Genomic DNA, 132373 nt, shown 5'->3' with positions numbered 1-132373 from the left:
TCCTTGGTTTGAGCTACTAATTGCCTGGAAAATCCACATGATAAGAACTAAAGTGAATAGATAACCTTAAAGACCTTGATCTGCTAGCTAAAGAAAAATTTAAATATCTTTGTGCATGACTAAGGCTTGACTAAAACCAGATATCTAAAACATATCTAAATTAACAGAAGGGCAATATGAGCTCCATTCTGCATGACAACTGGGGGCAAGTGTGATTAATTCAAACTTATCACATGTTTCATTCATTTACAGCTGTGTCTGTTTTCCTAGGGGAAAAAAACCCTGACCTTCTAAGGAAATTGGAATTAATAACTTACTGTAAAGTAATTAAACAATATTTTCTCTCCCCAGTATGACAAAGCGCATCTGTGCAGGGTTAAAACCCACAAATGATGCACACAGGACAAGCTAAGAGATGAACCAAGTAGAATATAGCAATCACAATTTAGTGTATGTTTTTCTATACATGTGTACAAGAGTTCAAAATAATTTTCTCTACAATAGTTCCAAAAATTATTATGCTAAAACAAATGTTGGATGAAAAATTTAAAATGCAGGTTTGTATATTGCTCTCACTTAGCCTTGCTTATTTTAATTTATCTAGAAGATACAACATCATATAAACAAAGGCAGAAATTATCTGCTTTGATTCAGAGTCCAAGTTTATTTCTGTTTCACAATATCAAAAGTCATCCCTTAGCTCAGTTCCTGTAATGGTCCGAGTCTTTTCAAGCCTAGTAGTTTTGTAGGCACTTCCTATCAACTGCTCCAGTATCTGCTGCTAAATTATTAAGTCTTCCCAGGAGCTAAAATGTTAAGTCAAGCCTATAATGTGCTCTATGCTTTCCTCTCCTTTCTCTCAGTTGCTAAAATATAGAGAGAAACAAACCCCAACCACTGCCTTTTTCTAAACATCACTACTTATGGACTTAATTACAAAATGCTGGATGAAGGTCATTCAGATGTCTCTTTGGACTGCAGGAAAGCATTTCTTGCATCACTACATGAATTCATTCACTCAACATTTATTCCAGTTAGTCTGGACAAGACCTTTCCAAGGAAAATTAAGAACTTTCTTAGGGATGGACAGCAATATATTCCATTGACTGAGGCAGCAAGCCAGTACTGCTAAGAAAGTCAGGCTGCTGTTATTAATCATCTGCTCTGATGAGATACAAACCAAAACTAATTCTCTGGAAGTTCTTTCCCTCTCAAAGCTGGGAGGTATTAGGCACACAAAAAATTAATAGTGAAAAGAGATCATTCTTAGGTTTCCTTAAATAATGATGCTTCCCCAAGTTGTTCTGCTATTGTAAATCTGACAAGTCCATCACGGGGCAGAGAAAAGAACTCTACTGGATTGAGATTAATCTGAGTGTCTTGAATGAATCCCTTGACTCCTCTCTGTGACAGTGGAAATCTGCACAAATGCCAGTAGGGCTGGGATTTCCACGTCAGGTACTGACTGAAACTGAGGTGGTACAGACAACAATCTTCTGGCTGAAGTATTTTCCCATTAAAAGGGAACATCAGAGAGAAAAGAATGGGGAATTGTAACAGTAGATCAGACCTTCCAGATCTTTGAAATATCATTTTTATTTCTGGTGCACATTTGTGCATTTAGTGAAGACTGGGATAACTTAAACAAAACAGCAACAGCAAAAAAGGAGCTGCCAGTATGATACTCCCAAGACCTACGCTGTGTTTGTCACTGATAGCAGTGACACCTGAAGAACGAGGAATTAAAAAGGAACTGCAAGCTGGACTTGGCTAAAGTAGTCACTGGTATAGCTATAACAGATGTGCCCATTTCTCTTCCTCCTGCTTTCTCTACAGAGCCATCCTGCCTCATCAGCTGTTTCTACTTTTAACTTTTCCCCATCCTCCCTGGAGTAAGCGGCACCCTTGCTGAGCTCCAGACACTTCCCCTTTCAACCATACAGTAAAAGGGTTAAAAAAAGCAGTCATTAAACAGAAAAAAAAATCATTTTTTGAACCTGAAAACCACATTTTGTAATAAACAAAGACACAGGCAGTTTCCACCTCAAGCAGTTCTCAAATCTGGCTTCAAGTGAGAATGCAACTCTGTGGGAGTGGGACAGGAGGGAGAGCCTACTTGTGGCCCTGCAGGCCTGTCCATAAATGCCCAAACATTTTTCACTAGTTGGTAATGCTTAATTTGCCCAGAAGACAACAAAAAACCGTTCCAAATAACAACAAAGAGAAAGCCACAAAACTTGTGCAGTGTAAATTACACACCTGGCAGTGTGCTGTAACCTTGTAACACTGGACTTAAACATGTTTGCATACAGACATATAACCTTCATCTGAAAATGGGGCCAGAATGGGTATTTTCTTGACACTTTGCTACTTCTAGTTCTTTTTTGAGGGAGGCATACAACTTGAAGTATTTAAAACCTCATACCTCAAACCTCATTTGGTTGTTTCAGCTCAACATAAAGGCAAAACCAACAAGTTGGAAAATGCCCAATACTTTTCAAAGTGTCCCTAATTTGAATTTCTGTTCAAACTGCACTGGTAATAAAAAACTCCCCCAAACCAACAAAACTAGTAGCCTCAAATGGAAGATAGAGCCTCCACCTGTATCTTCACTCACATAAACTTTCTGGGAAATACTACTCTGACTAAAAGGGCTTCCACACTTACATTAGAGAACAATGCAAGGCAGTTTGGAAATCTTCCTATTTGGGTAATCTGCCTTTTTTCTGAGGGAATCACTTCTGCCAGGATTTGAACAAACTGCTCAATGGTATCCCATAATTCCTCACAGCTGTATGTGTGGGAATTACTCCATTCTCCTGATAATTATGGAGCTTGAAAGTAAAGGTACATAAAATACAACATTCTCTCTCATAAAACACAAACATTCTCTCTCTACCTTTCCTTCCTGCAGTTTCTCCTAGGAAGAAGTTGTGGCACAATGGCATTTACTGACTTCTTGAGGATTAAAAGAAATAAAGAGACACAGTGGCATATCCCAATTTATCCCTGAGTTATTCCACAGCACCTTCCTTGTGCAGGTGGCAGTTCAGCTCAGCAGGAGAAAGTCCTTGCTGTCTAACTCCTGTGCCATGTGCTGTGCTGGTCTCATGGAACAGGTCTGTGCAAGTAGGAAATTTGGACTGGCTCACTGGGGTGTTTCACATCTTGTATTCTCTTTATTAGCACAATTTTGCTTTTGTTTTTGCATGTCAGAGGCCTCACAGAGATTGCAGAACCATCTGCATATGAGATTACACAGATTAAATTACTCCTGGGTGCTTCTTCCCATGAATAGCTTTTGGCAACCATTCAGATAAGTTTTGTCACCTGCACCCAACTGAAATTACTAGCAGTAATTGGCAACACTCGTGGCCAGTTCCAATAACACCTAAAGTTGCAAGAACCTACGACAGAGTGATAGTGGTGTTAGTTTTCCTCTATTTTCTAACATTTTTTTGAGCAGTTCACAGGTGTGGATGACATTGCAAGTTATTCTGAGGAGGTCCAGTTAAAATCCAAACTAATAAAAAAAACCACTGAGCAAAAAGTGCCACCACAACAAAGCTGTCCAAATAAGATTTTGGAGGAGGGAATGTCTACAAGGCTCTTCCCCAGACATATTCTGCAACTTCTGCCCTTGGTCATCATTACTCCTCTCCACACAGCAGACTACAGAGCAGACTTTTTTGTGGTTTTGTCCATCACACCAATTTTGGCTCTTTAAAACAGGATTTCCACTGACAAAAAATGTTAAGAGTATTTTCTCCTTGAGTTTACATTGAAAAGTCTTCTCTTGGCCCTTGTGCTTTCCATTCTGTCCCTATAAATTGTGAAGGCTCTGTCCCTCCTTGTCCAATATGATGACCTTCCTACTGACTTCAGGACATAGGTAGCCAGCAGTACAGAGGGTGCAATGCCACGTGGAAGCATGGCAAGGATCCAGTGATGGTCATAGTTACAAGCCAGCAGGGTATCTAACCCTGCCAAAGAAATGCAGCATAGGAATTTTAAAAATGTGGAAGTAAAATTATTTGTCTCTCCTGAGGAACTAGTTGTTCAAGGAAGGTAAGAGAGATTCTGGCAAAATAAAATCTTTACCAAGAGACTGCTGAGGCTTTACTGTCAAGAGATGCAACTGTGATTTCCAGCAGTTTATAGTTCTTAATGCCTCCAGAGTTTCCAGTCAGTGCTATTTGACTACTATTGTGTAAGCACACTGTTATGCTTATTTTACATGCTTAACCCTTTTCACCCCATAGCCCAAACCCAGCTGTATCTTGATGCCTAAAATCCATCAGCATAGCTACATATGCTACCAGGCATAACTCACCATGTTCACTTCAGAGTTCTGTGAACCACAGCACTGAAATTCCAGAGCAATCACTCAAGCACAAAGCAACTCTGAAGAGAGGCTGCTCTGCTGAATGAAGTTATCTGTAAAAATCCACTATTAAACATCCCAGAAACAATTATTAACAGAAAGGAAGATGGTGGCAGACTAGTGGATGATTAAATTCTAATAGCTGATGGATCAAGATGATTTAGTTTTGGTACTTCCCTTAAAAAAAAAAAAATTAAACTGTATTATATTCCTGTTATAGTAATTTTAAAAATGGGTTGAAGTATATCCAAGTAAACTTCCCTGAAATTTTACTTCCAAAACAACTGCTGTGATGTGCCATGGATGTTCCAATTAACATGCTGTTTTAAATAAAAGGCAAGAGTTCATTAGTTCTTTTCCGTGGATTTCATGCTCTTAACAAGCTGGAGAGCTCCCACCTTGTTACTAGGTATAGAAGTGTAGCTATCTAGATACATTTATATGTGGATGATACTCTTAGCCATAGGATTTAATTTTAGGCGGTCCTGGCAGGAGCAGAGAAATGCACTCAATGAGCCACATGGTCCCTTTCAACTTCAGAAATCCTACAATATATGTGAAAAATACACTATAGTCCTCCAAAGAAAATTTCTCTGCCTTCCAGCAAAATTACTTCTGTTTTGAATTAAAGCAAAGACAGTATGAATTTATGAATTCATCAAACAGACCTTAGGAATTGCGTAACACCCCTTGTTGAGATACTGAGGTGGGTTTTTTTTCCCAGCCACTGCTGTTTAAAAGCTGCAGAGCGTACTGCTCCTCTGTGTGCCCCTTTCAGGCAGTGCTTTTTTTATTTGAATGACTCCATTTGATGCTGTTTACCAAGTAATGACCCAAAAGACATCCAAAGGTTTCTTTGTGAAAATGTTTACGACATGAAGTAATTTTCTCAACTGGCTGAGTTTTAAAGTTTTTTGTTATTTCTTCATTGACACATGCTAATTTTACAAGAACAGTATTTCCACAGTTCAAAGACTTTTCTCAAGGTCAGAACAAGGCAATGGGAAAATGGGTTAAGCAAAATGTACCAGGACTTTTGTTTTTTTCAGTTTACCACTCAGGCTTTTTCTCATTGGCCCCAGCCCAGTTTGGCAGCTGAGCATATCCTATGAAACTTACAGGTTTTACACCAGTTTCCTTTAGATTCACATTTAGAATCTAAATTTAGATTTTTAGAATTTAGAAGTGTGAATATTTATGCACAAATATATTCTTATTCAGTTCTAAATAAAGCAATAAAGTTTCAAGATCCAATTTTTTCATGCAATTGTTAATTTTCAGGTGGACAGTGGCACAGCAGCAGCTCAGAGCAGGATGGGGAGGGAGCAGGTGGCCAGGAAAGGGAACTGCTTCTGCCAGGATAAACAAAGTGCTGGTGCAGCCACTGCATCCGAACCAGTGTCCTAACTTTGGGTTCACCTTTGGTCAATGACTTGACCAGAACTGATGAACAAAGTGTAGCAATAAACTCTTCATGGAAATGTCAGAAGCACTATGGTCTTCTGATTTTGTGTTGTGTTCTTTCTTTTAATTAAAAAGCACCCCAAACAACAACAACCAAACAAAACCCCAAAACTCAGGACAGAGAACTAAGATATCCCCAAGGCAGCTTTCACTGGCAATCATTTTAGTCTGGCTAAGGCTGAAATTTCAGATGGAAAGTTCATGCTAAATATTTCCATTTTTCTCTCAGTAGATATTTCTGATGCATTTACAAGTCAAAAAAACTTCAGGTAAATTTAAGGAAGCTTTAGAAAAATTCAGTTTGGTGTACTTATTTAAAATGAAATAAACCACCAGCTACTTCAAAGCCTTTACCAGGTCAACCTAAGTCACCACAGTTCAGAACATTTCCTCTTAAATTTAAAATTTCACATGCCAGAAGTCAAAAGTGCAAGCTCTGGAATATTTCACTCTTTGAATATTAGACAATACATGTTATTCTTTGCTAAATTATCAAAACTACTAATCCATCCTGAAGAAAAGCCAAGAACATGCAGCAGCCTAAACCAGCCTTTTGCCTTCTAGTGGTCTGCAGCTTGCCTCTTTTGCTTTAATTAGCTACAGCTATTCCCCATCTTTCCTATGTTTTTGCATCTGCTGCATTACTAAAATGGCACTTTAACAGCAAATGGTTTAAGCTGGGCTCACACACAGCCGTAAAGAAGTCTCTGAGACTCGAGAAAGTTTAACCAGAGGTAGTTATCTAAACAGTATGGAAGGAAAGGACCTTCTGTATTTTTTTCTATACCTGCATATTGGTATATGCACCTGTTGAGGTTCCTACAGACAGAGGACCTGTGCTCAGAACAGGGGAAGAGGGCAAAGGCTTGGGAATGAGCCCCAATGGAAGCAAATCATGGATGCACATACTCAAAGGGGTAAGAACACAACAACAAAGCTTTTCTCTTTATATTCATAACCAGACCTTCCTTTTTATCATATATACAGGGAGCTGTCTCCCTCTTCTCAGACTAGCTGCAGGAATCATCTTAAGGCAGCCATAAAGTAGGCAGTGATAGAAGGTTCTCCCATCCTCTGCCCACATTTCCTTCTGAGATATTGCTTAAGCAAATGGTATTTTGTATTAACATTATTTTCTGTCAATCTGAGTTAACATTAGCTTTGCCAAACTGAGGAAAGTATTACCCATGGTAATACTTTCTAAAGTCTTCTAAAGACTTTCTAAAGTCTTCTAAATGGGAATTACCTTCAGCTCCATCCACACCCTGCTACAGGAATATCGACATAAGCAAAACTCTGACACCAGTGGAAACATCCAGCAGAGAGAAACACTTTGCTAGAGATGTCAGTTTAAAAGTCAGTTACAGGATCAGAGCAATTAACTAACCAGCTTAACAAAATGAGATCCTTGGAGCAGATGCAAACTGCTACCCAGTGGCTGCAGTAAACCCTCTCAGTATTCCTCATTCTGATCTGGACACAGAAGGCAAAAAATAACTAAAAATAACTGGCACCAGTATAAATAAACTTGAAAGTCTCAGCTTGTTTTGTTACATACAATCCCCCAAAGGGCACTTATGACTGTTTGGACAGGCAATGCCATTTTCAACCACCTAGAACATATTTGAGTGTTGATCTTTATGAACTATCGTTGTCAATGTGCACTTACTTTTAAAACAGTAATTTCGTTTTTTACCTGAGCTCAATCTTTTAGTCTAAGTAGAAATCTTTAGCACTAACTGAAATAATACATTTCTATATCTTTTCTGAAATACCACTTAGGCAAAATTTCTTCCATCTGAAATTGTATATAATCCTTACCTGAAACTAAGAAGCTAAGCCTTTTCTAATTTTCAAATTTGTCCAGCAATTGCGGACAAATAATAAGCCTTAATAATTTACGTTTTGAAATACTAGAGAGTAACAATACTGAAAACTGGACAGACACAAGTCTATATACTTCAGCTGACACCCTGCTCCATTTTCACGCTGTTAACAGAGAAGTGATCCTATGCCACTGAAAAAATCCTACTTGCAGAGCTTCTGCTGCCGTGAAAAGTTTGACCTAGCAGGAGCAGTGGCCGGGGGAGCTGACAGTTTGGCTGGCACACAGTCCGAAAGCCACACACACATCTGAGGGGCAGCACAGCCCACGCTGCCGTGCCCAGAGCCACGGGCAGTGCCACATCCCTCACTGGTGCCCGCTGGCTCTGTGTGCCCCGCTCTCCTCGGGCACATCTCTGCTCCACAGAGCAGCAGAGCAGAGCCCAGCATCCCACAGCAGCACGCAAACCCCTCTGCTCCCTGCGCGGCAGAGCTGTCACAGGCAGTGCCAGCTGCAATCTGTAGGAAGCAGTGTGAATGTTTCCATGAATTCAGTTGAAGATCATATGCTCAGGGTGTGGCCGTGGGAAAGACCAGTGTATCTTACACACGGTCCCTAAAGTCCACTTAGTGTTCCTTTAATTGCAAACAGACTTTTCCATATCCTTTTGCAGTATTCCGCCCTCTCTTACCTGAATGAAAACCAAAATTAAATACTATGGACGTTAAAAATGTTACATAAATCAGACACAAAAATCTCTGCCTTGATAAACTGGAGCCACACCTGGACAAGAAGACGAAATACTACATATCAAATGTAATAAAACATTACAAGCACTCTAGCTACAGCAGAGGAATGTGCATCAAGCACAGCTATTCTGGTCATGAATTGCATACAAATTTCATTTGCACATAAATTTATACATTTAAGCACATTTTCTCCCCTCCAGATGCAATATTAACAATAATAAAAAAGGCAGGAAATGTGATGGAAAATCTCAGTTTTAAGCTTGTCTAAATTGCAAGCAAATGAAATTTTTCCCTGCAAGCATGGAAAATATTATATGGCTTTAAATAGGTGCCCATATTTTCTGCATACTCACATCCTGCATTTATTTTCCTTGAGAAAAATAAACCTCACAGAAGCCTCAGACTGATTTCACACTCCAGAAAAAAAATCCTTGGCAGAAAGAAAGTGTGTGGAATTTGATGGGAAGCTTTTATAAGGATGTCCACCCAAATTAAATTAAAAAAGAATCATTTGAGTTTGTACTTGTACAGAGCAGATCCTGCCATTCTTAAGTCAGTGTTTCAGATACCAGTGCAGAACTCACAGGCATTAGTTTGGCTTTGCTACACAGCTTCGACATCAAACTTGCAGGCACTACTTCCCTCAGACTGAGGTACCAAACTCACTAAGAAATACACTTGGCATGCATTTTTAATTCTTTTCCCCATACTCTTTAACTTAATAAGACACCTCAAAGGCTCATCCATTTCATGCACCTGCAGAAACTCTGCACTTGCACCCCTCAGCTGCGACCCTCTCAAAGCTGTATTTGTGTATCTTGCTCCACAGAGCATGTGAAAATTCAAATTCATCTTGCTGAGAAATTCTGTTCACAGCTGCTTGCTTGGCAGAGATTTGGTTGGGGAGGGAAGGGAGTGAGGGAGGAGGGAGAGACAATTTTCCAAGCAATGGGGAAAAACAGTACAGAAGTTTCATCATCAATGGCCTTGACACTGGTGGAGCCAACGGAAAGAACATCGCCCAAGTGACTCCATGCGAGGGAACCATTCACAAATAAAAAATCTCCTGCATTTATTTCTATCATGGTAGCTTATGCCAAGCTTCCTTTGGTGAAATCCAGATTTCTCCTGCATTGGCTTCCTCCTGCTGTTGATAGAGCAGGATATTTGCTGAAACAAGCAGGTGATGAATGAGATATTCTGAATTAATCAGCATATATGCTGGAGAGAGAATTGTGTTCTCTTATGAAGCTCTAAGAACAACTGGCTGTGTTTTTCCAAAGGAGCTAACAGACATAGGATTTCTGTACTAAATTCTAACTGGATTCAAGTCTTGCTGGCAGGTGAATTTCATAACAGGTACATCTCTTACTGACCCTGTCAGTGATTTTATGGAAGCAAAAATGCCTGGCAATTGATACAGGCCTACACCACACCAAGAACAGGGAACATTTCATGAGGAAACTTCTCATTGCCGTAAGTCCTCCAGGATTCCAAAAGAAATGCAGATTTGCAGGAATAAAGCCTGGTTGGTTTCCTCCACAACCGGTAAATATATTTCCCTTTCCCAAAAGAGCATTAGAAAACAAGTACTGCACAAGTCTATTTTATAACTGCTCAATGAGCAGCACAATGTACAGAAATCACAAAAACATTTTTATTCTTGGTGTTCCCTTGTGATATCCCAAGCCTTTACTGACTGTGCAGTGCCAAACACTTCCTGCACATCATTCCAAAACTAGTGGCATTTTAGTGATAGCATTAGTTATTCCTTGTATCATATAAATGTTTTATAGACTAGGAAGAAAAGTACTTTTAGCTTTGTCTAAGCCAAGAATGGATTAGATAAAAACCCTGATCATGAAGGACACTGAAAACTTTATGTGTATTTGGGTGTTCTATTCTAAAAGGCATAATTTCCTTAATATTAATTCAGTAAGATGTTGAGATTTCAGAAAGCACTATTTGCAACCACCAGAATAAGTAAATCCACTCTCATGTCATGCCACCAGACAACTTCTATCTTTGTAACCATTGCTGATCCTCAGGCTGCTTCATTACACCACTTTACAAAGCTTCGGAGAACAGAAAGAGATTTCTGATGAGTGTTTTGAAGGAACAGAGAACTTTAAATCCAGAGTGGCCATCACCCAGAGATCTGAACTCTGCACCCCACTTGGCTGGTGATCTCTGAGGGTCAGACATTACATGAAATGTGACATCTGTTGGAAAACAGACAACCAAACTGATGCGAAGTTCAGTCTAATCCAAATGTGGGAGCCAAGTCGGCTACTGAAAATACATAATGCTATCAAATACAGAATCATTACCCTGTGAAGAAAATTGTTTCAGTTCTTGCAAGAAAATCATAAAAAATAGCCCTTCGATGCAGTTTTTCCTGTAAGGTCATGGAGAAGCACCAAAAAAAAAAAAAAAAAAAAAAAATATAAAAGAAAGACAAGAGCAAGAGAATTAAAAAAAAACCAGATCCTAAATCAAAGAGTTGGCAGACAGTTGATATATTCAGTAAGGGCTTTGTGAAAGAAGTTTTAAGGCATGTGTGGCTCTTACAGACATATCTATTGTGGGTGGTATTTTAACCAGCTTCATGTCTGACAGACAGTCTGTGGAATATAAATAAATTTCAGCTTCTAATACAGATATAATTCTCCTGCTCTGAATGAGTGAATACCAGTGAGAAAGTTCAGTGTGTTTAGGATCAATCCACTTGGATTTACAGTTTTTGAGAAGACTACAAAAAGTGACAGTTTTGAAGGCCATAAATAATGAAACTTTTAACATGCTGGAGAAAAAAAAAAAAAAAAGAAGGAATTTAAGCTATTTGCCCACCACCACTTCGCACATTTAAACTGAGGTTTAAATATCCATTCAGCAATTAGCAATGGATTTATCATTCATTTCTGTTGGGATTGTCATCAGAAGGACTGCATACAGAGAGTAAAATTCCTTGGCTTAAGAGAAAACCCAAAGAAATGAAAAGTCAGGAAAATATAAACCAATATTTCTGCTAGTAAATTACTAGTCATTTACCATGTACAGCAGTATTTCACCTAGAGTTGGACTTCCCAGCCTCCGAGATGGTCTCAGGACAAAAACCCCTTCTAAGGCTGTGGTTTGGATATTAATGCCTCTCACTAGGGACACCTGAGCTTAAAGGAAAATCTCCTACAAGGAACTCCCAGTGCTAAGTGCTACTCAAGTGAGACAATCTACCTGAACATTCTCTTGGCTCCTAAGAAACATGAAGGAGACTCTTCCCATGCTGAGAAGGAACCATGACCTAAGGTGAAATCCTGCCTTCAGCCCTATCCCCTTCTAATCTCTTGCTACCCATTCCAAGCACTCACCCCACAGACTGAATTGCATTTAGCAGCACTGTGGATGTCAGTTTTCTTAGCCACTTCAATAAATGACTTACAGGCTCTGTCCCAATAACCAAACTGATACAGCTTCCCATCACGTTCCACCTGCGATTCCCAGCTGGAAGCTAGAGATTACCTACTTGGTGTAATGAAGCTCGAGTGCCACATCCCACTAGGTAACAGTCCCATGCAATAGCCAGGCTTTGATAAAGGTGACTGAAATATCTCATTCTGGTACTCTGTTAATCAGTCACATTTGATTTTCCTGATTCCTTCATTACTCCCATAAGGACCTAAGAGGAATTGGAAATCTCTTTTACACATAATCACAAAGCAATCACAACTCTTAAGCAGGCCATCCTGACAGAGGACAAGAATGTTAAGGAAGGACAGGAACCATGAGAAAATTGCTTGCCAGAGAGTGTATTCCTACACACAAATGTGAAAAACACTACAATGTAAAATAGAATACAACTTACCTTAAAATAACATGCATAATGTGTTAGTGCTAGGTATCCATTTAACACCACAGTACATTCACAATTCTGATAATCACCATTAGTGAGGATAAATTTAAAAGTCTGCAGACATAAGAGTCAAGCCTTCACTTAGATTTTGAAACATTCAAATTAAAAGTGATTTTGAACAACTCTAAGGTCCTTTTAATTGGGGAAATATATTCACAGTGGTCGAAGTACACCAAGGAATTCACAAATCTCTGCACTCCAAACAAAATAACGGAACTGAATGGGTGTTAGCTTCAGGAGCTAACTTGAGCTTTTTAAGTACCAGCACCATCAACTATTTTGATTTCCAAAAAATACCCCAGAGACGCCCAAAACACATGCTAGTGCACTGGAAATGGACCTGCCCAGCTAATCAGGACCATCCTTTTTATTTTTAATTGACCTTTTACAATAGCAAAAGGTGAACAACACATACAAATATTGCAGAAAGCACAAATCCATTAGAAATAAACCTCTGTCTCCCATTTTGCTTTCTCCAGTCTGCTAGTGGGGCAATCAGCCTCTAGTACAGCCTCCATTTACACCACGGTTGCACTCAGCTGTAGCTGCACACATCTTGCCAATGCTGCTCCAAGGGTCAGGAGATAGGGCAAGACCAAAGGCTAAATTCCCTGCCTGTCACAGAGCTCCCCGTGCCCTCTGAGATGCCCTGAGGGTGTAGGAGACACTTGCCAAACCTGGCCGTGATGGATCTGCTGCATCCTGATGGACTGAGCCAGGCCTAGTGGGCTGCCCAGGAAGCAGCAGGTACCTGAGTGCTGGGTCATGCCATCCCACCCCAAACATGGAACACTACAAACCCTTCCCCTATTAGTGGCTTCCCTATAAACAGCTGAGCTGAAGGAACAGGAATAATAAAAAAGAAAGAAAAAAGAAGACGCCCCTCAAAAAAAAAATCAAAATTAAAATTTGATGAAGAATAAAAAAGCACACAGCATGTTTGCATTCTGTTCAGTTTCACTGAAGTCACTGAGTCATTACATGCCCAGAGCAGAATCAAACAACTCGGAAACAAAGGTCCTGAGAAAAGGGGGTCACACACACCGGACCACCTCCAAGGACTGCAAATAAAGGGCACATTGCCAAGTACAGCTTTTAGAGAAACCCCAACAAGAGCCAGGAGAGCAGGATGAAAATTTTTGGTGAGCTCCCACCACAGAGCTGAGAGCTCGCCTCAGGAGGGCTGTCAGCATCCAGAACGTGGCAAACACGACTGGAGCAGATTTGCAGTGACTGCAGTGTCCCATTCCCAGGACAGATGAGCACTGGGGCTGCCTTTCCTTTGTCCTGTTTACACAGCCCCTTTTTGCAGGAAACGGCTCCTCCCAGGGCTGAAGGGACCAAAAGAGTCAAGTGATCTTGAAGTACAGAGAGGAGGTGGAGGAAAGGGTGGTATTCTTTCCCATCAAAGATCATTTTTACTTAAATACCATTCTCTGTTGAGCTTAGACTCTTGTTTCTGAGGCTGTAATTGACACTGATGAGCTTTGCCAAGCAGCCCTAAAAACAGCAGCTCTGAAGGTATAACCTCACAGAAGCAGTACAGGATCACCCTTCTCTGCTTCCCAAGGGAGCTCGAAGCAATGTATCTTTGTAGAGACAATATTTGACAAAGACATTCGTATACTCAAGAGGAAATGCTATTCTGCACTGAAATAAGGCCAGGCTGTGAATCTAGATAGTCCCTGGAACAATTATTAGGTCCTCTCCAGTATTTTCACCACATCTGGAAGAGCTGAGAAGCCCAAACAGAACAAACACTATAAATAAATAAATAAATAGATAGATAACTAAATAAAGAAATAAAGTGCATCCGCATTGCTCTGTGAAGTCTAAGTTTGGCTCAAGGTCTCTTCCATGGGCCTTTTGGTGACTGTTCAGCTGGAAATAAAGGGCCCAAGAGATTTTTGTGAAAGCAGAAAGGGATATCCTGAGTCCCAGCCACCAGCCCAACAATGCAGCTTCCAACAGCCAGGACTCATGGAGCCTTCTTGTAATTCCACTTACCTATTAAAAATGTTCTGTTTATGAAACATTCTACACTTTAAGCAATAGGTTCCTACTCTATAAAAATCCAACTATGACTTTTAATTACTTATTTCTCAATATATTCAGGTAGTGAGCTTTGAAAGGTACACTGTGTAATTCTAATATATTTATTGGGAAAAACAGTTTGCACAATTTAGGCTGTGGAAAGTCTATTTCTAACTTCAGTTTCATTTTTGACTTCTGACTACTGTAACTTGAAATTTTCTTTATGACAATAAAGGCTAGGCTTCAAGGCAAAGAAAAAATTCCAAACCCAAACCAAAATTCAAACAAAACAAGACAAAAACCCCACCCAGTTTGTATTAAACTGTCATTGAAAACCTATGCATCTCCTGCTGTTTTCTACCATAAAATAGCTCAAATGCATTTCTCTCAGCAACATCCTCTCTCCTGCAGGACTGTGACATAGGTGGAGATGATCACTGTGGGACTGGATTTGTTTCTTGGCAAAAGTGGTTATGACGTACTTGCTGCTACATCCCGAGGTTTCACAGCATTCCTTGTCCTAGCTGGATCTACACCCCAGAGGGACAACTGAGGAATTATTGCAGAAAGCCAGTATCTGAGCTGTGCATTTCAGAATTAACTGCATTTATGTCCAAGGGATGAAATGCTTCAATAACTTCTGTGTTATTGTACATTGCTTCCTATTTGTACTGAAGCTCATAAAAGTAAGAAAGCAGAACTCCCTAAATTATAAAACTCTAAAATTTCTAAAGGCAAGTTTTTACACTCTTAAGACAAAGATATGTATGGAACATTTATGTCCCGCACAACAGCTAAAGAGCTACGAAGTGTTTAAAACTGTGAAAGTCTCTAAGTTCTCTCATTTTTTGGTACACCTGGCAGTTAATTTGAATTAGGATATTTTAATTTAGTTGCAGAGACAGACTTGTTGAGACAACTACAAATGTGAGTCTTCACACATTTATCATTCTCCCTGTGCTACTTCTCAAAGCTTGATGGCACATTGGGAACTGACTGCTCCATGTCATTTCTGCAGGGTTACTCACCTGAAGTGCCTCCTGGCTTGTCAGCCCTCCCTGCCCAGAAGAAACCTGGATGTGATCCTGGCTCTTCCCTGATAACCTTCTTCATGGCAGAAACTGAGATTATATTTCATTTATTCTATCCATACTTCATTGGCCTTTACACTTTACAAAACACATTCATTGAAGTGTGACTAACTTGTTGAGGGTATCAAAACTTATTAAAATGCACAATGCTTGATGCTGACATTATTAATCCAATTTCTTGTGGATGAAGGAAGAAGCAAAATTCAAGTAGGTGGTGAGTATTGATCCTGCACTCAATAACCCAGATGTTCAAATGGTCTTTGTGCACAGTTCCTCACCATTCCTGGAGAAGTGAAGTTGTACTCTTAGCAAATGCTTAGGGGGCAAATAATAATTTTGTCACTCTGACAAAATTTTGTCACTTTGACAAAATCTGACTCTGTTTGAGCCACAAGTTTAGTAACCTAAGAAAGAAAGTTAGGGAGTAGTTGTTGATCAAGGCTTCAAACAAAACACAAGCGTGCCTTCCTTTCTGTGCTAATTCTAGGAGGAGAAGGAAGTCAACACAATTAATGGCTGATAATTATAAAAATACTGTGTTACTTTATATAGTGCAGCATATAGCTTTCATAGACACTAAAGATGTTACATTCAACTCCTTTCAGTCAAGAATGGATAATACTACATACTATCTTTGTTAGCGAAATGTATAGTTAGACTAAAGATATGCAAGTCTCAGACTACTAAGTAGTTCCCAAGACCATTAAGGAGAAATTATTTTTTCTGTAAACAAGTCATTGAAAAAATAAATTCAGTTTCTTAAGGTGTCATATATTTTTTTTTCCATTTCAGGAAGCACCATGCACAGGGTATATACAGAAATCAAAAGGAGGATAACTAAAGCTCACTGGTCTATATCTGATTCAAGATGGGAATTCTTATGTCCTGAGTATAAAGGTTCAAAATCAATTACACCTGTGAAACAGTGTTAAGTAGTCTAAAATAAATGAAAAGCATGAATTGCATTATGAAAATATAATATCCTGACCCCTGAAATATTCTGAGCCCTGAAAACAACATGTCACTGCTAACAAATCAAAAACATCTGTTTCCACAACATTAATTTGTCTTAAGAGCAATTTGTTGTGGAGACAAACTTTTAAAAACTTAAAAAAAACCAAAAAACCCCAAAAAAACCCCTATCAGAATGGGACAGAAGGTAACAGTAGGGAAAAGAGCTTAATCCCAGTATCTGGAAACAAATTGGCACATTTTCTTCAGCTCACTGGAAACCTGGCACTTTTGTCAGCTTTACAACATTCTCCAGCTCCAGCTACAAGGTACAAATAGGTACAGGACATGGTATGAACATAGAGTATGATGATATACAGACCCCCTTGGAACCGTTCAAGCCTGAAAATTTCTGGTCCTTATGTTATAAAAGTTACCTAATAAGCACTTAAAATTTGTAAAACCTAAACTACTTACTCAGGTGCAATAGCCAGGAGCCAACTCACAAATTAGGAGCAGAGGAAATCAAAATAAAGTTTATCAGCAAATACAACCATCTTTGACTTGAGACCAGATTATTAGTAGCAACTTCTCTCTGACCTGACTTATTTTGGAGACACGTGCTTTCCATATGTTGTTTCTACTGTTGCAGATCTGCACATTAGGACATAAAAATTCTGTACAAATTTATAGTAGGTGGGGTGAGACAGAGCTGAGGCTGATGCCCAAAGACTGGGAATGGATGAACAAATTCAGTTCCTCAAATAAGAAGCTGCATAGTTGGATAAGCCAAGTAGCCTTTTGTATATTTAATGTTCTTCCAAGCCCCATCATATCATGAACACAGTACACAGAGGCACAATAACTTATCAAATCAGAGCAATTTGAAAATAAGCTTACTAATGTTTGCTGAATTAAGGCTGATAAGAAGATGCTACTACAGGTCTCAGTGCAAAAACACTTATCAGTTTACCAAGAGCTGGATTTTCCCCCTCAGAAGTGAATATATTTTCCTGTCTCTCACCCAGTGCAGGAATTTTATTAACATTTTTTTCATGAGCCAATACAACAGCATACAGGTACTAGAAAAAACCTTTTTTCATTTTTTCCCAGCAAAAGACTTGCAAGTAAATAATGATAAATTATAAAAGAGCACCCTAAACCACTCTGTAGCCACAAGTTATGCTGACCAATGCTTTCTTCCCCTCACATTCATCACATAGATAAAGGCTTTCCTCCTAAAAGGCTAATTAATTTAAACTTATCAGATTATCAAACTTTATGTATGCTAATTAATAAATAAAATTTAAACCACATATATCTTATTAGTTTACCTATTACACAGGAACCATAAATAGGAGTCATCACTGGAAAATATCTATTTGTCCACACAGGTAATGTACGGCAAATGTGTTTTTCATTGAATGATTATGTTTACTGATTTATATCAGTGAAACATGACAAACATTTCCAGTGAGCTCAATCCTACTTCCCTGAGAAGAAAACAAAAACAAGGAGCAGCACCAGCTGCTTGGCAGGACTGTGCTGGAATGATAACATGGTCTCAGGGTGCTCTTGCTCAGGCCATGGAATTAATTACTGGTGAGTAATTAATTCAGCCACAGCACTGACAGTTGCTTCACCTTGCCCAGCAAACAGCCTGTTTTGCTCACGGTGCTCACTGCCTCCACGCAGTTTCTCCAGAATTAGTTCTGCATGCACTGCACATCTCGAGCAGTATTAGAACTAAGGAGTGGACCATGTCAAACTATGAAATATGTACCTCTGGAAAAGATTTGTGGACAAGGACAATTTGATATACCACTAGCATAAAGCTCTGTACTATATCTACCTGAAACTAAGCAATAAAAGCCATTTTGTTTAATAATATCCACTCACTAATTTGAGTGAATGTTCATTAGAGATCCAGTTCTAATTAGAAAATTAGTATCAACTGGTTCTATAGTTCATTCTGCAAAACTTTCATCACCCTCCAACTTAACAGACTCTTGTTCATAAAAAGATGACACTTATTTCTGAGAGAATGGAAAATTATCAATCTGAATTTAAAAAAAAACCCAAAACATTAACAAGGGAAGAGAACAAAGAAACAAGATAAAATTATACAAAAGTCCTTTTATATAAAGTAACAAAGGAAGAATAGCAACCAAAAAAAATTTCAACTTGAAAGCCAAAAAAGAAAGCCAACAAAACCACACACCCAACAAAGCCACACCACATCAAAGAAACTCAACCACAAGCTCTGCTCTAACTGTGTGATTGTGTAGATTTCTACACTTCCTTGGATAATGTTCCAGATTTGTTGGAAATCTGGATAGGACTCTCATGAGAACAGGCTTTCTGATATTTTAGATACTCCCAAGTTATAAGTCTGCCAGAAAAAAAGCAAGAGCAGCCTTTTTCCATAGAAGTTTTGTATTTGGATTCCAACTGCAGCAAAAGAGGAGGAACTGCAGAGATGTGTAAACTTAAGTAAGGGATCAGTCACAAAACTTTCCATTTTCCTGACCAATGCACAATATGGTACAGCCTGAATTTTGGGAAAGACGCAAGAGAACTCAAATTTCATTCAACTCACTTCAGCCTTTTCTAGTTTTGGAAAAAGTATTAATTGGTGCTATTGAAAACAAACGCCCGACAGGAGCCACAGCACTATTCAGTTTGTTACCAAGTGGTTTTCTAATGAAGACCAAGGATTTCTGTCTTGAGCACTGCGTTGTGGGCCGAACAGGAAGGATTCCTGCAGCTTACAGATACGGCTGGTAAGTAAAACAGGATGTTACAAAGGTTACCTTCCTCACACAAAACAAGGAAAATACTGAAGTCGTTGGAAGACTGTGAAAAGGGATCTTCCATCAGCAGCAACAATAACACGCTCGCTGCATTTTGGAAGGGAAAAAAAAGCCAAGGTAACAACTGATTTTCTGTTACTCCTTAATGCGGGCAACAAAACTAGAGGCAGTTTCATTCCTGAAAACAATGACATAACCACAATTTCCACCTATACATCTTGCACTTCTTTGCAAGAGATGCACCTCAGAAACTGGTGTTCTGAAAAACACGTTCTTGTCCAGTCAAGACAAAATAAGTTAAAAGCTCTTCTATGAGAGGAGGTTCCTGGCTCAAACACCTTTTGTGTTATTGACATAGGTTTGCTTCTATGCTTTGAAATAGTAGAAATCCTTTATCTAGACATTTGTGGATACTGACAGCTTTGGAAATGCAGCTTTGCAAAGTCCAAGACTCTTGGAGCATAGGAAAAGGAATGAAGACACATTTGGTTATTACACAGAGATTCTGGTAGATGAAAAGTCAATAAGATCTGAGGAACACAAAGCACAATGAAAATAATTACTTCCATCTCTTGGGGTATTTACCTTTTCAGCTGGGAAAAAAGGTCTAGATACTGACAAATTCCCAGGAGCAGCACTGGTTTGTCTTTGAAAGCTCAGGTTTTGCAAAGTGGGTCAGGAAGGGCAGCTGAATCTCTTCAAACAGAGAAGTTGCTAGATAAATTGGTGCCCTTCCTGCTAAGCCAAAAGGGCCCCAAACACACAGAATCCATATGACCCATGACATCATCAAACACTGGAAGTTGTTAACCAAATGCCCAGTGTCAGGAAACAACTATCTGTCTGTGACAAACTGAGTTCTTCCCTCCCTATAGGGCTGGAACTAATTTATTTTCTATCAAAGTTTGCTTACAACCTTTCCCTCTTTTCTCTCATCCAAAGAAGCATTTTCAGCAGTCACTGATATTCACCAAAAAAACTAGTGCACTTTGAAATGGTCAACCTCTAGGAAAACCCAGCTGATGTAAAAAATCATCACCTGTAATTCTTTTGTCATGCTCAAAGCTCTGAGTATTTAAATACTTGCTTAAAAAAGTTACCAATGGATTCTGGAAATCCACAGATATTTCTTGGAGCTTTTAAAGTTCAATAAAACTGCCTGCATTCATCCACACAGGATCATGTGGTTTTAGGAGGAACACCTTAACTACTGTGCTGCAGTTAATTGAGACAAAAGTACTGTTGATCTGCATTTATTAGTTTATTTTTACACTAAGCAGTGCACATGGCCCTTCCTATACCAAGTGATACATCAATTCTTTTTTAAACAGATGCAAGCAACATTAGATGTGATAAATAACTACTGAGTACCCTCTGTATCTCATCTCTCAAAAGTAGGATTGCTGTGGACCCAGTGCACAAGACATTTTCAGCATCACATACTTACTCTTCAGTATTTCCTGCTCATCCCTAGTTTTTCCCCCCCTCTTTTTTAACTGCTTTTAAATTGGTGCTGGATTTGCAAACCTTTGACCTTACTTCGTGCCCTGAGCATCATCCACACAGTCTCACTAAGTGTGCTCCTTGCAACTTGAAGGATTTTGTAGAATGGAAGACTCAAAAGGCATCAGAGAGCAGAGGAAAAACGACTGGCCTCTAATGAGCCATTTGTCAAACTGGACAAAAGCTGTACCGCTTACAGAATCTTTCAAGGAGCAATTCCAGCCTCACCCACTGTCACCTCGTGTCTGTGGATCTATCCCTTGCTCTGTGACACTCACAGGAACATTCCTGCTGTGGCCAGCTCGCGTGCAAAGGAGGCAGCCACAGCCACGCCGAGGCATCCTCAGCTGCCAGACTTCCCCTCTCAGCCCTGCTAACCTCAGTCCTGACCTACAGTACCCTCAGTTTTCCATTCCTTAGCCTCTCTTACGCAAATATAGCCCAGGATTCCAAACTGGGCTGTGTTTATTCCAGGAACACAAAGACAACCGTTTTCACGTCTAAGAAGACGACGTGTCTTGATAAAAAATTGAAATATTTTCATACAATGCTGAAAACAGATGCAGTTTTCATCAGCATCCCAAATCCCCGTGAACTGGTTTCTAGTCTATTCTACTAATTCCTGGATCTTTATGCCAAATTCATGTCTTCCCAATTTTGACTGAATCCTCTCTTGCTTGAACTCCTTATTTCACCTTAGCTGGAAGCCTTCTCCAGTGTTTGCAACTGTGCCCATTAGCAGGTGTCTTTCGGGCAGAAAGTTAATTCAACTGCACACAGAAACAGTTCAAAATTGTTGCTTCAACTAGGTGATTCATCTTTGCCTTTTAAATAAAAATGAACATTTGGATTCCAAGTGTTGCAAACCATGGAAAATATATGTCAAAAAGCACCGCTGCAAATAAGCTGCTTTCTTTTCAAAATTCAAAAGTAACATATTTTTCTTTTAAATGATTTAACTAAATTTTCCAATACAACAGCCCCATCACAAGATTCTGTGATTTCATTTTGCTAAGTACATTAAGGCTAATTTGCAGTTTGACAGTGAAAATCTTCCTGACTTTTTCTTTTGTGTCATTACCAATGATGATAAATAAATATCCAATACTTAAAAAATCCATAAATTCATTATAAATATTGAAAAGCAGCTTTCCACATACCTATTAGGAAAAAAAACTTCATTTCATCAAATTGACCTTTGCTAGAATATGAGCAGTTCATAGCCTTACAAAACCAATTAATAATAGGGTGCTGACAAATAAAACAAGCTGGTAAGTATGAATCTTGTTCATAACAAGATTGCACAAGAAAATATACTGTAATGACCCTGTCTGAACATCCTGTAAGAGCCCATTGTTCCTCTCTATTACTGTCATTCAGCAATTTTTTTAATAGCGGATGCGTGGCAGCAGAGGAACCAACGCAACGTGGGACTGCACATGCACAAATCCTGCCCCATCCTGGAGATGAGCAGACAGCCCTGGCACTCCTGGGCTGCTCACTGGATGTGGAGATCTGCACAACAACCCCACATCTCTGCAGAACTCCAGTGAGACAACTACAAATATTCAGCTCTACGTGCCTTAATGGTTTGTAAAATGAGAAGAGAGCAGAATCCTTTTACCTGTCAAGGGCAAATTACAGGAACAACAGGAATGAATAGTGGAAAAATCACAGGCTTAAATTCTGAGAGATCATGAAGCCTTTTAGACAATACATGGTGGAAGAAATAGGAGGTATCCTTCTGTTCCATAGATGAAGAGGAAAGGTGGTATTGAAGATCTTCCATGTGTGACAATTGGGTATTTCACCTGCTCTCTGTATGAGGAAAGATGAGCTAACTTAGCACTGCAGTTACTGACACCTTAACTAGACCATGGACTGAAACCCAGCCTCTGGTTTTGCTTTCTAATTAAAATACTGAATAGACAACTGATTCCATAACCATTCTGTGAATTCATGTCACAGACAAGGAGGGGAATCTCTCTGTTTATTGAAGTCTGACTGACCACAGGACACCTGACTGAGCCTTGCCCTGCAGTAAGAGTCATGCTAAAGGCAACATCATTCCATTTACTGATTCTTTCAGTTCACTTTCCTACAGGAACAACACTATTTTTTTCCTTTCTGCATTTGCTACTCCTTCCATCACTTTGTCTTCCTTGCTACCAGGCATCATTGTTTTACTGTTAATTAGAACTCAAGGAAGGAGGAGTTGGACAATGTCCTGCTTAAAATCTGTAAATGTTTAAAAATATAAACGCTCAGAATTCTATGAAACACAAGGGATAAAGAAATTGTAAAAATAAAACAAAACAAATCTCTGGCTTAACAATTTCCACATTCCTGTATGGTATAAAGCTATTTTTGAATACTTTGGTTTGGCACGTGTGCATTCCCTGAGGAAGCTGAGTTATCACCCATAACTCTGTCGTGCCAGTTTGTCTTCATTGGACAATCTAAGCTTCTCTTCCCTTGCCTACGCTGGCTTAGAAAGGTTATTGGTTCAAAGGTTATTGGTCCCTAAAATCTGCTTTGAACCTGGGCTCTTTTGGTGCTGTTGTACCCTGGAGATGGCAGCAGCCACTGCCATGCTCCGGTGCCCCAGTGCCCCCGCAAAGACAGCGCAAGTATTTTGCCAGCCTTCCAACAAACCCTGAATTACTGCCATGTCCTTCACTGGGCTGTAATGTGACTCTAGGAAAAGCTTAGCATGTCAGCAGACTATTTTATCCCTGCAGCCCTAAATAAAAAGTGTCCAGTTAAACTACATTGTCGGAATTCTTCCCCTGGATTGCATGCAGTTTTCAGAAGAGGGATCTTCTGTAGAGAAAGAGCTCTACCTGTGCAGGTTCTTCTGAAATAGCTGGGGGAGAAAAAGGAAAAGAAAACCTAGGCCAGCAGCTATCCCAGTGGATCCTGCTGAAAGGTTAGAAACATCTGAGTGATTCTCCTAGGTACTCTCAAAATGCTGATACAGCATTTTGGCTCTGAAGGACTGAAGGCTCTGAAAGGACCACCACTTCTATAATCAACCAATAATGACACTTTAAAGAGTAGAAGATGGACCAAGATCACCTCCTTTAGTCAGAAATTAAGAATTTCCAGAATGAGAAACAAAAATAATTCAAATTAATACAAATTTACTCCAGACAGAATTGTTTGGGCTTCCAATTATAACCATTACTCCTGTTTTAGATAAAACCTACACAGTGATAGCAAATAAATATGAAACAAAAATCTGTTTTCCCTGGTGTGTAATCTGTGGCAATGCTAATTGCACTTAGGACATAATGCACAGAAAATTACATCTGATATAATCTTTCACATCTTCCTTAGGGAAAAACAATGGAGGGTGAGATCCTTGGGTTCTGTAGGACAAGGAGAAGACTGCAATAGCAGAGTTTAACTTGATGGGAATTCTTACTCTTATTTGCATATTGGTTTCTAAAGTTCTTCTTTTCTAGGACTATAATTTCCCGTTTGTTTTCAGCAGAAAAGCTTTCATTTCCTGATGCATTATATACAATTAACAGATTAAAGCCATTTTTTAAAATCCCTCTTCACCCACTTCTTCTAAAACTGGAGAGGAAAAATAAAAAACACCACCAAAAAACCAAACCAAAACAAAGGAAAAAAAAACAAACCCTCCCCTGCAAGCCCCACATTACGCTGGAATGAACATAACCACAAGAAAGGCAGCAGCTCAGTTCAGTGTTTAAGTGCCTACTTAGCATGTGCTTTTTTCCCAGCTGTTGCCAGCCACACACAAACCCAGCGCAGTCCTGGTGGCCCTCCACGCATTTTAATGCAATAAACAACACATTTAATAAAGAATGAAGAATGTGCAGCGGTAGCCACACAGAGAGTACTTGAATAGCACTCAGGAAAGAGCCTTAATTTGGCTTTCCTGAACTTGTTGAAGCTAGCTTTTTGCCCAGTACACACTAAACCAATATTAAAGAGGTTCCCCATGCCGATGTTATGGTGCACATGCTCTGCAAGGAAGATGGCTCTGAAGTTCAATACGGTCATTTATGGAAAGGCTTCCCACCCCCACCTTCCCCTTCCAAGAAACTGGACGTGTGAAGATAGACATTTCTTTGAGAGGAAGGATAAGGCAGAGGTTAATTTCATCTGCATGAGCCAGCATAGGATAAACTGTTGGAAATATTGTCAAGCCACATTCTTAATGCCTGGCAAAGTGACTCACTCAGAGTCATCACAGGAAAGGAAGTTGAATAGAATCAAAAACGGAACAGGATGGGGGCTTAAACAGGAGAAAGAAGTGAGAGAAAGGAAACTGGATTGTTTAAAGTAGGCTGAGGTTACAAGTTCGAGAATGAGATTATTTTTAAAATACACATATAAAATACATATCTGTAAAAATATATACGCATATGTGAAAATACATTAATGTATGCATGTATTTAAAAAAAAAGCTTCTTTCCATCTAAAGAGAGATTTGTATTTGTGGATTGCCTTCCAGAGATGCCTGCTGAGGGATTTGTTTCTGTTTAAGGTAGAATTAACATGGTCTGGGAAATAAACAACAATCCCCTCTAGAAACCCACAAATTTTTAATGATCACATTCCTATTCCACACGATATGAAACTCTCAGAATATGGAGCACCACACTCATGTAAAAATCCACCACAATACAACAGTACTACATCATTCCCTAAAAAACACTAAGCAATAAACCAGTCACTATTTTTTTTCCCGCACCAAAAAATTCATCATTGACTTTTACTTGAAAGTCCGTGCCACATGGCAAAGTCTCTCTTCTCCAAACTTTTTTACTGTGAGAGTTGGGATGATTAGCTGCCTCACATATCAATTTCAGATATGTCAAACACAAACAGTATGTAGACTGTCTCAATATATAAGTCACTTGTAGAAGCACCTCCTTGACTTCATCACAACTGAAAACACATTACTTGTGCAAGAGAATGTTCACCATCAAAAAGAACAATTTTGATCCCCAAAGAAGATGACAAAAACATTTTTTCTTATATGATCAAGGCAATATTGAACTGAGTCACAGCTCTTTATGTTTCAGCCATGTGTCCTGTGGGTAGAAGTACTGACTGCCCTTTTTCATGTTCAAGGGGGACACACAGAAAGATGAATACACCCATTAAATCATATAACTACAAAAACCCAAACTTCAGACTTAAGGAGGCATGCCTGATCAAAAAATTATTCTGGAAAATATATTAAGATAAATACTTCTAAATTTTCCTAAAAAAGCTTATCTCTCTTTGTGTAATATTTCTTATTTAATCCCCAGAGTGACACCTGCTGGATTTCACTAACTGAAACTAAAGGGCAGATATTGCCATTATACAGAATATCTCAGGAGAATAATTGCAAAAACGTGCCATTTTAGTAATAAAAGGCTGCAGAGTAGAATTCTTTCCCTCCATTTAGGGTACTAAATAAACACATAGATGCCAACCACAGAAGAAGGAAGTATAATGCCTAAAGGTCTTACTCATTTCTGGAAAGCACATTTTTAAATTTCTGTCTATGAAGAATTCTAGGGCATAACATTTGGTGACAAATTATATTAATTTCTGAAAATATTAATATGGAAAAAAATACTTTTAAATCCTAAAACAAATTAGTTCGGGTATAACAAACATGTTCTCAGTACATCCATTGCTTTACTTTAATGAAACTCTAAAACTCTACCAAAATTGCCAGTATTGGCATAACATAAAATTTATGAAAATTGATTGGCAAGAATTTACCACTGTAATGGGGGAGGAAAAAAGTAAGGAGAAAATCTAAATGGTAATTCAAAGAGGGATGCTTTGTGCCCATACAAACATTCAAGACAGTGCAGTTTTCAAGCTGAGAATATCAAAGAATAGTTGGAAAAGATGCTGCAGTTTTTAGGAACATAAGATATTCAGCCTAAACACAGCTTACGGTAAACAACAGTGTATGAAGTAGGTGTAGGTGCTTGGAACATGGTAATCAAAAGAAAAAAAAATGGCTAATTTCTTTGGTTGGCTCCTTGTTCATGGTATTACATGGGAAGTCAGACTGGTATGGGTTTCATTAAACACAATCATCACTAATTTTGGGGGGATATTTTTTCAAATGTAGCCTCCATGACCCAGACATAAATCCAGAAATACAACATTGTTTTGTTTTCTAAAATTTAGTTAGAATGATCAGCTACAACTTAAAAATGGCCAAAACTGCTAGAAAAGGCTTGACTGACACCTAGGATATACTAAAAGGTAACAGCCTCAGATGCACATGCAAACTTATCACACGAGTCTGATTTCTTTTCTTGAAGGAAGAACATGGCTTCTCTCATGGAAAGTCTTTTTTGGTGCATTACAACGAGTTAAGTGTATTTCAAATGCATGTTTCCAAAGAAAAGCAACTCGAAATAGATCACTTTAGGACAGCATATACTGCAGAAATGATTGAAAGTGTTTGCACAGAGCTAGGGCAGAAAAAGGATGACTTTGCTGGGAAAATGTAAACAGTATAAACAAACTTGGGAGACTGAAGCATGAGAGACAACTGTTAAAACAAAACTTCGAAAATGTGAAAGTTTAGCCCTTCAGCTCTGTCCAGATTCTAAAATAGAACAAAAAGTGTTGCTAAAGAGAAATGGTCTAATGGAACCCAATTTCATAAGATCTTCTGTTTTACCACACTGGCTGTGGAATTCTCCATTAAGGTAACAGGTAAGAAAAAAGCTATTTTCTGCTGCTCTTTGTGCAAGTTTTTTATACTGAAAACATCAGAAATGCCAACATGAATACAAAAAGTAAAAAAAGGGGTTGTGTTCACATACAGAAAGCTTTCTCTGTTTTGTTTCAAACATTAGAAAGATGCAGCATTCAGAATATGCAGTTCAGAATATTAGCACGTCTGATTCCCAGTTTTCCAAACAAAGGATAAGGTTAATTTCTTTTGAAAGTTTCTTTGTAAACTTAGTTTCTCTCTTTAGTTGCTACACTGGCAATAATGGAAATCAGCATGAAATGGACCTGCATATGTTTTATGTAGAAATAATATACTAAATATATTATTATATGTCTAAGACACATAAACACATATAAAGCCACACTTATTTTACTGCCTAAAAGTTATTTGTTCACCAACTCACATCTGTTTTGATAGTAGCGGTATTCATTCCTTCCTCGTCGCAGCAGTACCAAGGATATAGTTAATTCCAGAGCGCTGACAATTTGCTACACCAATCACTTAAAATACTTCCCAGGGACAGAGCAGTTCCACGAGCAAGTAAAGGCTGTTTTCAATAAGTGCAAAGCCTGGCTGAGGAAACTGCTGCACATGAAACTCAATGACAGAGCTGCCCAGGCTTGCAGAGCAGAGGTGGCCAGGGCACTGAGGTAAGGCAAATATTGTGTGTGTGCCACAGGGGTGGCAGCTGGTCAGAAGCACTGAAGGGATTTTGGTACCAAATCAAGAACATCATAAACACACTGGCAACAGATGGGAACAACTTCTTAAGGAGAAATCCGGCATTGTTTTCCTAACTGTAGACTTGGACTTCCCACTGGACAACTTCCCTCAATGGCTTTGATAGCTCATGTTCAACATTTATAGCAGTGACTAGATGCACTTCTTTTAAATATCACTGAATACATGTTATTATTAAAAACATATCAGTATAAAACACATAATTTATTCCAAATAACCACGGTCCCATTTTAATTGGATGACTGCATGGTTTCATGGACTTCTGTGGGTCCAATCCTACCTAGCTCCGGCACAAGCAAGGAATGCTACTGGAGAAAGATGATTACCTCAAATGCACAGAATAAAAGCAAGTTAGTAGTTATATGGGTGTCAAAGGAAATTTGTTAGTGTGCTTTCTTCCCTCGGTTTTGTTCTCAATTATATCCTGGTCTATAATCAGAACCGCAATACCCAGACAGCCCATGGAACAATCCTGTATTCCCAGAGTAAGTCCCTTTACTGACCCAGGTAAGGCATTGGTCACCCAGCGAGACACATGCAGATCAGTTTTTCAACTGATCACATGCATGATCTGTTCTTCAGATCATGTTTTTCAACTGAAGTGCTCAAAAAATTACAGAAATTACCAAAAATAACCAGCTGCCAATAGACAGCAGAATGTAAAGGGCCTGGATGGATGACCATCTATGTGTCATTCCTTCAACAGAAAAATACCCACATTTAGGAATGTCTTGCCCTTTGACAGTCAGTGGAAAAGTTCCCACTTGCTCTCAGCGGGCCAGGATTTCAACAGTTGTGTTGTATCAAGAAAAGCCTATTCAAAGGGACAAGTACTAAATCTCTTAATGTAGAGAAAGACTCCAACTGATCAGCAATTCGGTGTGCAGTAACATTTGAAGTTGAAAGGACACACATAATGCAATCTTGATCCTGCAATCTATCTTAGATATCCAGGTACTTTGTTTTGTCCAGTAAAAAGTGCAGTCACACTCTCCTGTATCAACGCCCTGCCTGTCTTTGCTTAACCTGCAAACATGCACATGCCTGGCACATCTTCTGTGGGCAGACCCACTTCAACCTACACCAGTTGCTTGTGAAGAACAAAAAATAAGAATCTAAATAATTTAGCTGGTATACTTCCAAAGACAGTTGGTTCCCACTACACTGATCATTTAACATAAGCACCTTTTATGTGAAGTGCCATCTCCACTGACTTAGTGTCACCAAATGCCTTCTGTGCAGATTTCCAGAGTTAGATAAAGACTTTGGGATTGCTTCTATATGCAGCAAAATAATGAGAGTTTAAGCAAACTAGAGAAGAAAATACCGTGCTAATACAGATCACTATTTTTAATTAAGAATTTCAGACAGTACCACAGCATGTGTACTGTAAAAGAAAACACATCTGTTTTCAAATGTGGTCTTACATTAATCTAGAGTGTCTCCTTCCCATGCACCAAGAGGACCTCAGATTCAGAGCACATCCCTGAAGAGGTTTCAGCTGTTAGAAACATTATTAGTGCAAGGGAATGACAAGATCCCCAGCAGGCACAGTAACACTGGGAACACTGCATTGGCATAATTGTAAGAGCAGCAAAGTCCATCCCCAAGGTACCTGGCGTAAGTTTATTAAGGCAAAGAGAAAAAAAAAAAAAACCCTCTGTTATTTTTATAATTATTTAATACTCTTCTCATATAAACTACATGGGTAACTGAAGGATTCATTGTAGATCAAATCCAGGTGTGATTTATAGCCTAACAAGATTTATTTTCCTGGTTCTATGGCTCCCTTGCTTACTCACACAAGCAAATGACTAGAATTCCCAATCTCAGCACTGCAACCGCATTTGTAAAACCAGAGGGTATCACATCTGTTTTGGAAAGCTTAAGGAGTGTCAAGACTTTTAACTGCCTATCAGCTGGCACTTGAAGGCACGGCATCACACATTTGTCACCGTTCAATAGTTTCTCGAGGAAAGGAAAAGTGGGCATTTAGCTGTCAATAAATCAGCTCGGTGTTTGCGGTTAAAAACCACAAACAGTAACACGCCGGCACGCGTGCAGGCTTCAAAGCAACCCAACTTTTCCTCAAGCAAACAGAAAGCCCAAACAAAACAGTAGCTTTATCTTTTACGTTGTGTAATTACAACACAAAACCTAATTATGAAACAACTCAAGTACGACTTCTTTCTGGTAGAATAAGTTTAGAGAAATACTCAGTAAGCAAACCAACACTACTTTATCACCTAATTCAGCCTCTACTGAAAGAGCTGCAGTTGCACTGAATTAGTCTTAAGGACTCTTTTCAAGCCAATGAGTATCTAATTCTCTCCAGATGCAAAGACAGAAATTTGGTTAGTTAATATTAGAGGTTTCAGGCAGAATCCTTAAAGCGGTACTTTGGGCATTTTATCTCTTTCTCCATCTATCCTCCAAGCATGGACGATAACAGCACCAGTTGTAAAATCAGCTCAACACCTCGCTCACTAGAAATAAACGAAGGTTTTCCTCGCAGGCTGTGTCGGCGCAGATCCCGCATCCCACGGCGGGGTTAAAGGCAGAGCACGCACAGCCGCGTTACTGCCGCTGCGCTCGGGGGGCACCGAGCCGCTGCCCGCGGGTAAAACAATGAAACCGCCCGCAGCGGCACTCACCACGCCGAGCCCTGGCTTTCAGAGAACGCTTTCAGCTAGAGCTGCCTCGCCCAGTGCCTCCGTGCCAGCTGCGAGCGGCGGCAGCGCGGTGCCCGGCGGGTGTAATCCAGAGCCCGCGGCTGTCCCGGCGGAGCGGCGCTGCTGCGGGAGCGCCGGGAGCGTGTCCGCGGGCAGCGCGGAGCGGCGGCAGCAGCCAAGCATCACAGCTTCCTGTTACATCACCCGACCCCGCCTGCGGCCGCCTTCAGTTACTTTTCTCTCCCGAATGGCATGTCCCGGGGAAGCCGGGCTCCCGTGGCATTCGAGCCCCGGCGCTGCCATCTGCTCCCGGCCGGCGCAGCCTCTGCCCGCACCTGGCCCCAGCGCGGCTCCGCTCGCCCGCCCGGGCTCGCCGCCGGCGCTCCGAACCCGCTCGCAAAACACTCACTCGCTGCTCTGCTGCTGAGGAGGAGAACACGGGACCTGTCCTTTCACGTATTGAGCCGCCGAGATCCGTCCTCCTCCTCCAACTACACCCATAGAAACAGATTAGTTTGGAGCTTTATTCAGAGGCAAAGAGCACGCGAGAGCTGCATTCCTCCTCAGTATGCCTGACCTGACCCACCACCTCTGCATGACATCCCATACCGTAAGGGCTGAAAAGCTCTGCACAGAAATACCTTTATTCCTCAGATGTAAAGCAGCTGCAAAGGTCAGATTCAAATTTTCAATTACAATCGGGCACATAACATACAGTGCCACTATTTTTTTCTTGGGTACAAAACAAAGTATTAAAGAAGTCTTTGAGGTATCGAGAGTAGAAAAAAAAAGCAACAGGAACATTGTTACTGCTGATCTCTATGCTATCTTTTTCTAAACACTGGTGATTTGAAAGCACAAGTATGAATGGTTTGAAAACTGCCATGACAGAGGACAAAACAAAATGAATAGCAGTCTTTCTACTAGCTTCAAAGAATATTGTACCAGAAACTAAAAATGTTTATACAATCAATTCCCTGTACTAGGGAGAGAATCTGTGCCCTCTAAACCAACAGCCAGTTACTGTATGCACAGGAAAACACTGTGCTGAACAAATGGGGAGTTCATGGAGCATCAAACTCACATTATACGAACACCTGTAACACCAGTACACCTTAGGGAACACCACAAGAGCCTCCCAAAAGTCACATTCTCACAAGGTTTTATCAAAATTATACCACTGAATCTGCTCATAAAACAACATAAAATATTCTGCTTGTTTCTTGCTACCTGTCGCTTATCCACATTTTTTTTTTCCAGCAGAATCATTTGTGGAACACACTGTGAACTGAATGAAGGAATTTACCTGGACATTGAAAACATTTTCTTCAAGAAGAAAAACAGAAAGAAACAAAAAGCTAAGGGGAAATCCCCCATAAAACAAGCAAAAAACTTCAAACAAAACCCAGCCCAAATTCAGGGTCAAGAAAAATTGGAAGAGGGAAAGGAAGGCCAGGAATATTTTATATCCAAATGGCCTCTAGACAATATGATTTGTGAAATTCCCCTCCAGGGTTACCAAAAAAGCAGGCTTGGATACGCATTTGGCACGCGTGAGAACTGGTGCTTCTAGGATCTCTCATCAACAGGAGAATTTTCGAGTTTTATAATCAGTGAAGAACTAAGGACTGGCACTCTGAACCTCTAGGCAATGTAAACACATATAAACCGGAGATTAGATCTGATTCTGAACAGTGATGGAAATTAACTTCTCTGAAAGAAGTGGTGTCATCTCAGGTGCAGGAATTTCATCGGGAGTGAGCCTGGTAGCATTGCTTTAAACCAATTAGGTCTAGGTTGTAGATTCCAACAGGATACATTACACACTCTAGTTTAGAGAATAATCCATGTATTCCAGCCAAGCTCACAGCTCCAAGGCAGGCAGCTGAATTAGCTAGACATGTATTACACTGGCCATGCTTCATTTAGCTTGTCAAAGTCAGCGGAGTTTTGTGTGAGTGTTTTTGTTTCTGGGTTTTTTTTTTTTTTTCACTTGGTTGCTCGCTCTGGGGGGTTTTAGATTTTATTTTTACTAAGTTTTATATTCTACTGATTTAGATAACATTAGAACTTACTTACTCGTACCCTACAGATACCCGAGACCCCTCCGTTGGTGCAGCTGGCACTTCTGAGAGCGGTGGCTCCCCTGCATCTCCCCATCCCCTGGCTGCGAGGAGCGTAAATCACACCCGTACAGGTGCCCTTCTTGCCGACAGCCAAGGAGGGAGCAGTTCAAGGGGACCTAAATGTGCAAACCTACCTGCCGTGCCAGTGTCTTTAAGGCAAAGAAGGTTTAAAGGCGAGAAAAGAAGGTAAATCCAGTGAAATCCCCCTTTTCCAGCAGAGCCACCCCGCCCGGCGCTCGCCGCGCCGCCGGCGCCCTCTCGCGGCCGCCCGGGGCATAAACGCAGGCGCGGGAGCTTCGCACAAGGATTTACCCGCTTAATTAATTCGGGAATTAATTAATTCGGGAATTAATTACCCTGTGTGAACACCCCCTAACCACATGCGTACAACTCTGCTTTACATGGACCCCGCTCCTTCTTTGGAGACACCACTGAAAACAACTGGTTGGGAAACGTAACCCTTAGGTCCCCTTCACTAAGTTTTAGAAGGTAGAAGCTGGAAACATGCTCAAAATGTGAATTAAAAAAGCTATCAGCTTTGAGAAAGTAAGGGGATTGGAGATGCAGGGAGAAATGCTGGTTCAAGTGAACCAGAAATAAAACTGAAGCAGGAGGTAAAAAATAAAAATGAGAAAAAGGAGGGCATACCAGTAAAAATGTGAGGGGAAAAAAAAAGAATGAACAAAAGGACACTAAATTATTTCTTAAAGATATTTTGATATCATTTGTGTGGATTAAGAACACATACCAAGTTATCGCAGATCAGCTGATACATGGAAACTCATCAAAACCTCTGAGAAACTGCTTCAGCTTGTTGGCTGTTTTCATACAGCATGGGAGAAATTTCACAGCACTCTGCATTTCCCCTCCAAAGCAACGGGAGAAAATTCTGGAATGAAATGACTGGATGAATGGACTCTAGTCAAGTGGAACTGTACAGTCACTGTAACATCTTAGCACAGCCTCATGTTCTGACTGCTTCACCACTCTGGCGCCTGATCCATACCTTTTCCTGAGTTGTGCCTCAATTATGCCCTTGCTCATCCTTTAGCTGTCTTTGGGAAATGCGTAGATCTTTTTTCCTTATTGGATTTGATTGTTCTGCAGCTATGGGAGGTACAGAAGCAAAAATATGTGAATGAAGCAGAAAGGCACAAAAGAATCTTCTTGTTATGTTGAAGATCATATCACATTGCAGTTTGGACTTTTTATGGGAAAAAATAGCTCTATGTACTGTTGAGCTAAACAAAAACAGCTGGATAGCTGGTGTGGTGGCCAAACTGCACACACAGCTGAGAGCAGCCTGCACTCTCTGATCAAATCTTGATTATAATCAGGTCTTTACAGTCTGTGACACTGCAGTCTTGATTCTCATTGCACCAAGTAACAAGCCTGACAGATGAATCACTGTGAAATGTTTTCTTAGTCAGTTGAAACAGAGGTACTCTTGAGATGCTAGCTGTACCAATTCCCTTCTGTCTCAACAATGACACAACAGAGACCTCACTGGATCCCTTAATTGCTGTTATTACAAAATGTACTACAGCAGCACAAGAAGTTTCTCCCGTACAATGTAAGTGGGGTAGGAGAGGATGGGAGAGTACCTGTCAGTCCTATCCTAGCTACAGCAGTCCTGGAGGAGTCTCACAGTCCTGGGAGCAGCTGATCCCTCTAAGTGAGGAGACCCTGTTAGTTTGCAGTAGAGCTCAGAGGGAAGGAAGCTTATAAAATGGAGAGCAGCCACACAGCCAGGCTTCTGCTGGTACAGAAAGGATGATTTTTTTTCCCCTAGATCTCTTTTCCCATGTGGGTTTTGTAGGTGATGAATTGAGGCAGCCAGGGACAAGTTGCTGGAACAAGAGGGAGCCTGAAGGAGAGAGACTGTCATGAAATGACACAGGAATCACAAGATAATCTGCATACAAATTAATATTTTCTTTCCTATCATTTTATATCTATTATCTCATTTTAAAACATTCTGTTTTAGAAAGTTCATCATTCTAGTTTGTAATCTAACCAATCTCACAAAGCTTACAGATCCTTTTCAATGTTCTTGGTGGGACAGCTTAATGAGTTCCCTCGTCTTTTACATGAAAGCCCTAGATGTTTTAGTTTAATGCAGTCACTTCAGCCCTGCCTCCCTTTGAGGAACGTCATGTAATCTAGCAATTATGTAAGTTTTAATACTGGCAGCCCATGGGACATTTTTACAACTAAGAGTGGAAGATCAGGTGTTTTTACTGGCTTGACCATAAAATGCAGATAAAGGGAGGTGCAGACATTTGTGCCCTCATCTGCGTCCCTAGCCAGGCAGACACAGGCAGTGTCAGTGCAGAAGCAGGGTAACCATAGCATAAGTGCAAATCCTGACCCTCCCACCCCAAGTGTGCCTAAATCCCCTCGCCCTGGGGAGGCCACATGAACTGCTGTGCTTAGGCAGGTGCCATGGGACAAGTGGAGAGGTCTGGGAGCAGATAAATCCATGGGTTCTCCACTTATCTGCAATGAGGGATTCCAGCTGGTCTGAGTATTTACCCCACTGCTCTGCTCCTGTGCAGGGCACACCTACAGACTCAACTCCTGGTGCATGAAGAACAGGAAAACCTGGAGAGAAAGGGCAGAGTGATGAACCAGAACAGGAAGATATCACACTGAAACTGAAACCAGGAGACAAAATGCACCAAATGAATTCTGTGCATAGCAGCCTGTGGAGTTTATATGTTCCCTGGCAGAACTGCACTTGTCTGATTGATGTGGTTATTGCAGTGGTAGCCTGTGGTGCTCATACATTTTACATGACAAGGCTCTACATAAGTGCTGTCTGCTGTACACTCCTGTTCCTTGAGAATCTTTCAAATCAGAATTAATGCATCCTAGATTGAAAGGGCCATGAAAGGACTTAAGCGCCAGAAAAGAGAGAAGAGAGTTGGTTAAAATTTCAGTAAAAAAGTCTGATTTTACTTATCCCCTCATTCTGGTATTTAGAATGCATAATTTTTCACAGTTTCAGAGGTAAAGTTTAGCCATGAGTCTAGATCAGTAGCAAGGATAAAAATCAATGACTCCAACACATACAATTATAAATCTTTCCACAGATTTGACACTCTGCTTTACACCTTCACAGCTTTAACATTCCCTTTATGGATTTTTGTGAGTTAATTCTGATTTCATATTCATTTTACAGTACTGTAATTATATGAACTTCAATAGAATTCAATCTAGGCCTGCATAAGATAAAATAAATCTCATTAAAAGAAATCTAGTGCCTATTTCCTTTTTATAGCAATACACCTATCTTTTAATTGATGATTGAAACAATCATGCTTGACTAGTGATTATTCTTTCACAAGTATTAAGCTTTCTTTAGTACAAAAACAGAATTCAAAAAGAATAATGGGGTAAGGAATTAAATTTGAATCTTCTTTGCATTTTAACCATTCACTCACACCATTTGTTGTCCTGCTGCAGCTCTGACAAGTATACAGAAACAAACTGCAATTTAAAAGCCTTTAGCAAAGTAAAAGGTAATGTTTATTAACATGATTGAGGAATACATAAAAAAATATAAGCAGCTTAGTAATATATAATCAAAATAATCAGTACAGTAAATATATTTTAATGGTGTACACTGAAAGTTTTCATTCACAAGTGAAGAGCAGTTTATGTCACATTTCCATAAAAAAATCAAAGTTGCATTATTTCAGGGATGATTTCCATGCCCAGAGCCTTTACTGGCTGTTTCTTTCTTTTTTTCTTGATTTTTGTTAATCTTCTTTCACCTTTTTTCTTATTGAATCCTAAAGGTAAAATTAACAAAGTAAGATTAGAAGACATCCAAGATTATGAGAAACAAGAGACAGGGCTTGTTTCAATTAATCTAAAAAAAAAAAAAAAAAAAAAAACTTTGTCTTACCTAAAATCTTCATATGCCTGACCAATGCCAAGTTGTCTTTTTGCTGTTCTTTTACACTGCACTTACTGTCCCTCCTTCTCTGTCTAGCTCTGTGTCTCTCCTGATTTCCATTTTCATTTTTCTGAGTCTTTCAACTCTTACATTTGATCAGGCCAATCCTTACTACCAAAAGTGGCAAGAAAATGTTTTGACCCACACAATATTTACCTCTTAACGATAGCCGGGGGCAGTATCACTTCCCATACCTTTCTTACAGATCCTCAAACACGACTTTCTGGAGATGAAATTATTCTCATTCCCACCACAACCGCTGTAGCTAAATGGGCGACACCTTCCAGTCGAGAAGTTGTAGAAAAATCTTAATTCTTTGGCTCTGCAAAGCCCTCTGTCCATGGGGGTCATGCACAAAGAAGGGATAGGAGGGGGTTCTGGAAGTACCAAGAAAAACAAGGTGAGACAACACTGCAACCTTTCAGTTTTATCTCAATATTATTTGAAATTTTTGCTGGCAAATTTAATTCTGATCTCCTGAAAATCCAAGATACTTGACATAAGCATCTTTTTATTATTACAGAAAAAAAAAAAAATTAAAAAAAAAACAGGGTAAAATGTCATTCTGTCTCTGGATTTCCAGCAAATTCTTACCTGAAAGCTTTACCTTTACCTGTGTTGTTAGTGATAATATTGCCATTTCTGCCATAGGAGAGAGCACACATTCATTCTGAGGAGTTTCAAGTGAAGCATTTGTAGAAAGTGATGTGGAATAAATTAAACGTGGATAACTTTAAAAATACGGTAAATATTTCTAATAATTAATTGAGTGAATCACTGCTAGACATTCTGAAGTCAAGGAGAAGGTAAAAGTACCCAGCATTTCCAATGTAGGATTCAATACCTCAGTGCTGAGTTTGTTGAATGACTACAGAAAACTTGACCTCAGTAACAGGGTCTATCAGCAGCCATTCAGCAGTTATAAAACAAGAGCTTGTAACTTGCAGAATAAAAAAAGGACTGAATGTGAAGAAGAAGTGCACAAATTATTGGAGATGATGGTGTGTTAGTGCTGCTGGCAGGATTTTACCATTCCAAGGAGAGGCTGGTGGTTTGCTCCTTCAGGGTCGCTGCAAGTGAGAACTGAAACACTGGAGGATGCACCTGAGGTAGCCAGAGGACCTGGGCACTGGAACTAGTTCAAGAAGCAAATCCATGCCAGAATTCCCAAACCTGGAAGAACTCCAGCATCTATCACTCAAGAGTGACTAACATACAAATGGGAGCTGGTAAAATTGCTGCACAGGCTGCAGGAAGCTGTACAGGAGCCGTTATATCAGCAGTTATGTGAAAACCAAAAGAACACCATTTTTCCTCAGGAAGCTGCAGAGCTGAGGTAGCTGCGTGCATAAATGAATGCATAAATGCAATAAAGGAATGCATAAATGCACATGTGAAGCCAGTCAGATGGAACTCCTGAAGATACAAAGCCACACAGGAGGATTTCAGTGGAAAAACAAAGGAAAAATTTGAGGAAATAATTTGGGTTACAGCAAAGCTGAAGACTTCCTGTGGTCACAAAAGTGGGAAGCAGATGAGTTGCTGGAAGCAAGAAGTTATGCATTAAAACCTGGGCAATTCAGGAGGCTGACAAAATATTGAAAAAAGCATATGCTACATCTTAAGTGTCTTACGTGTGGTACAGCTGCTAAAAAAAAAGGTTTAATCTAAAATGTACAATAGCTGAACTGGTGTGAAAAAGTATGAAAAATTGCTGGGAAAGAAATAGAATGGTGTTTTAGCAACATCATACTATTAAAAAAATAAATTCTGTAATTTAAAAACAAAATAATGAGTTGCTTTTTCAAGATATACTAAGTTAGTTTCAAGTTATGAGAACCTCTTAACTTCTTTTCCTAATTGCACAACTAAATTTCACTCTGGGTTCAGAGTAGAAACCCACAATGTGATAAAATCTATATTAAACCTACTGTTTTTTATTATGAAAATGGTATTTCAATTAACTAAGGCAATGCTTTTGGTACTGCTCTGAGAACTCTTGAGCCTGGAACTAATTTCATCTCTCTCTAGCTGGAGAGGATGTTAGTTTTCAAAGCATATGTTGTTCAGCATAGCATACCTCTTTTAACCTGCCAATTTCTGAACCTACAAAGAGCAGAGCAGAAAGGCTTGCCAGTGAGCAAAGGGCCAAACAGCACAGGCTTGTTAATTAGAACAGAGAATTCAAATATACACTTTGTAATATAAATTACTTATCTGTCATGTAGAATTCTCCAGGGAGTCCACAGTCCCCTCATGAAGGAGTTCTCACAATGACTGCAAGATTTGGGGGAACCATGGAGCCAGCAATGAGGTAAACAGGGACTGCCTGTGTACGTACAGTGCACCAGAGAGAGAGCCAGGTGCTACCCAGAATCCCTCTTGTATTCTTCTCAAAAATTATGTTTTTCCTTATATCGTTGTCAGATAAATGCCCTAAATACCAAGCACTGTTCCTTTTTTATCTTCAAAATACCTGCATGTTCTTCACTCACAGAAGCAACCAGCCTGTGAAGAAAATCTTAGTTTTGCCACCTAGAGCCATTTTTTCCCAACAAAACAGTATTTTAAAATAAAAACTATATAACTTCTAATAATTTCCTCTACGCTGAAGATCATAAAAATTATAAATTTATTTGAATGTACTGATCATTAAAAGACTAGACTTCTTTTAGGTAAACAGAAAACGTTCCCTGTGTCATGCCCAGCGTGTCTACCGGCATGGCAATGTGAAAGCCTGTGAGGCAGTGTGTAAACAATGTCACCAGGACATTACAGCAGGTCAGTTGTCTCTGTTCAGCTCCAGTTCCTAGTGCTGTGTTTGTGAATGTGATGGAACAGAAACGTGAGCTGTTATACCTGTTCTTGAGTTTCTCTCCCAAATGTTTCCATTTTACAACCCCCATTTTTCTGAGAGTTGTTGAAAAGTTCTCTCCTGCTTTTTTATCAAGAAAAAAAAAGAAAATGAAAAAAACAAAGGTTCCACAAGCTGCAAAACCACATAAAAAAAGAAGGGGTGCACATTGTATGGTTTAAGATTCCATTTCTATAATAGAGCCCTTTCTTGAATCCCATTCCCCTGAGGTATAAACAGATGATGTGATCATAACCTCAGAATCTCTGAAAAATGCACATTCAGATACAGATTCACATTGATCAGAAATAACACCAACTCTGCATTGCAACAATAATCCTTATCCCCCAGGCTTAGCAGGGCTTGTGTGACAACAGACTGCTAATTATTCACACTAGAAAACAAGCTTGAAATTATCTTGGGAGGAAAGGGAATGCAGTGAGCATTATTTCTCCCAAAACACGAGTGTGTGACATTCATGAAGCTTCAGGTTTATTGCCAGATTTTCAATATGTGCAGACTTCAGCTCCTCATTCCTGGTTGCAGCAAAGCAAAAATAAAAGAATCTTCAAGTGGACAGGCTATTACAAAAATAATGAGTCATCTGCACTTGACAGTAATCCACAGGTATAAATTGGTGCAGATCCATTAAAGCAAATAGAACTGTGCCAATTTATATCAGCAAAAGATGACCCTCACTCTGTATTCACAGGACCTGCATCCTTGTGCTATTCCGAATTCACTGAGCTGAAAATTGACCTCTAATCCTGTCTCCCACTCAAACGTCACAAATCAAATGTAGGTATAGTGCTTGCAATTTTCTACCACTGATCACACAAAATGAAAGCTTTGATTCTTAGCCTCACTCTTTCTTAGTTTGCACAGAGTAAAAGTTATTATAGAAGTTTCAGCAGAGTGAGGCCAGAACAATCTTCAATCTCTGCAGAAAGTTCATTGCTGAGAGTGCTAGAAACTTCATGTCTGTATCCATGGTTTGCTTTATTTGGCCATAGAACAGTTTAATCTTCTGAAGATCAAGAACAATATTGTAAATCTAAAACCCTGATATTGTTACAGAGTTACACATCCCAACAAAGCTTTTTTTTCTTAAAATCAAGATGAAATAGCATGTCAATTGCGAGGTGAGGTATTCTATAAGAGACAACTGCTTGTAATTTTTTTTTTCATGTTTTAATGTAAATTAACTAAGTTATATTTAATTTTTTTAAAAGGTCTTTGAAAAAGATACATAGCCAGGCCAATATACATAGCAAATAGATATTATAATGGCAGATCAATTTGCCTGTGCTTGAGGAGAAGGACATCAGCCACTCCATCCCAAACAGTTCACCCTGGTCCTCACCTCCTGTGTCAAGTCAAATTCTTGCCCCACACAGAAAGCTACAGACAGTTAACCTGCACATTTGTGTGACATGTCTCTGCCCTGGAACTTCACTTTATAGCTGCACCTCTAGAAACAGCAGCAGTGGAGACAATGTGTTCCATGTCTCTGTGGAGAAATCAGCTGTCAGCTTTGACCTTCCTCTCCTGTGGGATTGCACAAAAGCACCTGATTTTTGCCCCTTCCAGCAGCCTGAAGGGTACAAGCTGATAAAGAGAATAGGAGCTGCATGAGGCAGACAAGTGCAAGACAAAGGTCACACAATTAGGAAGAACCTGTTGGGAAGAACCTGTTTCCACTGAAATTCCCTGGTCCTTCCATGGCTGTGCTTCTCACCCAACCCATTCTGCTACACTGACTTTTTGTTCCATCAATCTTCAGTTCTCTTTCTCTTACCCTCACCTCTCACCCTCAAAGTCTGCTGTGCAGGAAAATTCCCTATTGCTGACACAATCAAAACCCCTTCCATTTCCTCTGAGAAAACATAGTGAAGCATGCTTCTTTCCTGGTATAAATTAGCTGTTTGGAGGATTCAGGCATTCATACTATGACTAAAAACCTTCAGGCAATGTGCATGCCCCTTAATGCCCCTAGACTTATTACCAGACCTGATGTAATTCACACAGTTTTCAGTAAAATAGGCTGCCAAAAGCTTTACTGTTTTATATTCATTCATTTAAATAACAGAGTGCATTGATGCTTTGCATGTGGTAAACAAACACAACTGTACAGAAACTTACATCAAACCAGCAGTGCCTGTAGATTACAATGCAGGCAAAAAACAGGGCACAACACACATTCATGCTTTATTAGACACTGCACTCTAAGCAAAGAGCACAGGAATGCCACCTACACACCTGTTATCTTCGAGAACATATAAAATGCAAAAACCTTAGCGAGTCTCTATGCCATCACTCAGTCCTCAAAAGTACAAGCAAGTGCAAATGCAAAAAACCAACATAAATACTTGGTGAGAGTGCTCAGGCTCTTTCCAACTGTTTGTTGCTTCCTCTTGCACAACTGTGGATCATAAAAATGACACGCTTCAAATTCAATCACCCTGTACAGTGTGAGCAAGCACCAGCCATCTACAGTGGACAGAGTCCAGCTGCTGGTACTGTTAAAGCCTAGACCTCCTCAGCAAAGGTCCAGAGTCCCATCTGCATTATAACACATAGGGCAAAAACACCTTGGAGCAACATTTTAAATTAATTAAATTAAAATTAATTAAATTCATTAAAGCATTTTAAATTAATTCATACTCACTGTGATTATACTCAACCCAAAACTGAGTTTAATATGGTCACAGTTAAAATAAAAACATTATGGTATTAAATATATTATACTATGCTATGTCCTAAAATCCAAGTGTTGTTCTCTTTTAGTGGGTGAAAAGAATTTAAATCACTTGCCTATTATATCCTCAGAAAAATATTAATTTTGACTGAAAGAATCATGCATCGCTGCTTTTGCTCTTCATATTAATCAGGCCTTTAGGAAGTGCAAACTTTTTAAAGGGAGGGGTCAGTCTTCCACTTGCTGATATTTATGGAAGATCCCTAAGTTGTGACATATTTCTTTGCTTTGACTTTCTCTGCTTATCAAATCCTTTGGCAAAGATGAAAGCTCATTCTTTAGTCTCAGGTATGTCAGAAAATGGGCTGAAAAGGAAATGCAATCCATATAAAAGACTGAGAGCTAAGAACTGCAGAAGTCAATCCTTACCAAAAAAAATGGGGAACTGGTTGGGCTCCTCCTTTTGGGAACTACTATTCATGGTGTTGGACTTCTCATTTGGAGCAGCTGGCAACAAATTAACTAAAACAAAAAGATAGAGACAGCTAGTGTGAAACAGTCAAGGGTGTAGACACATCCAAGCTCTGGATATCAGCTGTGATTGGTACCTGCTGGCCCTGCTCAAACCCACTACTGATGCCACTTGCCAAGCAGCGTCTCTAAGGCCCCAAGGCTCAGGAAACTCAGGTTGCTGAAACAACTTTGCAATGGGTTCCTTTTCCTTCCTTAATTTTACCGATGTAAAATTTAGATCATACAGAGTTTGGTAAGGTTATTTTTATATTGCCAGCAGACATTCTAACCTTTGCAATTGTAAGCCTTTTTCAAAATAAGTATTGCTGGCAAGAAAGTGGCTCTGAAGCTACTTTTAATGTTAATGACTTCCCTGTGCTCAGGTATTTCCAGTGACATACAAATAAATGGGGAAAATTGGTGGCCAAACTAAGGAGCATCAAAGGGTTGATTATAAACAGCAAAAGCAAATTCTTACCAAAAATCCCAGGAGACTGGCTGGGTTCCTCTGCTGGGGAACTGCTGTTCACAGTGCTGGGATGTTCTTCTACTGGGGAACTGCTGTTCACAGTACTGGGATGTTCTTCTGCTGGGGAACTGCTGTTCACAGTGCTGGGATGCTCTTCAGCTGGCAATAAATTTGCTAAATAAAAAGAAAAAAGTGGTGAAAACTTTTAAGAAAAAAAAAAAAACAAACAAAAAAATGATACCAATGATTCAATATCTCAAAAGTAAAAACTTTTATTTATTTAGACCATGGCAATAGCCCCTAACCCTCTCGTCTTCGGTGTCCAAACAAATTTACCTAAAGGTATTATTTTAGACTAAAGTAATGAAAAAGAATATTCTGCAGCTTTTAGTCCAGAAGGTAAAAGTGGAATCACAGCCCAGGAAGAAATGCTTCAGCAAAAGTAGGGAAAATGCACATGACTCTATATTTATAATGATAATAAAAAAACCTTTAAAAAGAAGCATAGTGGGTCTTTTCTACTCTAAATGTGAATAAGCTCGAGTTCCCCTTGCCAAAATGACAGCTTATGAAACAGTGCTGGAAAAAGGCCCACTAGAGACAAGCAAGATAAAAAGGTCTGGAGGCTCTCGATGGGAAAATGTATTCACATTATGAATAAAATGAGGCACTTGGTGAAGGAAGAGGAGTTCTGAAGGTTGCTGCATCCTGATGTTGAATAATTTGTTGGAATGAGCAGGACAAGGAAGCAAATGACTGGTCTGTAGACAGTCTGAGTGGCTTTGGTAGCCTAAGCTGCACAGCCAAGTCATTCCCAATTGACACACAGGTGTTCCAGGAATCTTTGGTGGGAAGCTAGCAATACACAGTGAGTTAAAAATTCCTGTATGGGCACCTCTTGTCATTACAAGACGTGGTTTGAAAGGAGTTTATGCAGACCTATGGGTTAAAAACATACAGAAGTGTTTTATGGTATTATAAAGCCAAACAAATGACAGATTTTAGGGTAGCTGTCATGAGAAAAGTAAAAATGTAGGAGGCCTGTAATATTCCTTAAATAATACCTACCAGTTTTTTACTCCGTACTTTACATTTTGGTACTTTTATTTAAAAATATGTATAATTACTATAAATTTCATATATAAATTACTGCCACCTCAGGAACACCCTAAATTGCATTTTTTTCCATGCAAATACCTTCAAAACTCACCATTCTTTATACAAAAGTAAAGCTAAGTGATTAAAAACATCAACTCACAGTTGTCTTGGCAGGTAGTCTGGCACTCCTCCAAACTCCTGAAGTTGTTCTGGTTTCCTAGGCACCCACCATACTTGAATGCCTCACACAATTTTGTCTCTTTGTTGTAGAAGTACCTGGTAAAATACCCTCGGCAGACCCCCGGCTCTTGGGCGTGGAAGCAGAAGTCAGGCTGTCCTAGGAACAATGTTAAATGATGAACAGGGTGGGTGAAGAAAAAAACTAAAATGCATCCCAAGACAACAACAGAACTGGAGGAGGTTTACAAAATAAACTGGTGACTTTGGGCTAAAAGCCGACTATAAAATTTCTGCTTTTTTGTGCTGTTTTTGTTCTCTATTTAATTATAATAATATTCAATTGAATAATTACATGAATAAATTATTAAATGCAATATTATAATTAGTAAATATAATTATAATCACAAAATATATTATAATAGTTCATTAAATTATAGTAATTATTTAATTTATTTTGTTCTATATTTAATTATTTATATTTACACTGCAACATTATAGGGGTATTTATTGCTCTGTTCAAGTAACCACTAAACTACATCTTGAGAAATGCCAACTAATGAGTCCTTTAAAATTCCAAAACAGTGATGTTCTAAGTAGAAAATTAGTTTTTATTCTGATTTAAAAGAAGAACTGAACCTCAGCTGGATCACTTGCACTTAAGTACACATCCTTGTTATTTATGTTTCATTCAATGTTAACACAAAGCAATGCTCAAACAGAAGAGAAAAGGAAGGAGGTTTTAAAATAGAACAGAAAAAAAATCTAGCAGTGCAGTTTGTCTAGGGCAGTTTATCCTTGAAAAAGGGTACTGGAAACAGGGAGACAGAGCAGCTATTCTACAATATTTCAGTCCCAGTTCTGAGTCTGCAATCAGTAACTACAATATCAACCAAGGAAAAGTTAACAAATGAATATTGCATAATTTGACTGAATATCACAGCATGATATCACATCCTTTGGCAGGGAAGAAAATACAGAGTCATATGACAATCCCCAAAAGTCAACTCCTCACCATATTCAGTTTTTGCTTAAAATAGTCTGCTTAAAATCATGGTAACAATAATGAAATATATTTGGAGGAATTCTCAGATTCTTGCTAATAGATATTTTGAAACATGATTCTTGTCTGAGGTGCCTTGCTGAGAAAAATCTACTTAACCATCATATAAGAAAATCCTATCAGGTGTAACATATAAAGGCCTTGCTTAGCTGTGAAAATTCACAAAATATTGAGACTAAAATGGTGTGCAGCCAGCTGTCATTAAAAAAAGGTGGATATAGAATAAATACTTTGAAATGCCTAACATTTTAGAAGTAGGTTATCAACTTGCAAAAAAAGTTAATCCTGTAACGCCTATTTTAGGTATGTACATATTCAAATTCATTGCTAGAACAAGATGATTTTTAAAGGCTATTGATACACATGTTGAATTTCTACAAAATATTATAATAGCTCATAACAAGTGTTTTCTAAAAATTAATTGGCAATACATTGCATTTCAATTTTTACAATACTTCATGAACAGCAAAAAATAATTTTCAGAGCCCACATGCAAAACTAAATCACTAAAATATTCTCAAATAAAGCAACCAAATCAACTGTTTTCAGCATTCCTGAATGGCTTAAGTTTGATTCTTCATTACAAATTTCATTCCCTGCCAGTAAGTGTAATCCACAGTTCAGGTGCTTCACCTCTCTCATTATGCAAAGGCAGTACCTTTCGATGTGCACAGATTTAGAAAACTAAGCCCACACAGAGAAATAAATATGAGAAATATGTGCAAGGCACGTGCTGTGCTTTCAGCTGGAAACAGAGGTGGGACAGGTTCCTAGACAGGGAGCAGCAAGGCTCCACCAGGAGTATCTCTTCCATCAGCTAGGAGCTCACAAACAGGAGCTACAGAAAAAATTCTCTCATCAAACCTTGCACAAGACCATGAAATAACACAAAGGGATTATTAGATAGACATTAACTGAAAAAGGAAGGCAAATAAAGGTATGCAAACTAGGCTACAGGACTACGACTGATTCTTAGAAACAGCTGTCTTTAATTTAGAATATTCTTATATTAAAATGATTCTTGCAGGTTCTTGCAAATGAAATTAAGTCCAAATTAGCTGAGCTCATAGCTAACTTTTATAGCCACTTTTGAAGAGAGAGCTCATGAACGCAATATAATCCTAACCATACAAACCAGTACTATACTTCTAAATGCCACATCTTTCTCCAAGGACTCACTATTCAAGCCTACATCAGTGGAAACAATAGTAAACGTGCAATAAGGCTGATGACAGCCATGGGCTGAATTTTACAGGACGTGTTCTGGTTTGTCATTAAAAGCAGGGAATTAGGGTCAGCCCTTAAAGGAAGTAGTGCCAAAGTCTGCAGTGTGTGTGGAAAATCAACCTTAGTAGTTTCCACATATAATCACAACCTTTTTTAACACATTAAGAATAAAAAAAGCAGTAGAAAACATGAAAAGAAGACCATCATCTCATATGACAATATTCCAAATACCATTCTCTAAAGATAGGTGATTTGATTATAGTCTATTTCAAAATGTACGTGCAAATGCCTACATTTCTGCAAGCTACTAAATGCACACCCATTCAGGAAGTCCCAAGTGGAAGGAGAAATGAAGGAGAGTAAGCAGAAAAAGAGGAGCTGACTTGTGAAAAAGTGTACTCAAGTCTGTGTTTGTAGAGTTCTGGCTGCCCACAGTGGGCCCCATCAAGGCGAGTCTCCAATGTGCAAAAGGGAAGGGTAGAGTTAGTCTTCACTAGCTCCACTCTGAGTGTTAAAGTGAAATATCCTGGTTAGGAACATCAGTTTTCTCAACAGACCAACAGTGCTCCAAGTAAGGGACTCCCAGTACTTTAGCATTGGCTATTTTGGAAGTCTGGGGTATCAGGAATTTAAAGTTCTGTTTCAGGCCTGTCCCTTCAGGAATGGGAAGCTTGCTCCCTTGTTTGATTTGCAATTAGGGCATCTGCCCCAACCTCTGGTAGCTGCTCCACAGACAACGCTTAAAGAGTTCTGTTTCAAAGCAGTTTTTCCTACTTTTCTAAAAGCAAAAAGCATTAGTGCAAAGCATTTATCTTGTTCTCAAAATACACTGTAAGAGCTCCCCGTCATGGCTAATTATACCATGCTTGAATCTCTGCTGAGTCCCTCTTTTTACTGAAGAAAGAAAAGAACCATAATGTATTTATTTTGTGCAGAAGAGGTTGCAGCTACCATCTTCCGTGACCACAACTGACCTTAAATTCTTTGATGAAGACGGAAGATTTGGACTAAGAACTCACTTTAATCTGACATTCCTGTTTTTGTTAGAAGATAAATTCTGTATGGTTCTGAGTTAATAAAAGAAAATAAATCCCTTATTTAGAAGGGAAGTATCTTACAAGTAGAAGAATCTTAGATTATGATGTAAATATAATTACCTTTCTTAATTTTTGCCAATGCCATCTTCTGAGGAAATTCTGCAAGATAAATAAAAATAAAAGTATTTAGCAAAAGCAGGTATGTTAAGTCTGGCCTGTGATACCAGTGTGTTTTGCAGTGACAGCGAGCACTGAGAAGCAAGAAAACATAATCCCTTCTTTTCCTTCTCTTTATTTGAGAAGTAGCACAAAAGGTCATTGTGGAGAACTGAAGTATCATTTCCCTTGTATAGGAAGACCTGCTGTACTGGAAACTTGACAATACAGCAAGTACTGAAAATTATGCTGATTTAGAACTCCTCTTGCTACTGCATCCAGGATCCTGTATCATGCAATCTCACTCCTCAAAAGAGAAGTAATGAACAAAGAACACAAGTGCTGTAGCTACTAATACTGCTCATAGCTTTGGAGCTGGCTGAGGGAGGCAGTAGGACTTCCCTCATCCTATCCAATTCCCTTTGCTCTACCATCCAGGGCCTGAGTGAAACTTTCCTCATGCAGTTAATGATATTAAGGCTCCTTTGGCCAAATATCTCTAGGTATCCCAGGGGCTGTAGATGAAAACTTTGTCTGTGTGGTTCTCTCTGTGCACGATCTGGGTTTCATTGTATCAGCTCAAGAAACTGGGTATCTCAAGTCAACTCCCAATTCCTTTTTAGAGATTGAAAACAAACCATCTTCTCCTTGTAGGAGATTGTCTAATCATAAAACTGCAAAGGAGTCCAGGGGCAGAGCAGATCATCCAATGTCTGAGAAAGGCTGACAATATTTTGACAGCTGAGAGAAAGGTGGCCAGCAGCCTCTGGACTCTGCCATAGTCACCCTATTTGCATTGTTTCATAATTTTTGTTTTGTACTTCACTGCCCTTTTGTATCATAATTCTACCCTAGTTTTCTCTGGAAACCCGCTGATGTTGTATTTGCAAAGCAGATCTATTAGGTAGAAAATCTGTCATGACACATTTTTCCTTCCACCTCTGGGACAAGGCAGCTGTTACCCTTTAAAAAATACTAAAGACATGGCACACACTTCAGAGTGATGTAGCATTTCTTTGAACAGATTTCCAGTTTTTCCTATTAGTAGGAGGCTTGGCCCTCAGCATTTAAACCCGTGACCTAAACACGGACACGCACGTCAGGCTGTTTCACTAATCTCACTCAGCTGTCCCCTTCAGGGCAAAATCAGAAATCATACTTTGGCATGTGATCACTACTCTTCTGGCAGAGAAAAGGAAAATTTTATTGTGAGTTTATACAGGCCTAGAATATTTTAATCTTACTACCATGTCAACAGTGTTTTTGCTTCTAGTTTCAGTCAAAAATCCAAATCTACATCTGAATTGTTTTCTTTTTTGTAAACAAAGTGTATTTCTTAGTAGATCCAGTCTAAATAATAGACATTGGAATTGCCATCGTGACCAGAACCATTTATCAGCAGATATTTTCCCAGAGCAGCAAGCTTAACTACCCTAAAATTGATATTCACTGCCTTGAAAATTAAGGTCTTTGTGCAAGAGATGACATCTGTGACTACACTCATATCCAGTAAACAATGGAGCCTATAGGCAAATTCCTCTTAGAAAGTACTTTTTCATTCCCTGAAGTTGTGAGTATTGGCCACAAGAAACAAAAACCATAGCTGATTTCTAGGAAGCTTGATTCAGAAGTAGCCGCCTTGTTTCAGAGAGCCAGCCTGCATCTGGGCTCTCTGAACTCTGTTGTACTGACGTCAGTCAGTTCTGCGTGGTGGCTTATTGATTCCAAGAGTTAACAAGTTATCCTGACCTGGTAATTCACTCATGCTGCCTCATTTATTCTTGTATTTGTGCTGAATATTGAAAATCAAAAACTTTGACCAATCGCATTATTTCTTCTGAATTTTTGCATACATTAGGTAGCTGCCCTTGACCTTATATTTATCAATACTGGTCTTCGCATTCTTCAAAGTGATAATTTAGTATTTCAGATTTTTATTTCTAAGCACTTTTGTGTCACTCATACTCTCTCTTCAGATTCATTTCTACAGTCACTAAATAGCCATCTCCTACAGTAATAAATACTGGAAATATAAGTAAGATGGACACAACTACATACTGCAAGACTGTACAGACCAAGTTAGATTTAACAAAAATTCACAGAATTATGCAGGGTTTTGCTGTATTATGTTAGCAAAAGGGATTAATGTAAGGGTTTACTTTGCTTTGTGCCCGATAGTCTGCAGCACATTGCACGTAACACCAAATCATTTTATCTGTATTCAGAGAATACAGAGATCATGAGCCTTTGTTTCTCCTCTTCCTACAAGCAGATCCAGCCCTTGGAGAGTCTTGGATCACTGTTATTCATACACAGAATGAATGGGCTGAGTACCAAGATGTAGACACGAACACAGTTCTCATTTTAAATAATTTTCACTTTTATACTACAGAGTTATGCCAAATATATGCCAGTACAGGATTTGGTCTAGAAGATCTGTTTCAGATCCAACATATGTGTCAGAATCAAAGTAACACTGGGTCCCTTCCAACTCAGCTTATTCTGTGAAAACAGCAACATCAGATGCAAGAAATAATGTGACAAATCGTCACTCATGACACCTGTTATGACTTTTGGACACTTAATTCCAAATTCTGTATCTATCAGTCCAGCCTTTCCCCTTTTATTCCTCTGTCTTAGCCTTTAAACTGAAATTGAGGACAAACACTCCAAATTTCCTGTGACAGGAAGTGTCAAGTTTTGGATGACATACTGGCAGGTGCAAATAGCCCCACTCCAAGCATGGTAAAGATGCTGTGGGTCCTGCTGAAACCCCAAACCAAATACTAGCTGGACACCACCAAGAGCCAGCCTGGTGTCAGACAAAGAAGAGACAATTCACATCCTAGACTCCACGTCTTTCTGAAACTGAAGGCTATTCAAGGAAACAATAATTTTCAAATTTTTATCTTGAAAGACTTTACTCTTTAAACTTGGTGGAGTCATAACTAGAAACAGATTAATCATCTGTAATCAATTCCTTCACTGTTTGATTTTCTGCCCAGAAATTAGATCTGCTCCCATACAATAGCCTGTAAGGAAGATTTTAAAACCTATGACTTGAATCCTATCTTACTTTGGTATTTTTTTAAACTCAGATATGATGAAGGCACGAATAATATTGTTTGGAGAAGGAGCATTGTTCTTTTCTCCAGTATTCCAGTAAAGAGCTTTCATCCTTACCAATTGCTAAAATACCAAATACGGGTAAATGAGCACCAAAATAGTAATCTGCACTTCTGGAAGTATCTGAATTCAATATAAAAAGAAATCCATTCGTGTAAAGGTTCTTCCCCTTTACAGCCACTTCAGGAAGAGTTTGCTTAAGATCTGTTTCAGATCCAAGTAGGACTGAGGTTCCTGAGCTTTGTGTCTGCTTGCATGTAGGGCAAAATGTTTTTCTTCATGTCATCCCTTTTTCTTTCTTTTTTTTTTTTTAACTTGAAATGCTAGAGATTGTTATTTAGTATTTAAAGAAATGTGATTTCCACATACCTCTTTTTTGATGGGATGCCATTTTAATAATGAATAATATTTCAATATCATTACCACTGTGTTTAGCCATGTATTGCACCTGAAAACAGAGCAAGGCTATGACTGATTCTTGCCACTTCTTCCCTGGAGCACCTCTGGTCTCTGAGGCTTATTAGTAGATCTGTCCAGAAGCCATCAAAAGGTAAGATTCAAATTAATCCTTAGAGTAAAATGCACTGGAAAATTGTCAAAGTCAAAAATGTAACTCCATTTTTTAAGTGGATGACAAGTTCTTAATGAAACTTTGTAGTGGTTTTCTTTTTTTCCATCCTGATAGAGATAGCTTTATAAGCATGCAGTTGTTTAAAAGCAAAACCTAACTGAACAGAAATTATGGTGGCACCAGCAGATCAGAAAAATAGATTGGAAAGGTAAATAATATCTTGAGTTAATAAGTGGTGAGTAAATAAAATGCATGCAGCCTTCTCTTTGGAAAGACCAAAGGAATTGAAACTAGGTAAGCTTTCAAGGAACATGGAAATGGCTTATCAACATTTGCAGATTGTTAAGATTAGAGGCATTAAAACTAACAAACACTCTTGAAATACTACTTTGGGGAATGTGTAACCAGCTCTAGCCATTATTGTAACACTGAGATGGGAAACAGGCACTTACTTTGATTTCTAAATAAATTTAGCAGCAAGATGCAGAGTAATTTTGATCAGGAAATACAGATGTGTTAAGAAACAGACAATGTAACAGATTTAAAGCCTGATCTAAACACTATGTAGACGTCAATTCCAGAAGGGACAGAAAAAAAATAGGTAAGAGACATTTGCATTTGTTGCTAGACAAAACCTGATGCTATAAATTACCTTGTCACATATGCAGTCAGCTTTAGGCAGAACACCCAAACAGGAGCTTCTGAAATCAATTTTCTAGTCTGAAATTTCTTGAAAGTATTTTTTGTAACCTATAAGAACTTGCTGTGCTTACAAGCAGCCTACGCTAATCCTAGAAGATACAAGTCTTCTAATTTTCATCCAGTTCTGTGAGGAATTTGTACAATGTTAAAAACCTTAATTAAAACCATGAATTTTAATAGCAAAACCAGTATTCACAAGGCCCTTGGTGCACATTGTGCTGTGTATCAGATGTTAGATCTCATTTTCTTCTTTCCAATGATTAACTGAGGAGGTTTCAATAAAACAAAGTTGAAAAATGGCCATAACTGACATTTTTAATGAGAATTATCTACTACTGTAGTAGTAATTATGCTGAAACAGAGAAGATGGCCAAATTTTTTGGACAACTTCTATCAGCTTCTCAAGTAAAGGACAAACCTGGGTGCAAAGCTTGGGTTAGACACTCTGAAAGCAATAAGGAGCATCTTTGCTACCCACCAGCTTAGCCCAGCTTCAAAATCAATTTCACTTAGGAATTCATCCAAAACAGGGCTCTAGCTAGAAAATAAAATTCCTTGCATTGGCGTCTCTATTCCACAGGTACACTACAAAACCTACATATCTTTCCAAATCCTGAATGTCTGCTTGCACCATGTAAAATAATTCAGGTCACTGAAACCTCCTTGGGAACATAATTAGAGGAATCCTATTTCTGTAATAATAAGAACTGAAGAGGGCTTCTACTTCCCCAATTCAAGTGGCTTGTGATTGAGTAATAACAGATGCAAATGAAGAATTGGTAGGAGGGTGAGAGGATGGGTACTGGCCTTTTGCCACACACTTCTCCTGGCATTCCTCCAGCGTTAGGAAGTTGTTCTCATTGCCGTGGCATCCACCATATTCAAATACTTCACACTTGCGGCTTTTGATGTTGAAGAAATAGCGGATGTGGATGGCTTTGCACGGACCATCGTCTGCTTTCATGGCACAGAACGAGTGCACGAGCTTCAGTGGTGGCAAACCAGCACCTGGAATACAGAGGAGAAACAGAATAGCTGAGTTAGTTTGCTGCATAGCATAACTCCCAAATGAGATTTCTTGTGTGTTCTGCTAGAGAGGCACTGCACAACATCTGTCTGCAAAGCTCCGAGCACACTGAACAGATGTAAAAAAAAAAAAACATCATCTGCGTCGGAACACAAATTCCATTCGATCAGTTCAGATGTGTGGCTTCAATTTTCCACCAAAACAGCCCACAGTATAAACTTCAACTCCTCATCACAAGCCTCTAAACAGTTGTGGAGTGTGGCTTAGTCACACGAGCTGGGGTGCAATGCTGAATAACAAAAACACACAAAGACACAAAGACCACCAGGGTAGAAAGGTTTCCTTGGGCTCTCTTCCATGCACTGCTCCCGGAGAACTTGGCTCGTAAAGGATCTGCCAGGGAACAGTGTGGGATGGCCAGAGCCCTGCAGAGGGCATCCCTCTCCTGTTAGATGGCACTTCACTGGGACACAAACCCTGCTGGCACCACTGACAGGCACCAGACTCCTTTTCCTTTCATCTCATGTTCTTGCATTACAGCTTTCAACAGCAAACAACTAGAAAGTCAAGGCAAAACAAAGCTGAATGTTTTCAAATTGTGTCCCTTCTGTCTTTCAATATATATTTGGTCAGGGAATGTTGTGTATAAATTGTCATATGCATTGTGAAGAACCCTAGCAAGTTTCACTTGGTCAATGTCCATAAGGAAATTCTGACTAGCAGTCCAGTTCCTGATACTGCTCCCTTATAAATATGTGGTTTTCTATATTTTTCTGTTTTGCTTTTCCAAGGCAATATTTTACCCTAGAGTGTTTTGAAAGCTCTGCAGAGCTTGTGTGCTTGCCATAGGAGCCAGAAGAACAGACCTAAAGTTTTTCATTCATGCTCCTACAGCTAATTAGGACACTGATGTCTCAGAACATATATGCAAACATATCTATCTGTGCTCTTTGCAGTGGCCCAGGAAGGAGACAAAAAAAAAGAAAAAAAGAAAAGAGGAGTTTATATGATCATGTAATCATTATAGATTCCTACTATTACTAGTTTGTTTCCAGTATTAATTAAAAGAAGGCTTATGATATGGTGAAAAGGGAACTTGTGTACTTACTACCCACCTGCTCTGTGGATATCTAATTTTAGCATCTAAAATTTGTCTTATTATGCAATCTTTGAATTAAATTCTAAGAGCTGAGATAAATCCTCAGAAGTGCTGAGGTCCATGGACATTTACTATTTTTATTCCATTTGATTATAACTATCAAATTTACAGAAAAGAAACAAATTTCAGCACTAAAATATTTTCAAGAATAGCATTTAAGTCCTTGAAAAACTAGCAACCTGTATTACATGATTACTACCAACAGAACAATTGTAGCACACAATCAGATCCTCCAAAAGTGGACCATTTGGTGTTAAAATACATATAAAAAGGACTCAATATAATTTAAATTCTATGTAAATATTCAGTCCCCAAAATAGTTTGTGACTTATGCAATATTGGTGAAAATACATTTTCAGATTTTGAAGCTGGGTATAATAGATTTGAAAATATTATTGAAGACTGTACAATAGGAAACACTGATGAAATAAAATTATTAATTATAAGAGGTGTTAGATTTGGTAAACTTGCTGTGAAGCTCAGCTTGCCAAACAAGATTTCAGAAAGTTTTTTTCTTTCCAGTTTCATTAGCTGGGTCTTCCTGAGTCCACAAAGATTTTGTATTTAGTAGTCACAATAAATGCCAAGTTGCACTTCAAAGGTTCTAAAGTTCTTCAAAAGGCTTGAGAATCCTTTGGAAGGGACTTAAAAAGGTTCAACTTAAAAAGTTGAGAGGATACTTCATTGCAAAATGAAATTTTGGATTTCCCCTGCTTAGTACCAGGGGAAAAATTCCTTCAAAACACCAAAGTTTTCAGTAAGTTATCAAGTCACTCCTGAAATGCTAAAATCAAACACTCAGAGCTCCACAGAAACCAATCCAACTCAGATGTGTCAGGGTGAGGGCTGGCAGCTGGTTTCTGAACACATCATTTTCTCAGCACCTGAGAAATGAGATCCCCTCTGTGACATCTGCCAGTGGCCCAGTTCAGTCTACAAGAGGTTGTGAAAACTTACCAGGTTTCCTAACCACTGAAATTTCAGACACACAGTTATGTCAGCTCATTTTCTTGCTGCATTGCACCACCCCAATGCGGTGGGCTATCCAAACAAAACCAGTATGCAAGCATTGTTGCAAAACTACACCAAGAGGATGAACAAATGGCTTAGCAGAGTTCATCCTGGGAACTTTCTGGTCTCCACTCCTAGCCCCACTTCCCACCAGACCCGTGGAACAAAATCATTGTTTTGGTTACCTCCTAAGGCCTTTCCCCTGCAGTCACAGGGATGCTGTTAACCACCGTCAGATGTCCTGACATCTGCTGAGAACATAACGACTAACTGTGTCACACTTCTTGGCAATCTCTCAGTTCCCTAGGAATGCTAGAAAGCTGCCATAGATTGAGTAAAATCTGTACCCTGTCAAATCCCCAGGGGCCAAACCCTCCAACTCCAAACAGTAACCAAGTGACTCTGAAGAAAGAGGTCTCCAAGGGATTCATCGGAACTGAATCATTCTTCTGTCTGGAAACAGTGAAAGAATTTTCCCTATTATTTTACACCTGGGAACACTTAACTCACACAGATGATATAAAATTAGCTTTCCTTCTCAGATTAGAGCAGCAGATGAGAGGGCAAGCAGGAGTAGATCTGCATAGACACACATCTGCCTGTACTAGTTTCATTTGTGGAATATACCTTGACAAAATTAATAGTGTAAGGACTCATCCTCTGCTCTTGAACACTGGGAAAAAGTGGTATTACATTTTAGGTGCTGTGTGAAAAGCACAGGATATGACATTTAGTGCAGATGTCTGTCAGGAAAGTCAGTGAAAATTCCTCAGCAGAAACAGAGGAAGATAAGACTTGAACGACTGTTAATGGTGTTTCTCATCTAAGTGAAGTAAAATTCCAAACTGAAGCAATCGGTTCTAAGATTTCACTACTCTCCTTGTAAGACAGCCCTTTTTTTGGTAAGATAGTGCCTGAATATTCTTTATTATATACTAAATTTTTACTTCCTTCATGCATAGACAAAATAATTTAAACCCATATATATATATACACACACATGGTAAATCAGTTTCAATTTTCCAATTCACCATTCGTGGCTTGCAATTCAAGGCTGCTGCAGGTGAGAAGGATGTTTTCTATATTCTCAGCCTTGATTTTGGGCTCTCCAAGTTGCTTCCCTGGCTGCTTGAAGCCTTGGTGGTGCAGCAGCTGCCCTGCACTCACTGTATCACCTCAATAGCCCAAACCTCTGTCTGCTTTCTTTTTATTGGAAAATTTTGTCTCCTCTTAATTATCTCCATACTAAATAAACTCATCTCTTCCCATCTTTTTATTGGCCTTGCTTTGTAATCCTCTCATAACTCTTATTTGGATGATTCCTATTGGTCTGGATTTCTGGTAAAATGTGCTGTGGAGAATGGAATATAATCCCCTATCTGACGCATTACTAGTGGCAAATAGAGTGGAATAATCATCCTTTGGTTTTTTCCTAAATCCAACACAAAATCACTTGCCTTTGTTTTTAAAACAACATTGAATTAATTTTGTAATGCTCTGTAACTTCCATTGACTTTCCAGCAAATAGAACCTTGTTATAGAGATACTTCAACATTAGTTTTCTATCTTGTATTTATGATTGCATTAATTCTCCTTCTTAACTATAGCACATTGCATTTGTCATTAAAAAAAATTATTTTAGCCCCTCATGTTAGATCTGGTTCTGTTGGATATTTATTACTCATCCAATTTAGACATCTGGTCCAAATATATGAAGAATTCCTGAATAATTGTAGGACTGTATTAGCCTAGACCAAGATCATTTTGTTATAAATACATTAAATAATGATTACAGCTGGTGTTCACTGTCACACAGAAGTTATTACTTCCCATACTAAAACTGAAAAAAACCCCAGCAAAATCTCCTCTCCCCCTTTTTCCTCCCCCTCCTCAACTTTTTAATGTAATGACTTCCTTACATCAGCTGCATGAGCCCTAAACACCCATTGCTGTGTTCTAAGAGTCACTGCACTCCCCAGTCTGTCTTAAGACCAAAGTAATGGTCAAAAAAGCCCATGAAATGGCTGACAATGAGAATGACCTCATTACAGTTATTTTTTTGTCACTACTTTCTTCCTCCAGTCCTTCAGCCTTCTTGCTTTTTGCAGCTGTTCAACAAGATGGGGCCAAGACTGTCCCTACACAGCACAGCCATTCTCACTTTTGTTGTCACTCTCGTGGCAGCTTTTGCCACTCAAGGGGACAGTTTGGACACCACTCCTCATTTCAGTGCAGTCATTTCTGCCCTGGAAGAAGCAGTTTTTCTCTAATAAGCTGCACCCATCCCTGAACACACGGGCTGTGGGTGATCCAGGCAAGGCTCTGTTATCACTTCACCAGAAAGCAGGGCAGTATTACAAAAGCAGGAGTGGTGAATAATGTCTCTCATCCTCTTCCATTAGTACAAGTGAAAACAATGCCTTTCCTCTGGATGTAGGCATAACAAAAGACTCTAATTTGGCTTTCAGACTCTTGTGGATAATCTGCAGGATAAAAAGTCCTCCTTTTAATTAGAAAATGAATCAATTTCTATACTAGACATGCAGCATAATAAATATGAAAGGCAAGTGTGTTATGGAGGAGGTGCTTTTCAGAACAGAGAGATATGAATTGGGAGAATAAAGATCACGTATATTTCTGAATTTTTACGCAAAAATACTTTGTTTTCGTTTGCTTAGGTTATGTGTTCTTAACTTTATGAGAATTTCCATGGTTATCCTTAATTATAAAGATATGCTGTCATCTTTGCAGCCTTCCTGGGCAATGTCTCCCTTTGATAAGTGGTATCAATACTAAGCACCTTGTCACTAATGAATAGCTGTTTCTTTCCTCTCCATCTTTGTCAATTTGACAGCTTCCCACCCACACACTGTTCAGTGCTCTTCCTACCCTGTGTTTCCTACATTTTTTTTATAGGCGGGCACATTTATTCTTGGCAAGCTTTCCCATATGAATAAAAAGCACATTCAATTTGTGAGTCATTTTCTTCAGGCTTTGGAACATCAGCTAAAAGTGCTGCCTACCACATAAGGGATTAATGAAAAATATACATAACCTGGTTATTTTTATACCTTTCATTTTTGTTATTACACTTATCTATTGATGGAAAAATTACAGACTTTGCTGGAAGAGAACAAATTAAAATTACACCGGGCTTGACCCTGCAATCTTGATTATTACTGTAATAAAAATAGACAGAATCCCACCTCTTAAATTCACTAAGCACTTGTACTCAATGTGATCCAAAAGTATGACATTAAAAATAATGGATGTACATAATTAACTTTATCATTTAATACCTGAAATTTATGGAATGCTGGGGTAAAATTTCACTGCTTTATAATCATCTAACTTCAAAAATAAATGTTATCAATTATATTGCAGCCCACAAAATTTCAACATTTAAAGCCTGAGTCCAGAAGTTAAATCTTGAGAAACCACAAATAAAATTTTAATTAACAACAATCTAAATATTTAGTTAAAACAGCACAGCAAAAACTTCTTTATTGTAAACACTGCAACTGAGTCCTCAGTTGTCACAAAACCAGCATCCTAGTTTAATATCTAAGCCCCACATCTGGTGGGTTTTTACTTCAGAACTAAAGCCAGAAGTTCAGAATTGTTTCTCATACTAAATCAGTTAGTGGTCACATAATCCTAAGTAACCAGTTGCAAAATAACCAGTGAAAAAATAATCCCCAGTAAAATGACTATTCAATTTACTTGAGCTTATTTACTTATTTTCTTTTATAAACAAAGCAAATAGAGGAAAAAAAAATAAGCCATCAGATTTCTCGTTATGGTGACAAAGTGTGCAAGCTGATTTAGCCTTCATGACCTGCAAGCTTGGCTGAGAATTTATACAGCATTAAGAGTGGTGGGGCAAAGATAAATGTGGCTTTACCCTCAAACAAAAAAGGGAATTTTTGTACTTCAGAGTTTAAAAGAAACAAGTTTATTCTGAATGAACCAGTCTTCTCTACACAGCCATTCTAGGCATGCACTTAACCTGGAACATCACATATTTTAAATTGTAGTGACTAATTGTGACATGGTCCTATCTTAATATAGCCATGACTGTGCACAGCTACTATTTCTGCCTCAAAGAACACTGCTGCAGAAGTCTGATAGAGAGTAATAATCTGGATGGAATTAGGAGAAAAGATAACAAAAATGTTCCCCTTAGCTGCACTTTCATTTGCACTTCAAAATCAGACTTGCCAAACAAAAGCATCTACTTCAGAGTCCTCTGCAGCTTAGGGAAGTGATCACAGTTTCAAGTCATTTCCTTAAAGGAAAAAGGAATATTTTACTGTGGCCCCAGCAATGTATTTTCCCCTCATCTTTCTCAGAATTGTTTGGGAAGAAATTGAAATTCCCTTCACAGTGATATCCAATCTAGAATTCTGACAAATCTCGATTTCAGTGAAGCAAACAATGATCTTACCATGGTGAATAATCAAGAAAATCCTCTTTTCTAACAGTCACACTGCTTTTCTAACAAAAATTTTTAACTGGTGAGTTTTTAGTCATAGAACTGTAGAATATCTTGAGTTGGAAGGGATTAACAAGGATCAAGTCCAACTCCTTTATTTATTCAGTGATATCAAATCACTTGGGCAATACAAAGATCTGTGTTAAGGCCCAGGAAAACTACCAGGACAGTAATTGTATCATCTTTAAATCCAGCTTTGCAAATTAACTGTGACTCAAGAGATCTGTGTGTGGAACAGAGCAACATCAATCTACAATGGTATTAGTCATATTTTTTTTACTTTTTCTGGATGAGGAAATAAAGCCTGAGTTAACCAGCTCTATGTTTCCTTGCCTGAACATTGAACATTTCCATGCTCCTAAAGCAGAGCTTTAAAGGAATCATCTTGATATCGAATCCAGTGTTTGATTAGGATTAGATGTTCCAAATAGCTTGGTAAACAGAAGCTCCAGCAGAAGGCAATTTTGCTAAATCTTGATAATTCTAAGCATCTCTCTCTTACTTAGAGGCCATTTTTAGCTTAGTCTCAATTTTCAAAGTTTCCCACAAAACTTCTCAAATACATTTGCAGTGCATTTTAACATAGTGGGCTTTGTTGTTTGAGTGTTTGGCTTTTGTTGGTTGAATTTTAAGAGTTTTCTAGGATCTCTTACCCACAGCAAGCTCCTCTTTGCTGCCATCCAGCTCAGCAGTTGCGTGCCCGGCGATACAGAAGAACAGCAAGATAAAGGGTGGAGGTAAGGAATGTCCCTCTTTTCTTCCTTTCATCTTCCCTGTAGGACAAAAATGAGAATGAGTCAGGTTCCTTGAGTGTTCTGCAGAAGTCATCAGTGGGGCAGTGCACAGCCCTGCAGGCAGGCACACAAACTGGGAGCTTTGGAGAGAACGTGAGCTCTTTTAGTATCATCTTCTTGTAAGCACAATGAAACACAAGACAAGGATTGCAGCTGTGCTCAGCAGATTGCAAGTCTCCTACCCCATCTCCAGTCCAGGTTAGAGGCACTGCTATTGCTTTCATTCTAAGCCCCAGCTGAAACCACCTCCTGGAGCACATCATGACATGAAATGTAACACTTGATGCTTTTAATGTCCTGGTGCTAATTACACAATGTAGTATTGCTTGCCGAGTCAAATTATCCCAAGTTTTACTCCACCTGCAGGACCTAGATTCATTACCAGAACATGTTTAACAAATATTTAATCAATTTATAATTACCAAGTTCCTGGACTCTTGAGTAAGTTGCATTTCAGAGGAATCAGTGAACTTTAAGTAGGATTTTGAATCTCGTACGTCTCTTTAATACCAAGAGCATCACTTAAGTTCAGAGCTATTATTTTTCACTTAGAATCAGTGCAATCATTGACAGAAGAAAAACAATTTTATTCCATGGCAGCTGACACGTTCAGGTTGCTGAAGATGAGGTTACACATACAGACATGAAATTAACTCTAGAAAACTTTTGCTTTAACTTTTTAGAAATATATATTTTCCAACTAACTAAAAGGTCCTTAAGGATTTCTGGGTTTTTATTAGAGAATAGACCCCATACCTTTGCTGTTACCAACTGATCAATTCCCTATTTCTAATCCCTAGTTCCCTACCCTCTTCTCTTAAAGTAAAATACTATTTTTTTGCTATATTAATTAATAATAAGTAAATAAAACCTAAAAATCTAAGGGGTAGGAAGTTCCTAGACTACAGACACTCTTTGGTCTTGAGTGCTGCCTACATGCCTGTGATGACAGCATGGTCTTCACTAAATCAGAGCCACAATTCTCATTTCACCCTAGAAAACCTACTAATTTTTCCCTCTTGCATACTCAGTGTTTTCCCAGCTTGCAGCATATAGTAAAAAAGAAAATTAATTCTTAAAAGCAACTCTTGGTGAAATCACGAGCACCTCACTATTTAGGTATTTTTTTAATTTGACAATGCCCTTTGGAAGGCTTCAGTATATAATGTAGTGAAAAACACTGACTTCTTCCTTTTTTCTCTTTCTTTTATAACTGAACAAAAGTTTTGGTTTTAAAGTAATTTCTATTTTAGCCAGAAAATATGACCATGGTAAATTGCACATCATAATGTGTTCCTGCCAAAACAAACAAAAAATTGCATGACTTTGATTCTTTCTAGACTCAATTATTAAACAACTTCTACAGGAAAAAATAAAAGGCTTTTTCCACTTACAGTTTGGCAAAACATTTTGCAAACTAATACAGATCTCATTTTGTGCTTTTAATCATGATTTAAAAACCTTTCCTCAAAGACTATTCTTTAATTCTGTGAACAAATTCAGAAATGGTTTTCTAGCAGAGATGGAATAACCTCTCTTGGATTAGAAACCAATGCACAATTTTTGAAATATTCTGTAAATGGAAAAAATGAGCAAGAGCTAGAGTATTTTTCAAAGAAAGAGAAGTAGCATCTTTCATTATAATTCTAACTGTAACTCCAGTTTTACAATCCTTTATATACAAAGTTTTTTAGTACCTGACCTTGGAGGAATTATGCATTTCTATCAAAAAAAAAAGTTAAAAAAAGAGTTACAGCAAATCTTTTAATTCACACCTTATAAAAAGTCCAGTCATGCTTTAAAAAAGAAAGTAACTCTGCACATGGTAATCTGAAGTTGTCTAAAACTGTCTTTGTGATTTGAGAGACATCTGATTTATGATGTTAGTTTGACATCAACTAAAGTTAAAATAAATCCAAACAAATAAAAATGGTATTGAGGGAAATATTAATTTAAAAATTCAAAGAACCACACAGACAATTAGCAATTAAATATAAACAAAGTTGGTGACAGTTTGCATTTTTCTAGGCTCACTTAAAGACAAAATACCATCAAATATTCATATTTGATACTTAGATATAAAGTAATAACTTTCAAACTGCCTGGCTCCAGTGAGGTCACTGGAATAAAAAAATTACAAAATGCAGTTATTGTTTTTAAAATTACATGGAAAAGAGCAAATTTCTAGCACATTGTTTTCCTTAGAAGTAATCATTGGCACAATTGTGGCTCTTCATAAAGGAACTTACTAATTATCCACAACCTCGGTAACCCATGAATTAATTCCATGTTTGTCCCTGAGCCCTCAGTTTCCATGTTTGAGTTTTTCCAAACATGCCATCAAAATTCTCACTAGTTCAGCAAAACTCTATTTGAATTTGGTTTTTCCTTCTTCCAGGAATCCCCAGAGTATAGATCTAGACTGCAAAATTTAGTAATCCGTTTTTAGTCAGTTATCCCGTATTCTCAAAAGCTGTTCCCCAAGCAGAACACAGGCAATCAGGCAGAAATGGAAATCCTTAATAAATTCCTAATTTTTTTTTTTTTCACTTGGAAATAGAATTCTGTGTATCATGAGCTACCATACAGCATTGCCACTATGTGTCCATGAGGACAAATTACTGCATTTGTACGGAGAACAAAACCCTTACCAGGGTACGGTATTTCTATTCTTCCACTCAACTCCTACATTTCCCTTAAAAGGAAGGGTCAAAAGTGTGTCAAAAGCTGGGCATCTCCACGCTTGGGCCAGCTCCCAACAGGAGCAGTGCAGGCTGTGCAGCAGCATATCTGCCTTGCTGCAAGGTCTCCTGAGCAAACACAACCTCCTTTATCTTCCTGCTGACCTTCCCTGGAGGTCACACAGGCCCAGAACATTGGGGTCAGGCTTGGGTGGAGGTGGGATGAGTGGGGTGAAGGTTTTGGTAATAAAATGCTTAAATTCTTCTGTAGTTTAATTATATCTTCTTATTCCTAAAGGAAGAATGAAATCCCAGATCAAAGTGTACTTGGCACTGGATTTTCAATTAAAACCCAAACCCTCTAGAAGAAGTCCAGGTTTTCTGACTGGATGTTCAGCTGCCCAGTAACAGAACTTTAAAGCTGTAAGCCTCTTATGGTATTGGTGTAACTTTTTTTAAAACATTCCAATTTTGTTGTTGTTGTATTTGTATGGAGTGCAAGACTCAAAATACTTCGTCTATGATATTTGTCTCAGTAAAATGTCAAATGCACACATTAGTGAAATACTATCATGAGAAAAATAGGAAATGTTTCAATTTAAATAGGTCATGTTTAACTGTCTGATTATTTCAGCCACATTCTGAAAACTTCCGAGAGTAAATAAAGCCTTTTCCTCCACAAGGATTCTAGCTTAGGACAGCCAGGCATCAATCCAGCATTAATATTCCACATCATTGTGTCATTAATGTATATTTCATACAGACATTTCCTTAGGAACTGGCATTCTACTGCTCCCAAACTCTCCACCTTTTAATGAGACATTTTATAACAGACAACAAGAATTTTACTTGACAAAGGAGATCAAAGGTCTGTGGGTAATAATTGGCACTGATTTATTTACTGATTTAATTAAGTGCTTTCATTTAGTGCCATTAGCTTCCCTCAGGCTGAAATACAGGTAGCCAGGGCAGACCATAAGCAATCAAGGAAGCCCCCAGTAACAGATCCTTACTACCTGGCCTTATAATCAAGCCTTTTTCCTCCTGACACCCAAAACAAAAATAGAAGGAAGATCTCAAGATTTTTTTTTTGCCAAAAGCAGAAAAGCATAAAACACAGTGTCTTGTCCATGAAGCTTGCAGCCTTTGGAAACAGGACTTTTATTTTTTTTTTTTAACCTAGCAGTCTCTACAACACCAATGTCTATAGTTCCCTGAATGTTTAGGCACAAACTTTTTTTTTTCCTCCAGTGTGGCATTTATCTCTAACACACTAACTGGAAAAAATAAATAAAAGTAATGTTTCCCATAGTAGCCAAAAAGAGACATCCTTAGAAAAAGGCCTAAAGTGACATTGCAATGCCCATAAAACTGACTCATTCACACTGACAGCCCAGGAAACAGAAACACACACAGAAAAAGGCAGATGATATAATTGAGGAATTAATAGCAAAAGGTAGGATCTGCATAGCCAGAGGTCCATTTTAGCACAGCCTAAAATTAAAGATTAAAAGGTTCAACTAGAGAGGATGATAACACTTCTGATATAAAAGCAGCCCTTCTTCAGTTCACTATGGTTCAGAGGCATTGTCTTTGCCCTGTGGTATCTTGCACTGCCTACTAGGACTTGTGTGACAAAGGTTTCATTAGTCTTATCCACAGCATTGTCTCCCAGCTGGCAGAGTCAGTGATCCCTAAAAAAATTATTTTATTACATGTGCTGGTTTGGAGCTGTTTTCGCATTCCCTCAGCTGTAAATATGAAGAATGGAGTGAGTAGGAATTCCACCACCTCTGTTCTGATGGTGATACCTGAGTCAGTGTTGAGCTGTCAATTAAACTGATTTCCACCACAGCCTCGTGCTGTCACAGCAGCTTTTTAAGTTCAAGCAGTGCACTGTGAATCATGAGCATGCAAACATTACTGACTGAAAGGAAAAGCTATGAAAATCCCACCCCCCATTCCAAATTACGTCCCTTTTCCTGTGCCCTGCTGTAGCAGCTCTCAGTCTCTGTCAGTCCTGGGACCCGGGACTCCATCCACTTCCTCCAAGAACTTCAAATTCCTTCTTGTCATGAAAGACAATATTGGTTGGTTGCCTACCTTTCACCATTTGTCATAAATGCTTTGCTGCTGCACTATTCCAGTCTCTGAAATTACCTAGTGAGAACTGGAAAGTGAAGTGAAAACTGGGAACTGTGGGGAAAATTTGGAAAAACAAATGTTTTTATTAGCTTTTATGCTGAAAAGTTGTATAACCTGATGTCACTGTTTCAAATTTAAACTCCCACCTTGTTTCTGCTTTTATGAAGGTTGTAAGTGCTGCTTTCCAAGCACACCTGATAAAAGAACTGAAAAGAAAGACCTTGTCATATTTTGAAATGGAAATATATTAAAAAAAAAAGTTAATTAACAAACCCAGTGCAAGAAGTCCCTTCTTTCTTATATGCCCATAGACCTCTTGCCTTTCCATTGTCCTTGTTAACTTCTTTCACTCTCGCTTTAAAACTGTCTTCCATTTTCCCAGCTTAGGTCCAGGACCTACTTTTTCCCTTCTGCTGGTCTGTTCACATCTGGCACTAGGTACTTCTGCCATCCTGTCTCCATCCAACTTCTCTTGTGACACAGCTCCAGACTCTAAATTCCTCCTCCACTGAGTTGTTCTTCGTGGCTGGCTCAGTCAGGTGTCCCAACCATGGTATCCATGACCCAAGAGCTAAGAACTGGATATAATCAGGTAGGCAGAGCTCTAGTGACAGTAAGCCTTGGCTACAGAAACTGGCAGACAATTTTCCTAACTCCCTGACCAAGCACTGCAGAGCACCTGATGCAACAGTCGAAGTGAATTATAACTTCTGAAATTAAGACTGATTTATTAAAATGACTGCAGTTTTTACAGAACCACTGGGTTTGTCTACAGCAAATCATATAACTAGTTCATTTCCATTTTGATATAGATTTCAACAGGGAAAAGAAATCTTTTGCTCCTACCAAAATATTTTTACATGTGGACTAAAACAAATAATTTGTTTACATAATTTCATAAATCTTAATTAAAAAAACACACTCAGGCCTGAACTGCTCAGACAGAAACTACCCATTGGTAGCAAAAATATTGGCCATCTGATCTTATTTTCAAACAGGGAATGCTTTCAGTATCCCAAGAAAAACTGCTCCAGAGCACAAGATCCACTAGCAAAACAAACAAGCAGCAATATTATTTACATCTAAGCACTATAAAGTGTCTAGCCTGTTTTTTTCCTAGCAGTTCGGACTGAAAAAGTCCAGCCCATGTGTTATGAATATACAGAAGTTAATTTAGACATCAATTAACTTAGCACAACCTGCTTTTCTAGTGAGGAGAGTAATTTCAGCACTATATTATATATATGTAACCCAGTGGTGTGTAATTTCCCATTTGAACACACTGTGGAAGCATGACTACTCAATCAGGTGCTGAAAACACCAGAGGCAGGCACAGGAGGACACTACTGCCACAGTGATGCCTCTTGTCACTGGTTTTGGTCATACCCATTCACCTTTTGTCACCTCACCATCACATCAATCACACTTCCACACAGGTTCAAAATCCAAATTTCCCTGCTCTGTCAGGCAAGTTTAGCTCACCTGGTCTAAGTTCCCAGCTGGGGACACCACAGACACTTTTCCTGCAGTGGATATGACTGTCACACACGTTAGAATTGCTGAAACTGCCTTCAGTGGGAGCCAGCCAGGATTCAGACTGCCTTAGATTATTACCCTACAGCCACTTTAAACCAACATGAAATAACAATGCCATAGAAAAAAAGGATTGCATTCCCTTCATCTCCCACAGTGCCAGCTCCTCTGGACATAGAGCAAATGCCAACGTGCTTTCTTGAAGTTCATAAAAACAATACCAACTGAGTATTTCCTTTACATAAAATCTGTATTTCTAACTTATTTGCTGCAACTGCTCTTTTCAATGCAGTTACATTAAAATTAGTTCTCTTGGAATGCTTTATTTTCTGAAGGAAGGTTAAATTTTCTGAAAGAAATTTGAACTTTCTTGTGGTCCAAATTATACCCTGGCGGTCAAAAGCCTAGTTTTATTTTCTCACTAAACTGTAAATCTAATTACCTGATTCAGAGCCTCACTCAGTTACTCATAAGGGAAGGAGGCAGCGATACTAAAGCTGGAAATAAACAGCTGTATTAACAGCACAGGAAGCAATTAAAAAACCAAACAGAGAGAAAATGAAAAGGATTAAAATAAATCTATTTTGCTCTGAAGTAACTGTGAGGGGAAAGGAATAATACAATTCTCCATATGGTTTTGCTTCATTCTGTCCCCAGGGGTACTCTGCCCCCATGGTAAAGTTAAAATAGTTTCATAGGACAAACATACATAATTAAGTTATTTGTCCCTGTTTTTCAAGACAGTTTTCCTGGTTTCACTGTGAAGAGCAACTTCAGATAGGTAAGAGCCCATCAGCCCCTCCTGACTCTCTGGACAGAAAGTCTGACTGTTCAGAATGTAGCCCAAACAAGCAACACCATTAACTACTGGAATTTGACAGATTTTAAACCCTTTGCTCCAAAATGGAGATATGACAGTCATGTAAACCTCAATACTGTGAAGTTCTACTCATATTTTTTTTTAATTTTATTTTCTTCTTTCTATACAAATGCTTTGAGTCCTTCCAGCAGACATTCTCAGAATGAACTGAATGCACACCAACACAATTATGACAGTAAAAAAGCACTTAAACCACCTTATCTTACAATGCGAGCTAAAATTACTGCCAGAATCATCTTTTTTAAAGTAAATGTAGATATTAAAGCAACTTTCCAGAATGTGAAATACTGTGTAACAGTTTTCTTTTTCCAGAGGAGATTTAATTTTTTTTTTTCAGAAGCAAACCTAATCCCACTGATATATCAGTGGGAAAAGTCTGTGTTCTGTGCTCTAAAAGTGATCCAAGATGCACAGAATCAGAATAACATAAAGGATATCAGTGCCCCTGTGCTGGTGAACACCTGGGTACCAGTGTCTGTTTCTGTTTATTCATTTAGAAGACTTATTTGAGAAACAAACAGTCCTTGCAGGTAGAACTGGAGCTGAGTAATTCTCCTTCTCTAACTGTGGATCTGGACATGTTCTGAGCATCTGCTAGGTTGCTCCTTCTTTTACACCTTTGCTTTGCTTCCAAGATCACTTTTCCTTCAATTTCTTAAAATTACCTCTTCCCAGAAAACTGCCTCCTTTTAGAATGTTGTCCCTCACGTCCCTATAGATCTAAAACGGACAGCAAAGAGTCCAAGTTTTTACCACTGGGCTTTCAAGATTACTCTCCAATGAGATTAGGGATAGATAAATTCAGTGCCATTAAATATCTATCTGTCCTGAGTCAGAAACATCAAACTCTAATTCAGCATTTAGAATATTACTAGATGAATAACAATTAAGTTTTCATGAGCAATATTAGTAAATGTGGGCACTGCACTAAAAAGCTAAATGCACCTTAAATGTCACATGGCTACACCAGAGAGCTGAAATGCTTTAAAACTCAAAATTACAAACTATGCAATGCACAAAGTGAGGACAAACACACAGATTACTGAAAGGCAATTTGAAGGGCACTCGGTGACTCTATAGCATAAAAGTCATAAAATATTCAAATAAATGGATTTATCAAGCAATTGGCCATGTGGTTGCTCGTTAATGAATCATTTCACATGGGGCATTATTTGACAGAAGAAAAGGTCAGAGCAGGATGTGCTTTAATAACCTTTACCTCCTCAGCATTGTTCTGTGTACACTACACACAAAATAAACTTGATTATAATTCTCAAATTCAGCTTAAACAATAATTCAGAGGAATCTGCTGTGGACACAGATATTGGCTGCCTTCACAGACAGTAATAAATGTCTCCTAGTGAAATTAAATAATGGGCAGAAGGCTCTAAAGGGCAAAGGCTGACAGCTTTGCCCAAGTAGGTGCCTAGCAATTCCTCCAGCATGCCCTTGCTGTCCCTATCTGCACTGACAGCTGCACTTCCTGTCCTGTGCCTGCCCATAAGACACTCAGGAAGGAAGGTTTATATCTTTACATGTTTCCCATGACACTTTCATGGCTAATTCCTGGAGCACTGAGTCAGACTGACCATCCACACACTCCTCCCCCAATCCAAATTGCTATTTTTCTCCCTACCTCTAATTTCCCATTGTTATGGGTTTTCTCCTCATTTAAATTGCAATTTTTTAACATATTAGCCAATTCTAGCAACATTTTAAAACACCAGCTAGTATCACTCCTTTGTTTTACACAGTTACTAAAAATGAAGTTTACATCAATTATTCTAAGTAAAATATTACAAAAGGCACCAAAAACATTCTCGTTTTTTGGGGTGCAGCATGTGTTTGTTACACTGATACGACTGGATGCCTCATTCACTAGTCTCTTGTAAATTTCAAATATATTGTGAGTGAAATTGCCTTATGCCTTAACAGCTTAATTTGATTCTCCTAAAATCTTCCTGTACTTCTCAAAATATTAATTGCTTCAGATGTTGGTTGCCTCAGACTGATTTGAAACAGCCTGACAGAGCACTCTGCTTGAATCAAGCCTCTTGGATCCACTGCAGTGGAGAAATTGCTCCAAAAAAGCAAGAGCTTTTCTTCAAACTCAAGCTATTGATCAGAATTAGCTTATTCAGCTTTACGATAGCTTCCTTTCCAAGAACTGACTTAGGGCTTAAAATACCTGAGACTGAGATTAGGGCAACCAAATGTTGGTTGTATTAATCTTGCAAGTATAGCCATTGTCCTGCTGTTTCAAATCTGCAGAGGAAAAGAAGTCTCTCCCTTTTTGCAGCACTCTTTGCTGGACTTTGAGTGTAAACATCTGACTACTGGATCTAAAGAAAAGCCACCAGTTGATACTGCTTTCGGCAGCTAAAGGAAAAAGAATTGCTCAGTTAAAACGGAAAGTCTGTTGCAAAGTACTCACCAAACTCCTAGCAACAGCTCTTGAAGGAAGAGGGAATTCCTGAATCAGAGCTGAACGCGATCCTCCCCTACTAATCCACGCCGGAGGGGTGTGGTGTGAAGCTACAAAGGCAGGGCTGCAACCTGATCCGGCTGCGGCGGGCTCCTGCCGGGGATGGCCGCGCTCGCCGCTGCTCGGGCCGCTCGGACCGCGGCTTTCGCACGGGCACGGGGCAGAGATCCCCGGCAGCGGCGGGAGCGCTTCCTGTTGGAAGTTCTCATCTGCCTGGGGCTTGGAGCGGCTGCTTTCCAAACAGCACGAGTTCAGGGAAGGGCGCCTTTACGGAGCGGCGGACTGTGAGATAGTTTAGTCGCTGTACCTGGCAGGCTCTGGCGCGGCCCGTGAGGATGCCCTGCTGTTCCTTGCAAGTTTAAGGGATGCGGTGTGATGGACTGCAGCGTTTTGTTCTTGTTAAAGGAAGCCACGCTGCTCACCCGGCTGTCTGGATCTGTTCACAGAGGCGATTCTGCCTGCAGCTACAACATCCCATCTACTTAAACGTCGCACCAGTATGTGCTGAAACTCGAGCTCAGCGTCATTAAGAGAACCATGGCTGATGACAGGGATGGGCACCCTCAGACACCTTGTAACTCCTGCATGTAGACACACATGTCCAGAAGCGGTCTTGGACACCTAGGATGGGAATTGTCCAGATAAGGAATTAAGCAGTAAGAGAGACAAATAACAGCTGAAGCACAGTAACTTACACAGTCAGCAGCTGTAACTCATTGTAATTATTTCTAGGCAAAGACAAACAAGTAGTTAAATCACTTCCATTGAAGGTTATGTTCAGCTGTTCATCACCATCCTGAAACAGACTGGCAGTTTGTCCCGGCCAGTTAATGGATTAACTATCTCTGACACAAACAGAAGGGCTTCTGGCAGCTCCTTAGATCTCCTGGCTGTTGTTCCTGACTGTAAAAATGTCTGTAATACTTTTCAGAAAAAGTCAGTAGTCAGCCGAGTCTACTTACTATTAACTGGGTCGATAATCAGATGGATTAACTGTCCTGAAATGGACTAGAAGCACTCCCAAAGTAGGGGGACAGTTCAAATGCTGGGGGCCAGGTTCTGCCGTGCAGTTACTAATTACCAGCTCAGATAAAGCAAGAGGCAAGCCGGCTGCAGAGGTCAGTAAAAAGGAAATGGGCAGTCTGTCATTTGTGTCACACCACAGCAAATGAAAAACACTGTGCTAAGAATTAGTGTCAGTGATATCCATAAATCTGTTTGAGGGTCACAAGAAAGACAGTCCAAAGCAGATGCACTAAAATTACACCATGACTTAAAGAAATGTCTGTACATTTGCAATAGAAACAAAACTCAATAGATTTCAAAAAATGTACATCTCCACTTTGATAATGTACCTAGATGGATGAGGAAGGATCTGTGTGGATAGTTTCAAACCTGCTCCACTCTACAAGAAATTTGCAAAGAAAGTTGCTATGGTTTTAGTTGTACTGGTTGCTAATGGTCTGAATTTACAAGTCCATGCAAATTTACTTCAAATCTAGGGATGGGGCCTGGCCGTAATTTCAAGTGAATATTTTGTTTCTGTTTTAATGACATTTTTTTTAAATGAACACCCACAGAATATAATTTCTATAGTTTGTGTCAATGTGTTCACATCAGTCTTTTTCTCACAAGATCTTACGCAGGTAACTCAAAGGAATTCTGAGAGATATAGTCCACACAGACATGAAAAAAATAAAAGGGAAAAACTACAGTTTAAAACACATTTGACATCTTTTTGTCAAATAAGGGGAGAAAAACATAGAAAAGTACTTTAAAGAACATATAAGATAATGAAACCCTTACTTTGATTAAAAGTTAGATTAAAAAATCTTTGGTAAATAATAAAATGGGATGAGAGTAAAAATGCCACCATGTGCTTGAGGAACACAAGCTTGAAAGAAAAATTCAAAAAAAGCTATTTCATTTTCAGATAAGCAGTCTTGCATTCTATTCAGCTGATGCCTCTCCAGCTCCCACATGCAGTCCTCCTAATTTAGTTGCCCTCTTAATTAAGTTTGTATCATAACTACAACATAAAAGGCTTCAGTTGAAACTGGAATCAGACTTTAAAAACAAAACTGATTTGAAACTTTAGTGTGATCAGAGAGTTCCATTCAGCTCTGACCTGGCCTAGACAATCACACTAATCTCTGGTCTGCCCTGCTGATAACTCTTGTCTGTCCACAGTGGAAAACATCCCTACCTGAGGAGGTACCAGTCAGCAGATACATAAAATAGCTAGAGTAAACTAAAACTGAGGTGCCATAAAAAAGATTGTTTGTACATACTGGCAATACTCAGTATTTGGCTCTGAAGAGTCCAAAGCTAAGATGATTAGAATTTAGTCTTCTGAAAGTGCATAGAATTATCCCCAACAAACTGGGAGATCATGGAATTAAAAAATGAAGCTCTGTCTAAGAGGTCAGCATCATTACAAGCCTGATGAACAAACAGACACTGCTTAAAAAGGCACACTGCCAGCTACCCTCTGACCACAGAAAAAAATCCCTTTACTCCATGATGTCAGCTGGGAGCTCTCACAATGAAGCTGCTTCTGGTGACAGCCTCACTTTTTCCAAGAGCCAAAACAGGAGTCAATGTGCAATCCCGGGAAACTCCTAGCCTGGAGCTCTGTCTTGACTGCTGGCCCGCACAAGGTAGGCAAGGATAACAATACTAATGGTAAAAGTCTTTGCATCTGCAAAATTCTCACAACACGTGCGTTAAAAACACCTGACTCTTCCTTGAGACCCAGCAGCGGTTTCAGGCCAGGATCTCCACCGTGTAGTCCCTGTACTGCACAGTCTACATTTCTACCACATCGTGGCAAGCTGCTTTTACACTGACAACACTGTTAGTGCCAGCAGGACATCAGGAAATGCAAGGTAAGAGCCAATAACTACCCTAAAAGCTGCAGAGGACTGGGCAGGGTCACTGTCCCCTGCAATGTCTGTCACCACTTTGGGTTGGTGCTCATGCTGACCGAAAGGGAGGGAGGGAAAGACAGTGAACTACAAATTCAAATTTTCCTAACCTGTACATTTTTATTTTTATATAGTGCATGGGTTTTTAGGAGAATATGTTCTACTTCACCATAGCCCTAAATATATTCTGTTATATATATGTATATATATAACATACATATACACATGTATGCAATTTCTATATATGCAGAAATTAAAATTATGATCAAATATCCAATCTTGTAATTGTTTACCGTACCAGGATAGAGATAAAGCAATACACAGTTTAAAGTTTTGTTTGTGCATATATAATAAAATTAATATTTTAAGCGCTGTCTTTTCTGAAGCAAGATTCACTATGTCACACAGTTGGGGAAGGCTTTCCTCAAGCAGCTGTTCCTCGGTGAGGGTGCGACATTGCTCGAGCATTAACAACAGTCTGTAAAGTCTTGTTGCCCTCTAGCGATGCCACTTGATTTTCCTGCTGCTTAGATCTTTACAAATTTCCTCAGAGCTGAGAGCTGCCTCCCTGCAACAAACTGAATCATAACTTAATACTCCTACTGGTGCTCGAATGAGGCAGGACAGCATAGGCATTTCTGAATCCTCATAAGGGTAAGGAACCCGAGATCAATCTGGCAAGAGAACCACCACCAGCACAGCTGGCTCAGCCCAGTGAGCCTAGAGGCACAGCTAAGATGAGGCAGTCACTGTCACCACAGCCACACAAAACCCTAGCTAGGTTCTAAAAGAGACACACAGAAGAAAGAGGAACATAGCTTAATTTCTTTTTAGTATTAGAGTTTTACAAATGGCTCTATTACTGGTTTATACTTGTTCCATTATAGTGGTCTCTGCAGTATTTAATATTTCAATGCTAACTAAAAGCATGTGAATGGAAGTGAAAGATCTTCCTTGGTGAAAGCAAGATCAGAATCCAGCAGCTGTCACTTGAAGAGCTGTCTCTCTGATGCACTCCTCTCTCCCCTGTTATTTTTTCTTTCCTGTAGCTTTCTGATCTTATTTTAAAACCACAGCTATCTCTAGGGTTTTCTACAGACTGAAACGGAAATGAACATAGAAGGTGACTATTTTTCCTGAAAGCAGAACATTGAGATAGTACAACAAGGTAACTCCAAAAATTCAGGCTTTGTTTCTGTCCTCACTCCCAAGTAGTAATAACTAAGTAATACATACCATTACTAAAGGAAATTTAGTATTTAAACATCTTTAAAAGATATTTTAAAGATCTAAATATTTAAACGTCTTTAAAAGGGAGAATCTTCAACACTTAACACTCAAATTCATTTTTCCTGTGGTTTTTTCTTGGGGTTTAGTTCTTTGAAAGTCAAATTTTTAACAGGGCTATCAAAGCTAAGTTGGATAAGAGGACTATCCTAATGTGTTTTCTTCAGGGGTGAGAAGAGGAAAGGAACTGAGTGATGGATGAGAGGAAAGTGATTATCGGATCAACTTATTACTAGCTGAATATCTTCCCAAGCTGAGCTACCCAGCCTGTTTGAGCAGCAGCAAGGAATGCATTCAGCATCTGCCTTTCTGATTTCTAAGAACAGTTGACTTATGGTGAGCAGTTCTCTTGAAATTAAACTTCTGCTCTGCCCAGCAGAAGTACAGAGGTTCTGCAGTCAGCTGGTGCTGTTGTTTTTTTTTTTTTTCCTGAAAGAAGTTGAGCCTTTAAAATTTAACCTCCATCAAATCCAGGGCTTAGAAAAAAGACCAATAAAGGCTCTCCTTTTATTAGGCAGAACACTTTGTCATCTTGTACCCTATAGAAACCCAGTATTAGCTTATCACCAGCACCTAACATTCCCTGTGTTGATACCAGATGCAGCAGGGGTTAAATACCCAGCATATTTAATAATCGGAATATTGTTTAGAACAAGCAAGGAAAAGCAATGCAACCCTAAGGATTTAATTTCTCTTATTTTCCTGTATCACAATCAAATTACTGCCTCTCACTAGAGGACAGATGCGACAAACTTTGACATTTCTTTTTTTATCTGGGCAGCTGTTTCCCTTGTAATTCTTTTAATACATTTTTCTGTGTGGTTTTTTTGCTTATCACCTTACATAATTAATATATTTTTTTTTAACTCATCAATTTCTTAAGAGTAAAATATGGACAGCTTGGAGCATGTTTTGAAGTTGAAATCCTAAAATATTAGTTCACATTACTATTTTTTTAAAAGCCCAGAGATAGCTTACTTCTGTATTTCAATTACAGGAACCAAAGTACAGCAGACATCATGTGACATTTGGAATAATGTGGAGATTTCAAGATTCATATCCAATTAAAAAAAAAATGGATAACTAAGGAAGTAGGTGGTCAGGTCAGAATCAAATGCCACTCATTTTTACAGCCAGCAGCTTTCTGAAATGTGAATTTCATTAAACCTCACAATATCTTCAACCAAAACAGAGACAGGGATGTCTTATGTAAAGGACAGTAAGCATTTTATTAACTTCCCTACAAAAGGCAGGTTTCTTATTTCTTTTTGGTATTTCATTCATTTGAAAAATTGAATGAACATTCCATCATACAGCTGCATTTAGATCTGAAGTAGATCATATCTGCAGCAAAATAGAGTAGAAGCATTGCCTACTGAATTCTGTTTTGTTAAATAATAGAAAAGGGGGTGTGTGTAGGCTCATGGAACAAATTGCCTCACTGGACAAAGTACTTGTTTTAAAATAATATATTCCTTACTTGGCTCAGCAAATGCTTATTTCTGAAACAGATGGGATTAATTCAATACATCATTTTTCAGGATTACCTATTTATCATGCTGTTCATTCTCCCGTGACATTTCTAATTATCCTCTTAATGAGTCCGGCATTGCACTAAAAATCTTAGCAAACAAACGTGCCTTTCCATCCATGTCCTTTAGTGCTCATTCCAAAGGCAGCCTGAGCCCAGGACTGGCTGCCTTAGTCACTGGATGTCACTGTTGCAGCACTGAGAGCTTTGGTGTTTTATGTGCAAACAGCCAGCAACTACACTTGTGTTTATTCTTTCATTATTATTATTATTGATTTGCATTCCTGCTCAGGCTGTGAGTTTTATCACAAGTTAAATATTTATAAGTATTCAGGGCTGAGGATAACTTCTGCTTTCCAGGGAAAATATTCCATTAAACTTTTAAAACTCCTTCCTTTTTAATTTAAGTGTGCCCATTTTTATTTCCACCGCTCTGGTAAGAGATTTATTTCTGAATATCTTTTTATATATGCACAGTATACATATTTCTGCCATTACTTATATAAATGTACACACCATACCAGAATAATATACTTATTTATGAATACATATGCACATATGAAATTGATATAGTATTTCGTTAATCATTCAAAAATAGTTTCTGGTAGGTTCACATAAGCTGTAAATTTAAATGATTGACTATTGCAATATCTAAAATACCTATCCCTTGCTTTACCAAAACTGAGACAAGGCTAAATAGTGCAAGAAACACAACTCTACATGCTCAGAATGTTGAAAGTTGACTAACTTAAGCATGCACATAAGCAGCTTACATTGTCAGAGACTTCTCACATGGGTTTTACCAACCCCCCTTGAAATGTATTCTAGCAGCACCAAAATCACCAATTAGAAGTATACTCTGACAGTAATATTCAGCTGTTTCTAACTCTTGGTTAAATGAAACAAATTGAAATTAAATGGAGTGTGCTTTTAGGTAGAAAACCACAAAACAAGCAGAACTCCCCATTCATTGGACTTTCTACTGATTTCTCAGAAAGCTGTGAGCACACCTGTATTTCATCTTGGCATAAGATGAATAGAAGTGAAAGTTATTTTCTTTTTAGAGGATATGACCGAGAGGCTCTAGTTACAGTTGCTCCTCCAGACTGCATCCAGGCCACCTTCTGTGTAATTTTGGGTTTTGCACTATGCCAGTTTCCCCCAGGCTGAGCCTCCCTCTGTGGTGTGGCTGGTGAATAAATCAGGTGCAGGAGATGCACAAGCCGTGCCATAAGGAGCAGCAGCAGGAGTCCCACAGTGCACTCTCAGGAAAGTATTTTAAGGGTTTCAGTAAGTGAAGAAGGTGGCAGCTGAGGACACCACCATGTGCTCCCAGCTCTGGGGAGCCTGAGCAGCCTGTGAGAGGCATTTCCTGGCAGACAGAGCTGGACCCAGCCCCAGGTGCCACAGGGTCAGACCTGCTGCCTTCTGCTCCCCCCAGCTCCACTGTGGGTACCCTGGTGCCAGGAGTGCCTCCCAGCACCTCTGCCCACTTGTCATTTCTGCTCCATCACCTCCTGGCTGCTCATGCTCCAGACACGGGAAGGCAACCCAGGCACACGAGCAGGAAACCTGTTTTCCAATCTGCTAAAATCCAAAATAAAGCATTACTGACAACTACTGTGATAAAGACCTGTACTTCCTGGGGCTGGCTGCTGCTTCTCCAGACCACTGACTTGCAGTCTTTCATTTGGAGAGAAAAAGGCTTCTCTAGGAATCACAGAGACAGCAAAGTCCTTTGGGAAACACCACCTAAACTTTGGCTCTTATCAGTTGCTATCCAGTATCTAAGACAGCATCTCTAAGCGAAACAAACACTTCAAGTGTGTTCAGAAGAAGTCGTTAGACAGCTAACCCAGCCAGTTGTTCCTGTGGCAGCTCCTGCAGTGCACATGCTCACCAGGGAACAGGGGACAGCTATTTACACAGTGCTTACTGTTGGTTTTCTTAGTTTTTATAGACTGAGAGCTGTTTTAAATGATTTTATTCCTTTATCAGTCTCAATGAATAGTGAGACACAAGAGATGTCAAACTCAATGCCGTTCTATCAGAAGCTAACTTATTTCTTGGTTATAATATTCTATAACTTTTTTTAGCCTATTAGTTTTTGCCACACAATGCTGCTATTACTAAATAACAGTATAAATAATTTACTTCCGAAATCAACACACCTTAACACAATATTTAAATACAAATATACCAAACCGCATAAACTTTCTATCAAGCTGTAAAAATTATTTGCAAATCCATTTCTCACAGCTTACAACTCTCAGAACAATTGCCCTTTACCAAGTTCCTGCCCTCCTAGAAACTGGAAACAATTTGTGTTTCACAGATGACAGAGCACTGATCCATCTTCAGCAAAGCTCACATTGCCTAGCAGTGAGAAAAAGATTTTTATTCTTTTAGTATTTAATATTACTTTTCTGGTGATAGAAAATAAGAAATAATGAGATGAGACATGTGGAAGAAGACTAAACAATAGATTGCATTTCAATAAAGGGAGAAGTACTGGATTAGAAATGAATGAAAAAAAATCTTGAAGTCCCAAACTAATCAATCAAGAGAAGACTGTGCCAAACATGGAATACTCTCTACACTGTGCTACTGATACTCATGACATAAGTGTGACACAGGTCCTGTCAGACTGCCCTTTCCAGCTCATTAGGCAAGAGCCACCTTAAATGACTGATATCCATCAAATTAGTCAGTGGTAAAATCATTTGCTCCTTTTTTCAAATGACTGCAAGGAAGATGCTGGATTCAAAATATCTCTTCCGTGCAACTGTTTCATGGCAAACACACCAAACAATAACAAACCAAAACAGATCCTTGGCAAGATCACTTCTCTCAGGAGACAGAAAATGGAACATAATGCCTTCCACAGGAGTTTTCCATTTTGGCTGGGTGGTTTCAAAACAAAGAGTAAACATCCGGAACGCTGAGCAGCCAAAGTCTCTCAAGTGTTTGCCTAACTCTACACATGTGAGTGATAACTCTGGAGTAAGGCAGTGCTTTTGAAAGGAGAAGAACACAACAGGTTGCTGCAGAGAAATTTCCTGATGCTGCATTCATGCAGCAAGTTCAGACATGTTGGTCTGCTCAGCAGCTGGATGAATGAAGCAATTTAAAGTATCCACAGCAGTTCTCTAGCAGAAATGAGTTAATGATGGCTCACGTGCAAGATTTACTCAGGGTTACCAGAGGACAAGTCAGAAAGGAATCTGAGAAGTCTGTGGAGGACTGAGACCAATGCAATAATCCTGCTTTGCTCACTAGAAAGAAACCCAGTGCTAAAGGGGTTTCCTGGATGCTAAGTACGTCCTTAGTAAAGCAGAGTTTAACAGGACTGTTCAGAGTGCTTACAAAAGCTATATTCACAGCATAAGGAAAACTGTGTGGCTTTTGTGGGAAAATCCAAACAGTTATAGTAAAATCCTAGTTTGCTGAGTGGCAAGTTTTTAACTGGCAAGAATCTCTCACTCAATTTGAGTGAGAGCAATATTGTGAGGCAATATTCTCATCACCTTTCCTGAATTAGCCTGTTTTAATATAAAAAACAGGCAGTGAAGGAGGATTTTTCATAAAACTTGTGTGCTGTTGGTAAAAGAAGATTAAGAGTTACTCAATATTTTCCTTTGATCCTTTGGAATCTATTTCTAGCACTATACAAATCTCTACTAGATTCTGGCAGAAGCCTCTCAGCTTATTTGATTTCTTTCCAGCCTGGGAGATAGCTGGGGTGGTATATTTTGCTTACTTACACCACAGGGTAAGAAAATCTGCCCAGAGCTAAGACACTGTAGTGCACAAACCATGCTCCAATGCATGGCTAACTCTTCTAACAGACACATGTAAATTTCTTTAACAGAATAACCCTCACAAAAACAACTTAAAATTGCTGGCACTTATGTTTCAAAGAAGCTTTTTATACAAGCTATTTGCAGTAAATCAAAAACAGAAACAGTTTCTTCTCAACAGCTAAATACACGCTGAACACAGATTTTTTTTATGATTGGAGTGCTGTGCTGGACCATATTCAATTAAAGATATTTAAATATTCCCCCCAACAGATTTCATTCCTCCAATTCTATATTTAAAAGTTTTTTACTTGTTGGAGAAATTGCTGGTATATAGATACAAGATACCTGTTTATGGGGGCTTTTCATCTTATCAACATATTCACATATAATTTGAACAAATTAATTTTTCCTTTAAATGCTTTGTAAAAATAATAACAACAACAAAAAAATAACAAATAGAAGCAGCAGCTTACTTTGATGATAGATGCAAAAGAAAGCATGTAACTAATAGATGGATTCAAATATTTCCAATTTTAAATCCTTTGAAGCTCAGCTACAATAGATAGGTCCATCCTTCCCCTCTCACCCTGCAGTTCTGGAATACACTGGCATAGATTTCAACCAGGAATGAAAACTAAGAGAAGAGCTATAGATGCAGAAAGACAAATTGTGATACCAGCTTCCTTTGAGAAGGCTCTGCTCACTCAGTTGTTTAGTTGTTCCTTCCAGTTTTATTTTACAATGAGCTCTAATAGCATGCAGCACATTTCCCATTTGGTCATGACTGAGGACACCAAATTTTGAGGGTAAATCATTTCAGAAGTGTGACAAATGGCAAACTTCTCTTATTTTTGTTTCCTTACTACTGAACTGACAAAAATAGGAGAGTGGAAGCTTTGTAAGCAAGAGAGACTTGAACAGATTATGGACCCAGACTAGGGTTGGAATTGTTCATACACCAAAATTTAAGGAGAAAATGAAGTTTTTCGGGACTTGTTCCACAGAATATGAAGTGATGTGTGTACAGGCAAAATTATTTTTAAATTTCAGGATGTTTCTTCATTTCTATTACTGTAATGCAGGGAACAGAAAATGGGGTCAAGCATAACAAGAAAGCAAAGCTGAGTGTTTTTTGGAGTTATCAGTTGCTAATGAGAAAAAAAAAATTAAATTAGTCACAAGAACATATACTATTATAATTAACCATTTTCAAGATGGGCATCTTGGACTTTACTATGCAATTTTCTTTCTTACACAAATGACCACTGGTCAAATTAGTGCTATCAATCAGGATATAAATTTGGGGTTTTTTTGGTTGGGTTTTATGGTTTAGCTTGCTTTTTTTTCCATATTATGTCAATGGTTTAGAAATAAGCAAAGAATGCAGGCATTATCACTGTTTTGTTTCATTTAAAACAGAAAGATCTTACAGGTTTCTGAACTTTGCTTTTTGGATACCAACTGTAAGCAGGTGGACAGGCCAGCTGGAAAGCAGAAGGAAAAGAAAAGAACAGAAAGAAGTTTTAATTGCTCAAAGCAAGAGACACTTAAAGATGAATCCCTGTGGCAGTTTTGTAAGTATTTCTGGGGAAAAAAAATCATGATAAAATAGGTCTTCCTTCAGTAAAGAGCGTTTTTCTGAAACTAAAGTGCTTTTTGCAAAACATAGATAATTCACATCATTGAAATAAGGTCCCTTGATTTTTAAATAAAATACTCATTTTTCTGACCAAAATATTCTCAACTACCAATACTTTTCTCACAAGATTCAGCAGAAAAATTTTAACCCAAATAGCTATGTGAATAATGAGCTACCAGTTCTTTCTGCTTATGAAATTAAGGAGTACTGATTAACCAATTAATTGATCTATTGTCAAGACCTGCCGTGGCTGTAAGACATATCAAGGCTCAAAACACCAAACATGAAAAGGATTTCTTGGTGACTTGTTACTGCTCTTTTGTGAAAAGAGTTAAACTTAACAATATTTCATTTGATTGCTTGCTACTGATTTTTCAGGATCATTTGGGACTTAGGTGTAGTTTTACTACTGTTAAAGAGGGAAGATGGCATTTCTTCCTGCCTTGTGTCCAACTACTCCTGTGCCTGTGAAATCCAAGGAAGTACCTTCAGCTCTGCAATAACCAGCAGGGCTGTGCAGAGCACACCCAGCCTGGAGCTCTCCCCCAGCTCACAGATGGACCTTTAGGCTTTATGCCAATGCCTGTGATGTGTCTGCAAAGAACCCATTTACTTTTTATATCCAAACCCCTTGGAAGCAGACAGCCTGCTCAGTTTAGTTTTATCAGCCCAATACAAGCTACACATCTGAGGTTAAACAGTACAATATGTTACTGGATGAAGATAGGATTGGTGATTTGTTTACCCACTGTATGATACATGAAGATTGTTTTGTTCACATGCTTGGATTTTCTAAAACATAAGGATTCACACAAACAGACAAAAAACAAACCCAAAAAAACACCCCTCAACAAATAAAAACCCCAAAACACCAACAGACCAACTGTGTTTTTCCCATATAGAGGTGATACAGAAAATATTTTCTGTATGTGGTACCAAGCAATGGCTATGGAGAAAAAAGTCAATCCTCCACCGAGTATGTTTTGGTACAGTAAAGAACCACACTAATTTTCTGGTATTGCAGTGGCTACTCGTGAGAACACCTCTTCTCCTCCAAAATAAGCAGACTTGAAATAAAGTGGAAAGCTGAATAGTTACCACCTCACAGTTGGAGATACTCCAGCATCCTCTGGCACATCTGCAAGTGTTTGGCTCTGGCAGATTTTGGAAGTCCATTGCTCAGAAAAGCAGTTTAACCACTAGAGGGGGGAGGAAGCATTCCTAAGAGTTCAGCTGTGTCACTGCATGGCCAGGATGTGATGCGCTACAGTTTTGTAGCACGTGCTCATTAATTTCCATTTTTTTCCACTTGCTTATTCTATACCTTCTTGGAATTGCACATTAATTAAATTACAGAGGTGTTTCAGTAAGATGGACCATACAGAAATCTGTGAGGTTTGACTTCCCTGTGTACAAGGCGTTCCTATTAATATCAAAGCCTAAAATATGCAGAAGCTCTAGCCAGGATTTAGAACACAATTTTTTTTGTGGGATGGCAAACAACACAACCCGATAAGAAACTATGCTTTACTTATTGCTGTCGGTATAAGCTTTAAGGCCTTGAAAACAAAAACCAGAACCTGAAAACTGGGTATCTTAGCAGACCTCAGTAGTAAAGAATTCACAGATTTGCTCTGCTTGGAGTTCTGGAGCACTCAAAAATATATTGACTGCTTTGAAAAGCTTCCCAGGGGAACTTCTGTATCTCTTTAGAAATACAACAGTTACTCCTTTGGTCAATATCACCACAAAATGATATAAAAATTTATCTCTCAGTCCTAAATTTGTCTCTGCATTAGTGTTGCTATTATTATTTGTTATTAAAGTCATTGCAATACAGTTAATGCTTTCTACACAGAGCAGTTTCCTATCTGAACAAATGCTTCTGATTATAAAGACTTCATTTTTGGAATCTGCCACAAGAAAACATGAAGCACACATCATGACTAATTACAAAATGATGCCAAATTATAATTCATAGCTCTTTAAAGCCCACACAAACACACAAAGCCCCCACATATGGAACATGCACTAGGTCTGTTCAATCACTTAAATCACTTCAAAAAAAGAAAATAATTAGTCTAACAGTAGTGAATCCTACTGTACAGAATAAAGGAGGGTTTTATTCCAGCATATTTTTAGTCAAATTCTTCCTCCAAAATGGCAATTTACATCCAAGACAACAGAAAAAAAAATTCTAAATGAATGGTGCAGCTCATGGAGATACATCTCCTCTGTGTCTTGCAGGATCAACCCACAGGTCACCTCTCAATTTGCCTGCACATCTGGTAGCTGACAAAGGCTTTATTGTTCCAATTAGAGAGAAACATCTTGGTAGAATGACCCTTTTCTAACTGTTCCTACCCATAGTTTTGAATCTAAAGGAGATGAAGAAATAAATACCTGAATGAAGGAATCTTTTTTATTTTGTATGATGTGCTCTGCTCATCCACAGCTGCTGGATTAAAAGAAGAAAACCTGCCCCAAAATGTATGAGTATATGTATGGCATGAATAATTATTTTAGGATAAGAAAGAGCTAAAAGATTTCAACCTATTTGCTACAAAAGATGGTCAATGATGGCTTGAATTCATGCTACTTCCAACTCACTACTGAAACATAAGAGGGGATCAAGGAATAAGTTCCTACTTGCTAAGTGCTCAACCTCTTCCTGCCCAGTCACTGTAATTTTTTGCTAGTTTTCTTTTATTTGTTCAGGTTTCTAAGTCTGAGTTATAGCCATAAAGGTTTTTCATCTGGAGGTAAATCAGGTTATACACAGAGTAAATTTCCAGAAAAGACATACCTCTGCAGACAATCTTAGCAAAAAGAAATACTGTAACTGAAAAAAAAAATCCAGGTCTGCAGTCTATTTTAAGAAACAACAAATTAATTGAATCATTTAATTAGAATCCATTTTCATTTCTTGATGTTTCTTATTTTCAAAATTAGCTTTTTAAGCATTCCATGCTTCCAGGAATAATGCAGGGGCTTTCAGAAACTATGTATCAATTTAGGACTCTTGAATACAAGACCTTATTAAGATAAACTTCTGCAAGATACAGTTATTTAACAAACTATAGAACAAGTTATCCCATCTGTTAATACAATATGAAGTTTTATAAAACAAAATAAATCAGAGACAGAAAATAAGAAAAGAAAATAACCATTGTTAAGAGGGTAAATAGAAATGATAGCCTCTGGGGAATTAAGAAGTTAACCCTTCAAGCATTATCTGCTGCTGTGAAAGTACAGAACAGACCTATAGTGCATGAACAGGACTTGAAAGTAAGGCTTTCAATCACTGTGAAATATGCAAATTGAAGTAATTATTAAGCAATTTTATTCATAGACAAAATGTGATGCAAATGGACCTAAGCCCAAGGCAAAGGAACTCAACTCTGCTGCTGTGCAGAGAGGGTGAGCCCTTGCACTGCTTTCAGCATCCTTGATTAGAAACACCCATTTGATGGCCAAGGGGTGAAGTCACTTTGAGCTCCACAGCTCTCAAGCCAAGGAAGAAGGAGGCTCACAGGGATATAGTTCTGGAGAACTGCAGCACAGCTTCAGGGAAGTTTCTTTTTCATTGGACCAGTATGTTATTAATTTCCACAAGCTCCCCAAGGTTATAAAACACACATTTTATGCCAGAAGCACAGAGCAGAGAAGCAGGGCCGTTTCCCCCAACTGGCTTTTCTTACAAAGCATGTTTTGAACAATGTGCTCACACTGCTGGCTGGTTGTCAAGAGCCACATTCTTCACACACAACCACGCTAAAAGGTAATTTCTTTAGCTCCTTGCTGGATTTTTTGCATAATGCAAGTAAAAATACTGGAAACTTCAGTAGGCATTACATTTATTAAGCAAAGTCTCTCTGGTTCTTGCTTGACACTATAAATGAGAGCAAACTCCTCTAATCAGTGTTGTAGCAGCTTTGTTGGCCGAAAACCAGCTTACTTCTCTCTGACATTAAAATTGTGTATGTTTTAATTGTTAGGCATTTCATTATAGATAACAAGCCCCAGTGACCCTCAAAGAGTGATTAGATGTATCCATCTATTAAAAATAAACAAAGCCACAACAAGCAAGGTCTACCAATCCCTCTCAGGTTTTTCATGTTTCTTCCTTTCTACATCATCTCTTCAATACTTCCCAATGCAAAAGATCATGTAGCAATATTTACAGCAGAATTTTTTTGTCCAAAGTCAAATATAAAGCATCATACAATAAAAGTATCTGCACAATTGTAAAGATATCTTCAGAAACAAATGGTATCTCTGCTATGGAAAGCTGCAGGAACAGCTATTATCACTAAATATCACTTCCTACAAAGCACAAAGTTCTGCCAGTGATGTTTTCTCATATTAACTGGCACCAGTCTTTTTCACTGCCATAAAAGGGTCAATTCCTTCTATAGGCCTGACAATTTCCCTTTCTACTGCCTGTAGTGCTTGACTAGGAAGAACAAACCCTTCTGTCCTCCTCTTTGCAACCATTAGAGACAGAGAACTTAAAGTCTGTTTATTCATATTCCCCACAGTTGATACTGAAATGCATAACCCACTTAAATATGCCACATGCTTCAATTGGTGCCAGTGGAGCACCAATCCCTGTTATAGCTTTAATTTCAGAACAGATCATACAGTACACTTAACTGATTTGACTGGAGCACATCAGCAAGTAACACCAACACTCCCTAAGAGATCAGGACAGTGTAGCACTAATGTTTAATTATAGTTTAAAAGTCAACTGTAAGACAATGGGACAAGAAAACACTTGGGCAGCCATATCTGGAATTTTTTGAGGAGAGTGGGAGGGTTTTGTATTTGAACATGATAATTCTGACTGTTGAGGCAGTAGTTTTCCATTAGACTGCCAAAATCACAAAAAATAAAGTTCTAAAAGTCTAAGCAAATACAGAATTTATAGCTTAGAGATAAAAACATGCTTGTAAATTAACCTGGAATATTTGGAACTGGAATAAAGGTAGTTCTTCAGGAAATGCAAAGCCTGTCAAAAATCCAGAAAAAAAATCTTCCAGCTCACATCAATACAATGTACTATTTGGATAGTTTGCTTTTTGTCCTTATTTTACAGAGTTCAGCTGAAAAGTTCGTGGTTACAAAGTTTTAACCTTTGAAGTTTCAATTTATGTGTCTGCAATGCAATTTTCATACTAAAATGTAACCCATGCTAGTAATGTCAGTGTTTACTTGCACTGTCACTGGAATTTGGAAGTTAAGTTAAGTTAAGAGAAAAAAGCAAAGCTTTTATTTTCAACTAAAAACCTTGGAAAGTTATTTCTTTAAAAGACATTTGAGTTACTTTTTTCATTTTTGCTCAGACAAATCAGCAGGAAGATCCTACTTTATCCAAATACCTCTCATAATTTGGCAATGGTGCAAAAGGACCTAAGCATGGAAAGGAAAAATTAAATTTTGAAAATAAAAGTAATAATTCTAACCCCTGAGATGAGAAGGTCCAGAGATGCTCTGTTCCCTGGGAACACATTTGGTGTCTCACCCACCAAATCCAGCTTGGAAGGAAGGACAGACAGGCCTAAGCCCCGGAAGAAACTGCAAGTGGGACATGGGAAGAGCACTGAAGGCTGCACATTAAAGGAGAGGATTTGTTCTTAGAACTCTCTACTGTTGAACATAACCTTTAATTTAAAGACTTGAGAGAACAAAGATAGCCCAACGTAGGTTGAGAAATACACCTGATACCCGATTATCTTCACCATATGCATCTTATTCCTAAAAAGAATATCCTGCTCCTGGTCCCCAAAAAGAGCTGCCTTGATGTGAATCCAGCTACCAGAAATTTCTTGCCAAGGTGTAGGAGGAGCACAATGACAACAAAAATTTGATTTAGAATTAAAATTATTTCATTTCTCTTGTTTATTCACTAATTTCCTCCTCAGAGAATGTCCAGTTGCTAATTAATTTTGCCAGGGGTAATGTGAGGGCCACTGTCTAAAGCCCAATAATTTTTCAAACCAATCTGCCAAATATACATCACAGAGCCAGAGATGTGTGCTATCTACAAAATAACATAACTAGGCCATTTTGCTGCATTTTCTCTATGTGCTGGAGTAAAGGTACCTCAGAGGCCAGCTGCTCAACCAGCAGTACAGCCTGAACTAGGGATTTTGGACTAATTCAGCTTAATAAGGTCCCAAATAATGTCCCCTGAATGGCTACCCTGTGATGGAGTGAATTCTGCTCCACAGTTAATTGGCAAAATGCAGCTGATATCCCACACAACCAAACAGACCAACTTATAGTCAGATATTTTACCCCGACTGGAATGAGGTATAAAGGGTTATTAAAAAGCTCAGCTAAAGGAAGACAGAAATGTATTCATGTCTTTTGTAACTTTCACTTTGGTGCAGATTCCATAGAAGCACAAAAAAGGAAATCTATAAAGATTAAAACTGTGTAGTGATTACAGATTTGCCAGTAGAAACCTGAAATTATTAAACTGCTAAATGATAAGATGCTATATTCTATAAACATTCCTTCTTCGACTTCAGCTACTGCAGTATGTCTTAATGCAAGTACAGTTAAAGGGCTTACTGCAAAAAGAAATAAAGCCTCTAAAAGAATTTAGAAGAAGAAATATGAAAAAGAAACTTGCACTTTATGTATCAAGATGAAAGCTTTGTACAGCTGCTCTGCACTGTAATCTTATTAATGCTTTTCTTTATAAGAAATAGAAGCTGTCTCAAACTTCCTTCTCTGCAAGGCTATTAAATCATGTTTATATACTGATTAAGAACCATCTAAAATATTTTATATGGATTTGAGAAGCAAGACATCCTGTAGATGTGGGTAGGCTGTACAAATAGTGATGATTTACCACGAAACAGCTTTCAATCACAAAATGTCAATCCAATAAAGGTTAATTTTCCCTGGGAATATATCAGTGGAAAGCTACAAACAAAAATCTATGCAGAAAGCCAGAACCTGAAGACATATACCAGAAGTGCCAGTTATCATTTAGGGCTAATTACTTAAAAGAAAAAAAATGGTCTCAGGCAAGTACTCTTCTTGCTAGTCTCCTTTTCATTTCACCCATTTTATTGGGTGACATATAAAGTGGGAACATGAAAAGTCTGGGCTCTCACCTGCCACAGCAGAATAAAATTCTGAAACTGCTTAAAAAACATGAAAAATCATTAAATATAAAACTCATCTCAGTAATTAGATAAAAATCTGCAAGATGTTATTGCTTATACAACGCTCAAGAGTCTTTACTCCTTTCAAACCTTCTTATGAACTTGTAGTTCAGCTCCAGGAAATTATAATCTATCCAGAATTCCAAGTGCTTTCTCCAGTTAGGTATTCATTATTTGAAAGGATGATTTGTCTGCAGCAACAAACAGCCATTGCTCTCTGGCATGGGCCACACTTACTGCATAAAGCTGTAGCAGGAGAAAGTGTATCAAGTACCTGAGGCTTCCTCTTGCTTCAGCATTATGTGATATTACTAAAACCATGTGAGACATTTTCCATATTTGGGGCTTTTTTTATAATTAGATTTCTAGCAATAGGTGATGAACAGTCTTTAGAAATCACTAGGAGTTCCAACAAAGCTACTGAAAATCAGGTGTCCTTCTGCCTCTCTGCCTGAATTTACTGGTAGGACTAGAAAATGTAGAAATCCAGGTATGACCATAGAGATAAAAATGGAAATTGCCAGAGCAGATGAAGTCAGCAGGACAAATATCTCTTGGCCAACTTTGGGTGAAAGACTGGCATCAGTTACAAACAACAGAGTCACACTACATGACAGAAAGATGATGAGATATTTAGTAGCAAAAAAGTGATCAGGACTCTTAAACTGAAATGGAAGCTGAATGAGTGCATGTCTCTAAAAAGTTAATAATCACTTTGCAATAACAGCGTCCTTTCACATCCTGCCTGCCTAGGCCTAAAGCTAGGGTGAGAAAGGGGAAAAAAAATATCATTCTAAGATGGAAAAGAATGGGAACTGGCACAGAAAATGTAGTGCAGCCACCTCCTGCCTCTTTGGGCAGGTGTCTGACATGGACAGACAGCATTTGCTGTCAGCAATGGAGCAGAGTTAGAGTGACTATGGAATGGGGACAAAAAACATGAGACAGGTTGCCTTCTGCAGCTGAAGGCTGGCTCACTCCATTGATTTCATTCATTCAGCTCCTGCCACAGCATTACACATTTGCCTGGTCAGCTTTTGTGTCCTTACTCCTTACACAATCACTACAACTCACGTGATCTGAGCTTCTCCTGCTGGAGAAGAAAATGCTCAGAGCATTTTTAAATCCAGCTACTGCTTCTGCTCAGTTTGAAGCCAGCTGTGCTAGAGACCTTCCTTTTCTGATACACATATAGATCAGGAGAACCAAAATTGCTGCCCTGCCAGCAGCACCTCTGCCTGCAGTGTGGTACCTGCCTTAACCAGATACACAGGGCTTTGTGGTCCACACACTCCTCTGCCTTTTTTTTTTTTAAAGTGTTTTCTCTGAATGACCTTCGTAACTTTTATAATTTTGTTTTACTTGGAAATAAAATTTGTCATCCTTTTCTCTCTGAGGGTGTACTTACAGCCTTCTCTGACATGAAACAGCAAAGGAAAATCCTCCAGTGACTCTCTAAATCACACTCATTCAGTATGTTCTTGCTCTGCTCTTTGTAACCTGTCTAAACTCAATGAACTTCTCTTTCTGATTTTTTTTTGGGAAATATTTTCCTCCTTAATCTTATTGATTTCCCTCTTGTACCCTACTTGATTGACAGTAAATAAACTGGGCACTGTATTTAAGGCAATGCATGCCTTTAGTGAAAGTACAATACAAACATCATAATTTTATGACATTCTTTCACCATTGCAATGTAAAATAATTGTGCCTGGTCATCTTATTTTCTTGATAACATCTTCTTAGAGCTTTTCATCAGTACTTTGTCACAACTACTGTTTCCTTCTACCTTATTTTCACACAGAGCAACCTTGATGAATTACTTGGAATGGGCTAATACCATTTTAAACCTTAATTGAAATATTAATATACTTATCACATTCTTTGTTAGGGCTTGAGGCTCACAGTAAAATTAGTTTATCAAGAACACAAACAAACCCAAAAACTTATACAGATTTTGTTACCTCAGTTATATACCAAGTACCTTCAAAGCACACAACGTAAAAAAATAAATCAATTATAATACAGCATTACAAGCTATAAATGAAGAGGTGACCTAATGACTTTCTTAGGTGGAAGCAATAGACATTATTAAAAATCAGCAATGATTGCAGAATCAAAAAATACATAAAGATGGCCTGTTGCTCACTTAAAAGCATTCTGTAGCTGGAAATAATTGAAGTTATTCCAAAATAAACCCGTCTGTCCTACACCAGCCCTTGCACAAACAGGATCTGACAACTTATTTAGTAATTTTCTTTGATGCAGGCAAAGAAGGATTAAAACATTGAGACACTGGACAGAAGAAACCAATCCATGAACTTGGCATAATGGACACACAATATCCATTCCTAGCCTTTAAATTCCTTTGCAGACTTCTCTCTTTGTGGAGTTCATTCACAGAACACAGGCCCACTCTATTTTCTCTCTTCACTCCAGCAAAAGCTGCTTTTCTATAAAAGTCTGACAAACTTTTAAAAGAAGGGTATCCCCAACACCCATAAAATAATAAGACAGGTCAAGGAAGGGCCTGACTTTAGAAACTTTTCCACTGAACTTGCAACTATATAGCACGGAAAGAAGTCACTGCAGTCTGGCTTTGCTTTTCTGTAGAGTTATGAAGAGTTTCAGTGGCTCATAAGAGAAATACTGCTGTTTAACTGCTCCTCTCATTTTGGAAGCAGTTGTGTTTATGCTGAAACCTGCTCCACTGGAAAACAAATTATTTCAAACCAATAAACAGCACAAAAGTAGCAAAGCAAGTAGTCTTTGTCAAGTTTCATTAAGGTATCTCTATCTGCTGATACAAAAGCCAGATATGATTCCTGCTTATATCTTGGCTAGAGAAACATTCTGCATGAAAAGCAGGCTGCCAGGAAGGTTCATTTCCTTGAAGAGCTGGGTATGAGGTCTGCTGCATCTATTTCCCTGTGAAAATTGAGTCCTTTTTGTAATAGTTGGTGCTGAAAAAGAGCAACTTGCAGTGCCTTTCCCATAAAGCTGGTTTCAATTTCAATAAATCCAATTTTGCCCTACTACCAAAGACCAAAATGAAAATCTAGTAGTAATGCAAGAGCTGCTTTTTTGTTTGTGTGCTGAATAGTGTTCTTGAATGGGGCAATATCCAGCTTCCAGAGTAGCAGATGACCTACAATATATGTCCAATTGTGATCACCCAGAATTTTATTCATCCTTCTTTATTCCCATCCACCTTCATTCATGCAAAAATTCTTCTTTTTGACTGATTGTTTTAGGATAAACAGTGTCTCTCCCACCTGAATTACCTTACTTACTACCTTGAAGTCTTTGTTTAAATCCCTTACTCATTTAAATCACACAGCTTGTTGCACTGGATCTTTCTGGGCAAAAGGAGAAATATATTACCAGAGTTTGGCAGCCTTATGACTTTTTCTGTGTAAAAAGTAATTTCCATGAGGTGAGCATAATTGCACCTTTAGCTTTTTCAGTAAAAAAAAACCAAAAAAAAAAAAAAGGAATAATTTCCTTTGCTGCAGCTCATTGTTTTAAGAGTTGTGTTTAATTTTGCAGGGATTTTGGTTTTGTTTTCTTGCTTTTCTTAATATTAAGGTGACCAGTGCTACTACTGACATCTGTCCAGAATGGGTTGGAAAAACAAAGAAATCTCTTGATTATCTGTGTGTGGTCAAACCAAAAATGAACTGACAGAGGCTGGGGATGACAAGGAAATGGCTGCCTGTATTTGTTATGTAGATGGGTAGAGAAATTTGGTCAACAATTTCACCTTCAGGAATACAAGCTGGAAAGCCCAAAGTAAACTCAAAGGCCACCCCTGCTGCATTTATCAATAAACCCCAAGGCACAGGCCTTCACTCTATAAACTGAATTGCACCTGCAGCTGTTATTAGCCATTTATGCAGAAAAACGTACAGACACAGCAAGCAATACCTCTGTACAGCAAAAGAGAAAATTACAGCTCATGCAATAAATACTCTCCATTTAGGCAGAACTACTTGCCCTTCACTTATTTCCTCACGCTGCTGACAAAATAATGAGAAAAACTCCACTCTTTTCAGCCTCCTGTCCACAAAGGGATTGACAGTTTCTTCCATCTGGCCCCGTTTGGCACTGCTTACTCCATGTAAATATAAATAACAAGAGAGACAGGGAAGTGCCTGCAATGGGCTGGAGTACAGGATTTCCAAATGCTGTGCAGAAGGCATTACTGAGCTATATTTGCCAACCATTCTAGCTCTGAAATTCAGGCTGTGTTTAAACTCTGGCAGTGCAGCAATGATTACTGGATGAACATAAATCCACTAGTGTTCCTAGCCTGGAAAACGCAGGCAGTCCCAGAAGAGCCCTTAACACATTTCTACCTCTTGAGTACATCCAGTGCAAGGGTCAACAACTCTAAAGAGAGAGCTGCATGCCATACACTCTGCTATTGAATATTTGTTGCAATATTAAAGCTGCAGCACAGTATAATTTCTAAAGATTCAGTGAAGCAAAGTGTAAGATGTTGCCACTTTCCCCTCCAATCAGATGTTTTCCCCTCCAGGACAATACAACATTTATTCCTGTTGAACAGTTTTTACCTTAGGCCTAGCAACATATTTTAAGGCTTCTTGTTTAAGCATATATTTTGTATGGCTTATCTGAGACATTCTGGCTTACAATTAAAAAAAAAAAAAAAAAAACAAAAATCCACCCTGAACAAAACAAAAAGCCCACTACACACAAAAACCCCCATAAAACCTAACAAAAGCCCTTTGTTTAAGGTATATGTAAATTTAAGGTACTGCATAAAATAATAAATTGAAATTCAGTGGGCACTGGCATAATGGACAATTTTGCATTCAGAGATCTCACACATTTGTGACTTCTGAGGTATTTTTTCTAGGCAAACCAGACAACCTAAGAACTCAGGTTATATCTCATATCTTCTCTCTTTCAAAAGGCCAGTAATTTTGTCACTCTTTACCTATTCAAAAACATGAATCATTCCATGTAAAGGACACATTGGATCAAAAAATGTACCAGGCACTTATAAATCTTACTCATGTTTGATTAAGTTTAAGGGTAAAGGCAGATTCTGTGGTTTTAATCAATAAAAACACTTCCTGAAGTATGGAAAACCCACCTATGAATCCAGAGAAAGTTCAACATTATTGAAAACCTTCAATTTTTCTCCCACTCCTTTGTGACAGTCAGAGGCCAAACATGCAAAACTTGCACTGTTTGTGAAAACTGCATCTCATGAAGCTTCCTGCCATGCTCTCTGATCATGCAGTTTCATACTAAACATTCCTTCAATAAAACAAATGTAATGTTATACCATATTTCATATATATTACATAGCATGTTACTACATTTTTGAACCAAGGTGAAAGATCAAGTGTTTGTAAGAGCAGCTATGCAATTGTAAAAACAACCTCGCTTTCAATTAATGCAGAACCCATTTGTGAATCCTGTCATGGATCTAAATAGCTTTCCTTTAAATACCTATAGGTGGTGCTGCAATACAACTGTTCCTTAAAAAAGCAACAACCACAAAGGAACTGTAGCACAGATACCCACTAAAATGGGTTTTATACCTGGCGGTGCAGATTTACCCCAGGGAAACACAGCTGAATTACAATTTGAGTGCATTATTGGTGTTTTCCTCAGGTACTTATCAGAACAGATTTCCCTCACATGGTCATGGTACCTTATGGCCAAGACTGCAGTCGCAAAAATGAGGCTATGTTTTTAAATTGATGGAAATACCCAATAAAAACAACAGGGCCTATGAGCACATAGCTGCCCTGACCATGGCATAACTAGAAAAAAAAAGATACATGAACATGTTTGGCCGTTGCACAGTTCACCCCGATAATCACAAATTTTGCCATTCAGTATAAATAATAACAATGAAGCTACTAATTAATAGTTGTCTGGGCATCAGCTCAGTTTGCTGAAATGAAGCAGAACTAACTGGCTTCTCCACAAACATATAAAGGAAAAAAAATTTCCAGGCATAATTAACATGTGGTAACATGATAATAAGCACCAGAGGAATCCATACTTTCTGGTTTCAAAAAATACATAATTCGACACTGGTGCTTATTTATAGAGAAACTGAAGTGCTAATGATTACAAACAGTTTATGGTAAAAGTCATGGCTTGAGCCATTTCCTGTAATGCTAAAACCCAACAATTTCCAAATTATATTCAGCCTTGTAAAATATGAATATTGAGGAAACAAGTTACAGTAACAAATTTATAATTTCTATAATTTTTAAAATATAGTGTACAGAAAAAATGTGGCATCAAAAATTTGTATAGATAATTAAATGCTTACGAAGTTTTTGAACAAAAGTTCATGCACATCACATAAAACAAGTGAATGACATAAAACATGAAAGTTAAGAAACAACTTAGTCCCTGAATACATCTCTGTGTATTTTAAAAGTCAAAACATGCAGAACACCAAACTGCCTTTCCTTCATCTTGCACCATAAACTGCAAGCCACAGAAGTGACTTTTTCCTCTGTTCATTGCAAAACCCACAAAACAAAGAAAGCTACGCTCACCTCTCAAGTCTATCCCCTCAATTTTTCTCTCAAAAAGAGGAAAAAAAAATAAGACCAATACATTAAGTTCCTAAAAGAATGGAAAAAAATTCTAAAATCAGTATGAAGATGGATGTTTATTTACTCTTGCATTCCTTTAGTTGCCAATTTAAGCTACTTTCAGAAAACAAACAATAGTAGCTTGCATAGGAAGTAGAGGTGTGCATCACCACAAGATGTACGTCATCCTTTCACTCAGCACACTCTTTTGATGAAGATGCAATCCATTTTTTTCTTTTCCCCCCCACCATTTTCCAGGCATTCCAGCTAATTTGGAAGTTTAAACTCAGTGTAGGATGACTCTGATGCAGTAAAGCAGTGCAGCACACACAGGCAGGTTGAAAATAAGATATGAAATCCACAGAGACCATTCTGCTGCTTCACAGCTAAGGCAGACCCTTGTTCTAGACATACAAGGATATAATCATTATCTTCAGGCCTAATTTTTAAAAATGAAAATATAAAAAAAAATATCAGTTTTGTCCAGGCTATCTCACTGAAGAAAGTTGCAAGCCTGCACAGGATGAACAACTCAGTTATTTCCTTTGGAAAATCCTGGCCTACATTTGTCCACCCCTCCTCAGAGCTCTTTTTGAATTAGAGGTCATTGTTAGTCTTCAATTTTGCTTCCTAATGTCTTCCCAGACTTGGGTCATATTTTAGTAGGAAAAATTGGATTACAAATTGGTATTAGTAGGGAAAACTAATTCCTGTTGAAAACAAGAGAAGCAACATTTGTCATCTGTTTTCTGATCTTTTGCAAAGTTCTTTAAACATAGAAGTGAGTCTAAAACTGATTTAAGTTGTTTAAAGAAGCTGCAAAAAAGTGGAATTCCTTGGAATAAGTAGTTTTAATCTCCCCCAGCAAAAAGTAGACAGCATAAATCAGACATTGTGGTCAATGCTTAAAATTATACTTAATTATATCTCTATTAAGTAGGTGGATTACACAGGGAGTACTTAAGCAAACATGAATAAGTCATTAGATTAGATAAGGGAGCATTATTTGGCAACACTTTGATTAATTCAAGTTTTTAAGGAAAGGACTTCAAAACTTTCAAGTATAGTGCTACTGAATGCTGTGACACAGATCAATCATTCCATAGGCAGACAGCAACATATCCAAATGCAGGCATTTGCAATGATGTATTTGCATTGAGATTGCAGCTCAATATTGTCTCTAGAATCAGAAAATCTAAGACAAAATTATTAAAAAGAAAATTCTAAATCCTACTGACTCAGAGTTGCAGCTGAACTTGACAGGTTCATTTTACAACAGGCATATTTCAAGGCTGCTCCACTTGAAGTAGAGTAATCACAGTGACCTGGTGGGTGGTGTGGTCATACCTACCCACACAGGGTAAAAGATCCTCATGGCAGGGGAGTGGCCACTGGGTGATCTTTCTCTTCTAACCCAAACCATTCCACGCCGGGCTGGAAACCTGGCTCAATAATGTGTTTTATCAGTTTAGCAATAAGCCAACTCCGAGTCGGCAGCTGCATTCCAAGTCCACCCTAAAAAGTGAAATGTCAAAACTCCTCATTTGGCCCATTCTGTGTACACAGTCTCTGACAGGGGACTACCTTTTGTACTTCCAGATACATTTAGGGTGGAAAAAGAAAACATCTGACACATCTGTAGCCATTAAGCTGAGAAGCTGAAGGGAAACAAGAGTAACTGCAACCAGATTTGAGCCATCAGCACTGAAGTTGACGCTTTATCTAAACTCTTGTTTTTCACGTTATAAAAGATACAGCGATCTCATTTGTGAAATTCTTACTGCCAACAGCTCAGACAGGATATCTCATTGACTACTTACTTTTTCAATGGCCTCTGAACCTGCCTACAAGTGGCAGGAATGTGGGACTGTCCCTTCCCTTGCCTGCCTTACCGTGCCTGGTTTCTCTTCCTTTGGGGAGCAACTTGCCTTTTCCTTCTCCTAACAATGCAATACGTATTTTCTTGAGGGGATGCTGCACTTCACAGCTCCAATGCTTATCAGTCTAAAAACTCCCTGTGTCCAAAAGGTGGACATCCTCCTACATCTCCCAGCCTCCCACACCCTGCTTTTTCCTGTCGTTGCCAGCAATCACATGCACCCTGCTGTCCTCACTCAACTCACCGACCTCAGTAAGGATAATCAACAGTCTTGCTCTGACAAAAGGGAGAGGATCACCTAGTGAGGCTGCAGCAGCATCACTTTCAGTTTCCTTCTTTCACAGCACATCTAAATTCCCCATTTACCTTTAGCTAACACCTAATTCTCAAAGTTGCATGACCTCATCTGCCACTATAAAAACCTTTAAAAACAAACACCTGTGTTTTAAGTACAATTGCAGCTGAAAATGACCAGCAAAATTGCCTTTCTCATCTTCTTGTTCCCTCTTGCATAGCAACTAACCCTGTGGGTTTTTGAGGTTTTTTTTCTCCCTTACTGCTTTCAGAAATATCATGGAACTCTCATCATCTACCTTTTCTGCACACCCCCACACTCCAGAGTCACTACATGACTATGATCAGCAATAAAAACAAGTCCTACTGCTCCCATCAGCCCTCCTGCTGCTCTACCTACACATAGGCTGTTTATAGACATCAGCTGCTCAATCAAAGAACCTCTGTCAGCTGGTACAAATAGCTCTCTAAACATGACACAACCACTGTGTACTTATTTAAAAAGACCACATTAACTAAGAGATATAAGTGTTGTGCCATTTTTGCCCCAAGTTCACACTGCCTCACAATGTTATTCGTGGCATGGGAGTTGAACTCTCATTACTCAGGCAGGGGAACACCAAACTGCAAGAAAAACAGGCCACATTTCTAGGAGAGGCTGCTAGACAATGAATCCTCTTAAACTATTCTACTAAGTCATTACAGAGCAAAATAGGTACTGTTCACTACAGAACAATTTCACTGAATTTAAAAATGGAATTTATTAAGTTACAACCCAGACAGATTTTATTCCCATCCAATGTGTTAGTCTCAGACTAAAATTTGAACTCTCTTCTGAAACCAAGTTACTAGCCACAGTCCTGCCTCTTACTGGCAAGACAGCACAGCACAGAAGTAGAAAAGAGGCTAAAATTGAATTAGTCATATTAATTATCATGGCATTATCTTAAAAGACACATAACATTCTGCTCTCCAACTGTAACATACCTATTTTTCTTGAATAATGTAACTGTTGGTGAACAAATAACTCTTTCCAATGCTCATGTGCCCTTTCTCTGCAAAGCCTTGGAAGAGTTATTGTCACAAGAAATGCCAAATCTAAGCAAGACAAAAAATGTAGCCAGAAAAAAGCTGCTAAAAAGCCATACATTTATTTTCTTTCTACTCTATAAATCCATGTTTTAGTCAGTCTGGCCAATTCTGGTACCTAGTTCTACAAAGCACTAGCATCCTAACTGAATAAGTTTCTATCAAGGGAGAGCAAAAGAAAGGATCAGTCTACATACTCAGGCCTCTGTGTTGGTTAGAAGTGATTAAGTACACATTTATCAATTTGTGTGTATTTTTACAGGGGGGAAAAATAGGTAAAGACAAAGGAGCAACCACTATGCAACACTTATCCTTTAACAACTTTGTCCAGCACAACTCATGAGAACTCTGCAATGATAATTTGTCATTATCTAATCATTTGATCATCAGTAACCACAACCAACAGGAGAAAGTTTAAGCAGCAGTAACTTTCACAGGCCAGACTGGAGGGAGTGGGATTTTCATGGACTGTCTTGGAAACTGAGCAGGAAAGAAAATCCTGAGCCTTAAACACAGTGTCTCATCAATATTCTATGAATGGTTTTACTTCCAATCTTGGAAAATAATAAACGATTCACTCTATTCCAATGATTAACTGCATACAATGCACAGTTGTGTTAAACACACTCAGTATTCACAGCTAGCCTTTCAGGACTAGGTAGAGAATAAAACTGCCCCTTATATTGCATCTGATAGTATAACTGAAATTTTCATTCATTCTATCATTTCCCATTGACCCAGGCTGAGGTCAGACTGTTGCAGCACTGTGTTTATGAACACAAAAGTTATTCTATTTACTAGAAACGGTCCCCAAAGCCTATCTAAAGCTGTTAAACTGTTCAGATAGTCATGTGGTTTATTGTTTATTTTTCTTTATTTTTATTGTAGTGACACCTAGACAAAAAGGTATTCTCATACTTAAAACAGAAGCATTTTTTTCTTACCTTCAAGGAGTTTACATACATGGCAAACAGATGCTGCTACCCCAGTTTATTCATAACACACTGTGATGGTATCTAGAGAAGCACAGAGTAAACTTGTGTGGCTTCTACCATCCCTTATCTCTGCTGCAATTCATACATTGTAATTGCAGAAGCTTTGCAATACCCAAGGAGCACTTTGGGATGCTGGCAGCTACTAATGAAAACATCTCTTTCCCCTTCCTCCTGCCTCAGAGAAGCTAATAGCTTTCATGAGGTACAAAGCAGAACAAAAACATTGTTTTTGTAATCACTTCATTAATAACTTATTCCAAACCACACACAGTTCTGCTTTCTCTCCTATCAGGATGCAGCAGACACTACAACTCCAAATTACTCAAGAATTTGATAAGTTACCACCCTCATCAGCTAAACCACTGAACACAGTTAGCAAAGTCTGTCACGGTGGAAAAAGGGCAGAGTAAGTTGCAGCCAACATTTGCAGTATTTCAGAAAGCCGTATTTCCACGCAAAGCTGACCTGAAAACGGGCACAGCACATCCAGGTCCCGTGGTTTCCACAGGCTTTTCCCATCGGCTGTGGCTGCTCCAGCAGCTCCTCCACCAGCACGTGTTGAGCTATGAGCAGCACTGGGCAAAGACAACAAATAAAGACATGCGAGTAAATTATTAATTTTCCCACATCCTTAGAAAAAAGCTAATGGCAGTAGCGGTGAATCACCCTTTGACGCTGCTCACCTGGAAAGGAGACTGCTGGACTGCGAGCCACCCTCGTTCCTAACTTAAACTAAGGAAAAAAAAAAACGCAACAAGCAAACCCAACAACCCAAAATACCCAAACCCACGCAAAAACCACAAAGCGAACCTTTTCATGGGGAGTTAAGCACAGCAGCCCCGACAGAATCCCCCTTTGGAGCCGGCTGTGGGATTAATGGGCAGCGCCCCCACTCCTCCTGCCTTATAAACCCTGTGTGCAGCTCACCTGCAATCAATTACCACAATTAATTACTGCAATTAGCCCGGGGAGGCAGCGCAGCCCCGGCTCCGGCCGGCCCAGCGCTGCCTTCTTTAGGGAAGAAGGATGGGACAGATCCCGTCCCTGAGGGAGCCAGGAGAGGCTCCACAGCCTCCATCCCCGGACACACCGGCACTGCCTTGCCTGGAGGGTGTGATGGCCCTCAAATCATAGGGAATACAGAAAAAAAGAAAAAAAGCCAGAGGCCTTTTTCTCAAGGGATTAAGGGTCACTTTTCAAAGAATCAAGGTGTCAAATATCAGCATAAACCTGTTTTGAAACACGTGGAAAAGAGGTGTTACAGAATAAGAGAGCAAAGACTACAACTGCAGTCACGCTGCTCTCGACTTGGCTCGGTGTGACTTATCCTGATGGTACTGCTTTCACCTGAGTGTCTGAGCCATAATTAGCTCACCTGACAAGACACCAGCACCCCAATCAGCACAGCCCATGCCCCTGGCCGTGCCACGGCACAAACTGCCCCTCGCAAACACGTCTCAGGTGACACCACTTAGCACAGTGGGCTGCAGCCCTCCACTGCCTGAGAAACAGCTGGTGTTAGTGGTACAAGTGCTCTGATGATTGGATTTTGTACATTTCTTGGGGCTTTAATAACATCTCATTATGTTCGTAGTTGCAGTCGGTTTGGTTCCACTATGTAGGTGGAATTCTCACAACGTGCTCTGGGTGTTTGATTGTTCAAGCACGTTCTGATTAGAAGCAGATTGGTGGAGGATTATTTCAGAAGTAGTTAAATACCATTCAGTAGAAGTAATTTCATCCAGTTCTTGAACTACATGTTTCAAATCCCTTTAGCACTTATTGCTTCCTCCATTTTTAACAGTGACCCTGGGCTTGATTATTTCTCCTGCCTATGCAGGGTGATCCCCAAAATATTGGTGATGACATGAAGGAGACAATTTCCTTGCTCACTCCCTTGTCTGTTTTTACCCTACATCCTCTTGTCCAGTCTACAAAAAAAGATAATGTTCACAAGTTCCTTGGTCTTGAACAAAGGCTTGATTTCCATATTCACAAATAGAAATATGTTCAGATTGTTGAGAAGATTTTGGTGGGAAGCTGTGGTTTACCTCCAGAAGCAGAGTTTGGGTGAGGCACTGAGGTATGTCAGCAAGAAGAGCTGAAGGGTTTGGGTTTCCACAGCAGAGTCCAGAAGAGTTTGCAGTGAGCAGGAGGAGTTGAGGTGGTACTACTGTGTTTGGGCAGGAAACAGTGAGTTATTCACAAAAGCATGTGGGTGACAGCTGTATGTGATAAACATAAAGAGTGTGCCAGCTGATTCACTGGGCAAAAAGGGCTGAAGAATCAGGTGAGAAATCCAACAACTCCTTTGGGTGAGGGAGTAGCACGAAGCAGAGAGCCCTTGAGGGAAGAGCAGTATGTGGAGAAGCAAAAAGCTGAGGAAAATCTTTGAAAAAAGATGAAGGTTAGTGTGTGAGGGGGTAGGTCGAAGCTGGTAAATATATGAAGCAGGAGACAGGATGAAGATCACAGCAGGAAATGCTGAAATAGCTTTCTTGAGCACTGACAGGTGCTCCGGGTGCTAAGTAAAATTCACTAGATCTGAGTCAAGGGCTATACCTCATGGTTTGAGACAGGTTAGAAAAAAATAGCATTACACAAAGGAAAGAAAACAATCTTCACAGACTTTTCAAGACCACCAGGGAACAAGAGTTTTGAATTACACTTAGAAAAGCAGTAATTCCTAAAAAATTGAGAAAGCAAGTCTTAAGCCCCCAGCTTAAACCTTTTTATTATTTTGTACCCTTACAGCACAAGAACAAATATGGGAGTGAGACTGAGAGACAATTTTCAAGAAAACAGAACAAAAAAGTAGAAAGGAAGTCGATATTCAGGACCTGAGGAGCCCTTTGAAGGATAGAGCAGTGTGGACAGCTTTATCAGACAGGGGGACAGATGCCTCTTTTTGTGCCTTGGTTTTGGCTGCTTTAATGAGCAGGACAGAAGGAAGACTCTGGAAGGATGGAAGAAATTAATTCCTATTTTTCCTTCTGGTACCACCATTTCCCCCATCCTAGAAAATTTGCTCAGAGTCATGGACCTCTGTTCTCTGCCTTGTTTCTGGTCAGAAGATGAAGTCCTGCCCGGGGGACTCTGCAGCTGCTCCCAAGGGTGAAGGAATGGAAAACACTTTATAAGCAATAAGACAAATATCTTGATGGTAATAACCATATGTTCAAAAAAAAAAAAAGAATTCAAGCAAGTGTTTCTGGCAGTAATGCACTGGTATAATGGATTCCTGATTTATTTACCATACCTGCTACTCACTTTCAGCTCCAGCAAGAATCAATATTCCTTCACACACAGACTCCATACAAATTCTCCTCACAGGGACCACATTCATAACAAGTATTTGTTTACAGTCATATTATAGAGATGTGAGTAAAATATATTATGGCATTCTGCATAAAGCCTGTTGGCCACATAAAACAAGTATAACTCTCAGTCGTGTCACTTCCCATAACTCAGGCTCTGAAAAGCATGACAAGATTCATCAGTTCTTGTTAATCCCAGTATTAAATAATGTATGAACATATGAATAAACAAAACAAAGAAAAATCCAGGTTGGTTTTGTACATGCAAAGTACACAGAGTCCTAAGAGCTTTATTATTTTATTTTCTTTATAAAATCTTACTCAATGTGCACTCACTCTGTTTTCCTGATGGAGACCAGTGGCATAATATAACTATTTTCAGTCTGGCCATCAGTTTACTGAAAATTATGTTACCAGCCTGGATTTACACCCAGTGTAATCCTCCTGTTTAATTTGAAGGTATTTTTCCTGTGTTTTTTAAACATCTACAAAGAAATGCAGGGAAGACTATTAATGATATCTGCAGTAGCAAGGGAGTTGCCAACACTTTCCTTTCTTCAAATCCAATTGCAAGATTGAGTCCATAGTCTTAAAATTCTGCTTCTTAAAAACTGGTGGGTATCTTGAGAAGTATCCAACAAATCCCTAAATGGCATTACAACCAGAAAAGATTATCAGCCTCCAGCATTTTGAGCTGGAGCATAACAGTCATTTTGTTTCCATTAGATAGAAGACATATCACAGAACCAAATTGTTTAAGAGCCACTAAACTCAATCAGCCCACACATTATTCCAAATCTGAAAAATCTATGTAGTGTCATGCTAATGAAATGTGCCTTAATGCTGATATCTTTGCAGAAACACTACTGTACAAATAAAGGTAAAAGAATGCTGTAGTGGGACCCAGACTGGTATTAAAATGTAAGGGCTATTTACTAATAATGCCACATGGAAAAGACTGAGGATTTTTAATAAATATTTCATAATAAAAAGACTGAGGATTTTAAAATAAATATTTAATAATAAAAAGACTGAGGATTTTTAATAAATAAATTTTTAATGTATTTATCCTCTTCTATATGCACAGAGCTCACCATCAGAATGATTTGATCAGAGTATAATGGAAATAAATATGTTTGTATCTTTATTAATTCACCAAGCATTTCCTAATTATGTGACACTGTCACTAAGCTGGCGGATTTTGCTGTGTTTGCTGGTTTTAGTTTCACACAAAGAATTAGAAATACAAATAATCTCTTTCATATTCCTTCTCAGCATTGTTTGAATATTACTGCTTTTACTCTGAGGAATGTCATCTCTTTGAAGAGAATGCTTGTGCCATCCATATATTTCACTGGGAGAAAGATGAGTTAATGTTATTGTAAAATTACTTGGCATGTGCTGTAAAAACAAGATCATCTAATTTTGTGATAAATCCAATCTACAAGAAGGAAGAGATAGAACTGTCTATTTTCATATCATGTTTTGAAACAGCAATGAAAACAATATTAAATATGCTAGATTTGCAGTTTTAAGGAACAGAACTCCTCTGTCTGTGAAAATGATGGAGGAGGAGACCCACCCTGTTTTCACAGTACTCCTCATTTTTGTCCAATTCATTTCATAGGAACTATGGATAAGCCTTTAATTGTTATTACTCTCCTGTATAATTAGACTATCTATATGAAAGATGAAATTACAGCTGTTACAGAATTATTCACCAAGTCATCTCCCCAGAAAGTTTTGTTTTGATAGCATGAGTTCTTGAGATACCCAATTGCTTCATTCAAAATAATTGCTCTTTTTTTTTACCCTTTCATTCTCCTTGACTTTATTAGGTGATGCTTTATTAGGCCACTTCCTAAGGGTTCATCACACCAGCTGACCAGTTCTCTTCCTTTATTGGCTTTTTCTGAAATACCCCCCAGAGGAAGCCCTGTAACTGCCGATTTTGAGATGTTTCTTGGGTCCATACAAAACCCTTTGAGTTAATGTGGAACTAGGAGTAGCTGATGGTGACAGAGCTTAGGAAAATTTGCATTAAAAGTTTGTTGTGCATTAGTAAGCTCATGAAAACATTATCTTCTGTAGAGTTTTAATCAAAGACTGAATGACAATCTATTAGGGTACATATTTTGAATAACTTTTTAAATACCATAATGCTGGTATAACTTGAAATGCTTAAGTAACTTTCTGACAGCAGCAGAGACGTGCAGTATAATGAGTACAAATTGATATGGCTTTGAGTTTATTTGGTGGGAAAAAAACACCGTGTGAAAGTTTCATTTTCTAAAGTGATTATCAATTACTAAATAACTATTTGAAGTGAATAATTTGAAACTAGGACAAATCGATGGCTCAAATTTGTGCAAAATTGTTTATCTGGTGTAACCTGAATTCTGCCTAGACTGAAGTAAACCTGTATTTATGCTGCATGAAAACAGCAGTAGCCATCTCACTGCCCAGAATCAGAAGATTAAAATGATCTTTTGTGGCCCCCTCCAATGACCAAAGTTCATGATCAATGGAAAGTTCCTCTTTTGTTGTAATGGAAAACTGTTTACTTCAAAACAAAAGTCAAGAAAAGGAATTATTATGTTCTGTTTCTAGATGATAGATAATTCAGTGAGAAAATCATTATTGTGGTACTCAGGATGACATCACAAACTTATTGACTGAGATCATAACTATTTTGTGTAGGATAAGAGACACTTTCTGCATTTTGGTTTCTTTTTGACACAATGACAATAATTTAAACATCCTAATTTTGTACTGTATTATTTGAATAACCAAATTAAATATTCTATTATGAAAAATTATAGTAATACCATAGAGACTGTTATATCTGCTTTAAATTTACAGAGGGTATGATGAATTCAGATACTGTGGCTACTCTAAGAGAGAGACTTTTCCTCATCTTCCATGAAATCATATTGTCAAGGACACTTCCTGCTCCTAGCCCAGTGAGTGAAGACACTTTGCTCAACTGCTCCTAACCTTGAATATTTCAATTGATTGTGTATTGGTTGAAATACTTTTAATAAACACAAAACACTTCATTGTGTATTAAATTCTGTCCAGTTTACATTTGACTAGAAGTGAGCACAGTGACATGGAACAAAAAGTGTGTGGAGTAAAACTGACTTAGTGATAAGAAGCATCACATTAGAGCCAGGTTAGACAAGAAAGAAAATATATCTATGCATCAATTTTATCTATTTATTAGAGCATGCATCTGTGTTCTATAACAGAACTAAAATTGGAAGTAGGGGAAGAGAAGTAAAGCATGTTATTAGACAAAGTTTTGTGGAAATAAGCTGCAGAAAGAGATTAAGTCATAAAATGTCCCCAGTTCTACTTAGGCTAATTTTAAGGTTTTAAGTAGCTTCTTCACTTCTTAAAGTTCACCTTAATATTTTCTCTCTGTTAACCTCTTCCCAGAGCAAATATTTTATGGGCTTCTTGATAGTCCCAGCAATCATTTATCCTGGCACAGGGACAAAGGAGCAATTGATATTGTAGTGGTTTCCACTGCCATAACCACTTTCTCCCTATCTTTGCTGGCAATGACTAATTAAAAACAACAAAAAAGGAAAACATTTACTCAAACTAGAGAGTTTCAGTTTTTAAAGTATTTTGCCTTCAATACAACAGTAACAGAACATCTCCCTGTGTGAAGATCAATGCATTAATAGAAAGAAAAGAAAAAAGAACAAGAAAAAGTCCAATAATTTGTGGTTCTTGCTACCACTTTGTTGTCCCAGCTTGTGCTATATACAAACAGGTCAAGCACTGCTTGTTATTAATTCTTGTATTAAAGCACAGCAAGTTCTCTTCAACAGATCTTGGATCTTGCAATTTCTGGGACTCTTCTCCACTTACAAGTGAACTGTTTTGATAATAAGACAAAGAATATAACCACAGGGAGACCCTGGTACAAAAATCATATTTATTGTAATTATAAGGAATATGTAGTTACTTGTTTCTTAATTTGCTATCCATAATGAATAGAAGAAAACAACTTCAGAATTTTTTTTCTTATGGGATAGGTAGCCAAAGCAGATTAATCTCCCATGAACAGATGCAAAAGTAGTGATCCTCCACTGCTTAAAGAGAAGAAATATCCAGTCAGAATAAAAATTATAGAACTTTTTTTAGATCAACGTGAAGAAAAAACTAGAATTTACCAAATATTTGCTTCCACTCAGAGTCTGTTTCAACAAGACATGACTGATACTATCAGATGAGAATACAATAACAAAACAAACAACCTTTTTCCCTTTTAAAATAGTTTCTTCCCAAGTACCCATATTTTTGAAAAAATCAATCCAAAATTAATTCTTCTAAAGTATCTATAAGCATTTAATGAGCATGTGTAGGACAACCATTTTAGTATCTTGATGGAAACCACATAGTTGAAAACTCTGATTGTGCACCAACAGCTTCTCTCTCAAACCACTCAGTCTTTTACCTTTATTATGTTGAAACTGTCTGGAAAAATCATTCATTTATAGACCACCATTTGCCCTGTGACTGCATATATCCAATACAAGATGATTCCCCAGACAGGCAAATGCCAGGCTTTTTTTGGCAAGAGACCTAAAAGCCTCAGCTCTCTGCTTCCTCTGTGGCTCCAGTCTCTCCAGGTCACCAAAGACTTAATATTCTTCATTGTTATGCAAAAATCTTAATCGAGCAAGTATGTGATCAAAGCATCTCTGCTGGTTTTGAAGTGGATGCAGGGAATGGTTATGTGATGATTAATATGATTTATCTTTGAGAAATTATTTCAGATTGGGAAAGGAAAAGGCAGTTGCTACCGAGGCAGTCACTTGGAAGTCACAAAGAAAACAAAATGTAACAGGGTTTGGGTTTTTTTCATGCTTTAATCTTTTATGGCTCAATTACTAAACCTGTGCTCCCAAGGAGCTCTCATTACTTGAGAACAATAAATTTCTCTAAGTAGAGGTAACACACTGTACCAAATCAAAACACCTTTTGTCAAAGACATATGCTGAGCCTCCAGCACTACTTTCCATAAGAGTTTTCCTTGCTTTGTTCCAGCATTTTTCCTGAAACTGGTTAATTCATCTCTTGAGAGCTGAAGACTTGAAAACATTTTAACAATGGTAGTCCTGATAATGCCTTGTTCCAGTTAAAGCCCAAATACAAAATACCACAGAAAGAAAATACACAGAATATCACAGAAATACAAAATGTTCTTACTGCTATTATTGTACTGTTTGTTTCCCGTTGTTACCTCACTAAAATATGCAAACTTAGCAGTACAGAAACAGTTACATAGAAGGCAAAGCATCTAATCAGTAGATACTAAGGAATTTTACTCTTTTGCATCCTAGTTGCTAAAGAAAAAAAAATTTTTTGGTCTGTAGAAACCATTCTTTAGCATTTAGATTATAACTGATCTCTTTCATACATGGGACTGTTTCCAGAAAGATTTAAGCAACTGGGGAGTCATTTCAATTCAAAGACTTTATACATTATATACTTCTCCCCTCCCATTCCTCTGTCTACCAGCACCAGCAGCTCAAGGAATGTATATTTTCATGTCTTTCAGTATCTCTATTTGTGTAGAATGGCATTTATTTCAGAAACTACTTGCAGATAAAACTGAGGCAGCTCAACCAAAATAATGCCGGATGTGAACACAGGCACAGGTTTGACAGCAACAAATAACTCAGGTCTGAGTTTCACTTAAAAATAAAAATTGAAATACAGTTCAGTTTAATGAATGGCTCATTAATGATTGTGAGGTTGGTATGTCCCATTTCACCGCTAATTTATTGAATTATTGTAGCTGAATTGCTTTCAATTTTACTGCTGCTGTTTACCCATCTTTTTCTCCTCTTTCTCATTCTCATTTATTTAAGACTACAAAGGCTCCTAATGTGGCATAGCCTGAGTTCTCAAAGCTATAAAACTTCCAGTTACACTTTAGTACTGTAATAATTTTTTTGAGGAAAAAAAAGTAATTTAAATGAATTTCAATTTTCCCTCCCATTTGTCTCAGTGATCTTTTTGCCTCCCGACTGATTTATTCTTGGGCCAAAATATTGGGTTTGTATCTGTGACGTGAACTGAATTTGGTTACTAATAAAAAGAATTTAAATGAACACTTTAAAAACCAAATCAGTTCACTGACACAGCATAAAATACCACATTCCAGTCTCAACAACTATTTTGCCTTTCTAGATACATTCTCTACTTGTATTAGAATATTGTAGTTCTCATTTTCTATCTCAAACTTTTAAATAACCTTCTCAAGAAGTGCTAAATTTTGTTAGTTTCACCACGAGTTTCATCTGAGATGTAGATAAGGTATAAAAAAAGTGATCAAGGTATCAGAAGAGTTGCCAGTGTTATATTTCCAAATAAGTTATATGTGATAATCAGACAGATATTCTTATTTTTCAGGGATTCTGACCAGAAAATTCCCCTGGGTGCTGGGAGGTAATAGAAGGTTGTGACACTCATAAGGGCATATAAAATCCATATGATTTTTATCATGCTTGGGTCAATTTGTCCCTATTTCTCTTCTCCCAGTCCCTCCCCCCACCCTATTAACTTAATGTTTATTGCTCTAAAACACAGGCTAACAATAATGGACAGTCCTGCTGGGCATCATGGCATGAGGAAAGGTGGGTAACATTGTTGCTCTTAATCTATAATCACAGTGTAAGTAGCAGAATGAGGCATTCTGCTGACATTTCTTCCTCATTCTGAAAATCACTGATTTAGAGCTACTTAAGGTAATAATGCTAATGGACATTCTTGGCGTAATTCATATATCTGTTAGAAGAGGTTTTTTTTTTTTTTCATTTTTTTAGTTTCAGTGTTTCCATGATAACCCTCATTTAGGATTGGAAGGAGAAAATCTGTGATAACCAGAGCCAGTGGAACTAAACCTCATGCTCACAAGCAAAAGTAGAATATTAAATTCAAATCACTTTACCTTGGACAACATACAGGGCAAAGCATTCTGGTTTTCATTACACTGCTCCTTTAAACTTACTTTTTTGTAAACTTATGTAGCACCTGGTACAATACACATTTGGCCTTATAAAATATTAATCACAGAACTTAGCTTTTGCACAGTGATACTGATGAATGCAAGCTAAGGTCAAATGTGATCATTCATCAGCTAACTGATTTACCTGAATAAAAAGTTAAGAATCTGAAGACCAACTGGTTCAGTTTTAATAGAAGAACACAAAAAATGATAACATAATGTCTCAAGATACTATTTCCTGTACTTGGCATGCATACATTTTGGAAGGACAGAATGATTTCTGTCTGTGTAACACAACATGATTCACTGCCAAACTTCCTGACAACTACTGCTAATCATTTTATTGCAAAAAAATAACTCCCTGTCATTTAAAAACTTTTTTAGATTTCACTTGCACCCCAATGGAGATCTAAAAGGTTAATTGCTTTAGTAATTACAGCCTTGATCAATAGGAAAAAAATTAAATTTGTCAAGTACAAATGTTTCCCTTTATTATACACCAAATTAAGTCATCTTGATGTTCTGGAAAGTGTCAGTCTTTTATTGCAAAAAGAAACTAATGAAGTAGGTTTGCTTGTGGCTTTCAGATAGCAATTATACTGAAATATTTAATGTATCTCAGCAATTATTTTCAGTTCTTCAAAGTTACCTATAATTTTTTTTCTGTGAAATACTGCATCACAACACAAAGGAGGGGAGAATTTGAAATTAGAATCATGCTCTTTATTATTATCTTCAATCATAAGAGAAGAGTATCACCTTTTATGATTAAAAAAAAAAGACTAAAAGTTGGGGCTTTTTCCAAAGATCTCTGCAAATCACTGACAAAGGTCTAAGAAAACAATTTTGAGGCAGTAGTGTGAAAGAGGACAAATGAAACATTTAAGATGAACATTAGGGATGCTTTACTAATCCTGAGGTCTGCTAAATTCTAAAGAGTCTCCCTGAAGAAAAGCTTGCGGCCCGTTCAACAGAAACTGATAGAATATCAAAACTTGATAGCACATCACAACAAAGTCAATATTGAATGTAATGATGAAAATGCATGATGTAATGAGAAAATGGAGAAATAAGCAGCCACATGTGGCACACATCAGAGTTTCAAGGATGGATGCAGCAGATTGATCTGCATACCCTGAAACATTCACTGCTCCAAAATACTCCTGTGCTGGAAGACAAGAAAGTCTCAATATAATTGATCCCAGCATAGCTTCCATAATTTTGTTTTGAAGAATCATTTCAGCTGAATGATTTCAACAATCATTACATTGGATCTTTTGTAATACAATCTATACTGCAAAATTTTATCTTTCAGTAAGTATACACAGTCATTAACTTCACCCATCTATTATGCTATACTTTTTAATGTTCTATTTTCTGTAACAGAAATTTTCATTAAACAGAAAAGTTTGATAAAAAACGTAAATTACCAAACTACCTAAGTGACATTGGAAAATCAACTTTCTAAATGTAAATTAGAAAAAATAGAAAATTTTAAATTGCCAATCTGTGTCAATTAACTTCTACTTAAAAAAAAAGGACAGAGGGTCAACTTAAAATGACCCTTTCAAGAAAGTGAGTGTTATTTCATGTAGAGCCATAAGAAGTACATGAAAAATATACACCAATACAATATTATTATGCTTAAGGGGAGACAGCACTCTAACATGAACAATTATTTCTCTGGTAGTGATTTTCATTGACCCTGAGGGATGGTTTTCTTTTAATTGCACCTAATGAGCTGGCTAGGCTATCAGTTCTCTTATTTCCACACAAATCAGCTCTTGCATAACTAGAATACTGAGGGAATGAGAGAGAGAGCAGAAAACAGCTCCCATTTCCACATCACCAGAGCTATCAGAAAAATGCCAGCACTTCCATTTAGGAAAGCTTTTTAAATTCTACTGTCAAATAGTACAAAGCCACTTCAATGGATAGTATCTCATGAGCACATTCCCAGATTTGTATGAAAAGAAAAAAAAAAAGGAAAAGCAAAGGTGAATGTGCTTAGAATCATTTTAGATGCATTTCTATGTTGCTAGGTGATATCTTACTGCCACTTCAAAGTAAGGCATTTTAATCATTGTCCCATCCCAGGGTTAATAACACAGAACCAATCCTCATATGATGATGGCTGTTCTTACTCCAGTGAAACTGTTTCAAAGAGGACCAGCAGAAGATTTGATTCTGCTTGAAAATCCTTCAGAAGTCAGTGAGCCAGCACTATGACTATTAGTTGAGATAGAGAGTTAAAAAGCTTGCCTTGAATCATGCAGAAAATGTGAGTAGCCATGGTTTGAATCCAAGTAATTTAGAATCTTACATCAGCATCGGTGGCATCAACTTTAAGAGCTACCACTTCGCATAAAGATCAAGCAAAATCCTAATGACTGAAGAACAAGCCAAAAGTTCACGCTGATCTCTCTTTGTTTTCCTGGAGAGTAAAATTAAACCATAATGAAAACCATGACAATTCTGTAAGCACATGGATTCACACACCAAAAACTTCCTGAAAGACAATATTCACAGAGACAGACATCCCCAGACCCCTCTTGTGAAGGATTTCAGCTATGCACAGCAGGTCTTTTTTTGGCTGCTCCAACAGTGGCTTTTGTGGGACAGAGCCTGTGGAAGAGATGGATCCTGTGGAACAACAACTGTCTTGTTGTTTTAGTCAAAAGCTTGAGCATGGTGTGTTGGGTGACTCTTGGAAAGAATCTGAAAATCTCTGTTCCTGTGCATTTTAACTTTTGCTCTTGTGCCTTAACTCCTCTAGGATGATGAAAGCCTGTAGAAGATGAAAGCCGTTTGTGCCAGTCTGCAATTTAACATCACTTGTTACAGCTTTGCTTTTGGTTAGGTGTCCCTTGACTCTATTGCTTTTATAATGTTCTATGGCTTTTCAAGATGTTTTTACCCAAGTACTACTCAGCTGACTCAACTTCATATCCACAAAATGTGTGTTACCAGATGCTCTAATGTTAAGGACACTGCAAAAGTGGTGTTGTCAAGTAATTACATTACAAGTAATTGTCTCTCTCACCATCGTATCTTCTAGTAATGAAGAGAAAGAACATCAGAAATTCTGTTTATTATATTAAAATATTTTTTCCCCCCAATCAGCATAAACAAACGTATGTATAGACTCAGGGGAGTAATTCTTGTTAGGTCACCAAAACCTTTCTCTTTTAATTGGTGTCATATGAAGACAAAACTTTGCATCAGTTGCCTGCTGTTCATCCAAAGTAAGTGCAACAACAATTAAAACATGCAATTTCCCCAAGAATGAGGTTTATATATCAAGATTACATTTAGCTCTGGATTTGGGAACAACTTTTTTATTACTTTAGGGTTGCATCTGCAACTATTAAGATACTTGGAGGTTTACATTCAACTTTTAAATCATGCACTTATGCTTCAAAATAACCTCTATTTATAGGATTTGTTTGATCCCTTTCAAATTTGTTTTGTCTACTTTACAGTGTCTTTCTGCAAATAAGGATGTAAAACCTCCTATACTTGAATTAGACACACAGTTCTTTCCTCTATTTGATCATATAATCTTGTTTTTCTTAGAACCAGTGAAACAGAAAGCCCTGATCAGAACTTTTGACTAAAAATACTCCTCTATGCAGCAGCTATCAGTCACCAGTTCTGTGCAAAGAATTATTGTAAGGGATTCTTGCAAATACACCTATGCCTGCTAACTGTTTACAGAAAATTGCAGATTTTTAATGCATGTGATTCAACCTTTAGATAAAATGAGTGCATTTATTCAGGTACATTTAATAGCTAATGAATCAAATGGAAAAGCATGTTAAAGTGATTGTATGTATCAAACACTGCACTACAAAAAATAACAGAGGTCTCACTCTGTTTGAAGCTGATTTATCAGACAAAATTCCCTTCGCTGGCATAAGCAGAGATAAAATGGGATCAAACTGCATCTCTTCAACTTACCAGCTTCTAGAAAAATTGGTGACATGAAGCTCCCTGTCACAGAGATGATGAAACTTTCTGATTTCTATACATAAAATGTATATATAGTGGAGAAAGTGAGCATGAATTCATTGCAGGACACAAGCCAGATTACACTGCTGAAGAATGGTGTCCCTGTTGCCTTAGCTGGTGACCCATGACAGTGACATCACTGCCTGCTTCGGGCATAATAATGCCATATAAAAACTTGCCTCATAATTTTCTTCATTTATGATGGAAAATAGGAAAGTGAAAAATAAGATCTGTCCTAATTCAGTAATGTATGCAATGCACTGCTTTGAATAGTATTCACCGAGATATGACATTCAATAGATGACATTTTTGATACAGGAGGATACATTTCCTGCCTTGGACAAACTTGACCTCAATCATTCTCAGCCAGAGACAGCAACCTTGTAAGCTGGCATTCTTTGATGCATGCTTTCCTTCTGTAAATAAATCTGGGCCTTCAGAGTTTAATTACATGCCCTGTGTCAGGCATTTTTCATCGTGCTCATTTATGTCTGGCAGTAGCAGTGCTGCTGCACAGCACGTCTGTGTGGGGTCAGGCAGCTCCTGTCTGAACAGGAATCCTGAACGTTTGGGTACTGCCAAGGCAGAGGTCTTTTGTGAGCAGTTATGCCTCTCCTCTTCGAACACTTTCCAAGCATCTTCACTTCAGGCACGCTTACAGAAAAGCTCTTATGTGAGATGCAAGCTCGGCAGTTCAAGCAAATTGTGATTTATTGCCCCCAGCTGTCCCCTTCAGGAACTCAAAAAGACTGAATAAAAAAAGACACCCTCAAGAGACTCTCCAGGAAAGGGTTAACTTCACTGGTCTCATGAAACTTGGCAGCTGACAGAAGACTCAAGAGGGAGGATGGACCTTGGTCTCTCCTTATGTTAATTAAAATATAAAAGTTACAGAATATCTTCCCTTCCTTTAAAGAACTTATGAAATTCATGAAAATATGATTCTCCCATGCATCCTTAAGTGTCTTTCTTTACAGCTCTTTCATTCATCCACATCTGAGCAAAATGTGCTTATTAAAAATCAAGCTGTCTAAAATAGCTCATATAGCTCAGAACTGCAGAACAGAATCCATCTGAAGGGGTACATTTTTCAGAGCTGAACACTCTATTGATGCTTTTGCAAAAGAGACAAGAGAAATTAAATGTCAGTTACTGAGAGACTGGAATTGATCAAAATCATATATAATTATACTTTCAAAACAAAAATAGGAAGAAAATGCACCTTTGATATGGGAGTTTAGGCTTCAAAAGGACTTATAATTAATAATGGAATTTTCTTTAAAAGTTGGTGTTATCTGCCACAGAGAACATGCGTACTAGATTAGGAATCCACTAGCTATGAAACCAGATGGACCTCCCCAGGTAAAGATCTGTGTTGTTAAAGACCACCAGACTTCACTTGTTTAACTCTCCCATTAGCTGCATTCATAATGTGTCTTGGGTTTTTTTGTATCTGGAAGCAAAGTAAGAGTTGTTGTCTATTCACCTGCTCACCCTTCTATTGCTAAAAGAACCCCCAGGCATATGAAATCCAGACTTAATTAAAATGAATTAAAATTATAATTTAGACCTGTGGGTGCTGTTCCACAGTATTTCCGCTTATTCATCCCCCTACAGGCATGGCCTTGATCATGAAATACACAGAGGAACACTGAGAAATTCACTGGTGAGGAAAACTCACAGTACTTCATTGGTAAGGTTACCCCATGTCACAGCTCATTTCTGCAAGCCAAGCCTTGCTGTCTGTGATAATGAAAAAAGAGATTTTCAATTTGTAAGCAGTGCCATTTCCTTCAGCAGCTCCCAAGAGTAGCACTGTGTCAAGGAAAGGTAAAGCTCCTTCAGTGGTTTCAGGTCATCTCAGCTGCTTTTGGAAGGGCAGAAGATGAATTTTGTCACACCCACTAGAACAAAAAGAAAGGTTTCTTATGCTTTTCAGCCTTTTGTTAGAGATTAATCCATGCAAGTAATGGACAGAGAGAAACAAAATCTGAATCACACAGTGAGAAAGAGATTTGTGAGGGAGCTAAAAGGAATCTCCACATTAAAGTTGCTGGCCCATTTTTATACACAGAGCCAATGTAAAAAGGCAGCTTCAGGAAGCATTGGAGGTTATGGATGGTTCAGGCCTATTGACAGTTTTGCCTTTTCAAGGTATGATTTGATATTTTTGAATATAAAGTTTTTGATATTCAAGTTTGAATACCAAGATTTTTTTTGATTTTTTAATCACTTAGAATTTTGTCTAATTCTAGGCAGGTAAACTCCACTAAAGCTGCTGCTGGCACACAGATGCACACTTGTTGAATGGGAAAGCTTTCCATGAGTTTCCTGGCTTGGTTTCAAGTGCTGTTATAAGAATTTACCTTGATCATAAATCTTCTTTCACTGATGGGAAGGGGTGGTAGGAATCTGGTGGAATACCGACCCTAGGGGGTCTTGAACTTGGAGAAAATAGTAAGAGATCTGTGATATGCAGAAATATTTTCAAAGTATTTTGAAGCATATTACTTGAGAGCACAATTTTTTACTTCTTCTCTCCCAAGCAGGTGAACAGCTAATTTTTATTGCCACTGGGTATCCAAAAGGACATCTGGTGTGCTCAGGAGCCAATGCAATCAGAAAGTGCTCTCCAAAGAGAGATGATCACTGTCTCCTCCCGTGATATGGAAAGGCAAATTGGAACAATTGGATTCTGCTACTTTTCAAAAATCACATATTTTCCAGCAGGCTGTTAAAAGTATGATTTAAGACATCAGCAACTTGGAAGGGTTCAGCCTGAGAATGAAAATATATATTACTTAATACCCAGTTTATGCATTGAGGTAGTGTTGTAAAAGATTAGCCAAAGAGGATTGAGAAGAGGTTAATTTACTACACACACAGCTTGGATTGCTAACAATAAATATGATTGATGAGGACTGGCTCATAAAGAAGCAGAGCTGCAGTCAGCATGGACCTTGTGAAATAACTCTCAGTCTCTCCCAAGGGGGGGTTCTGTCCTACTTCAGCCAAGCGGACTTTGAAAACTTTATGATAAAAGTCTTCCCTCTGTTGATTTTATTTTTCTCCACATATTCTTGTTTCAGATCACACAGATGTTTTTTAAAAAAACCCAAAAAACTGAAACAATTTTTAAAACACAGTTGAATGATTCATTAAGATTTGTACACTCATTTTTAAATCCACCTCTATTTCTTGAGAGCACTGAACTACAAAGGTTATAATAAGGCAATAATCTGTATGAAAGTGATAAGAAATCCAGATCTCCATGGTCTCTACAGACTACTTCACACTCTAGAAGTTAGTGCTGACCTCTTAAAATAAGTTGGAAACTTTTCTAAAAATTGTTACAATTCAAGAATCTTTTCTTTTGAATCAACATCACATTCTGTTGAACTTGTGATTTATTTGTGCCAAGCAAAGTAATTTTCCTGTAATAACTCTTCACACACACACAGCCCCAGTTACTATTAGCAGAAAAATTAAAAATATAAACAGAGTACCATCAGCAGGGATCACAGACCAAACACCAGATGCTTAATTAAAAATAATTATGAAGACAAAACCAAATAATTTTATTAAAAATAATTAAAATACTATTATCAGGATAATTACTGGTATATATGTGTACTACATTAAATTATGCATTTTACTTGTGGGTTGATACCTCCACTCTATTTGGAGTCTTTCTGGTTTCGCTAATTTTAGGTGCTAATACTTGGGATGTTTTGCAAGCACTTGCAGAATGTGCTCCACAGGTAAAGAGATACAAATTAAATTGGTTGGTTTGGTACAGTTAATACAGAATTGCACAACTCATTAGATGCTCAGTAATTATATTTCACTTTATTTCTTTAGGGTTTTCTGAGGTGTCTGATTTGAAATAATGTTATTGACCCCTGAATCATGACTGCATGACATGCACTAAAAACAGACTAAGTGCAAACATAGCACTAAACTTCCCAGACTACCGAAGTCAGACACCAAGGCAGTAGACTTTTGTTTTCCCTCTAACATTGGTTCAGACTTTAAGGTAAAGAGATGCAAACAAAATGAAACAAAAGGTTGAAGAGACATCAATATTTCTCTATCAGTCCTCAGAACTCAGCTCTGGCAAAGGGCTTGGCATCATAACAGATTGAGAAAAGAAAATACAGTGCTTACCAACACTACATGGGTCTCTAGAGCAAGCAAGGATGCAGGCAGAATGTGGTGAATGAATACAGAAACATGAGTTTACCTATAAGCAGTTGTTCTTACAAGTTAAGATTAGACCTAATTTAAAGCTGAGCAAGGATAAAAATTGATTTTCTGTAAACAGAAACAAATGTGAAGCTGAATGAAGCTGGATGAAGTACCCCCTTGTGAAAACTAGGGGAAAAAAACATTGACTACTATTATGTGTTCCATATAACAACCTTCAAAGAGGTCAGGCAGGAAAATCCAGCGATCTGGCTCTAGAGAAAACCACAAGATTTTATAAAAATGGATTTTAGCAATCACTCAACTTCAATGCAGGACATAGAAGTAACATAATCAAAGACCTGAAAGACCAGCTTTCACACTAGAGGATGAGAATCTGTAGTGAAGCTTTTACAGCCTGTTTCTCAAAGGAGCATATACTGTGTACAGTGAGACTGAACTATATTGCTGAGAGACTATGAAAATGAAATTCTAGCACTGTGAATGGAGCAGTCTGTGTCATGGTTTTTCCTGTCACTGGTAGGGATTTCAGGAGCTGCTGTTCAAGCTGAAACCCACAAACACAGCACAGCTGGAACAGAAGAGAACCACAGAATGTTTTCAGTTGAAAGGACACCCAAGGATCACCAAGTGCAATCCTTAAGATGGCCCATAGACAGGGATCAAACCCACAATCTTGGTGTTAAATGGCATCATGCTTTAACCAGCTGAGCTAATCTCAGGGCCAGACTCTGGTGGAGATGTTTATGGGACAGGTAAGTAACTGTCCCATTTGAGGGACACAGAGAAGTATTTTAGAGCAGTATTTATAGGGATTCGTTTGTGCAAACTATCTGCATTGTCTTGGGCTACTGGAAAAGTTGTAGAGAGCTAAAGAGCTGCAAGCCTGAGAAAAGCCTTAAGTCAACAGGTTCATCTGCAGCACACAAGTGCTGAAATACTGCACTCAACTGGCTCATCAGCACCACCATGCAGCTCTCCATTTTGCAGTTTTATTTATTTTAAGGCAGCCAGAGGTTTACTCTATGAGTTTGCCTAGTTATACTGCAGTCCGTGTCATTTCAGAGGAGACTTGTTTCTACTCTGCCTTAAGAGCTGCAAAACCTTAAATAATATAAATACCTTATACTACAGAGAGTTATTGCATCAATCTGAACTGCTGACAGAACGTACAAAACATGCAAAAAACATCAAGAAGAGAAACAGACTCCTGAGAAATATTCAGGAAACTGGTTGGCTAGAGAAGCTGGGGCTGCTCCATCCCTGGAAGTGTTCAAGGCCAGGTTGGAGAGGCTTGGAACAACCTGGGACAGCAGAAGGTGTCCCTGCCATGGCAGGGGCTTGGAACTGGAAAGCCTTTAAGGTCCTTTCCAAGCCAAGTTGTTCCATGCTTCTGTAAAACAAGGCAGATTGGTGGCTAAAATAAAAACACAACCAATTCACCCATGTACCAAAAGAGCAACAGATTTCCTAATAGACTTCTATTATTTCTGAAAATATGTCAGCCTGGGATATCCTAAATGAGTTCAAACAAGTACATAAGCAGACACAGCATTTATTCTGGTTCTCTGAAAAGAGTACCACAGCTTCAATAAGAAATGTAACACCTTTTAAGTCAAGAGTCAGAGAACAGTATTTACACATGGTTAACAAGAGAAAACCAGTCCAAAAGAAACAAAAAAATCCACCAAATTCACAAGGGAGAATTTCTTCTGACTTACGTGAAAGCTGGACAAGTAAAATTAAGAAAAATACCCCAATGTGCTGGTTTTATTCTTTCCTGTGATTGTGAAAACAGCATTTTCAAGAGATTGAAAAAGGCTGTATTCACACTGCCTGTCTGAAGGGCAAAGTTTGATGTGTGGGCAGCTCTCACTTTTCAAGCTGAACTTTTCCCATGGAGTTAGTGAGAGCACATGTCCAAGAACACAGGACTTGTGTTCTTGGACACAAAGACAAAACAAAGTTTAGGGCTTGCACATGAATTCAAAATTAGAAAAAAAATGCAAATAATTTTAATGATTTGACCTACAAAACATTTGCAAACAGTCATGCACAGAAAACAAACTAGTCAAAGTATATAAAACTGCTAAGATACAAAAAGTCAATTTATGATTCAAAAAAGATAGCTTAGGATAGAAAAGCTGCTTAATTCCAGCCCACTATTCACCTCCCAGTGCCCAAACTGAAAAACATAGATGTATATAGGAAAAATAGATTGTTTTAAATGTATTTAAATGCAAACAAAACATACATTCCAAAGGAATGACCCTCCTAGTCCCAAAACACCCTGTGAGACAGCCCTTTTTTCCTCCCATAAGCCATATGACTGTTTTAATTGTTGATCCTTCAAGTTATTTGGGGAAATGACACATTTTGTCTTGGTTCTGAAAAAAAACCCTTGAACCATTAATATACAAAGATTAAAATATCTTCTTTTTAAATTCAAATTGTACAACTGCAGATTCAGCCCCGTGCTGTGAGCCAGCAAATCTCTCGCTGAAATGCCTACATTTTTTGATCACAAAAAATAGACAGAATTATGCCCACAATGCTTTTGGGAATGACTTTACAAACTTTCTGCATGAAATAAATGAGAATTCCCATCTTTCTGTTTATACTCATCTATTTTTTCTCACTTCCCTAGCTAAATAAGAAGACTATGCAGGCAAGTTGGATGATGTATTGCTGCACTTAAGCTTTCAAAATCCTTTAGCAATATTTTTTTTTCTTCAGTTTTTAAGAGCAAATTTTTCTCCCAGAGAGGTGTTAACATCTTTTCCACAAGTCATGTTCTTGTGATGGTGGTAAAATATTTTTGCTATAGAGCATAAGTTTACAGAAGAGTTTTTTTGTTTTGGAAATTTTCGACGCCCACATACAACTACACTTTGTGACACCAGTACAACTTGCTTACTGGAAATTCTGTGTGTAACTGTGCCAGATATTGTGAAACCAATCATTTGAAAAGACATGTATTCATTAGTTTAAAAATAACCTTTGAGTTTTGGACTACCACACTTATATTCCATGCAGTTTTCCAAATAAATAGCAGTCTTTCCACACAGCACTTTAACCAGAAGGTATGAGTAAAAGTATAAAGTGGGCACAATAAAAAATAATGGATTTATTGACCAAATTTCAAACTGGAAAATGAGACTATTTGTAAATAAAGTGCACAAAGCTGTCCTTTTTTACCGTGGATGAATTCAAGCATAAGTCCCTTTTTCTGCAACTTTGATAGCTGAGAAAAATCTCTGAGGCAAGTACTTTATAATAATAAAATCCTCCATCACAACTTTCTTTTTGAATAACCTCCTGGCATGTTCCTCTGTTGCAGTCACTCCTTGTCTGCTGAGTCCCAATTTTCTGAACAATAACTGAGGTTTCTCAAACAGCTCAGAAAACTGAAAGTGAGAGGAGAATTTAATTTAATGTTCCTGTCATCACACTGGATCAGAAGAGCCTCGTGGAGAAATAAGACATAGCTCTCACTTCAGTTTCTATGCCATAACTCCAAGTCTCTGAGGGCTGTGAAAATCCAGCAGGGACCTGAAACTGGCAGGTGTCATATTTAATGTATGTGCAGTCACATTCCAAATAAATAACTACACTCCAGGAACAAGCTAATAATTCTTCTCAGTAAAAGAATGCAGATATGTACTTTGGACTGCTGAAGAGATAGTCCTTAGAAAGACTGTCTATAGAGGCCATCCCTTCTTGGTGGTTCGGATATTCAACCTTTCTACAAAATCATCAATCTTGTTTTTTACTGGGAACTCAGAGTCATAAAAGGGCAAGACTCTGCTGTTTTTGCTGTAAACAGAACTAATCATCCAAATTTTTCAGTTAATTCAGCTGTGTTGAGGGCAATTTCTGCTTCAGCAGTCTGATGAATTCAGCAAGCCAGAGGAAGCTGGGACTGCTGCGAGGCCAGCGTGGAACCAACAGAGCCAGTTTGCACAGAGTTTGGATCTTGGGCTCACCAGAACTACAGCTGCCTATCAAGGGCGACATAGCAGCTAAGGGACACTGCGGGGGATACCCTACCACAATAAACAAACCAAAAATATTTGTTCCCTGAAAGGTACCCAGGATCCCCTTTCTCTGTGGCCTTATTGCCTGCGTCCATTCTGTTGCAATACCTGGAGAAGTGGCAAACACCAGGTGGACATGATCAAATCTCCACTCTATGAGATATTTTCCAAAGCTGCAGGAAATCTCAGGGTTGATTGCCAACCCTGGAAGACAGTAATTTTTTTTTAGTAGCTTAAGGTACACTGAAAGCTTTTATAGCTGAGCTATACCAAGGAAACAGTAAAACTACAACATTTATTGCCAAACCAGGTGAGAGTAATTCTTCATGTATTAAAAGACACATTCTATCTCTCCATGACAAGGTTACAATGATTCTACAACATCTTGGTACTGATTAGTTAAGTCAAATAAAGTAATTTTAAAATTTGTTCTGTTACATTTAAGATAGAGCCTTACATATAATCATCCCCACCTTACGGTTCTAAGGATTATTTCTTACATGTAGAATACAAATAATACTTCTGAAACAAAACATTGCCAAAGTCTAAGGCTCAGTGTTTTCAGACTGATTTTCAGTGGTGTTCAACACATGACACTTTCACTATAATTGGTGTAAACGTAGGACAAATTAATCGGATCATTAAATCTCGCTGGTTATAATCTAGGAAAATTCTTATCTGCTTCACCTAAGAAGAGAATTATCAGTTTCCTGTTCTTTCTGTTTCTTTTAAAGGACATTGAGATGCTACTGATAATTCTGGTACAGAGAAAGGAATAAGCATATTGACATTTATTCCTGCAAATCAATATACCTGGTATCTATGTATTGTCTGTAGATTTGCCAGTTTAATTTTACCTTCTTAAGTAATTGTTTTACCTTTGTGCTTAGATATGATGCTGTGAAACAAAGTTATATCTGTGAATTTACTCAGTGAATCAACGTCCTATATATTAATTTTTTCTTGGCTATTTCACAGTGAGGATACAGCATTCCTTTACTGACAGATGATATTATTAAATATTTAGCTCACACAGTAGATAATTGGAGTGTTTCTGCTGTAAGTATTAATTTACTCATGCTGGTGATTCATGCTGATTTTCTCATCCACATGAGAAAAACTGTAGCTAAATTCACACTTTAAGCCATAGGAATCAGCAGCTGAATCAGAAGATAGAAATTGCCATCTAACCCACACAGTGGCAGTGGCAGAGAGATGGAACACAGGCACCTAAACGATTCATCACATTAGTTTTGTTCACAATTTAATTTTTTTTGCAATTCCTCTTAGGATGCACAATACATTGTTGGACTGTATCATGTTATTTCCCTTTTCAAATTCTAACTCTCAAAGAATAGTGTATTACTTAAATCTAAAGTTAACTTAGGATTTTTAAACTGAAGTTTTTTTGGGTACTGATTTATAATTCTGCATATGACTGGTGTTTCATCTAACCTGTGATGCTTGGAACATGGATAAACTAGCAAAGGCTTCCTGTGCTATTAATCCATAGCAAAATCAGGCTATTGCCTAGAGGAAGACACTAGTCTAATGGTATGCAAATTCTTAAATGAGCTGGTTTCCATTAATATTGTGTAATAAACCAAACTCAAATTCTCCTACTTCAATTCACGTTTACTCAGCCCCTTTAGAATCCCGTGCTATAGACTGAATGTAGCTTGGAGAGCTGTGTCTAAGCAGTATTAGAAAATGGAATGTATTTTAGTTCCATGAAGACACAACCCAAAAGCTTCAGCCTATGCATGGTCTCATGCTCTCTATGGAATGGATGGATATGTGTGTTGGATCCCTGGAATCTACATCCCATTCCCTCCCCTCAGCATAGTGCCTTTTTTTGTATTCAACTGGAATAAATGCAGCAAGCAAAATAAATACCACAAGAACACTTTGGCCATCTTTTTCTTTATAGTAGGAATGTAAATCTTTATCTGTTCAGAATATTGTTTTGAAAACTGAAGGCATCACAGATTATGCAGGAGCCATAGAACCTCTGCAAGGAATGACAGCTCATGACAATGGGAGCAAAGTCTCTTCACTTGACACACATTTTCATGGTAGTTGAACAGGCAACTGCTGTTTCAGGATTTGTTCCATTTTCATGGTATTTTATCAAGGAAGAATAGCAATGCTACATGTTCATTAATAGATTTAATATTTTTCCTACCTCTCCATGTTTGCAGAAAAATATTGTTATTTTAATTACTTGGATACAGTTTCCACTAAACACTAGGTTGGCACAAGGACTGTGGCAACCTCCCACATGAGTAAAAGAATTGTGGAATTGCACAGACATAGCAACACAGGACTGACCCTTGGGTGGGAAGCAGAATTAGGAAAACATAAACCAAAAATTTTCCAAGGATTCTTCTAAATGGATAATGCCACTACAACTTGACTATTTATAAGTTGTCTGTATTTTACTTGGAAGTTTCCCTGATACCCTCTTGCTGTTGAGACGCTAGAAATAGCAATCCTGTATACATGACTGAGTGAAAACTTGACTTGAGAGATTACTTTACACAGAGATCCTGTGAGTACCTTGTCAGCTGTCCCTCTGTACACACATGGTATAAAAAACACACTCCTGTTTCCCCACGTTCCCCCCTCTGTCAAACGGATATCAATTCAATATTCGTCTGGGTTTCTTTCAGAGGGTAACAAAAGCCAAAACCTGTTTTAATTGTTTGGTCATCTGCCCTGTGGATGGTTTCTTCATCCTTTTCACACACATTCTGGGGTCAATGCTGCTAATCAGCACAGCTACCAGCTGCCACTTTGGTTTCATCAGCAGGCTGATATACTGGGTTGGGGTAATCTTGTTCATGGGTTGATCTTTCTCTTGAAGCTAACACTCTTCTATCAAACAATAATGAACCTGATGGTTCAAATTTAAATGGCTGCAGAGTCATTAAATAAAAAGTAATGCATGGTAGTAATTTAAAATATGTGCTTGAATATTTATATACCTCTCTGAACTAGAAAGTGAGTATACAGCACTCATTAATGGAGACTTAATTTAATTTGTCCATTTTTTTGAGTTAAACTCCACTAGATTAAAAACCAACAGTAAACAAAGAAAGAAACAGCTGCAGCTACAGCTGCTGCTTTGTAGCCAGTTAAGTTTGGCTCTCCCCAACATGTACATGTAACTTATAAATTACATCAGAAGACTCATTAAAAAAATGAGAAGTTGAGCAAGTGTGGAGGAGGAAGAGAGAGAGATAGTGCTTAGCAGGACATGAATTTCTTAACAATAAATTGTCATTTGAAAAACAGCAGGTGACAATGTAATAAAAATTGTGTAGAGAGCTGAAATGAATACAAATGCCAGGAATATACTGGAAGTGTCCGGCAGTTCTGCTCTGCAGTGGGTCTGCTTGACAACCCTTGCTCTGTAGCAGGCATAAACTATTCAGCAGGATTAAATATTCAGCTGTGCATCACCATATCTCAGTCCTGGGCCCTCGTGAGCCCAGCTTTTAGCAAACTGACAGTTCTGAGGCAATACCATGGGGCCATTAATTGCCACTGTGGTGGTGGCCCCAGCACAACCAGAGCCTTGCACTGTGCAGCAGAATGTTTGCAGAGGTGTTGTGGTTGGCAGAGTTGGGTTCTCTTTGAGCTGTTACCACTGAGCACAGCTAGAAATAAAATACCACATATTTAGAAAAAAGGATTATGAAGAGCGATGTGGTTTAAGGTCAATTGAAAATGTTTCACTGCAGTGGCTCATGCTGAAGCCTCTCAGACAAACAAGCAGCAGCCCAAAGCAAATAGAATGGTTAAATGAACAGCTCTGGAATGAGAGCCTGAGAGAAGCATTAATGTGCTGGAGACACAGCACTCTCCAATTGTTTAATGCCATGTATGCCCAAGTACAACATGCCAAGGTACCATCAAATCAAGCATTTGGGTACCATAAAGTCTCTAAGCAGAGAATTGTGTGCTATCAGACAGCTAAAAACCCTTTTGATTTGTTCTAAGTAGTAAAATCTTAATTTCTGAGAGGAACAAAATCCACAAGTCTGTTTAAAACAGAAAAGCTGTTATGCAAAACTGAAAGAAAATCAGTGTAAAATCAAGTGTAAAAAAGAGATATAGTCAAGAAAATATTCCCTTGGGTTCCTCTTAGTAAAGCTTCCTACAAAAAAAAATGTGAGATTTAATAATAAAATAAGGGGAGAAAATTAGAAAATACTGCCTACAATAAATAAAGCAGTCAGCTGTGTTCAGTTTGAAAAGCCTGACTTGCTCTTGGCTCTGTAATACAAGTGTTTTAATTGTTCCCTTTGGAGAGGAAGCTTTTGCATCTTTTGTACTACAGTTGTTCTACAAATCCCCAGCAAACTACTTTTATTTTTCATACTTGTTAAACTGACATGGGGATCAAAAAAAAAAAACAATTATTGCAGCAATTAATAATTGTAGATAGTTCTACAGAAGCACAGCTCTGAGAACTACAACTCCCTCTGTGCTAAAGAAAAATATATGAATATGGTCTGGAAAATTAAAATAATTTTAATAACTAAAGAGTTACAGTAGTAAAATGTAGAACAAAGTTATGTTCTACAGTTGCAAATCATAACAAGTCACAAATGTAACTATATTAAGGCCTTATTTCTTTTTTAGACTAAGATAGTTTAAAAGACGTGGAGGGAGAAGGTATACATGAAATAATGCATTATTTAGGTCATGAATTCCTTTCTACAGATTTGTATGCTGATGATACTGGACAGTGTAGAGTCAATCTCAGCAGAAGAATGCAGGTCAAGTATTTTGGCATGAGATTCACACTTTTTAATTTTCTGTCCAATCTACAATCCATGCAGTCTTGTATCATCAGCTTCCAGTAATTCTCTTTTCATTCTTTACCTCAGTCTTTAAGTCTCCTTTCCTGGAGTCTTTGTTATAGTATTACAGGTTTTAATAAACCAGACCAATAACTTCCTACCTCAGTATATTTGTTAGCTACCTGTTATCTAATACTATATCCAGTTTGATAGATTTATTTAATTTTTTTCTTTTCAAAGAGCAGTTTCATTGCAGTTTCAGTATTCGGGAATGGAAATTGTCTATCTCCTCTTCATCCTTATTATGACACTTAATTTCCGTTTTTTTGGAGATATGCTTATTTTCATTTCAGCAGTTATCCTGCCTCCATCCTCGTGCTCCTCGTAATCACCCTGGCTGGAAACTGAGTTAATGTATTCCTTTAGTTCAGGCACAGTATCTTGATCAGCTCCAATCTCAACTTTATTGTCCAAACATGAACTCACCATTTTATCTTATGACCAAAATATCATTTAATCAGTTTTAATTTCCCTCCTAAAATATAATTGTGTTTTTCTCTTGACAGTTATTGCTTAGGTATGATAGTCCCTCAACCTTTAAGATCCAGCCTTCTATGGGATACATCTTCCTCTGTGGGCTGCTTGTAATTTTCCTTATATCCTTTCTGAGACAGTAATTCTTCCATTTATCATTGCACTTTGCCCCTCAGGGAAAGTTCCCTTCAGGCAAAGTTCCTTTTCCTTCATTGCCTTCCCCCTCCCTTCTGGAATACAATACAAAATGTGTTATTTTCAGTGCTATGCTCCCACCAAAAATATTTGCCATGAGTCACTCATAGCAGTTGTAAAATCCCTCTAAGTTTCTTGACTGGACAACTGAATAATTTTAAAAGAGAAAATGTAGAAATATGAAAAGTCTACTCCGTGAAATAATAACCAAACAAAAATAAAAGAATGATACCTCAATATCATCCATCAGATCAAAGAATTATCATAACTCAGACAACATATATTTTTTAAAGAATACAGAGGAAGAAAACATCCAGCAGTGAATTAACAATTCAGGGCTACATTTGGAAGGTTCAGTAATGAAAACTCTTTTGTTAAATAGTGTTTTCCATTTTTGCAAACATCATTTCCCTTAAATTTTTCACTTTGAAGCAAAAGAGTATTCAGATTAAAGTTACTATAATGCTACTATGACTTCTAAAAAGAAAATAACTTTCAAGGACAGGAATTTATCAATAGATAAGTATAGATGCTTGTATATCTTTCTGTTCTCAACTGTGCCAGCTCAAAGAGTATCTTCAGACTAAACAGCTCCTCCTTCTGCCTGCATCAGGATAAAGACTGAATTGCACCTGGAAAGTTTTTCAAGTGTTCCATGAGAATTGTTGTATTTTATATTAAATAGAAAAATTCTCTTTCAGAGAACAATCACTGTGTAGGAGCTGTATACTTATGGTGTCCATTAAGGAACAAAAACAGCATCTATTGCACGTAAAATGAAAAAAAAAAAAAAAAAAAAATTTTGCCATATCCTACAGTGGAAGAGTCTCCTGACTAGGTTAGGAGTATTATCAGTCATAAACATTCACCAAAGTTACATCTTCAAAGCTCCACCTTTGTTGTTTCACACTGGAGGAGCGCCTGTGCCCTTCCTACATGGGGCCAAGAGCTCTGAACCATCATGCACCCGATGCTGTGGCCAACTGTTTTTCCTGGCTGAAATCCTGTATTCTGCTTTCTCCAAATATCCCTCAGCTATTTTAATGTAACAGGCAGTTTTGTCTCAAAATTGAACCAGCATTAGCTTCTGCACAGAAGGTGCCATTTCAGTTTGAACTGATGGTCTTTCTCGTGAGTTTGTTGCTTGATTAAATTCCCAAGAGAAATTCAGCCAGGATGCACGAGAAATTTCACTGTGAGAAGAACTGGAGTTACAGAAGTTTTTGTGAACATGATTTAGATTGTACTGAATTTAGATTTTACTGCAAGCACTTCTAGGTCCTAGACCTCATTTCATAGCAGATCTTCAGTATTTATTTCAGTTTTATCCAAGTACAAAAGATCAGTTTTATCCAAGTACCTTGACTAGCACAGCAGGGGAAAAGGTCATTCAAGTTATATGTCCATTACCATTTTTAACATTATGTTTCTTACTTACATGCAATTCTGCACCACTAGACAAAATACTGCCCATACATTTTTAAAATAAACAGCAAAGGAAAATACCTAAATAAATATCAGAGGAAATGTCCTAAATAAATATCTAAGGACACTACCTAAATAAATACCGTATGAGTCAATACAGGAGAATTCTGTGAATTTCTTTAAGGGTCTGTCATGCTGAACAATGACCCCCTAGGAATTGTAAGCTCTACTGGTCTCAAACCAAAATACAACACTGCCTCCTCCCTCCATCCTTGTCACTATTCTAATAGAGAAACCTGTTCTTTAGATTATGCCTTTCTGAAAAACTCCTCTTCAAGGTGCACTGTTAGGGTGAGATGCCTTTACTAAGGAGTTAACACCATGGAAAATCAAACTAAATAAACCCTCAGAGATGTACCTACAAATACTTTTGTTTCTTAGAGTTTGCAATCCTGCATTGTTAAATGAATACTCCAAAATAAAACTAACTAGAAACAGAGATCAGCTTTCTATTATTATATTATCTTTAAAGAAAGGATCACCAGAAAGACAAGTGGGCAATTACACAGCAGTGACTTCTAGGCTGTTGCAAATTTCACCTTTGAGAAATCAGAATCTCCCTAAGCTTTTGGGCATTTTTAATAAAAAGACACCAACCAGGCAAAATGCCTGCAGCCCTGCTGCTGCCTCAGAGCTCTTAAGCACCCCACACCTGTTCAGCCCACCTTTGCACTGCTAATTTCAGCCACAACATATTTAGAAATTGTGCTAGAAAGAGAATTCCAGTGTGTTCTTCTCCTATTTATCAGAAACAAATGCACCATTGGCTGGTCTTGAAATAAGATTTCATTTTCAAGATCTTACCCATTTTAAAAGAAGTCTAATAAAATGCTGCACAGTGAGCCTCAGATCAGGTATACTCTGCAGTAATGTTTATATATGGAAATATCCCATGCAATCTGTAATAAATTTTCTGATTTTTGAGAATAGTTTTTTCCAATAGCCCTTCTGGAAAATTAAATTTTAGAATGGCACACTGAGAAATCCATACCCCATCACATAATTCTGTCCTCAACATGTATTGGAACACACACACACACATATATACATTATATATGTGCATGTGTGTATTTCCACATATTTTCTAAAATTCATAATGTATATTTATTTCTATTTTTCTGATTATTTGGAGAGGAATGTTCTTTTCCAGGAGGCTTTCACAGAAGAACCAAAACTTTAAAACCTGAAGTTCCCCGTCAAAAGATATTTGTTAGAACAGATATTCCCAAAGTAGTTTTAATTATCTTAGCATTTATAGATGCTTTATACACTATTCAGGTAGAAAAATCAGACCTTACTTGGCTCATTATTTACTTGCTCATCAATCTGACAACATCCACAGGGGAGGCTTGCAGTGGAGAACACAAGAGCACCACAACGATGCAAAATCCTGCTGCATTAGTTCATTTAAAGCACATCAGCAGCTTAAATTAAGCTAACCGACCTTACACTCAACCAAGCCACATTTACCACCTGTAAAATGAATTTGTCAGCTTCTGCTGGAGATCCTGAGCCATAACCTGAACCCAAGGAAGGAAAGCCCAAGATAGAAACATTCTAAATCCAGATTTTGAGTGTTTGTGTAGTCACTCTTTCTCTTACAAATCAGCTGCTCCCTCCATCCTACCCCCAAGTGCTGAAGGCACAAACCTCATTAAACTGCAGGTAAGAACTTCCCCACTATCAGAAGTTTGAGGTCACTATTGGATACGAAGAAAATACACAAACACTTGGTAAGTATAAAGGCCAAAAAAGAGAGTGTTTTATTTGAGCATCTGATATTTACAGAATTCCAGAAGTGACCGTGGATTGGAGGATGGAATTACCACCTCTCCAGCCACACTGGTCAAACCAACAGTCCATCAATTCTCTCCTCCCACAAGGAAGAATGCAAAACAATCATTATTTACATGAACAGTGCGTGAGAACTCCAGTAGAAATATGTAAACAGATCAGAAGGCTGAAGAAGTTTTACGAGAACTTTAAGACTTTCAAAAGAACTATAAAAGAAAACACTTAAAAATCAGGGCAACAGTTCTTGTCACTTTAAACCAGGTACTTTTTCTAAAAACTAAATTCTGAAACATGATTTATTCCATTAAAGATGTTATGATCACAGGAAGGACTGATTTAAAAGCTCACTATAGAATGAAGCTTCAGCAATATCTCTGTATTTTGACAGCTCTCTCACTGGTGGTATGGTTGGGAATTGAGACCTAGAGGAAATGTTTCAGAAAGTCTTCAGGATCATAGAGCACAAGAATTAAATCTCCAGCTGGTGTTGCCAACTAAGGGTTTTTATCCATTCCAAGTATTGAAAATATATCCTTTTAATAAGAAATAGATAGAAAGCCTTCAACACTAATGACTGTCAGTTAAGGAGAAATTTACATGAAACACTTGTTTTCACCATATAACTTATGAATAAAAGAAGAGCAGAATGACTAACATGTTCAATCAATATTATAATTACTAGGGGGCAATTAGAGAGGTTTTGGCTATTAGTTTCAAACAATTTTTCTCTCAAAGAAAGACCCTCCTAGTGACAGCATATTCAATACCAAATATCTAAACCGAAAAAACACCCCATAAAGTTTGCCTTGCTTTTCAAAGCTGTTGTTTTTCCTTTAAAATATACTGCAGCTCACATACCATAACATCTTTT

General features: G+C 38.3%; 1 protein-coding gene across 6 annotated transcripts; it reads right to left on the bottom strand.

Annotated features, from left to right (window-relative positions):
• Positions 1–36507: 36507 nt before the first annotated feature.
• TFPI (tissue factor pathway inhibitor) lies at positions 36508–100955 on the bottom strand. 6 transcript variants are annotated; one of them, XM_068196391.1, is made up of 10 exons: positions 100893–100955; positions 100548–100657; positions 61000–61119; positions 53462–53662; positions 48220–48258; positions 44756–44932; positions 43507–43671; positions 42945–43037; positions 37158–37340; positions 36508–36796 (listed from the first exon to the last, which is right to left on the bottom strand). In XM_068196391.1, the coding sequence occupies exons 1-10, from the start codon at positions 100898–100900 to the stop codon at positions 36684–36686; spliced, it is 1209 nt and encodes a 402-aa protein (XP_068052492.1). In that variant the 5' UTR covers positions 100901–100955; the 3' UTR covers positions 36508–36683. The 6 variants fall into 6 exon arrangements, with proteins under 6 accessions (XP_068052492.1, XP_068052495.1, XP_068052494.1 ...); XM_068196394.1 differs by lacking the exons at positions 100548–100657; positions 100893–100955 and adding exons at positions 66113–66160; positions 70814–70881; XM_068196392.1 differs by having other exon boundaries at positions 36602–36796; positions 37120–37340.
• Positions 100956–132373: the final 31418 nt, after the last annotated feature.

This window comes from Anomalospiza imberbis, chromosome 7 (genome assembly GCF_031753505.1).
Source record: "Anomalospiza imberbis isolate Cuckoo-Finch-1a 21T00152 chromosome 7, ASM3175350v1, whole genome shotgun sequence".
In the NCBI taxonomy this organism is placed as follows: Eukaryota; Metazoa; Chordata; class Aves; order Passeriformes; family Viduidae; genus Anomalospiza; species Anomalospiza imberbis.
This window is presented reverse-complemented; position numbering and strand designations above follow the sequence as displayed.

Coding starts and splice junctions, on each gene's coding strand:
- TFPI (XM_068196391.1), bottom strand. Junction 44,933..48,219: donor ATTGGCAAAAATTAAGAAAG/GTAATTATATTT, acceptor CATTGTTCCTAG/GACAGCCTGACTTCTGCTTC. Junction 37,341..42,944: donor CCAGTTCCCCATTTTTTTTG/GTAAGGATTGAC, acceptor TGGTACTTCCAG/AACCCCCTCCTATCCCTTCT.